Genomic DNA, 144,179 nt, shown 5'->3' with positions numbered 1-144,179 from the left:
TAACACTGGCGTAAATCAAAATCAGGTTTATTGACAAGTAGTTTTTTTTTTTGGAGCATTGCAGTCACAAGACTGCTTGTTAACCATCTTAAATATGTAGAAACTTACAATAAAAATAAGTAAAATATATGTTTAAAAATGAAAAGCGCTTACAGTGTATAAAATGATGAGGATGGAGTGTGCAAATATAGTTTAAAGAATATGACATGTGGCCATCAAATAGCCATTTAGTTCTTTTTTTCTGCTCATTTGTGTGTTTTTTGACTGCTGAGGCAGCTTCTACAGTATCTGCATGTAAATGAAATTTCCTTTCATATCCTCTTAAAAACAGGTTCCAACTGAACCACGTCTTTTACAAAATGTTAATGAAATGTGAAATTATATTGAGCATATTGTAGACTAAAGGATGAGCAGTGTGTGTACTTGCATTTGGTTTGTGTAGTGTGTGTGTGTGTGTGTGTGTGTGTGTGTGTGTAGGCATACTGCTACCATCTGTGTCTCATTATTGCCCAGCCACCTTTCAGATCAGAGAGTGACTCCATCTGTCTGTCAGACACGTTATCACTCTGCACTCACGAATAGAAACATAATCTACAGCCAGACGTTCCCTATTAAATAGATCGATGGGCACTTTATCACGTTGTGTAACTTCATGGTTCATCACAGGTCTAATAGATTAACATGACAAAGTGTTGATGAGTCGACACTTTTTGATCTCATCTGATTAGGATAATAGACAAATATACCAAAAACATCAGGTCTTTTGGTATTTCAACGCACAATGATGTTGTTTAAGTTCAAGTTGTTTAAATTAATCACACATGGTATCTCAGAAAATGATCTTCCTGGTTCAGAATATCAGTATATCATAATTAACCACAGCTTGAGTGTCTAGATTTTTTGGGGCTTTACATCCAAAACTGAAAGTCTTCAAACTTATGAAGCCATGAGAAGATCAGATCTGCTGAGACTTGATCCGACTTGTGCCACGTAACAACTAAAAAACGTTTCCTGCAAACAGTGTTTATACTTGTAAAATGTGCTAATCTTTAGAACGACTGAGTCAGTGATTCAGTCTGGACTGGAAAAGATGCATGCATGCACACACACACACACACACACACACACACAAAAACACACACACACACAAACCCCAAGGCAACCAAGCACACTGACTCTCAGACTTTGTGTCTCTATCTTCGTTTTATTCTCCTACACACACAAAGTTAGCCGTTGTTGCTGCAACTCTCGAGGTCATTCACTGGTCAACCCGAGGACAGTTAGTTATGACACACTCACAAGTACACACTTTCATTGTCTCAGTACATAATCTAGTTGCAGTCTGTCACAACTATTAACCCTATTACGCCATTTGTATTATATTTGATACACAAGTTTCTGAGACCTCAACATCATCAACAAGAGCAACTTGAGACCATCTTTCAATGGGATCACACCAATGACCCCTTCTCTGCTTCCTACCCCCCTACTTTTAGCACCCTTCCCAACTTTGGACTACACCCATCTTCAAACTCTGCCTTCATTTTGATCTCAACTACACACCTGTAACATTTCGTGATTGAACCTTGCGCGGTTGTGATGCTATCATGTAAACAAAATCCTGCTACAGTAGGGTTCTCCACGACCACATTGTGCACTTGATGACTCACACACAGACCCTGAGGTGAAAACAATACCAGCCACACACTGTCGTGGCTTTACCTGACGAACCTGTCTGGCACCTCAACTTCCCTCTTGTGGATTATCAGTGTAATGCAGGAAGTAGAGGACCCTTACTTACCAAATACAAGACTGTTACCCCCTTGTTGTGATTCCTCTTCAATGGCTTACCAAGCTAATAATGTTGGTCTAAGAAGGGAGAGTTGACTGCACTGTTTTACCATCAAGACTGACCACCTCATCTCCTGCTGCAGTGTTTACTCGTGCACAGACTTCACTTTCCTCTCAGACAATCTGGCTGGTAAAGTGACAGTAAAACCGAAGTGCCATTTTGCCAAGAAAAACTGAGAATTAGAGAGCCAAGTTTACATCATTTACTCTTTCCTTCTCACACCATATATAGACATCTTTGTGCCTGACTGGTACAGCTATTCAATAAAAACAATGGTGTGTGTGTGTGTGTGTGTGTGTGTGTGTGTGTGTGTGTGTGTGTGTGTGTGTGTGTGCAAGACGCACAAGAAGACAAAGACATCAGATCTCTTGATAACAGATGTGTTTATCCTCTAAAAATAGGCATAGCTCAGTTTATTATACTATTTAAAAGGGCATTTCATTAACATCTTCAATGCAAAGTTAACTCTAAACAAGTCATCCAACATGTGTTTACAGATAATTGTAACATCCTGCGCACATTATTGGTCAATGATTTTTTTTTTACAATTGCACATGGTCTTCTTTCATTATAAAATGTACTTCTCTAACTGCTTACTTTTTGGCCTCAAAGTATATCATTTCAGCTGGAAATGTGTTCACTGGAAATGTGTTCCAATGCAGAAAACTGTGGAAACTGTAAATTCTAATCGAATAAATCTTGTGTATGGCTTCTTGGTAACATCTTGTTCATCTCACAGAGAAGTCTGTTAAGTCAGGCAGTCCTGCTCTCAGAAGTGAGGAGTTATTCATACCAAATAATTCTACCACAACAGTCTGGCTCATCGGTCATTGTCTTTGTTTATCATTCATTAATCCCTTCCTCCTTTCCTGGCAGGGCCCTCGTGCTGGATTAAATGTACTGCCAAAGAGGCCACTGATCACTGTTTTTGTCACTATGCAGCCAAAACAGTTTGTTATTTGCCTTCCAGCAGATGAAGCCTTGGCTTTTGTTCAAGATTTGCACTTTAAATGAAGGCCATCACGTTGGTTTACTCTATTGGCAAGAGACATCTTCACTGTTTTCCAGTGATAACTCGACATATTTGGTCTTCGTGAAGACATGTGATCCTCTCTTCAAGGTCTAGATATCTTTTGTCTAAAGAAACGTTTCTTGGAGTTCTCTTTACCAGGCTGGTCAAGGCAAACACTCAACTCACTTTAGTTTTCATTTTTTACTGCTCTGTTACTCTGCTTTAACAAAATACAGAATACAAAAGTTTCATCACAAAAGTTTTGAGCTATGAATGTATTTTTTTTCATTTCTGATTAAGATGATGCAATACTATTGCAGGAGAATGACACTTCTTCTAACCTTCCTTTAATGGAGCTGCAGTCATTCGATTAAACAGGATAACCTGTGATCATATTAAGTCGGAAAAAGATAATTAAAGATGAAGCCATATCACCATTAATTAACATTTAGTCAGCGTCAGGAGGAAGTCCTGTCATTTCACATTCACTGGTAGAAATCAAGACCAACCACTCTGAACACATCATTTCATACATACACATTAGAAGACCAATTATAGGAATGTGTCCCTAATAAAGTGAAATGTATTAGCACTAATTAATCCCCATTCTGTCTTCTACAATTGTACTGGCCTTTGTTGTAATCAAGTAAAAGCTGGATGTAACAAGCATTTATAAACAAACCCGATGGGACGGACAAACATCTCACATTCTTATCAATTTATTGAAGTTATATTACAGAAGTCAAAAGTAAAAAGGTCAAAACTTCCTTTGAAGATGAGGAACTGTCATGGCGTGATTGAAAATGTACAACAGAGGAATTCCTCAGATATAACTTAAAACATATATACAAAAAAAAAAAAACTTTATGGAAATCTAGATTAAAATGTCAAGCCAAACCCCAACACACAATCATATATTAACTAATAAACCACAGATGTTATTTGTTTTACAGAAGTGCAAATGACTGACGGGTACTCGTGAAGAGGCAAACACTTTACTCCATCAAGGAGGACAGTAATGGGGAAGAGAGAAATCTGCTGGTAGCCATGCATGTTACGTGAGGTACACATAATGCTACAATGGTAGCATCTTCACATTTAACATTGAGCTATTCTTGTTTTTCTCTGTCTATACGGTCCTGCAGATGTTTACAGTCATACCGTTTCCGACTCATATTTGCATAGTGATCATTTCCTCATGTTGTCTGCACTTACCTGTCTGTGTTAGTGAGTGTATGCACAATACGTATGTACTTTATAACACTTTTTTGTTAAAACATCTGTAGAACGTCTTTCTCACTTTGAACATTTTGGCTTTAGTTGTCACAATGAAGCCTCCAAAGCAATCCATGTCATAAATACATCATCCAGTCCTCAGCGAGTTTCATGGCTGCACTATTTTGTTATCTTATTACTTTTAAGAGAAGTTTTGCATTGAAGGTTGAATCACAGTTAGAATGTCTTATCTGTACGACAGTATTTTTCCTCAAGTCCCATGTCGTCCACACAAGAAATCATCACTTATATCTATTCAGTCCACCTTCTTTTAGTGTCTTCTCCAAAAAGTGAAAGTGGACTTCATTTGAACGGTGAGAAATCTTCAGCTACAATCCCCAAATACCCTGACTATCGAGATCAAACTATCTAAGCAAATATGTAACTCTGTACCACTCTGGTATCAGATGTTTGGGGAGGAAAGGAGTCTTCCAACTGCCCCTTGTCATCAGGGATGTTGAGCGAGAGTGCGCTATGGACCTGTAGCCAAGGACAACCTTTATGAGACATTTGCCATGTTGGGCTGTTGTTACGTTTCCTTGTTAATTTGGCTTCTCATCTGGCAAAGATCAGTAAGTCACCACACCGCAGTTTTTACACATCGTCCTCGGGATAGAGTCCCCCTTCATGCAAATCCATTCTCCATGATGATGTAGAACATAGTCATCCTGACACCGCTGTATATCTCCAGGTGCACTTCTTTCTTAGAATCCAGACAGGCGGATCAGCACTAAGTCAGAGCCACAATGTCGTCTCTCAGTTTGTTTTGTGGCAGACAGACCAGTCTGGTTGTCACCTCCAAGCTGTTTTCAGTCTGTCTTCTGTGAAGGTCGATGATGGGGATCTCTAAAGAGGCAGAAAGCGTGCAGAATAAAAAGATTCAGTATATTTCTTTCAAAGCAAAAGTCCAAATGTTAAAAGACATTTGCCGCCATAGTTTTATGATTCAGTTTTTAAGCTATTGCCTCTCTTGTGGAAATTGCAAATCTTTATGCTCTCTATCGTCATGGTCCAATAAGTTTTCTATTTCACAGGTCATTTCAAACTCCATAATGTTACAGTATATAAAAAATATATATAAATGCATCAGTTTAAGAAATCACCTGCATGTCTGCATATTAGTAAACCCTACGTTGCTTTCTGACCTGCCACCTGATTACAGTGCTGATTATGAGTTACATAATTGTCCAATGAGGGAAATGGTAGCCCGTTCTCACACAAACTCGTAAAATACGGAAGCTTGGTCACTAGCCAGACGTGGCAAGCTATGAGGCTTTATGGCCACGTTATGGCAGAGTAAAGGAGGAAGTCAGGTTTAGTAGTATAAAGAGCGGTTTAGTCCCACAGGCAGGAGGACAGGGTGGATAGTTGAGTCTAAAAACACACAACTTTCAACCAGGGGACCGGTGTTTGTGTCCTGAAAAGCAAAGGTCAACGTTGACTTATTTCAAGCAGGCTGGTCTCATCCAGCATTCATAGCTTTACCTACAAAAAAGAATGTGCCGCAATCCGTAGATATCCCATTCACTTATTTTGTCCACAGATTCATGAACTAGGAAGTAAAAAGACCGCAGAAGCACACGCAGGGCAGGTGAGAGCTGAGGTGGATGGTCCAACAAACATCTTTCAGCCAGGAGACTGCTGTTTGTTCTTCATCTCAAATGAGAAGTTCAATGATTTGTCACATAACTTGCATACTTGAGTAACAGCACTCCCGTAGTTATTTTAACTCAAACGACAATCTTTTCGCAAACCTAACCAATTAGTTTTGTTTCCTAAACCCTACTAACTTGTTTACTGTGAGGACGGAAGTTTACTTTGAAAAGACTGAATTTATGTAATGAGCGGAAAATTGACAGGTGTTGCTGGCTTTCGTAGGAAAATGCACGAAAAATGGAGGAGCAACTTTTTCGTAACGTATCATACAATCCGATGTATGAGGATACGTTGTTTGAAGCAAAGGGCCACTCATCAAGCTGCCGTATTTGACAAGTCGGGAGTGAGAACTTGTTAGAAATAAAGTAAGACACAAGACAGATGGAGGAAGAAGAGATGAGAGATTGACCAAGTCAGAGGTCTTGTGAGGACAGTGTGTGTGTGTGTGTGTGTGTGTGCGCGCGCGTGTGTGTGTGTGTGTGTGTGTGTGTGTGTGTGTGTGTGTGTGTGTGTGTGTGTCCTTTGTACAGAGGAGGGGCATCACAATGTGGATTCACGATCTGGGGCCTCACACGCATGACAGGGGTGTGTGAGATGACCGAGATGGCAGGAATAGTTCAACGTGACACAAAAGAAAATCAGACCATCAGTGATTCATCAAAGAAGGCAAAAAACTGAAAAACTTGACGACTTTTAATCCAACAAACTGATCCAGGATGAAGCTGTGAAACAAACTCAGATGCATTGATGTGTTCAGGGTCAGACTCTGAGGGGAGCAGAGATGAACTCCCTGCTGCTCAGATCCTCTGTCAGTTCAGTTTGCTGGATCATTTAGTTTGTTATACTGCCATCTTGGGTTCATATCCAGTGTGGAGGATTTTTTTGGCATGGGGGCAGACAGTATCTATATACAGTCTGTATATTTAGCAAGACACCTTCTCTTTTATGTGAACCAAAGCAAAAAGTTTCACTTAGTTCTAAAAATATTACATGTGCACTAAAGACCTGTTTACTATTTAAAAGATTTAATATGCAATGTCTCAATTCATACCACTCAGTTCACACAAATTGCATTCTACGGTTTGTTAATCATTCACCCTTTAAAATCAACACAAGTGTGTTTTGTCATTTCCCGCGTGATTGTCTCCTTTATTTACTTTCAGAGTGTCTCATGTATTTAATGCAAGAACTAAAATCTTCCCCGGGGGAGGATGATCTCTTCGATGAGTAAAAACTCTTTTGATTTTAAGCAGAAAGGCACTTGGTGACTAATGTTTGCTGCAGACTGGCTCGTCACTTTCAATGAGTGATGTTACAGTAATACGGCTAACGAGCTGTTCTTTTCAAGAGGAGAAAAAAAAATGAGCATGAAAAACACACAGCAGATGTTCTTACTAAAAGCAAAGGCCTCCTTCAGGTTGCTGCACCAACTACTGTACTTTACTTCTCACCTCCGGATGCTTGGATGGTTGAGGAGCTGGGGTTTCTGGGTTGGTAGGCGTCTGGAGATCCTATATTTCCATGTGAAGCAGGCAGGTTGTGTCAGGAAGTAACAAGATGAAAGAAGCGGTCTGGTTGGAGGGTGTTGTAGATCACCATTTCATAGTAACGTGATGCTCATGTTTGCATGCTTTCTTCTTTGTGGAGTCCGCTGAGTCGCTTGAGGTCACTTGGCAGAAACACATTGATGGTATCGAATTGGCTGATACTGTAGGTCCATGCCTCCTCCGAACCTGGCAGCTGATTGGACGGCGAGGGATTTGGTTAGCGTAAACTGTATGGGGTGAACACGTGATCTTCAACCGACCACACGAGGAACACAAACATACTCTGTCTGCTGTCTAAATATTGTGGAAAAGTACTGTATGGTTGTGTTCTCTGTTGTTTGTTATAGTATTGAAATATGGCTAAATTAAATTCAAAATGAAAAAGGCTTTAGCATTTAAACTTCTGGTTTGAGATTGGTAGTTGTTTGGTCCTAACACCACCTCTGTCCTGTCTCCAACTATTGTCTCTCCTTTCCCCTCGATCCTCAATCCCACTCTTATACAATGACCCTTTCCCTGACAGTTTTCATAAGGGAATGCACTAATGGCGGAAACGACAATGAGTACTTTCCTCCATCTCCCACATCTTCCCTTTTTTACCTCACGTGTAGTCATTGCCAGTCTATATCTCAGATGACTAATGTTACAAATGCTATCTACGTCCGCTCCTTTAGAATATATTTACGTCTCCGACGGCTGAAGTTGGCTCTATTCTGTCTGTAAAATGATCTAATAAAGTCAACCACAGAAATACGATTTGCTCTGACCGCTCTAATGGCCGCCGAGGACACACTTCCCTCTGGAATAACAAGCGAGGGATGGGAAAAAGGAAGAAAAAAAACAGATAGGAAGCTCATTACTCTACCGAGGACTGACAGGACGATGACGCGACTTTCACAGGCTGAGATAGTGAAATGCATGTGCAAACACATGTATATGTATAAACACACATGTAGTAGAAGACACTGACTGCGTGATTGGTTCTGACTAGACTGCGTTAAAACTACATAATAAACAAAATGTGAGACAACACAGTGAATGCAACAACACTAAATGATTTGTCAGTGCCTCTAAAACAGCTATTTGACACCGCCGTTGTTAGAGCTTGGTTCAGTTAAGGCCCAAAAGTGCTAGGGTCGGGAAATATTGTTAAATTAAAGCATCTACTATGAATGTTTTCTCTCTGAATCAGCAGACTACTTGTATGTGTAAGGGGTCGCTCATAATGATGAACCCAAATAGAATTATCACTCTGCAGTTCCACTTTGAAGCGTCTTTCAGCCTGTTGTTCTGGTTTTTTGGACCACAACTTTACTGTTTTGGTTCAGTCTCATCAGCATCATTAACGGCAGAAAGCCAAAAATCCACTGTACCCGCCTTGTGCCAAACTGCAGACAGACAAGAGTTTACAATGCGTTGATGGACAAAGGTGGTATTTGATTCTTCTCCTACCGTCCAGTTTTAAGTTTGTTCCCGTTACTTGTTGACCTCCTCTGACCTCCTGTTACTCATTCTGTAGCTCCATGTCCTCTCTCTGCCTTTTCATCACCCACCCTTGGCTTTTCCCTACCAGCTTAAAGAGATTTCATTCCCTCACTAACAATCAGAGTGATTTGAAGAGATGAAAGTGAATGGCTCTGCCCTTTTAATGATGCATTTATCCTTATAATGGGGCCGAGTAACCCGGACAGAAAGAGATTCCCTTGTGTGGCCTTGCTTGTTAAATGTCAACAAATCACTGCTCAGTCACCGCTGAGTCCGGCTCCTTTCTAAATGGAGTTTGTTTCCTCTGGGCTTTTTAAGGGCGCTACAGTTTCTTCAAATGCAAGACATGCGTGTCAGATGAACTGGAGTTTTTAAAATGGCTATCAGTGTGGATGTTTGCGGACACTAGAAGGAACTATCAACTACAGGAAATGAAAAAATAAGCTTTAGTCACGGCATGAGATCAGCGTAATTTACCGTTCACTTTCTCTATTTCCATGTTCTACATCAGGATTCTGACTTTTGGAGCAACTCGGGTCTTGTGACGTAGGCGACAGCTTTAGCCTCAGACTTTTAGCACAACATCGTAGCGATCAAGTAGATATTTAAAACCCTTTTACAGGAGTCGCTTTCCTAAAAACGAGCTACACGTGTTGGCTAGCCACAGCGGAGATCCAATTTTTAAACAAATCACTAAGAATTTAAAGTAGTAAATCTATCATTCTTGTCATTGACTGCTGAGCAACAGTGACTAAGTAAGAATAGCATAGACAATACAGGTTGGAGTTGAGTGCTTTGGTCGAGCATCGTAAAGACGTTACAGGGCGCAACCCTCTGGCCTCTCTAACTACTAAATCACACAATCACACACATAATTACAAGCTTCAACAGGCAATCTTCTTCTGGCTTCAGATCCCACTGAGAGATCAAGCTATGATCTTCTTGTCTAATCCTCCTGACCTCTGCTGAGCCGGTGGTGTAACCAGGACTGAATGGGTTTATATAACACCAGCTCGGCTTGCAAAAGCAACTGACCAGCCAAGTATAGTACTATTACGTTAAGCCTGGAATAAATTTAGTATTTTGCTCTGGGACTGATGCTCATTAAAAAAGTTTAATATTGTGTTCACATGGAGGCTAAAATAAACATCCCTGTGACCAAATTAGAGTCTCAACCCATGTGAAGGGCAAACCTGAAGACACGTTTATCTGATTGGAACCGTTTACTTTGCCGGTGATTAAAACACACATATTGTCATTATGGTTTTTTTGGGTTTTGACTGTTTATCCAGGTGAAATATCTGGTTTGCGCAAAAAAAATGGATGAATTAGGAAACCTGTTAATGTAATGTTACTGTAAAGCTATTGATAAGCTATGGTGACTCCTTATAATTTCAGACTATAGTTATTGAAGGTTGCTGGTAGCTGACAAGCAGAGAAAATCTCAATGGGTTGAGTGAATTAACAAAGCTCTCCTTAAGCAAGGCTTCTCCAGTAACTCAAAATAATATGGCAGGATTGTCTTTAAACTTTCTGTAAATCTGTCGACTTGATTTGGTTTATCCAAATGTGTGCTGGGTACCTTTTGTTCTGGTTAGTCAGATAGAATGTGCCACACAGTATATACATGTCTGTCTCTGTGTGTGTGGTTGTTACTTAGTATTTAATGTAAGATCTGCTTCAGTAGCCATTGTAGAACCTGTTCAACCTTAATTGTTGTGGCTTTTCATTTAATATTGTTTAATTGTAGTACTGAACAGGAGAAAAAGTTATATGAAAAGAAATATATTTCTCCATCAGATCAAAATTTCAGTCTGTTGAAAAAATAAATAATAGTCTAATGCAAATTCCCTTTTAATTAAGACTTTAAAAAATCGAATCTAAAATTGAGGCTATTTTACATATCTGAAGAAAAACATATTTCCAGGATATACAAGATTTCCCATAATCAGACGGCAGCAGTATTGTTTGCTCCTCTCTTCCATCTTGTCAGAAGGCACAGGCGCAAACCACAGCCACCACCACTATGTTGCCAATGGTTGCAAGCACAGCGATCCACAACCAAATGGTGTCACTGGACACTTTCCCATCATCCTCTGTCTCTGAGGGTCGAGAGTAGCCGGTGTTGAGGTTGGAGGTGGACGTCTGCAGGGACGTGTTGCCATTGTACGGAGAATCCATAAAGGCCCCGCTCACAGCCGGGAAATGCTGTCAGGAGAGAGACGGAGGGGGACGAAGGAAAGGACGAGACAGAGGGAGGAATTCAGATTAAAGTCTGTGAAGATTTAATTCAATCAGTATTGTTGGACGAAGTCTGAGGGAAGTTCAAAGACATTCACTGGGCTGAAATCAACGTTCCAGTCCAATGATTTGGATTAAACTTTCTCCGCAAGAAAGCGAGAGCATATTAGAGTAGAAGTTGTGTTTCCACGAGAGAAAGTAAGAAAGTTGTTCAAATATTATTTTAATTAGGATGAAACAAATATATCATTGTTATTAATATATTAAATATACAAACAACCGTTAAAGCATTGCTTTAAACACACAGATGTTAATTTTCCAAGAATGACACATGACAACGGCAGACATCTTGTTTGATTATCATTTTTTCATTTCATTTTCTCAGTTAATTTTCATTTAGTTCACTAAACCACGACACAAGAATATGACTAACGATGAGTAAACCACACAACCAGCTTTTAAACTCATATTGTGAAATGTGTTTGGTGCAAATGGCAGCATGACACTGTATTCAACATAGAGAATTGATTAGCAGATTGGATCATGAGTTCTGATTAAGATCTGATTTCCATCCCTTTCTGAATGCAGTGGCATTTTAATTCTTTGTCTCAAAAAGCCTAAAAAGGAGATGCATTCAGCCTTAAATGAATCTTACAATGACAAGCACAGCGTGGCTGAACAATAACATGTTCTGTTCAAGAGGTCAAACCGACAGCTGTGCCTGGTCTCAGGACAGCTTCACTGTACAGGGAAGAGGAATGGGCATCTCAAAGGAATTAATTCTCAGAGGGATTAAAGTCTGAAACATGCTTCACATAAACTGAATAGCACACACACACACACACACACACACACACACAGGATGAAAGAGAAAGGCAAAAAAAAAAAGGAGCAAGCGAGATGATGAATCCTAATTTTATCTCAGCTGGATGAGTTTGTCTCTGGGGGACTTCCACAGCATCCGGTCATCAAGACAGGAAAGACACTCCATCAGTTTAAATGGAGCTATCTCTGGCAATTAATAACCTAAAATGTCTATGTCTTCAGAAGAAGAAATAAACACACTACCTGTTTTCATTGCTTTTTGTCCCTCACACACACACACAATAAAAGCTACCTCTAGCTCTTTATTCTGGAAGTGTGACACCTGCGTTACAGAGGCGCAGTTGGTGAACTCAGGTGTGTGAACTTAATCGACTGTAACTTTTCACACAAGCTTACGACACACCGCAAAAAAAGGCAAGCACACGTGCTGTTTGATACTCTAACATTCAAACCACAGACTGAACAGCCTGACACTAACAGACAGCTCAGTGAGCATTAATAATTTAAGCTGAAAGGTTCAAGTGATTTTGACCCTTTAACTTGTGGGTGTTGTCGCATATAAAAGCACTGTTTTGTGAGTGCTTTTAGATGTGAGAAATAGACATAAAGTCTCACATTGCATTGGAAACATCCTCTTATAACCGGTTGTGGGGAATTTTTAGTTTTGACGATGAAGATGTTTGATATGACCGGGCAATCGGATGCAAATAAACCAAACTGTACATTTTTTAAGTGTCAATTCAATGGGGAGGCTGAGATTCTGTCAATATAAAAACAAAAAAAATAATAATATAATTAAAGGCTCAGTTCACCCAAATCTTACTTCAACCAGTTATCACTCCCAATGCATCAAATACCACAGCTTGGTCTTTGCTCCTCAGCATTTCTCCAAAAGAACACAAAGCAGAGCACACCTGAGTAGAGAGAGATGGTGCAAAATGTATAAAGAATAATCATCAATACTCATTCATTAAGTCGATGAACGGAGTCTCTGCATCATTAGCTGAGGTCAAACCCCTGTGATTGTAAATCAATTTGTTTTTTATTCCAGTGTGGCTCTAGGATGCTACTACAAGCATCAGGTTCAGTTTGATCCCAAATGCTTCTCAGGCTTCTACTGTGTCCTCATCCACACATCTCTAGCTGCAGATGTGACTTAGGGGCAATTTCTCACTTTGAAAAGCCTTCATATTGAGGGGAGTAAAATAAATTTCACTTTTGTCATCACTGACAATTACAAAGGAAACCTATCATCACACATCCAGTGTTAAAGCTCAGTTAGTGCTTATTATCGTCATTAGATTGTTATGTCTTCACAGGGGGACAGAGGAGTTTTAATACTTTCCTACAGACCCATTTTGAGTGAGGGGTCAACAAAGAATCACTGGGGGCATGACATGAGGTCATCTGACATCACTTGGCTACTGATGCATGGTTCAAAGGTCTGGTAGAAAGGCTGGCCAAATCAGCTTCATCAATCTGTCCTAACAGCGGCTGAGGTGCACATGATTTACTGTACGAGTTTGTCGGCAAGTTAGAGAGACAAAACCAGCTCTCCATATATTCTACATGTGCAGGTGGACAACAATACACTCCTAAAACAGTTCCAATAAGGACAAAGTAACAAACAACATACAAAAAACCATTGCAACTTGAGGAGAATTGACTGGGATCAAAAAGGACGGATGAGATCAAAACTCCAGTGAGTGACTTCAACATATAATATTGATACAGAGATGAACTTATTCTGGGATAGAATTATATTAAATCCCAAATAAATTTCCTTTTTGCCTCATTATTCATGCACAACTGTCTCATCCCCATCCCGTAAAACACACAACCACCGTTTGTGAATGAAACGTCTTCAGTCTAAAATGTTGCAACAGTTAATATATGAAAACATAATTTATAAGAAAACCTTAAGAGCTCTCACATCAGCCACTTAATATGTATATTTAATTACCTGCCTCCAAGGCTTTCTCATGAGTGAAGGAAAGGCACAGGAGAAAATGTTGCTGTTTTCATGATGGTTGGTAAGAAGCATTCAAACATGCAACTGACTTTTCAATAATATGGTCACAATCGCAACCTGGGCACAAGACCTTTTCTAGCCAAGGGAGCACTGAACTTGTTCACCTCCTCATTAAAAAAAAAGCCTCTGCCTACAAGCTGTGTCTCATTCTGGGAGTTAAACAGCACAGAAAGGTCATCGACAAAAACAGCAGTGAGCATGAGCATGTGAAAGAGTTATTACACCACACGCCTGGAAGACAAACAACCCAAAGATATAATGAGTTTGTTTTTAGAGCCACACGGTCTAAAGTCAAAGAGCTAAATACCTACCGCACGCTGCAACTCTGCGTGGTCAACTGAAAGAGTCAATTTAAGTGGGTTCTTGGTATGGAACATGTTGTAACTTTCAACCTTTCCATTACCTTCAGTAGGAATTGGTCAGATAATTGATTATATGCACTGGTGATGTTAGGCTCACAACTTTAAATCTGCCTATTCTGCTAAAACTAAATGTGACTAACATTTGTCATGACTGAGCAGAATCTTTAAAAACTGATCGTCTTACGCCGCACAACATGACTGAGCAGGAGAATCTAAAAGCTGAAGCGATAAGTGGACTTCTTAATATGAGGGGTTCGGTAGGACAGTGGAAACAGGTATTTTACTGTGACAGAGTGAATAAAAAAATGTTCATGGTTCATGTTAACTTGACTGACTAACAACTCACGTCACTACCGAGTGACTGACGACTGACGTGACAAAATGTCGACGTTTACTTTAGGTTTTGTCGGACCTCAAACAGAGGTCTCCTGGGGGAAAGTCCTGTGTTTGTTTGACCCATCCTCCTCCCCTCCCACTCGCCCTGTGTGGAAAATCTTGCTTTTTATACTACTCAGTTGCTCTGATCTAATAATGACGCTGGTGGCTTCACATTGTAGTTAGTTCAAAGCCCAGTGCATCGGTGTCAGACGCCGAGGCGCACCGACCAATTTGACGAGTTGGAATTGAGACCGGGCTGGTCAGAGCAGAGCATATCAATATGGGGATTTGGCAGATTGCACTGTCAAATACTGGCGGTGTTACAATATTTATGCATCAGTTATTGTTTTTCTCTTTCCATCTTTGCCTCATTATTCATCCCAGTTCTTGATCTTGAAACAAACTGCAGGAAAATGTTTGCTTATTGAACAGCACGACACATGGGCTTCTCATCTAAAGAAACCTTATGTTCTATTATTTCTGAATAAATGCACCAAAAGGCAAACGAGGCAAATGGACTCATAATATAAAACCAGCTGCAAGAAATGAATTACAGTGACATGTTACACACCTTTGCCTTTAGTACGTGTCTACATCATACATGAAGATACTATGTAATATCAGCTAAGTGGAGGGAACACTAGAAAAGCGGCAATCTGTTCATTCAGACTAAAGTTACAGATACACAAGGAACTGACTTAACTTCGACTGCTTGTTTCACTGAATCTACTAATTGTTACTTTTTTAAATGTTTATCTGTACTTGATTGAAAGGATTTAATGATCCTGTTCTAACAATTCTGCAAAGACACACACACACACACACACACCAGGAAAAAAACTAATAAAAGTGTGTGCATCAGTACATGGAAAATATTTAAACGCCATTTCATTTGTTTTATACTGCAATAGTCACCGATAATTAACTAAAAAATATATTTAAACCATTTACATGCATGAAAATCACAATTAATAAAATCAAAAGATAAAGTAAGGTGACTCCTCACATGAATGCTATTTTGACAACATACCAGGCAGTGATAAAGAAAACTGAAAGCAGCTGCAATAGTAGTAGACCACATAAAGCCAGTCAGTTCAGGACCCACACAGTGAAACAGTGATTTTATAAAGTTAGTAAGGCAAAATCAGTCAACATGAAAAGGGTACGCAAAGAGGCAACATAAGCAAAGTAGCCTAAATACAAAATTGTGCTTTCAAAATAAAAGCAAGTGAGGATTTCTTATGCCCATGTCAACCTGATGAAACTAGAGACCTTTTCACCGTTGTTCATCATGAAACACTCAAGCATCACAACAACATTACAGAAGTAAGTGCTGGACTGGCCGTGTCACATCAACTCATACACGACTGCACCTTATGCACATCCTGATGTATTATAGATTATCCGTAGGTGGAGAGAAAGTCCATCCACTGTAGGTAGTTTTGACTGAATCGCATGTCTGAACAACAGCTGAAATGTCTTCTTAAATGTTAACTATGTCAGAATCCGTCTTGCATCTGGAGCAGCAGGGTGTCACGCATGTTTGCAACACCAAACACAAACACTATTCAAGTCATTTAAAGTCATTCCACCATTCAAGCTCAGTTAGTCACTTCTAAAACATGCACATAAATGTAGTGATAAAAAGTCAGTAACTAAACAGTCTTTTTTTTATCATTGTAGTTGAACATGTTCTTGTTAGAAGATAAGCTTAGAAAAACAGAAAAAAAAGATATGTCTACGTAGTTTGTGCTGGGTTAGAAGAGATGAGAGAGAGAGAGCATTAACCAATATCAAGAAGACATACAAACGTGGAGCAAGGAGACACAAATAGAGTGAGAAAGAGAGTTGTACCTGCTGCCGGCTGTACGAGAAGAAAGAGATCAGTTGTGGTGTTCCTGTCTGCCCTGTCCTACACTCTGACTGAGGCTGAGTGCATCTAAAAGGGAGCGAGGAAGCAGCGCTTCATGAGAGCGAGAGACTGAACTCCATGTGGGAGAGAGAGGCAGATAGTGGGAGTGTACCGTCAATGAAATAAATAAATGTACACTGAGAGAGAGAGAGTGCACTGTGAGAGAGCACGTGTGTGAGATAGATTTAGACATCCTGCTGTGAGCGTACGTGTGTGAGAGGGAAAGACACAGACAGAGAGAGACAGATCCCACCATGGACACGTGTAACTGCATGAAAAAAAAAAGTGTGTTGCGTGTGTGTGTGTGTGCGACACAGGAGAGTTCTCCAGGAGACGCTTTCATCTGTGAAACAGCTGAGCTGGGTGTTTGTTACCTCACACAGACAGACTTACAGTGCACTAGCTTTCATCACTGATTTCATTTCCTGGTCTAATATGTTTTGAACAATAAGCAAATGTTCAGGCAATATGATTGGAAACTGTAAAAAAAATAAATAGGTGTTGCTTAAAAAGACTGCTATAACGACCACACCTCAGACGATATTAACAGAATAGCATGCGCGTCTTTTCCAAATTGATAGAGTAAAGAGATCGATGTACAGCAGTTGGTCCTTTTGTTCCGTTGGGTGTAATAAGGGTTGAAGTTGAAGGAGAAAACTGTCTATTATCTATCGTACTTGCAACAATGTCTTTCTCAAAGGGCTTCCTTGCCGGAAACAATCCAGTGGCAAACAGTTGAAACGACGCCATGACTGGGTATATGACGTGACAGAAATCCTAAATCAGATTTGAACCAACAGCTTTGTGAGCACATGGCGGTCGACTCAGCCTGCTGAGTCACCAGGATGATCAGCTTTTGGGCATCTACATCTGGGACTGTGAGGACACGCACTAAACGGCAAGAAGCCCAATCGAAAATTAGGCTTCCTGTGTGTATTTTACACACATGCATACATGTTGTACATATGGCATGCATCTGCCAATCTGCGTGTGTGCGTTGGGGCCGTGTGCAAATTGGTGTGTGTGTGTGTGTGTGTGTGTGTGCGCTTGTAAAACAAATATGAATAGCATGCATCTGTACGGATGGGTGAATGCATATGCAAAGGTTAGAGAACATGTGTCTCTCTGCTTGTGTGCATCATAATTTCAGTTTGTCATTGCTGAAAACATCTGCTTTAACATTTAATTTAGACACAGTTCTGTTCCTTTCTGTTTCAGAAACTAACACCCAATATGTGTTTTATCTTGAAACCACTTAATGTGTATTCGCAAAAAAATAGGACAGAATACTTGACTGCTTTAAAGAGATTTGTCACTGTGTGACTTCGAAAGGTTCAGGCGTTACCTTCTAAAGACAAAAAAAATAAGCTCTCTAGCTTCTGATCTTTTATCCTCTGATTATTTTCCTCTCCGTCCATCAAACACACTTTACATAATTAAAAAGTGTGTCTACTGCTTGCTGTCTTATTAGCTTCTACTCCCAAAAGGGAAAAAAAGTATACAGTAGGAGTAAAGAGGGGAAGAGAGAGAATATACAGAGAGAAAGAGAAAGACGGGGTTATAAGGATGAACATGATTCCATTACATGTTATCTTGCCAACACTGACTCTGCCAGATGTTTCTGTCTCTATCACATAATACCCAAACATTCACTCACTTCTGATCAACAATATCCTCCCTCTGCGTCTCTCTGTCTCTAGGAACTTGTTTGTCCTCGTTCTCTCTGATCACATTCATTCTCTTTGTCGCCACGTGTAAAAGCTTTGATTTCTCTTGCACTTTCCTTCCTCTCCTCTGCTACCCATTATCATTTCCTCTCATTTCTTCCTCCATAGATTCTTCAACCCTCTCCTCATGCATCCCTCTATCACTATCATCTCAATCCAGGGACGGATTAGACACAGAGAGGACATCCTGGTATAGCATGCGGTGCTGCAGAGCGTGTGGGATTAGAGACACACATATGGCTTCGATCCTCCAGCTCTCTGAAAATGAGAAATCTTTTGCTGCATGACATATCAAGTGCACGACATCATTTTTGTGTATAATGAGTGAGCAAATGAGTCTGTTTCCTGTGCCCATCTGTGAGTGTGTCTCCTGTGGGGGCTTATGGATGAAGTACATGTGTGTAGTCTTTGTATGTACTATATGTGTGTCCATGAGAGTGATGGTTTATAAAGTTATATAACGTTCTTCTAAGAGGAAATTCAGATACTGCCTCTGGTGATCTCACACACACACGCACACACACACACACACACACACACACACACACTGCACAAATGAATGCTCACACATATGCAGCAGGAACACACAATCATCAATCACTGGAAGCACAAACACACACACACACACACACAGACAGACAGCAACACATTGGAGGCTGGGGGTTATTTAAAATGAGGGGAGTTTGAGCGGAATAAGGGGATTCTGGGTGAAGAAAAATAACCCTCCCATAATTAGCTAAGGATGGGGGTGGGGGGGGGGGCATTTATGAGGCATTTGTCTCACAAGCTATTTGTTTCACAAGCTATTAGTGTTTGTCTGCTCCTGGGCGAGGGAAATACACAACTTTACCAAGCAGAGGAGGATTATATTTGTATTTTATAATTGCAAAATTTTTAAATCAATTTTTCCGGGGCTGGAAATTTGGGTCTCCATCTGTGTTCGCTTTGACAGAAAAACAAAGATGAAAGAAAAGAGGGGAAGGACAGAGGAGAGAAAAAAAGAGATGAAAGGGTGAATAAGCAGCCTCACAGCATCCAGCTGTTCATCTTCTTTCTGAGACATCTGTCATGAAGAAGAAACACAGAAAGAGACAGAGAGACAGTGAAGACAGGAAGGAAAATACAGAAGTGATGTATTCATTTTATTAAGACTTTTGATACCGTATTCCTGCTGGCAGTGAGTCTTAGTTTTGAATAAAATCACATTTGATTGAGTTCACTTCAAACGACTCTACTGAGATTATGATTTTGACCTGAAATAATGGACACCAAGCAAAGTAAATCAAATCTTAGAAGCAGCTGAAAATAATTTCCATAATTTCAAAGTAATTGAGCCGTGACATGAAAAGAAAATACTGCAGCTAGACTGCTGTTAGAATATGTCCAGAGGGGACCTGAGCCGGTTGAGTTCATGAAGAGAATGGAGGGAGCAATAATAACTGAGAGAGAGGAAGAAAGACATAAGAGAATGAGCGTGAGAAGACGGAGGTCTGTTGGTTATGGTGAAAGAAAAAAAAGTACACTAAAGAGAGAGAGAGAGACATAGATTTAAAGGAAGACAGAGACAGAGACAGAGACAGAGAGAGACAGAGACAGAGACAGAGAGAGAGACAAAGAGAGATTTAGGAGAAGACAAAGAGAGAGAGAGACACTTGTTCTCATGGCTGGTTGAGTTTTGCTGGAGGCTTCAGAGCCTGACAGACGAGCAAAGAACAGCATTCACTGACATCATTAAGTGACCTTATCCGGCTTTCATAAGACCCTTCAAACACACGCACATGCACATATTGAAAGCTGCAAATGTGCGCGCACAGATCTTTCATCACATACAGACATTTGACTGTTTTGGGAAGTCTGACTTTTAATGTATCTCGTGCATCCCTGTGTACTGGTGGTCTAAGGTGCATGCCACATTATCGTAATGTCCCTGGTTCGTGTCTGGCTGGGGAGCTTTGTTAAGACTGCGTACGTAATGACTAAGCCCTCTATTGGCCATAGGAATTATGACTGGAGTAAAGGAGGAAATGAGGTGACATTATAGAGCAGGGGTATTCAATTAATATTCAACGAGGTCCAGTTAGAGAGAATCTCCTCATGCTGAGGTCCGGAACATCACAATAATGTCTAACTTGCGCTATGATTCAGTCCCATGTATATTGAATTAGCAAACAGTTGCATCAACGTCTGTATGTAGTCAACAACTGACTGTCAAATCAAATAAAGAATAGAATGATGTCTCAATATTTATTGTCAGTTTTCAAATTTAACTGGCTTATCTTGTTTATCTTAAAATAAAGTACTTAAGCTTTGAAAAATGAATTTAACTGAATTGTCCTGCAGCTTTAAATTCAGATAATTTAGGTGTGAAGTGATGTCATCCAAAAAAAACACAATATGATATTATTCTCATCTTCTAATGAGATAAATTTGTGTGCAGGGACTTTATCTGTGCTCTATTCCTCTCTGTTAACATCATTGTTGGGCAGTGAATTCATGCGTTAGGATTCTGATCATATTGGGCTCTTGGGTGTATTTTCTGTGCCTTCATTTCGGATTAGAGTGGGAACGTTTGCTCAAAAGATTTGTGCTTTGTCTCGTAATGGCACTTGACATTACCGCTTTTAATAATCGTCACGGTCTCTGAACATATGAGACACACTGGTTTTAAACTGCCCGTGGGAAGAATGAAGATATGAGTCCGTCCATTCTTGGTTAAAGGCTCTGTCCACTTCTCTCTTTTTGGAGAAATAACTGTTCTGACTCACGTACTATTCCAACTATTAGGTCTCTCTGCTCTTCCTGTCTCTCCTGTCTGTTTATATCTCACTCAAGCCGCGATGTTTATCGGAATACAGATATTTGACTGGCTGAGTAGCATCACGTGAGATGATTTACAACACATCTAATTGGTCGGTGTGTTTCCTGGACCGCTGAACGAGTGCCGTAAAGTCTGGAAAAGCTGCGCCGGTTACAATACAAGCGCTCCATCAAAATTTTATAATTTTCAATTATCTATCGGTCATAGGTCTAGGGTCCAGATACAACGGCGCCTGGGTTACAGAGTGACAAACTCTAAGCAGGAATGAGCTGGATGGCTCAACAAAACATGGGAGTTCCACACAGGAGTCAGTTGTTGGTCTCCTATCAGTCAACATTGCTTTTTTGTTTTAGCCTGACCATGATCATTGGCTGACTTAATCTAGTGGTTATTATTGTAACCACGACAATGGAGGGGCCCTAACCATAACATCATTTTAACCCATATATTTCTAACCTTAAAAGGTTTCCGTGACTCTATTAATGCTATGGAGCAATGTTTTTATGTGTACATGTACGCTGTAGGAAAGACCGCTCACATGGGTATAGGATGTAATAAATTACTTCTAGGTTAAGGAAAATGTTTCCTTTTTTACAACATGCTGCCCTACCTGATATTTTAGGCGTCTAGTCTAGTAAACCAAGCATGTTTCTGGGGGTCGTGTCAAGCCACATAGTAATGTAATACAATGCAATATAAATTAAATATGCTGTGAGAGAGAGAGATTATCCTATCCTTAAATTAAGTAATACAATTTAAAAAATTCTCTGCCATTGCATTTGAGATTATACTAAACTGCCAAGGTATCCCAGAAAAAGAATGACCTGTTTGCTGAATTTCAAATTTAAAGCTTGTGCAACGTGATTAAAAGCACCATAGAAATAAGCTTTTACTCACAAAATACACTTTTATGTAATGAGGTTGCAGGTTGGACAGGCTCGCGGCAAGATAAATTAATATGAGCCTTGAAATTCTACCATAAAGGAAAATAATATTTCTAAGCTGGACAAGAAAATTACATTTGAGTCAGATTTTTCTTTCTGAACGTATTGGTTTATTAAATCAAAAGTGAAATATCAATATATTGTAAAATGATGTAGTATATACACTGTCGTTCATAATAATTATCCAAATTCAAATTTAATATAACGTTTCTCTAGAAAATAACATAAAGCAACAGACTAATCCCTGGGGTGAAGCGTGGGTTGACAATTGACTCATTTACATGACAAAAGTGCAGTTTCCACACACATACATGTCTGACGTGCGAGTATGTGTCTAATCTGACATGCCATCCTCGCTGAATGAATAAAGCATTATTACAGCTTATACTGTGCGTGCCATGAGTGACTCATCTGCGTGTATGCTTTATGCGTTTAGCAGAGTCAGAACCTCTGCTTATCACCACAGGCTATCGCAACTCTCTATGCTGGAATATTACAAGAACTGACACTGTAAAGAGCCTTTCACATTTCCCCACATGAAGGCACCTTATGCATAGTTAAAAACATGGACATCCCTCCACCTTGGATGACTCCTGTATTTGTACTGCAAAAAATTACCCAGACAGTTCATCAAAACTACTTCGCACCCCTGCGAAAATGATGTGCTATACACTGGTACAAGACAAGATAAGATACGACAGACTTCATTGTCATCCAACTACATGCAGTGCCGTACAGTGATTAATTGAAAGTCCGGGTATTGAGGGAATGCATGACCTGGCTAGTCCAGCTGCTTCAGGACTCCAGTTGTTTTTAATGGGCCTGAACTTCAGACTTTCTTACTAAAGCGTCATTTTGCTGATATCAGTACTGTGTGTGTGTGTTACAAGAAAGTATATTCAAGCACCATGGCCTGAGTTTGTGGTTGTAAGTAAATTCTGTTTCTTTTAGAGTATTTTGGCATTTTGAATTGCTCCATGTTCACACAGCATGACAGCCAAAACAAATGTATTATTTAGCAGTTACAAAAAGAGGATAGGTGGAATTTTTTTATTCCTAGGTCTCCATGCAGTCACTTACAAAATAAATCTTAGGTAACTGCCGCACATTGTACGGTAACTTTACTGCATCTGCAACACACAGATAGAAAAGCACAAGTTCTAAGTTATACATACAGTGTTCGTATTGCCTAGAAATAAAAGAAAACCTATAATTATCTAATACAAACAGCCTTTTTGGATTAACTGAAGGCAAGAGCTGCTAATGACGGATCAGATCTCCTGTATGTGTCAAAGAGATGCCCCTCCGACGTACCTGATTAACTCTTTAGCAGATGATAATCTGACCTAACTCTCCATCACACACACACTTTGATAGACACGACTTAATTAAGTTCAATCAAACATTCACTCCCAGAAAAAAAGAGGTATAGGATGGAAAGAGAGAGAGCCAAGTCACCAGCACAAGGTCAGCCACTGGTCCCGGTTTGAGCTCCGTGTCTTGCTCAAGGACATGACATCAGTGATTGAAACAGAAACACCATCTGTATGATGATTGACATGGCATACAAACAGATTAGATGTTTTCATAAAGCTCTCTGACATTTATTGATATTCCCCTCCAGGTGTAAGAATGAGGCTTCTAAATGTAGTGGACTTTACGAGTTTATTACCAATATGCTGACTTTGTTCTGCTGCTGCATGAAAACAAAGCTTAATCATCAGGATGCATTTCAGTGACGCTTGAGCCTTTCAGCTGCAAAGAAACCCACCTTTTTTTCCCAATTTCTGGGAGACAAAGTTTTATAAGTGCATGGTTCTCTTTAGGAAGAGCATTGAGGCGTTGACTGCAGAGTGTGCAGAGACAGTTAGCATAGGGTGATTAAGGACCACACATTGAGCCCACCTGATTAACTATCTGAGAACAGATGGCTATCAGATGAGGCTTTCCATCAAAGTCCTTCAGTTGGACAGGGTTCACATCTGGAGTTGACAGGCTCAGTGACAACATTCAGGGACGTATACGTAAAGGGGAATGCTGCTCAATCCAGAAACCAGAAAATAGGACATTCTTGTGCGGGCAATAATTAAACAGAAATCCAGTTTTAAAGTATAATTCAGAAGCCAAATGTAGAAAAGCTTTGAGAAAACTGCAACATCTTTTACCATTACTAGTGTGTGTCATTGCACAGCTGATTTAGTACCTTTTAGCTGATGGTAATCATAGGAGATTTCCCATCACATCAGCACAGCTGGACAGGGTACACAGCAGGAAATGGGCTGCATTTTCTGCACAACAGGACTGCTGCATGTGTCAGGCTTGAAAACCATCTTCTACGTTCCTGTTTGTTATTAACGTCTCTAATGATGCACTTTAGTGTCAAAAATGTTTATGTGAAAGCTCAAGCTGTTAGTCTAGAACAGGGGTCACCAACCTTTTTTAAACTGAGAGCTACTTCAAGGGTACCGAGTAGGACGAAGGGCTACTTATTTGATACGAACTTCCTGAATAACAAAATTGCACAGATCACCTTAATAATAATAATAATAATATATGTGAAGAGACTGTTTGATCACATGTCAGTTAATTATTCCTCACAATAATTATTAATAATGATTTCCACAACAATGATGGTATAGCTACACATACATATTTAAACATGCAACTTTTATTTCTGTTAATCTGTTTCAACATTTGAAAGTCAGAGGTATCACATCTCTGATATTTTTGTATCATCACATGATCAAAGCCGGTTACTTTTGCACATAGCGCCTGCTGGTGAATGATCCAGTGGTAATGTAGACATTTTGCGAAGTCTGGGTCACCTTTGCATTGCGCAATGAAGCCTGCATGCCGGCCCGTCATCGCGGGAGCCCCGTCTGTAGTCACCGACACCAGCTTTTCCAATGGTACCTTTTTCTCAAATTTTGAATTGCTCCATGTTCACACAGCATGACAGCCAAAACAAATGTATTATTTAGCAGTTACAAAAAGAGGATAGGTGGAATTTTTTTATTCCTAGGTCTCCATGCAGTCACTTACAAAATAAATCTTAGGTAACTGCCGCACATTGTACGGTAACTTTACTGCATCTGCAACACACAGATAGAAAAGCACAAGTTCTAAGTTATACATACAGTGTTCGTATTGCCTAGAAATAAAAGAAAACCTATAATTATCTAATACAAACAGCCTTTTTGGATTAACTGAAGGCAAGAGCTGCTAATGACGGATCAGATCTCCTGTATGTGTCAAAGAGATGCCCCTCCGACGTACCTGATTAACTCTTTAGCAGATGATAATCTGACCTAACTCTCCATCACACACACACTTTGATAGACACGACTTAATTAAGTTCAATCAAACATTCACTCCCAGAAAAAAAGAGGTATAGGATGGAAAGAGAGAGAGCCAAGTCACCAGCACAAGGTCAGCCACTGGTCCCGGTTTGAGCTCCGTGTCTTGCTCAAGGACATGACATCAGTGATTGAAACAGAAACACCATCTGTATGATGATTGACATGGCATACAAACAGATTAGATGTTTTCATAAAGCTCTCTGACATTTATTGATATTCCCCTCCAGGTGTAAGAATGAGGCTTCTAAATGTAGTGGACTTTACGAGTTTATTACCAATATGCTGACTTTGTTCTGCTGCTGCATGAAAACAAAGCTTAATCATCAGGATGCATTTCAGTGACGCTTGAGCCTTTCAGCTGCAAAGAAACCCACCTTTTTTTCCCAATTTCTGGGAGACAAAGTTTTATAAGTGCATGGTTCTCTTTAGGAAGAGCATTGAGGCGTTGACTGCAGAGTGTGCAGAGACAGTTAGCATAGGGTGATTAAGGACCACACATTGAGCCCACCTGATTAACTATCTGAGAACAGATGGCTATCAGATGAGGCTTTCCATCAAAGTCCTTCAGTTGGACAGGGTTCACATCTGGAGTTGACAGGCTCAGTGACAACATTCAGGGACGTATACGTAAAGGGGAATGCTGCTCAATCCAGAAACCAGAAAATAGGACATTCTTGTGCGGGCAATAATTAAACAGAAATCCAGTTTTAAAGTATAATTCAGAAGCCAAATGTAGAAAAGCTTTGAGAAAACTGCAACATCTTTTACCATTACTAGTGTGTGTCATTGCACAGCTGATTTAGTACCTTTTAGCTGATGGTAATCATAGGAGATTTCCCATCACATCAGCACAGCTGGACAGGGTACACAGCAGGAAATGGGCTGCATTTTCTGCACAACAGGACTGCTGCATGTGTCAGGCTTGAAAACCATCTTCTACGTTCCTGTTTGTTATTAACGTCTCTAATGATGCACTTTAGTGTCAAAAATGTTTATGTGAAAGCTCAAGCTGTTAGTCTAGAACAGGGGTCACCAACCTTTTTTAAACTGAGAGCTACTTCAAGGGTACCGAGTAGGACGAAGGGCTACTTATTTGATACGAACTTCCTGAATAACAAAATTGCACAGATCACCTTAATAATAATAATAATAATATATGTGAAGAGACTGTTTGATCACATGTCAGTTAATTATTCCTCACAATAATTATTAATAATGATTTCCACAACAATGATGGTATAGCTACACATACATATTTAAACATGCAACTTTTATTTCTGTTAATCTGTTTCAACATTTGAAAGTCAGAGGTATCACATCTCTGATATTTTTGTATCATCACATGATCAAAGCCGGTTACTTTTGCACATAGCGCCTGCTGGTGAATGATCCAGTGGTAATGTAGACATTTTGCGAAGTCTGGGTCACCTTTGCATTGCGCAATGAAGCCTGCATGCCGGCCCGTCATCGCGGGAGCCCCGTCTGTAGTCACCGACACCAGCTTTTCCAATGGTACCTTTTTCTCAACGAAGAAACTATTAACCAGTCTTGTCTATAGCCGAGCGGGGGATCCAACCCTCCGAGGCGCGCGAGCGTCTTCGGGCGCCCGCGTTCAAACCTCTAGTCTGGGCCTTTTCGGTCGGATTGCGTTGCCTCGCCTCTACCCCCGCCACCCCTGAGTTGTTGCCCCGCGGCCTGTTCCGAGGAATTACGGACCTGACGACAGGGTGCGCTCGCGGCGCGCGTCTGGCACCAACGGGATGCGCCCGCCATTCAGAACCTGAAAACCTAGTGCGGTGCAGCAGCCTCGTCCTGGCTGTCCGCCGTGCGCCTCCGGGTACCCAACTCTCTTAACTCTCTGCAAGCGTTTTTGATTAAAAAAGAACAGCAACTACAATTTTAGACGGAGCTCCATAATGACTAGTGCTATTTTTAGAACATGTCTTGCGGGCGACTCACGTGGTCCCTGCGGGCGACAGGGTGCCCGCGGGCACCGTGTTGGCTACCTCTGCTCTACTATGACGTTTATAACTGCAGCAACTCCCTTCATCAACACCACGACCAGTGGCTGGACTCCAGCGGGATTATGCCTTATCTGACCTCAGCATCATCAGCCCTCGATTGCCTTCCTTCAGGATGGAGTCCAATCGTCAAAGACGTTGCATTATTCAAATTTGTACAATGTGTAATAAATGATTGTGAAATTCTAATGAAGTTGCTCCTGACTGTTTTTGACTTTTTTCAATGAGTTACTTCATTTTTAAAGTTGCTTTTTAAGTTACTTTATTTTTGAAGTGACTTTTTAAGTTACTTTATTTTGTAAGTTACTTTTTAAGTAACTTTATTTTTTAAGTTACTTTTGAAGTTACTTTATTTTTGAAGTTACTTTTGAAGTTACTTTATTTTTGAAGTTACTTTTGAAGTTACTTTATTTTTTAAGTTACTTTTTAAGTTACTTTATTTTTTAAGTTACTTTATTTTTTAAGTTACTTTTTAAGTAACTTTATTTGTTAAGTTACTTTTGAAGTAACTTTATTTTTTAAGTTACTTTTGAAGTTACTTAATTTTTGAAGTTACTTTTGAAGTTACTTTATTGTTTAAGTTACTTTTTAAGTTACTTTATTTTTTAAGTTACTTTTTAAGTGACTTTATTTTTTAAGTTACTTTTTAAGTTACTTTATTTGTTAAGTTACTTTTTAAGTTACTTTATTTTTTAAGTTACTTTTTAAGTGACTTTATTATTTAAGTTACTTTTTAAGTTACTTTATTTGTTAAGTTACTTTTTAAGTTACTTTATTTTTTAAGTTACTTTTTAAGTGACTTTATTATTTAAGTTACTTTTTAAGTTACTTTATTTTTGAAGTTACTTTTTAAGTTACTTTATTTTTGAAGTTACTTTTTAAGTTACTTTATTTTTGAAGTTACTTTTTAAGTTACTTTATTTTTGAAGTTACTTTTTAAGTTACTTTATTTGTTAAGTTACTTTTTAAGTTACTTTATTTTTGAAGTTACTTTTTAAGTGACTTTATTATTTAAGTTACTTTTTAAGTTACTTTATTTGTGAAGTTACTTTTTAAGTTACTTTATTTTTGAAGTTACTTTTTAAGTTACTTTATTTTTGAAGTTACTTTTGAAGTTACTTTATTTTTTAAGTTACTTTTTAAGTTACTTTATTTTTTAAGTTACTTTATTTTTTAAGTTACTTTTTAAGTTACTTTATTTTTTAAGTTACTTTTTAAGTTACTTTATTTTTTAAGTTACTTTTTAAGTTACTTTATTTTTTAAATTACTTTTTAAGTTACTTTATTTTTTAAGTTACTTTTTAAGTTACTTAATTTTTTAAGTTACTTTTTAAGTTACTTTACTTTTTAAGTTACTTTATTTTTTAAGTAACTTTTTAAGTTACTTTATTTTTTAAGTTACTTTTTAAGTTACTTTATTTGTTAAGTTACTTGTTAAGTTACTTTATTTTTTAAGTTATTTTTTAAGTTACTTTATTTTTTAAGTTACTTTTTAAGTTACTTTATTTGTTAAGTTACTTTTTAAGTTACTTTATTTTTTAAGTTACTTTTTAAGTTACAACAGGGTGCCCGCGGGCACCGTGTTGGCTACCTCTGGTCTAGAAAAATGGCTCAAATATCACAGATGTTACATATCTGAATCACTGTCATTTTAATAATCTAGAATACTATATATATATATATATATATATATATTTGTGTGTGCATGTATGTATGTTTATGTATATGTGATTGCATTGTAGTCAACTTAATTTTGCGTCATGAACTAATCCCTTCTTTGCTTCCGTCATACACAAATGCATCGAGCATTTTATTTGTTTCATGTTAGACATTAACATTCCATTCAATTAAAACGTTGTTCATGTAAAGACAGAGCTGTAATAAACCAAACCACTAACCATATTTTTTTCTGACGAGAAAGAAAAAACTTCCTCTTGTGAATCGAGCAACAAAGTAAAGCTGACTCAATGCAGTAAAAATAGGACGTATGTTCACTGCGCTTGCACTTGAAAGCTACAGTAATTACTTTGAAAACATATCCATAGGCTGCACCGCTCTGTATACTTAACAAAGGTTATAACATAATGCCCTCAGGCTAGATAAAGCTCAACATCACAGGTCAGAGGAGACGCAGAGAAATCAGGACATGAATGTTTTACCACGATAAAGAGCAAGAGAGTGGTTGAGACTGCTGCAGTGACTGTTATAGAAGGAAACAAACACAGAAAGGAATCACTTTAACTATTAAAGGATAGCTTTCTTTTCATATAGAGGACAATTACAGTTTCCTGGATATTCATTTCCCCCATTTATACAAAGAATTTCATATGAGCGCTGACATACAAAATTTTAGAAAATGTGTATAATGCATGCTTTGAAAAATCTGAAGCCCCTTAATTGCTGTTGTTTTTGTTCTTTAACTGTACATTTTTTTTTACACTGGCAGACAAATCATTAAAATTATACTCAATGTAGCGTCAGAAAATGATGCTGTGAAAAGTCAAGGAGCGAGAGATGCAATATTTAGTTTGAGTCTAGGAGCCTCATGGATATAGTTATCTTTGTTAAACTTCAAAATTTAACAGAAGAAGAAAACTGTAACCGAAATTTAAATTTCAATGGAGTACACGTGTTTATAGATGACGGATGCTTCGCTCTGCTCAGAAAGTTGTTCAAATGACAGGAAGACAGCGATGCAGCAGCCTCATAGTGACTCAGGTTAAATAAAGTGTGAGTATTCTTTTGGAGAAGCTACTTTTGTTAACTACTATTGTCTTAAATTGTATATCTGCCATGCAATGTGTACTTAAATATACAAAAAGTTCCTGTGACTCAACGTGTGCCGCTACGTTTCACTCAAGTCATTTCTTTATTTTGTGGCTGATAAAGAGAGGGACCCTGTAGCATTTGCATCGCGTCTTCTCTTGTATTCACTTCCTCCAACACATGTTTTGTTGGACCCAAACTTGTGACCCAAGTGATTCATTAAATCCTAAGATATCGCTATCGCGAGAACAGGCCGGACGTGACCTTTGACCTCCACATTCTAATCATAGAAACAAAGCAGTAAACAATTACAGCACACAAGCTCAGTAATATATTAGCTCTACTTTCCTTTGTTGAGCTTGATTTGATGGTTTACTTACAGTAAAACAATAATGCCACACTGACTGCCCTCCAAAAACTGTAATTAGTACTATAATGCAGTACAGTACTTCTTAGTAAAAAACAAAAAACACACTTGGATTGTATTGCCTCAAAGTCTTTGAAGTAAGAACTTAAATAACTAGATAAATATATTTCCACTTCCTCACCTGTGCTGCCATCAGCGATAACTCCATTAAACCTGGATCGATGGCTGCCAGCCTGAGTGCGTAACAGTAAAGCAAAGGAGAAGAGGAAAAAACGAGAGCACGAGGAAGGTCTCTGAAACGGCACTGCTGTGCTTCACTGGATCAGTGCGATTGTGGCTGTGCTACATGATGACACAGTGAATGCTTTTCATGCTTCATGGAAGAGTATATTCACTCGGCACATCTCTCTCTTTCTCTCTCTCTCTCTGTATGGATGTGTATGTTGGGGGGCTTGTAGCATGCCAGGCCAACCTTGCAGAATTATTGATGCTCTTTTGACACTGGTACCCCGTACATCTACTACCACTTTATTTTAAATGAACTTAGCAATCCTTGAATTATTCATCTCTATCTGGAAATTTACATGAACATTATCTTTGTGTAAGTTTCTCCATCTTTGTCTTACTTGCATCCATCTCAGGGCTTTATCGTAGTTAATAGATCATTTGCTATTTCACTATATTGAATGGATTTTGAATGTAGTCATTTTAAAGATAGCTGAACACCGTCAAATGTCAAACGCATCCAGCTACTTCTACTTAACCTACATTATCCATCTTGCTCTTTGTATGAATTTGTATGTGGTGGGTGAGGGGAACCTCATATGTGTAAACTATAGTGAGAAGTAAGAAACCATCTTAAAATCCCTCCATCAAGATCTGCTACTAATTATTTTTTAGATTTTATGCGCAAATTTGAAATGCACATTAAAACACATGGATGGAAAATGAGCCTACTTTCAGTCTCAAAATGTACAAAACCAAACCAACTATACCACTCAACTGTTCCAGATCCTGTTCTGTGCTTAAAGTGCATTTCCTTGTTGTTACAAATGGCATCAGAACATTTGAAAAAAAAAAAATGTATTGCTCAAATGCAGCCAGTCACACATACTGTATATATATTTTTTTTGTGCTCATCTGCGCTTGAATTGAGCACTATGGGTTGCTGAATGTAATTTCCAAAGACAGATCCACCCGAAGCACAAGTCACAGCACACCAAGCTGTTAGCTGTAAACCTCCATTGTTGACCTCCTCTGTGGCCTTTGAAACAATTACTACCGCATGAGAAAACATAGTCCCCGCTGTGGCCTTAGTACATGTGCGTGTGTTACAAGTAAGAGCGAGAAAATGACTGTACATTTGTGTGCCCTATTCAAGTGTAAGGATGTGCATGTGAGGCTCCTTTATGCACAGCACACTCCATTTTGTGGCGAGATGGACAAATTTACCGGAGGGCCAGAGAGTCCAGCTGTCAGCAGAGTGAGACACAAAGTGAAAAGTTTGTGTGTTTACGATACAGGAGTACTGTCGAGGGAAACTTGCCTGCAGTGTTTCTGTAACCGCTTTGTGTACAATTCTTTACACACATCCACTTCCCATCTACTAACGGATGTCCGACTTTAAAAACCTGATCTTTGCCTGCTTTCACTGAGCACAAATCTGGTTTGGGAACACACACACACACACACACACAAAAAATGAACAAAAACTCTTCATAAATATACAAAATTCCAGGGAAATTATTCAGAAACTGTAGTACAGCAACACTAGGCACAGCATTAGGCTTCAAACTGTCTCTTTACGTACCCCTCTGGCGTCAGTTTTGACAGGGTGTCACTTTACACTCGTTACATGCATAGTGTCTTTTCAAAATAACATTCTATCTTTGTAGGAAGTCAGGTTTAGGCAACAAGACCTCTTAGTTAGGTTTAGCGTGGTTGACGTCTACTACTGACGTGACAAAATGTCAACATTTACTTTTGCAAAGGAAACAAACATGGGTCTCCTGGACGAGAGACACGTTTTGTTTGTCCCACCGGCCCTGTGTGGACTATCTCGCTCTTTAAACTATGTTACAGGTGGGAGCGTTGAATCACACGCTAAATGCCCAAGCTGCACTACTTGACATCTTTGAAGAGAGAACGGGTTGAGTATAATGAACGAATGATCCTCTAAAAATGTCTTAATTTATTTCCATTTACACATCGAAAAGACATGGAGAGGCATTAGCGTTCATTTGGAGTCGTGTTTCTGTCAATGTTAATAATGTAAGTCCAATATTCTCTCATTTATTAGCTCTGGTTTGGTCTCCAATTTTTCCAGGGACATACCTGAATCTTTAGCAGCTAAAATCTCATTTTGTGCAGGTACAGGGAATTGTATCAGAGCATATTCACTGAAAACATGAGGGGTTATAGGCTGTAAAACCAAAACATTGAAAGCTAAAATGCTCCGTCGAGCTGAAGGGAACTGCAGAGTCGGGTGATAATTATCTGTAGGTTCATCACTACGACATGTCATTTATTCCATCGTTTATACAAAATATTGATTATTGCAGCTTTAAGTTGCCTATATATCAGACCTCAAAGTAAACCTAATATAGCTGCAGGCACTTGATTACTAGTTTTAAAGAGCGGATACGGTACATGTAGCTGCATCAGTTCTTTGGTCAGTGTCATCTTCGCTATAATCTACCTGTTAGCAAGTATTAAAAGTACACCAACGTAGTATGGAGAAAGATATTATATTATTATAGGCTATTGTTTGATCTGTATTATTGATGCATTATTGATGTGGTAGGCCTACTTTAAATATTGTAGTTACTCGAAGTGGAGCTGCTACATATCGTTGGGTATATAATCATGTGGAGTACAATATTTCCCTGTGAAATATAGTGGAGTAGAAGTTCAAAGAAGCACAAATGAAAAATATGTGAGTAAAGTACAGGAACCGAAAAAGAAATCAAGATTCATAGAAAGTGGAGTATTTCACAATTGTTGGAGATTAAGGACAAGGTAAAACATGCTTTATATTATTTAACCTATGACGATTCGATACACTAGGTGGTGGTATTCACCTTTCACATTGGTTTGTATCCAGTCATTAAAACTAACAAAGAAGAAGAAAGCCTTTACTTCCGTGTAAAATGTATGAATGACGCTACAACTCAACTCTCCCGTGTAGCTTGCTAACTAGTAGCAACTGCATCTCGGTGGAGTTGGTGAACTGACTACTGGCTACCATCAAGTTTGTCCAAATGGATTATACACCGACTCAAAGTGGGTTCAGACAGCGTAAGTTACGTACGTGAGTTTATCAATCAAATCAGCCATTAATATAAGCTACCAGCTGCACGTGCACATTCTGTACTTGTTAGCTTTCCGGAATCCAACGTAAACGGAACTGAGCCGGTTGAGGCTAACCGTTAGCTAACGTTAGATAACGTTAAACAACTTTCAAAAGCACAGACACTAAACATTAACCGTGGGTTCACTACACTATAGTGTTATAGGTAACGGGGAAGACATTATTAGCTAAATAAAGGGGACTTGGTAGCCGATAGCTTGCCCACAAACCGTTAATAAACATAAGCGAGTTGAAATGCTAACTAGCTAAGTTACCTAACTGTTATGTTACACCGGCTAGGCTGGCTAACAGTAACGTTAGTTCCTCGCGCTGACCCGGGGTCACTCTGTAGTGTTACATGTCATTTATGTCCCGTCTGTGTGGAGCTGACTGGGATATTTTTAGTGTTTACAGACTATTTAAAGCATGCTAGCCAACGTTAGCTAGCATGCAGTGTGCAATCTAGGTTAGATTGTGGGGCTTGTGTTTATTATTGACTCGGATCCATAAGCAGGAATGTCATCAAATGTAAACACGCCTCCCTTAAAGCACAGCAGACCAATGTTGACTGACTCTCGGGTTTAAATATTTTTAGTATTGGCCGTTGGCTGCTCTGTGTTGGGACCTCATTTATTCTTTGCCATCAGGGAAAGGAGGTTGAAACTGAACCGGTTTGTAACTCTTTAGAGGTGATGTAATCTGCTCGTGTGTTGAGGTTATTGCTCCCTCAGGGAATGGATTTAAATAGCTCTTTCTCCTGCACAAGGCATTCACACTGGGATTGGGTGAACAGTTATAACACAATTTGTCATTTGTACACAAACTCTGTTATTGATTTGTGTTTTGAGGGCACAGTATTCTAAAGTCAATTTAGCAACACACTTTAACTTTATTGCCCCTTCAGAAGTGGGGAATTAAATCTGCTACATGATTTTTTTTTTTACTACTGAAGATGCTCACTGACGAGACACACCCATGTTTGTTGTCTAAAAAGACAATGTGATTTCTATCACTTAAACAACAGAAAAGGGTGAGGATAAGTTTGGAAAAGTCTCTTCTTCACTCAAACTGATGCATGCTGGTTACTCTGGTTTCCTGTAGTTGTGGCTGCCTTGCATTTGCTTGCTTTACTAAAGATTTTTTTCCACCCCTAAGATTGTAAGTGATTTTGAGAGGTTCAGATCTCCTTTGTTTCACGCATCTCTCTCTCTTCACCCACTCTCTCTTTTCATCCAGAGCCTAATATGCGTCAAAGGAACAGCTCTGCGGACGGTTTAGAAGGCAGCCAGCTGTTTGAGGATACGAGTGGAGCAGCACATGGACTACAGACGGGGTACAGGTTGGAGCAAGGCTGAACTTAGGCTGGATAGGAACTGTTCTGAAAATATATATATATCATCTTATTGCACTTTACTATGTTTTTGCACTATATGACATCAAGGAAAAATCAGGCTACCTTTGTCAATCGATCAGATCAATTAGCTGACACATGTATCATTTACTTTAAGCTGTTATTTTCTTGTGATATGTTGGCAGTAACCAGCAGGCCGGGCCTCAAGCAGCAGGATTTACTGGCCAGTCCATCCTGTCAGACCCCATGTCTAACCTGGCCATGGCATATGGAAGCTCACTGGCATCCCAGGGACGGGAAATGGTGGACAAGAATGTAAGACTTGAGTCGTTAATATTTTATATTATTGCTTACCAGAAATGATGCAAAAGGGCTCCCTCACAATGGCCTCAAAAGCCTGTTAATACAGCAGGTCGAGGCAAAAGCAGGCTGAGTAATGCATGCGTGTATGTCTGTGTGCTTGCTTGTTTCAGCTGGACAGGTTCATCCCAATTTCTAAGATGAAATATTACTTTGCTGTGGATACAGTGTACGTTGGGAAGAAGCTGGGCCTTCTAGTTTTCCCTTACATGCACAAGGTAAGTCCGTTTACACCTGCTAAATATACATTATTCTGTATTATATGCCACTTTGCACCAGTAGAGGTAGTCCTGTGCTTGTGCGGCTTTCCATATATTCTCCGGGTTCAGACAAAATATCTAATTCTAGTTCTGCCTGTTGCAGTTTAAATTGATGAATCGTTACAGGAATCTATGCTACAACACTCCATGTTTTCAACCCAAAACGTCAGTAAGGATTTAGCGAGTTGTAAGTGTGTGATCACGTGTGTGTGTGTGTGTGTTGTAGAACTGGGAGGTGAGCTACCAGCAGGACACTCCTGTGGCTCCACGCTTTGATGTGAACGCTCCTGATCTCTACATTCCCGCCATGGGCTTCATCACATACGTCCTGGTGGCTGGACTGGCCCTCGGCACACAGAACAGGTACATCACACCTCACATTGATAACACACTACAACTCGAGTCTAGTGTAGAGTTCACACTGTATAAATCTAAACTATCTTATTGTGCACCCTTCAGGTTTTCTCCAGAGCTGCTGGGAGTTCAGGCCAGCTCAGCCTTTGTGTGGCTGGTCATGGAGGTCCTGGCGGTCCTGCTGTCGCTCTACCTTGTGTCCGCCAACACTGACCTCACGACCATCGACCTGCTGGCCTTTTCCGGCTATAAATATGTTGGGTATGCGCAGCGTCTTTGTCTACGTTCACTTTTTCATCACCAACTCACCCTCTCACCTCCTCTCAACAGTTGTGTTTCTTTATTTTGCTCAGATGTTAATGGCTAATTTTCCCCTTAAACGATGCTAAGAACAAAACATCTCGTAAATTTAGTTCAACACTTAAGGCTCTGTGGATATTATGCCTAACCCGTGAATGTTAATGCGTCTCTTCTCTGTTTCCTCAGGATGATCATCGGCGTAGTAGCAGGCCTGCTGTTTGGGAGGCCAGCGTACTATCTCTCTCTACTGTGGTGCTGCGCCGCCATCTTTGTCTTCATGGTGAGTAGCAGCATCTACTAACTCTTGAGAGTTTAACTTAATGATCTTACTCGACATATGTCTGTTTACAATAATTAGGGACCGATGTCTACCACACACACACATATATTAGATGCCTTTGCACTGCATAGAATGATATACTCTTTATTCTGGAAAGGATGTTTTCTTCTTGGCATCCTGGACGCTTCTCCTTCAAGCTCACCCTCACCTCCACTCACCACGGCTCCCTACAAAGTGTCCCTGTTCCTGTACATATACATAGAACTGATGTCAATCTAATCAAACGCATGAATGTACACATCTGAACATTGTCGCCCACACACAGATGAATGTTATGGCAAGTCTGTTGTATTTAACCGCATGTCACAAGTCATGTGGTCGACTCAGCTGATGACACGTATGTTTGTTTAATGGTCGATGAATATTTGACTGTCGTCCCTCCTCAGATCAGAACCCTGCGTCTGAAGCTGTTATCTGACGCTGCGGCCGAGGGGAGACTGGTGAGAGGAACCAGAAACCAGCTGAGGATGTACCTCACCATGTCTATAGCAGCAGCACAACCCATCTTCATGTACTGGCTCACCTACCACCTCATCAGATAAAACCCACACACACACCCATCGTGTAGATGAACTGTCCGAACGCCATCGTAAAACTCTAGGAAACACACGCATCAAAGAAGCTGGACTTGGTATGAAACACATAACAGCCACAGCTGTCTGGAAAATATCCCACCACTTCCCAGACATTGAGACAGACTTACACACTCACAAGACTCACCACCGTGTCTGCATGGAGCAAAACAACACGTGCTACGAGAGGAAGTGAGGCACGACTGCCTTTTCTCTCACAGCACAGCCCTGTGTCATTAGAATTGTCTTTGTTGTCTTTTTTTTCATGTAATGTCCATGTGTAAAAATGTGTATCAAGAGTAAGTGGCTTTGTAATTATTTGTTAATTATGTTTTTTAGTGATATTTAAGTATGTTTGTGTATAGCAAAAGTATTATCACAGACGTTTCTCTGGTCTATTTCATGGGATTTTTCTGAGCCGACTAAAGAAAGCACACTAACCTCATACAAACCGTCCATTTAGTGACAAGAAAGAAGTCAAATCCAGGTTTAAGATATCATTTTGACAAATGTTTACTTCATGGCTCAGAGAAATACCTGTTCTGTAATTATGGGATGTGGACACAAGGGTCATCTAACCGGTGTGTGGCTGTAGTAACCACTCAGTTTTATCTGTTTCATCGTTTTGTATGTGCTCTGATAAGTGTACGAGCTTTGCTGCCTGACAATTCTTGAATAGAAACAAATTGACTGTTTTGTAAGCCACGACATGAGGGTGTCGACCTCGCAATTAAATACTGAGCTAACTTTGATATCCTTTTTAAAAACCGAGTAAATTATTTAGAGCTTTTCATATTGAAAGATGTAAAGAAAGGGGAGAGCTGGTTTGTCTGACATATGTGAAATATATGGCAGAAATACCTTTTTGTGCTTTAATGTACTTGTAAATCATCTAATGTCGGTTTTTTTTTTTTTTTATGTTGCCCATGTCAGCTCAAACCAGGGTAGGAATCACATTAATTTAAATTAATTCAGGACGCTATTCAGGATTTTAGCATTTTCCCCAAAACGTATAATTATTGATGAACACTTTTCTCAGTCAACTGAGGTGCCAATAAAACTTTTTTCCAATTATTTTTTGACAGAGTGCTCATTTAAATAGGATTCCTGAAATTGCAGCGTCTCATTACAGATGACTCATTCTATACGTAGCAGGTGATTTACTCTCTTTCAGGATTAATCATTAAGAATCCCGTTCCTCACTGTCAAAGTAGGCTGAAAGCAGACGGAGTGACATAACCACTGTTAAATAACGGTGAGCTGCTGAGGTGCGAGTTGGGTTTTATGAGCTAGTTTATTTACCACAGAAGCTATTGCAGCTAAATTTGCATTACAATAAAAGGACTCGACCACTTATGGTGGAGAAAGGTTATTTTTAAGCTGATGTGGCCATCAGGCCTGCTGTTAACTACAAAATCAAGATTGTACTAAAAGATATTCAATTTAACTGAGTCCACTAGGAAATCAAATAATCCAGGAAATAACCAAACCCTGTTGGAAGTTAGACTGTTTTTATAGTTGACCTGTGGTTACAAAAAAAAACATATTAAAAATACATAACCTGCAAGCCAGTGTTGAAGAGAAATGTATTTATTTAGGTACAAATAGCAAGGCAGTAATGAATTTCCTGGTGAACACACATTTTAGTTTTTCTTTATCACACAAACATAACATATCTTTACAATCTTTAGAAATCTGTGCCTATTTATTGTGACTCGCCAAAGCTAAATGAATATGTGGGAACGCTGGTTCTAATTCTTTGTAATAGTTTAAATAATGCTCAATATAGGATTTGAAAACAGAAAGTTGAATGACGCAGACTTCATTCTGTAGTGTCTACTTTCTTCCAGAAGCCTCTGTTGTGATTAATAGCCTCACGGAGCCGGGTCTTCATCGTCCTCTTGACCGGGTACCTCTGGTAGATGGGCAGTAACAACAGACAATGACAGGTGAGGGATTCTGGCAAATGGATCTCAGTGGCGTCGGGCAAGACAGCGACTCTCATCTTGATGCTCTCCATGCCCAGGAAGGGAACCCGGTTGCAGCCTGTGACGAACACTGGCGAAGAAATTGCATCTTAAATTATTAAAATGCTAAGGAAAAACATTGACAGAGACCACCACTCTACTCTTAAATCAAACCTGATGAAAACAAATAATAAGCACAATCAATGTATAATACTTACGAAGGAACTTTTTCTTTTCCTCTGCTGTCAGTTTCTCAAACACCTCCCAGAAGGTCACGATGTTTGCATGCTGCTTGTGGTATTCTCCTTCATAAACGGTGTTCTGTTTGGGAGAAACAGTTGTGGAATTTACTCAACGACAGTACTTAAGTACTAAATGAATGTACTTTTACTTTACGTGAATATTTCTAAGTTTTTACTTCTACTGCACTACAATTCAGATGGGAAGAGTTTTACTCCACGACATTGATCTGACAGCCAGTATAATAAAATATGTCAAAGATTAAATGAGTGTTTTTCCAATCTTTGTGGCTTGTAACCCAAATTCAACAACATAGTTTTAAGTTTGATTTCCTATGCTATGTCATTCCTTTTTAATGGTTTGGTCAAAGCTATATTGTGTGCTGATGCACTTTGCATGCATGAGCTTTGAATCACTTCTTGTCGATGCGTTCAGGTGATTGTGGGGAAACCTCAAAATGACCAACAAGTACAAAATTCATAAACTACAGCATGCTGCCAGAAGATCAAATCTGAAAACAACAAATTTTACTTATGTTGCTGTTTGGTAGTTTATATCTTGGGAACCGTCCTCCCAAGCACAAAACTGTAGGAACTACTTTCAAACAAAGTTTAAAAATAGTTCACAACTTGACTCAAATTTTAAGTCTCTGACAAAAACTGTTTGGAAGTAATCTAACATACAGACAAATAGGCCAATTCATTGCCGTATTTCCATACTGTATTCTTGTTTAAAGTTATATCTCATGACACAAGTTAATATAAAATTCTGAATTTAAAATGAGTAACGATAAATCTCAGTATCTACATTTCTGACTCTCTTAAAGATTCAAAAGGAAAAAGCTTTTCCAGCAGACCTCCTTCAACACGTCCCAGTTGTAGTTTTCTTGGCCCACCATCACTGCTTGCAACTCCTCGGGCTGGAAGAACTCCACCACGTCGATGTCGCACACCTTGAAGAAGCCCTTCTTAAACGCTTCGAACACTCCCGCCACTGATTTGTTGAAGGCGTAGTCGATGAAGGCGTCTACGAACTCTTTCCTATTGAGAAAAATAATTACAACTGGAATTACCGCCTCGTAGTTTCATGCCGCGTTCACGAGACTAGTACGGACCGGCGTGCAACCACAAAACATAATAATAGAAATAAAATAGAATATACAAGTAGCTTCAACTGAGTGCTGATGCTGTCCACAAATCTTCCCTCTCCACTGCAAGTCTTTTTACATAAATGTTCCTTAAGTCTTGAATGGCAGAAAAGTACTGTTGCACTGCCCTCTATGGGACGAAAGGATTAACTGGACACTACTCACTGCGAAATGGTAGGAAATTTGAGAGGATATCAAGAGACACAGACTGACAGAAACGTTTAAAGTTTGACTCTAAATCTGTGTTGCTGTGAGAATCGTGCAAACTGTATAAACATACTTGTTCGCCGCTGTGACAAGTTTTCCAGTTTCCGTCGGATCAAGCTCAACTTCCTCACCGCCCCAGGTCGCCTGTAAAGAACAGTAATTACAGCCAGATTAGAATATTGCAGCAACACGTGCAGGCATCATAGTCAAAGTAGGTTATTACACTGGGAGTCATTCTGACTGTGATATAGTAAACCTACAGTGAAAGGAATCTCCATTTTTTTGACGATATTAGGGGCGTAGTCCTCCAACATGCACCTCCAAGACCTGAAGACACGGAGAATATACAAAAAGAACAATTTAACACAGATATGACGTGCAGATGTCATCGATTAAGTGTTTCAAATATAAACTACCAAACAGACTATATATATATCTTTCTGCAGTTATGCACAAAGTCCTTCTGTTAATCAAGAATAGAAAAACAAAAAAAAAGGAACTCTTACTCTGCCATGACAGGCTCAAACTCTTTCATGTCGTCCAGTGAGGGTTTGACTCTCAGCAGCTTCTTGAAGAGGACCAGTGGGACGGGCATGTGGACAATGTTGTAGTTGTAAAGAGCCAGGCCACACAGAACGCCAAACAGGAAGTAAGTCTTCTCCTCCACTTTTGGCTGTTTAGTTGATGACAAACACATGATCAGGATTTGGCACGATGCCACGACTGTCTAAACGTTTTCACAGGATGATAATGTCAGATGTACAGTATGTGTTGCTTAAACTTAGACATTAACATTCACGTTGTGCATTCAATATTACTTATTCACACTTTTATAGTACTCAGCTCACTTGTATGTGACGGTCTTAAATGTTTTTAAAGGATTTGTTTAGTGCCTACTACAAAGGATTAGTATATGCAAGACATGAATACATGGTTTTCTCCTTTATTTTCTGGTCTTACCCTGGGAGGGAACCAAGCCAGAGTGTTGCTCTCATTGTACATGAACATTTCAGACTCAGGAGCCATCAGATCCTCAAACACGTGCAGGAAGAAGTCTCTTTTGTTGACATTCGTCAACTTCCGGTCTTCTGCAAATTGCACCTAGGAAGGACAGAATAGAATCCTTTGAGAGTCCTTGAACACGAACAGAATTACTATCATCTCGAATGATAAATGTCCATGCAGGGTGGACGTCCCTGACATCCATTTTGCGCATGAAACAAACAGTTTTGTGGGACTTCCAAATGCATAATTACTATACTGACAGCTCACCTTCACACAGTCCTCTCGTTGCTACAACCAACAGCCACATTTTAAACTTTAGTCGACAAAATTGTACATTAATTCAATTCTTATTACAAAAAAATAAACATTTCTAATTAGTATTGGGATGTTTCCAGGCGATTTTTTATGTCAACTCATTTCTAATATTACCTTAAATCTTTACTGTAACCAACATTTTGCTCAAGGGGACAATACATTTTACACATAATAGAAAACATGCTATTTAGTTGCAGTTGCATTGTGGGAAGCGTAGGCGCCAGTGTTGTCCAGTTCTTCTTCCCATTCCAGGGACTAAATCTTCTAATATCTTGTCCGTTGATGCTATAAATTCGAGCATTTTTCGTCCCTTGTGAGTCCTACAACCTTATGGAAACACAAAACTAAATTGCTGGAGGACCCCTTTCATTCGTCTAAATGGTAAGTCTAATTAAGCTACAAAGCTTTGCTTCAGAACTCAAAAGCTTAGCAAAGCGTTGATGGAGTGTTTACCAAAAGCTCCCTTTTGAAAGCGCAGTGGTCGGCAGTCCGGAGCTGTCTGAAGGTGTCCTCGACCAGGTGAGTTCGTCTCAGAGTTAGCTGGAAGACCGGGGCCGGGGCAGCGTCTGGGCCATCTAACCAGATCTCCTCAGGACACCACGAAGCCATATTATGAAGCATATGTTGCACGCCCTGTAATTACAAAACACTTCTTTACAAAGAAATCTCACAGCGGGAAAGCAATTTTATTAAAATTATACAGTACAAGATACATATTATTTAAAAAGAATGCTCAAATTAACCAACAATTGCAGCCATATTATCATTATTATTCATCATCATTGACGTCAAGTAAATAATTACAAATGATCTATTTCTACTACATACTGTACCTTTATTAAGGATGAATGGATGTTGAAGACCTCCACCTTGCAAACCAGGGTGAACAGGAATGGGTAGCGGCAGAAGATGGCGGGTGTGTCGACGTCATCCTTTAAGAAGATAATCAATGATTTATCAGGAAAGAATTTCAGAAAAAGCTCTCACACAGAAAATAAAAATAATTCAGGACAAAAGGACAGATTGTTCCTCTGAAACACTGCAACAGTGTCAGCAGTTTATACTGTACTGTATGTTCTTACCTCGACTTTAGACAATTGATTCCAAAGTGTGACATCAGTGAGTGGCGTCACACTTGTTCTGATTTCCTCGACATAAAAGGTGCTCAGTGGGACTTTGTAAGACTTTCCAGCTTTGTTTGCCTGTGAAAAAATAAAAACATCAGAAAAAAAAATACCAGCAAAAATATTTTCATTCAGTAATGTAAAAAGAAAATTCCAGGCCATCAATGGACAATGGTGGTCAGACAGCATCAGCTCTGGTAACTTGTGATGGGAATCATTTAAAAACTGTCAATTAATCAGCCACGAGACTACTTTCAGTTCTCAGTGTTAATTCTGATCACACAAAAGGACAAATATTTTCCAAAAAAAACCTTTAGAAAATGACTTTGCTGGAAATAATGACCATAACACCAAACCCACTGACGATTGGAATAAAAACACACAGCACTGACTTTGTAGAGCAGCTTGAGGGCTTCCAGCAGGTATTTGACTCCTGGGTTGTGAGTTGCCAAGAGGCCATTTCTCAGCATGAAGGCCAGGGCGTTTCTGAACACCAAGATGTGTCTCATCAGTATGGCGGGTGACAGGGAAGCCCACCAGCGTCCTGCAGGATTTTAAAAAAACACTGTAGGACTTATATGGATACGGTGGCCCAGAGAGCTCAACCTACTGCAAATTATACTGTATCCAAAGCATTTAGAAAAAAAACACTGCAAATAGAGAAAATACAACAAAATACAGAAACATGCTGCAAGTAGCACCACACGTAAATTGCGACATATCTTAACATTTAAACCATTAATTAAATAATTTGCAATTTATTTTTGTCTTGAACATTACTTGGTGACATTCTGAAAGTAACTATAACCAGCCAACATAATGTTCACAAATGATTATGTGTATTTCGTCAAATGATTTAAATTGTCAGGGTAATAATAAACAAAAGGTTAATATATTCAATATTTAATGTATAGTTGTGTGACCCGTGCAGTAAGCTCAATGATCATTTTTGTCTTCCCACACCTGTAACAAAGAGACTAAAAGATAAAGTGTGCTGTAGTTGTTTACTTAGTGTTGCCAGAGTCTTCTCAGGCAGTTCTCCAATAATGACGGCCAACATCAACGCCCCGGCCATGACATTAATCTCCTCTTGGAAAAGGGGACACATCAGCAGAATCAAGAGGATCTCTGGTGATTTCAGGGCAGTTGTCGATGCCGAAAGCACGTCAATCAGGTGTTTAAGGTTTACCTGCATGGAAAATAGACGTATGATGGCAATGTTCACACAGCATGCAAGCGTTTGTAAAGAAATGAATCGAATCTAAATCCCTCTAACCTACAAGAGGTTTAGAGTCTGGTAAGTCGTTAAACATTACAGAAGGGCTTTCCTCATTCAGTCAATTTATGTCTCAAGCAACAGAACAAATGAGCTAAGTGATGCATGCAAATAGTGAAATTTGTGTTCTTTACTGATTGTTTGATCCATGGTATTGCCAGCAGCTGGTCGAAAGCTTGGCTGGCTGCTTCAAGGTCCACAGTTAAGACGTCTGCTTCAGATGGAGGCCCACTGATAAAAGCAGAGGATTAAAACCAAGTAGCAGTACTAGTCTCTAGTCTCTAGACTCTCACAATCTTAACATTATAGCGGAGTTTGCTACTAAACAGTAAACAATAGAAAAAGGACTCACTCAGGCTTTGTGAAACTTGCAACAAGGCTTGAACTCGTCAGAAACATCGAAGAGATTTCTCTGTTGGATAAACGAAGAGGGGAATTTACAAACACTGTAGTTGCTGCTTATGAGACTGATATTTTATTTGTGCAGCTACATAATTACAACCACAATACAGTTATGAAAAAAGGACCTCTTCGCCTCTGCGTTGCCATGTCTCATTGACAGCCATCTTTGCAGTTTTGTTTCATCAAGACGCCCAGTTATCTGTCCACGGTCCAAGCTCTTAAATGACAGACAATACACTTTACTTTAAGCTAGCCGGCTCAATGATCATGACAGCATAGTAATTAAAATTCACCTGAAATATGTTGATACAAAAGGGACATTCATTCCATGTAAACAACAGTTTTACATCAACGTGCTTACTTTGAATTAATTCAATCTGGGTAGATTTCTGTGAAAATCTAGACGAGCAATGAGTCTTTAATAGGACACAATACCTGTGTAGGCGAAGTGTAAGTGAAGCTTGTGTTCCACCCAGCTGATATTTTCAAGTCTGCTTCAACAAATAAAACACATTTACAATCAGAATATAAAAATCTAAAAGTATCACACCACCCTCTACTTTAACAGAACACAATGAATATACTTACATTTGAATTTAACTGAATATTTTACTGCCAACAGTTTATTTCTGAGGAACTGTCCATGAAAAAGGACCATCTTTAACTCAAAACTTCATCCAATAGTATTTGGCAGCCATGTTACATCCTAACATGCATCTCCTGGGATAATTAAGGAACATACTGTCTCCGGATACACACCTTTGGGTGTGGCTGCTGCACTGTCAGCGGTCCATGGAAAATGTACCAGAGTGGGAGTCAGACTGTCCTCTGTCCTTCCAGTCCCAATTTGACCTTTGGCTCCATTGCCAAAAGCCCACAGCTGGCCGGAGGTGCCCAAAACCAGAGTGTGACGTCTGACAGACAAGAAAACATCTGTGAATTTTATGTTGCACTTCATAAAGTAAAAGTACTTCAATTAGGCCTTTCAAGTTAGATTTTCTCAAATGATTTTACGATGCCAAAACTAAGTAATCCTTTGACGAATATATAGCCGCCATATTTTCACATCTTACTCTGTGAATTAAGGATATATATCCACCAAACCAGTGTTGCTGATCTTTGGAACAGTTGAAGGTCTGTTTGTTTTTGTTTCTGTCCGGTTTGAATGAAGTGTGTTTTACGATGAGTTAACAAGGAAATGAAACGTCTCTTAGTTCAGTGTCAGAGAGAAACTTTAATTCAGACGTATTTTTTGGTTCAGGTGTAAGAATATTTCCTTCATTGACGTTTTGTGAGATTGTCTCGCAAAATTGCCGCTCCCACACAATGCATCCTGGTACATGTAGGCACAGCCAGCATGACTCCGCAGCAGGAGAGATCAGCTTACTGGGGTATTCATTTATTAAGTGGACTACAATTACAGTACCATCAGCAGGGATTATACCTCCCCATAAAAGGTGTCAAATTTTCCCTTTAAATCAAAACACATTTTCAGTGTTTCACATAAACCCCCTCCTACTTTATACCTGCCACATGAAATCTGGGAGGCGGGTCCGTCAAGACTTTCGACCAGTCTGGGTCCCACTTCATTAGCAGAGGAATTGTGACCGAGCTGGCCGTAGCTTCCCTCTCCAAAAGTGAAAACCTTGCCATCCTAGAAATCACAGCATCACAAGCAGCGACGTGTTAAGACTGTCATCATCTTTACAATGTGATAATTAATAATTGAACAAAGTCAGAGGATGTTGTACCTTTGTTAACACAGCAGAGTGTGCCTCTCCACAGCTTATGAAGGAGACACCTAGAGGTCTGAGGGCAGGTACCATACAGATGTTGAACCTGCCTGTTAAAGATGATGAGAAATGGAAAAAAAAGATGCTTACTTCAAAACTATACATAAATGAGTTTGGATAAAAAAAGATGGACTACAGTACATAATTAGGAGGTCAATAGCACCTGTTAGTAACTCTGATCTAGACATTTCCAGAATCCTCAAACATTTTTAGATGAAAAAATATTTTGTTTGCAGCACAATGAAAAATATTTTTTTATTCGTTTTTACAAGTTGTGACTTTGTTACCTAATACAAACATTATTTTTGTGCACCACTTAAAACTAGCAAGGGGATGTGACATTTTGGCTACATACTTGGAAAATGGGTTCATTCCTTTCTTTCCTTTTTTAAAAACATAGCCGTCAAGGGGGTGTTAGAGCAGCAACAGGAAACAGACTCAAATGCAGATAATTCAAGCAGACAGGAAGAGCGCAGGCATACATTTAAAAATGGGGAACAGACGTGAGCTTACTGGCATGTCCAAACAGAAGAAGTATAGAGTCCACAGAATAGCAGGGATGGGGCAGGGAAAAGTGCACGCACGCAGATACAGATTTCAGTTACGTATACAAGAGCCCAAGTTTCATGGTAAAAGGTAACAAAGGCATGAACACAAAGGTGCAGAGGAACAATCACTATCTGGCAAGGAGTGAGTGGGGAAGGGTTGGTTAAATATCTGCAGGGCAGCTGAGGAAAGTGGATACAGGTGAGCAGGTGGGCGGAGAAGGGAACGGGGTTCTGCTCGAGGCTACTGAATGAATGCCCGGAAAACGGTCTTGCGCTATGTTTTGTGTGGCACATGCGCAGTGGCTATGACATAACGCATGACATCTACTCTCTTATTTCTCCTTGGTTATGGCAGGACAGGGGGGAGGGGCTGGTTGTGGGAGTGAGGTGACTGGGACAGGAGAAAAAGTCAGAGGGCATCTGGTGGACAGGAAGAGAACGGCGATGCTTTAATACATGTTTTGGAAGTCCCAGATACGTTGGAAAACCAAAATGTCTGTCTGGGATTCAGAACTTCGTTCAGAGGCTCCCAGTGAATTTCACTGAGCTGTATTGACTGTATCTAGCAAGCCACACATTGGCTGGTTTAATACAGCGTTGTGAACCCAAAATAAACAGATTTGCTGTGTTTTAATTGCAATTAACAGATAAAACGGACGCTAAAATAACTACATCATGATGCCGATTTGCAAGAGTCGGAATTTATGCTTTTTCAGGTCATTTTCACAAGACGCCAAGCAAAAAACTTCTAAAATGCTTAGATAAATCAGTTTTAGGCTACGCTATCATTGTATCTGATCCTTAAAACTCAAAATAACGCCATCTAGGCATAAATACGTCATTGACGCCATTGTTTATGCACATACATTTATTTTCATCCAGTCTCTGTGCAACATTTTCTCGCCCAAGTTGAAATATTTCAGCTTGCGCAAATTCGCATCTATTCAAGTGTTTGAATTGGCTTTGAATGTAATCGCACTACGCCAAAAGTTCACTTGGTGTGAAGACATTATGAGGCTCGTGGCCTGCAGGTGGTGTGTGTTGAAATTGCAGCAGCTGTTCCTCTCTTTGCCTGTAGGTGGTGCAGATTGTCATGCGTAGAATTAATCTCCACTTTAATGGATATTCTGCCGCTTGCTCAATGGGAGCAAGTGAGTGTGTAAGTAAGTTAAAGTAAAGTATTTGTACCCTTCTCATCCACCCTGTTGAGCCCCAGCTGGCCAGATTTATTGGCCCCACAGCAGTAGACCAGGCCTGGGAGTGTGAGGAACAGAGAGTGGGTCGCTCCGGCTGAAATCTGGGTCACCGCTACGCCGCTCAGAGCACGTACCAGGACTGGTACATACTGCAGCATAAACTCTTTCCCCAGACCCAGCTGACCATGACTGTTCAACCCCCAAGAGAACACATCGCCTCCTTTAAAGTGGAAAATAATGGAGAAAGAAATCATTTAAACATACTTCATATATTTTGTCTATACAGTTTTAAAACTATTTATTTCACACATAAAACAGGTGGTGTTAATAGGAGGCTGGTGTCCTTAACCACTAGGGAGATAAGTGCCAAAGTGGCGGAATATAAATGGTCAGTTTCTTAATTAAATTGACTTTATTTGTAAGCCATTGCTGCGGCTGTGTTCTCTTGAAGCTCCTACTGTGCCACGTTAAAGAACATTTAAGAAGAAGAACTGGATTTAATGACATATGAAAACCAAAACCAAAACCAAATCATGACTACATTACGCATAACTAAACATTACATAAGCTGGCACTGTTCCATAAAAACAAACAAAGATGTCATGGGTGTGTTCATTGTCTCACCATTAGTCAGTGCCAGAGAGTGGGAGTTCCCACAAGCAACTTGAATCACTGCTATTTGCAGTGGTATCGGCACCTGACTGCATGTTGATGAGACAATATGTTAAAACATTTTAAAAGCTTTGCTTACTTTAAGTATGAATATACATGTATTCCATTACCTTAGTCTGTCGCACAGTAGATTTGGTAAAATGCCTCGCTGCCCATTGTCTCCTGCCCCCCAGGAGAACACCTGTCCAGATGCACACACAGCCAGACAGTGGTCCTGTCCGCACGCTATCGACACCACATTGCCCAGCCCCTCCACACGACCTGATACAGGACGACAGACAGAGAATCACAAACCCGGAATAATCTATAAAGCAGGAAAATTCACAGTGCTTATTAATAATGGTTGGAAGTAACTTTTTAGGGCTGGGTATTGATTGATATTATGAGACTAGACGAGAGGGTGCATTACAGTAAAGAGTACTTTCTGAATTTACAAGGCTGTTCTATTATTTACCTGTTCCCACTTAGTCATTATACCCACATTACTGATGATTATTTATCAAAAATCTCTGTGTAAATATATTGTAAGAGCACCAATGGTGGATATTGTGATATGTTTTTCTCTATAATCGCCCAGCCCTAGAACCTTAACTCAACTGTACAATTTTGAGGTATTTACTCACTTTACTTGAATATTTTCAATTGCTGCTTGCATAACTTTCTCACCTGCACTTGAACTTAACGCACTAGAAAGTGCTTAGCTAACTTTCGTTGCCTTCATGGACGAGAGTGAAACGAAACTGAAACGAAACTCAATAAACTCATTGTTTGTCAGTAAACACAAGATAAAGTCCCTACTTCAATTAAAATGTCTTGACAGACTCGTAAAAAATAACTAAATAAAATAATTAGAAAATAAATGTTCTGAATAAAATAAATACACGTTAATCCTGCATTGAATTTAACCGTCATGAGATTAAAAACAACACTTTACTTTAAAACTACGTCTTCGTGTTTAATAGTATGAACTGGGCTATTATTTACTATTAACGTTACCTGGCGTCTTTCCATCTTTAGGCTTCTTTCGTCCAAGTTGTCCCTGTGAGTTTTGTCCGCACGATAAAACGCCTCCATCCCGAGTCAGGAATAAAGTGCACCGGTCCCCGCAGCAGATGCTGGTTATGACCCCGGGGACAGTCCACGAAGCCGGACTGAGGGCTTCCTGAGGACCGAACTGTCCACTGGAGCTGTCTCCCCAGCAGTACAGCTGCACCATGTCTCCGCTCAGCTGATGTGTTTACAATGTTTGCGGTGGGCGGCTATTTAACTCAGAAGATGCTGCCTTCAAGTGCTGTCGGTGGTATTTAAACCATCGGAAACATGCACTTCAGCTACCCGTTCTTTGGGTGTACAGTAGCGTGTTGAGTGAGTATATCTGGTTAAAATGTCTAACAGGATAAGTTTGTAACGAGGTACAATTTGTTTGCAACTAATAGAGCACAACCAATAACATGTACGATAGAAATACTGGGATTTACGATCTTACCAAGAAACAGGGAAGGCAGCATGCAGAGCATTTACTGACAGTGCGCCAGGCATTTTTGGCAATAGGACAGTCATTCTTAGAAACACAAAATGTGATGTAGGCATGTCAAAGTTTCATTTCTTTTTAATACAGAAATAGAAGTGTAAATAATACATTTATACCAAAATATCCTACAAATACAACGTGTCAAAATGTGTTAACAATTCATGCAGTAGCTCAAACTGGGCAGTTACTGGTTTTGTTTTCACAGAAATGAAACTCAAATGCAAAGTAGATGTTTCTGCTGTGAGGTGTAACATTATCATTTTCATCATCTAGCCATATACTCTTGACTCAGTCTGCCTGAAACTGAAACAAATGCTGCTGCAGTTTCCCCAGAAGTGTAAACACAGACACATGCAGTCTTTTGTATTTATATTTCAATATACAGTATGTGTTATACACACAAATGTACTTTGTGTGCCATCATATTTATCATCTGTACTTTGAAAACACAGTCCAACAACAGCGTATAATAATCTTAAGGCCATGTAATATTGGGGGTTGCTTGTGGTAGCCAACTGAACGCTCTATCGAAGGGGCATCGCTTCAACCAACCACTCAAGTTCTCTCTGCACCTGACCGACTCCTCCCCGTTGATCATGACATCTAAAATAGAATACACACCTACAGACCCGTCCTCAAATCCCACAAACGCACGCTGCTGCTCACAAACAACCAGAGTCAGAGGATTCTTAGCCAGACACACGCTTCCTATTCTTTCCCCGTCTGCCAGTCGTACAACTGTGAGGACGGCCCTCGCTTGCAGGTAACAGACGCAGTTTTTCTCCAGGGTGGCGGCGGTGGGATGGTATATGTAGGCAGCGTAGCGTCCAGTTTTATCCAAATAAGCTTTAATGACTGGACCCTCGGCCTTGAATGACCACAGCCTGACCTGAGATAAGTCCAAGAGGTTGATGGCCTCATTATCAGTGGACAGTAGGGCGTAGCTCCCGTCAGAGGACACTTGGAAGTCTGCTGGCTGACAGTGAAACCTATACGGCAGCTGGAAGTGCTTGCACAGCGTCTCCTCTGCCACTTTCCAGGTGTACACCGACCCTGAGTCGACCATCACCACCACAAAGTCTGGGTGCTCTGAAAGTGTGTGGAAAGCAACAACGTGCTCCGAGCTTTCAGCGGAGGAGAAACGCTTGCTGATCGAGCCCGACCACAGACTGGCAGCTAGCAGGTCCCCACGGCGGCGGCCAATAAGAAAGGTGCTCGCGGGCGACACCTTGGCGTCAGATAGGTACGGGTGTATGGTGCACACAATGCTCCCATGTGCCAGCTTCCAAACGCGAGACGACCCTCGACCAGAAATACTGATCCCAAACTTACTGTTGGGGGTGATCAGGACGTCTGTCGCTCTGCTGCCACTCACACGCAGGATGTTCTGACCGCTTTCTGTCTGCCACACGTATATTTCCCCTGCTGAGAGTGTCACGAGGTGAATGTTATCTGGAGAAAGACAGAGCTTTTCCACAGGTCCGTCATGTAGGAAGTTAGCGTGTGGAAGTCCCGTTTCTAATCTCCATCTCCACACCGTCTCTGAGCCATCAGAGGTGTAGAAGCGCTCCCCTGTTCGTTCAACCACCACTTCTTTCACTCCACGCCCCATTTTCGGAGCTGTACCCGCAGCATCTATCGCCCCAGAGTCCCACACTGTCAGGCAGCCATCGTGAGCGACACAAACAACATCTGAGGACACCTTGAGGAGTGTACGGGGCTGCTTGTTTGTTTCTAAGGAGAGAACGCACTCCCCTGTGCTGACCATCCACACCAAGACGAAGGGACAGGCATCTAACAACGCCAGGAAAAGGTGGCCATCCTGGGAGAGCACAGCTTGAGTGAAGGCCCTCCCCCGCGGAGCCAGGAACTGGTCCCACAGCTCCCAGTCACATGAATCCCACAGTGCAACCTGGTGAGATTGACACACCAATAAAGTGCTAATTTTGTGTGAGTAATCGATATTGAGGATGTCATTAGATTCACCCCCAATGAAGCTTTCTGTGACAAGTCTGGGTGGGTTTATTTTGGATGCCACATCCCATAGGCTTACACTTCCTGTCCTGTCAACACACGCCATTTCCCACCTATCTTCACACAGGATCATTGATGTAATCGCATTGTGGTTCGAGTTTGAACAAATGCCAAGGAAGCTGCCGGTGTTGGTGTCAAATATGGACACTGTGCCTTCCTCCTGCCCACAGTACATGTAGAATCCATTAGAGGAGCAAACCAAACAGGTCACGCAGCTCTGACACTGGAAATGAGTCAAGGTCTCATTGGAGACATCAAACACACTCACAAAACTCTCGCCTTTCCACCACATGAATACTCTTTTCTGATGCGCAACGAACCCCTCGACTTTGTTTGCTGTTTTTGGGCTTGACTCCTGGTCCTTAACCTGCAGAAACATTTCTGGGCCTGTCACATCCCACAAGAGAAGCTTGTCACATTGTGTGGAAAACAACAGGAAATGACCGCTGCTCTTCACTCCCGCAAATGTCAGCTCCTTCTGCTCACAGCTCAGTAATAGTTTGACTACATCACACCCGGAGCCTTTCCAAATCAAAGCCGCGCCATCATCCATGATCTCCGCTACAATCCCAAACTCTGTTCCAGCCACTTCTCTAACAGAGGCGTCCTTTTTGGCATCAAATGCTAAACACTGAATGGAGGGAACAGATAAGGGAGCTGGGCAAAGCGATACTCCTAATCCGCTTCCTCTCCTCCTCCTCTCCTGTCTGATCTCTCTGGTATAACCTTGGAGGTCTGGAAAGACCTCCAGATAAGGCAGGAGGCTCGTCTCCATCACAGAGGGCAGGTGCAGGGGTGAGCTCTGCAGCAAGCAAGCATAAGACTTCAGTATGCTCGCCAGGAGGGCTCTTTCCCTTGGAAAACAGAAGTGGGATGACCCCTCCTCACTCTCTAACATGGCTACCAGATCTCCCAGTAGTCCTGCTCGAACCATTGCCTGGTGAAATCTCAAAGACATTAGCAGCCCATGCTCCAACTCCTCGAATTGGTCACTTTGTTGCAAGTGATAGGGTAATTCAAAGACCTTCCTCAAGTTCACTCGGCCAACCTCTTTGAAAGAAGAGGAGAAAACAAACGACTGGCCATTTGCTTCTACACTGAGTGGCTCCCTGTCTATGCAGAATTCCATAGGTTCGATGTCCGTGTTCGGTCCAGGTTTTTGCTTTACAAGAAGTGGTTTTGCACTTCCACCGCAAGCCAATCGGCCACTGAAATAGTCCGCCATCGCCGAATGAATCTCCCTCCTCACCTCACGAGTGCCCAAACACCTCTTGGCCACCACCAGCTTGAAATGCCTGCTCACCCAGAACAAAACATGAGACCCTGCAACCGTCCTCCTAATGAGAAACCTCCTCAAATCCAACAGAAGTGTCTCCACGTCGATCTGCGGGACCCTCATATTGGAGGAAGTGCTCTCATGCTGCTGAACATACTCGGTCAGCACCTTGTGATCACCGGACAGCAGGTCGGCGAGCTCGACCTCAGTCAGTCCGGTCCTGGAGAGGGTGAGGTAGGAGACGGCACGAGCCACAATAGAGGAGCCGTGTTTCTGCTCGAGGTGATCAAGCAGCGCAGAAATGGATGAGTGGACGCCAGCAGGGAGAGACGACTCGGTCACATCGGAATCTGATGATGAGAGAGGAAAGAAGGGACAGAAGGAGAGAAATGTAATGTAGTCAAACTGTTGAGGCATGAAATATATCAGCATTTATCTAAATGCCATTTATAGTCTAATATCAGACAGTTGTTATTTCTGATGGCTGGAAAAGTTGAGTTTTAAATATGGTGATTAAGATGTTCTTCTTCATTTCTGTAATCCTTTTTAATGCATTTGAAAATATGATATGTAGTCAAAGCATATGTCACCTCATTCTTTATACAATAAAATGTTATTAACGTACAGTAAAAAATTTAAATAAATATTGCAGCACCCTTGGCCCATCCTTAAGGGACCTCAAGGTGTCATGATATCCACTTAATAATAATAATAATCCCCAACAACTAACAACTAAAACATAAAATCCCACAGTCCCCAGCTGTTTTAGGAATAGATTTAGCTGGAGTTATAACTGCAGAGCAAAGACTGGACTGTATTGAGAGATAGATTAACGCGTTGTTAGTTTAGGTCATTTTCATGGGATTTGTTGACTAAAATAAAAATAAAGATGATGTCTGTTGGTTTCCTTTTTTAGTCGTACCAGAGTGCCAGAGCGAGGCGTGAAGGTGCAAGAGTCGAGCGTAGAGAGTCAGACAACAGGAAGTCAGCGCCTGGTTCACCAGCGCCTGTTGTCCTGATGTTACCCTCCTCCCCGAACTGCTCAGCAGCGACGCCAACATCTTCGCGCACTGTTTCCTGTCCACCGATGCCAGCTGAACACGCACGTATCCTGACTCCTCACTGCCCTCCGACACACACTGAGGTGGACTTCTCCGTGGCTTGATGGCTTGCAGGACTCGCTGTCGGTTGGAGGAGACTGTGAGGATGAGCTTGACGCTGGGAGGAAGGGGAGACGGGAGGCTTTCCAAAATGTGAGGTCCTAAGTCCTTTTCCATGTGATCCAGGCCATCGAGGATTAGAACTAGAGGTTGTTTGGTAGAAGGCATGCAGGTGAGGAGCGATGAGAGACGCTCTTTTAGCTCAGACAGACAAACGTTGGATGTCGAGCTACAGTTGGAATTGAAGTCCCGGAGGTCAGTGACACAGCTGAGATCGTCCATGTTGCTGGGATTCTGCTCAGAGGAAGATTCGCTGTGATATCGAACGCCAATTTGACAACACAGGCTCGACAACAGGTGCCTTGGGGAAGGGTTGATTGACAGTTTGCAAAAATAAGTGATCACCACAGGATCACAGTCTGGTAGCCAAGACTTTATCTGTGGAGAGACAGAGAGACAAAACACTTCTTCACATGTAAGCAAGACCATGTAGTACAGCTTCCTGTATCACTGTGTTACAATCTAAATGTCTAGTCTGTTTATCCTGCATGGAATCAAGATTTGGTCACATTAAACCTTTTTGCAGTATTTTTTAAGTAAAACTGCAATTACCGATTATTGTCATTATCAGTTACTGTAATCTGAAGATTATTTACCCGATGAATCGATTGTTTGGTCTATAAGATGTCAATAATGAAAAACGTCCATTTTCAAGGAACCAATGGGATGTATTCAAATTTATACAACAGTCCAGGACTCAGAAAACATTCATATTTGAAAGGCTACAGTCACTGAATTATGGGAATTTGGGCTTTAAACAATGACAAACAATTAATTGATCATCAAAATAGTTGCAAATACATTTCACTAAATACATGTCACTAAATATTTGATTCATGGCTTATTGTTTCCACTTTTAAGTACTTCCAGCAAAAAATATCTATTTAAAAAATAGGAAGGATAAAAAAAGAAAATGTAATACAGATATTCCTATTTTCTAAGTGGACTGCTGCTACTTTTTTGAGAAAAAAAAAATCAGAAGATTTGTGAATACTTATTTCTAGCGCCACTATGTGTTTGTAGCAAGTGTTGCATTGTTTGTATTTAGTTCGGGGTGGAGGGACTTAACATCTCATGTGAGTTTCACTCTTCTCTTCAGCTCACTTACCTGTTGAGCACAATGTGCAAGCAGAACCGTCTTCCCTGTGCATGGTCCTCCTGTCACCACTAGCGGACACTGTTGACCACTCTGCTCCACGAAGGCTCTGACCTACAGCAAAAAAAAACTCTAGTGATGCAATGTTGCACCTGGAATGTTTGGCTCTATCAAAAAGACACAACACAGGGAAATCAATCCCAAAATATCCCCAATGTGACTATTAATTGGTTAAAAAAAAGGCACCCACTAAATTGTAAAGTACTGAATGTTATTAACTTTGTTTTCAATCTCCCTCAGTTCTTAATCCTTCACATTGCCATATTAAAAATAAAACACCATAACACCTTTGCCTCCTCTGGCCTTATGACGTCATAAAGTCGGGACAGGCTGTCACACAGCTTCTCCTGCTCCTCCTGCTCTCTGGCCAAGAGCTGAGAGCCTTCACAGCCTTCTAAGGTGCTCCAGCTGTCAATCAACCCCACGAGGTCAGAGTACACCTGCTGGCACAGAGACTCGGCATAGCCCCGCCTCCTGGCTGTCGTGTAGCCATGGCGACAGTCACACTGCGTGTCGGTGGTGTAGACTTGAAGCTGAGAGGAGGTGATGAGACCAGGAAGGAAGTCGTCACAAAGCTCTGACAATAGCTGGGAATCAGTGGGCGTTGTCCTTAGGTCAACGGCAGCGGCCTAAAAATACAGGATATGGGAAAAAAAAGACAAAAGAGTCTTTGATACAACCTGTATTTCATATGTAGCTATTTCTATTAGGCCTATACTACTAAGATGAACACAAAAATCACATCTCTCTGTCAGGAACCAATAAATAACTCATTTTGCAACTTCGCCACGTTAATGGAGGCATGACTCACATTATGCTTCTCATATCACCTTTACTCGAATCAAAAGTCTTGATGTTTTGTCGTAGTTTTAAGAGGTTATTTATTAGCTAGAATAATCCAATTTCACATAGACTGCTTGTTATGAACTTTTCTCATAAGCACCACTTGCTCCTTTTGGTAAAACAAAACCAAATGTTTGGCTTCTTAAAAGGCAAACATGCCACATGTACTAGAAAAATGTTTCCTTTTCTAAAACTAAGAAAACAAGGATACTCTGTCATAAATCCTGAGAAAGTGATGGATGTCTCTTACCTCTGGCTGTGGCTCCAGTTGTGACTTCCTCTGTCTCTTCTCTGTCTCTCCTTTTGCGTCACTGACCCTGTGAACGTAAACCAGGCAACGTCTGATGAAGTCATTACGAGGACGGTTGTCCAGAGCAAATCTCAGATCTGCGTCGAGGGCTGGAGAGAAGCAGCAAAAGCACTTATTTAATTATATTATACCTTAACATCAAGCAAAAACCTACACACGCACACACACACACACACACACACACACACACACACACACACACACGTGTATCTCACCTGATCTGTAGTAGCTATGAGCTCTCTCTGGGCTCAGAACACCCTCGTGGACACACAGACCCACAGTGGTCTGAAGCTGCTTCCTCAGCTCCGCTTTCTCAGCCTTCATCCTCCTCTCCTCTTCCTCTTTAACCTCTGCCTGCTAAACAGCAAACAGTTTGAAACATTTTAGAAAAAAGCATCACAGTCTAACAGTTGTGATTAAATAAATGCATATTATCAACCCATGCAAATTACATCTAAAATATGATCACACTGACTATAGAAATGCAAGGTGATGTGATGTAGACTGTGAATGCATGAAAACACATGGGAATATCAAATATTTAGAGTATTCATTTATATTTCTAAATGCTTAATGTTTTTTTTGAATAAATACTAATCAATTAGTACCTTTTGTACACACATTTAATTAACAGCTGCACTTGGACAAACCTACTCCTGTTTGCTCAACAAAAGATGAATGGTGTGATCACCTGGGGACAGCAGGTGTGTCTGGGTCTCAGGCAGTATGAGGGAGGGATGGTGTTCTCGTCCCTCTGGTACTCTCTCTCCAGCTCCTTGGTGCTGACGCCTGCTCGCTGGCTCTCCTGCAGCAGCAGCTGGTACTCGGACACCTCCACCTGGGCGGGCAGGCTGGCTGCGCCGTACTGGTGTCCTACCAGGGCCTGCAGCACCGCCACGTGGACACAGAAGGAACAGCAGTATGGGATGCATCGTTTGCTACTGTAATTAGTGCACTCTGGTGTTGGTGTTTATAGATTAATAATGCTCAACAGGAGCTGATTAAACGGTGGCTGATGGTTAATGTACACTACACTGTAGATTGTTTACCAGTAAAAAAGGTCCTGCGGACCTCTTCCTGCATTCTTTAATCAGCTGCCGTCTGGTGTTTTCATCTGGCCAATGACTGGGATCACTGGACTCAAATGGGTCAATCACCTGCATGCACAGACAGACAAACACAAACACACACACACACACACACACAGAGACAGAGACATAGCGGTGAACAATCTAAAGGAGAGATGACTGATTATCAGTTTATGAAAAGCACACAGTGAGGTGCAGTAACAATTGGCCAGGTGGTGGCTCAGTAACATATGATATTCCTCCATCTCTCTAATTACACATGCTGCTGAAAAGAGATGGCACAATGTGCTGGTTGAACTGCCCCGAGGGGATTTCACATACACACGATACGCACAGAGTGGCATTAAAAGATGCTCATCCTCTATTTTTGTCAAATTTAATTCGGCAAAGTTGAGTCAGATTGACTGCACTTTTAAAGAAATGGCCTCAGGGGGATAAAGTCAAAGAATAAAGGACGCGCACACACAACTGGAAGCCACCAAATAATATTGCTTTTGTATTCCACTGTTGGCAGTGAGCAACGTTACACAGAGGATTTTGGGCGATGCTTTCTGTAATAGTGCTGAAACAGTCAATTATTCCTCCAGTCGACTGACACAAAAATTTCCTGGCAGCAGCTTTTGGATATAGTTTTATTCCATATTGTGAATATATGTTGCGCTTTTTGACTGTTGGTCAGACCAAACTTTAACTTCAAGTGAGGACTTTCACCTCTGATAGCATCAGCAGTTTATATTATATTCAAAGTTTTATGAACAAAACTACTAAACAATATTCAGAAATTAGCTGTTAATGAAAAGTTGAGATGATATGTGCATCTGAACTTCGCAGATGAACAATTCAGTAGTTCATCGTGTTAGAAGAATGCACCAGGGGTACGTCACTGTAAACATAAACCGCTTCATGTATGTAACGGATGTCAAATCAAGTAAGTGTTGTTCCCTCCAGTCGACCAGCTGAATGTTCCTCCTGGCTCTAAAAGCCAATAACACCGAAAGTGGTAATTGCATCACATGTTACGGTGTTAAGTGGTAATAAAAGGAAGGAAAATAAACTTTAAGTATAACCTCAAAAAAAAGAAAAAAAAGTAATAACTTCCCATCTGCAATACACAACACATACAATCATCACTGATGTGTTTCCTATGCAGATTTAGGACAGATAAGTGTGTACTCACCCTGACATCCAGTCCCAGTGTTTTTCTACAGTGCTCTCTAAGTTGGGGGAACACACTCTCTCTCAGAGCTCTGCGCTCCACCATGCTATCTAAACAGAGCATAAACACAAACAACATACACATCTATTCACAAAACATCTAAAAAAGAAAACATGTCCAAAGAACACATAAACTTCCATACATCAGTTGCTTTTTTACATACCCTCTGGGTTGGAGCACAGATAGAGTTTCACACAGGTGGAATTTGAAGGAGACCGGTCCATTCGTTTTCCTCTGGAGCGCATGACAAATTGCTGAGTTAAGGTAAAATATGGGAGAAAAACTTTATTCAATGGCCCAAATAAAAAGTCCACAGTTGCTGCTCTATGCTGATGTTTCCCGTTCGCCTCCCGCTCCACTCAGGAAACTCTGGCCTTGGGTGTTTATAGTGTTATGATCACACCCACTTCTAGTGACTGGAACTACTATCTCTCTCACACACACACCACACACAAACACCATTTAGACAAACTCTCAGGTGTGTACATAATCAAATATGTAGGAGGTGCATAAACACGCACAAAAAGAGCACAAAAAAGCCTCCAGAATAACAAAAAAACAACAACTTTTCAATATTTTTTTTATTAATTAACATTTGTACACAATAAATACAAACTTTGTTTTTTTTGTACAGCCAATAATAATAATAATATGCAGAACAACTTTTGCACCTGTTCTCATTATTGTCACCATTGCAACAGTCTGAAGAGAGAAGGCCAGTTGTTCCACCACATCGGTAACAGCAGCAGCTGTGTTGCTGCTTCAAATCGAAGGATGAAAAATAAAATAATTATTATAATACATAAAACCCCAAAACAGGCTCATAATAATATTTCAACACTGTAGCGACCAGAGGGAGTGCTAAATAGGGGAAATAATCATGTTCAAAGTGGCAACTGGCAACAGAAAGTAATACATTTTTATATTTGATAGAAAAACTGATTGAGCATCGATGGTGGGAAGCGCTATGGGACGCTATAAACTTCAGAACAAGTTTGTTGGAACACTGTAACTAATTCCAGTATGCTTCACTTTGTTAGGTGTGAATGCTACGCAAAATGTTGACTCGTGAAAAAAACTAATTAGGATCGTCATCATTTCTTGCATCACTTTTCTCCGTCAGACAGAATTCACCGAGCAAAGAGGAAAACCATCAGATTGTTTCTCTTCTTACAAGCTGCGCCCCAACTCCAGACTACATATTAACACTAAACAGCATGTACTCTATACCAGCCTTCATACCTCATACTGATTGAGAAGAAATGAAGATACAGTACAGTTGCGTACCAACAGTGAATATGCTATGATACTGCAGCTGTGGAGGAGGATTTATAATGTTCTTAAAGATAAAGAAACACAGATTGAATACTTTTGTTTCCCTTTAAAAGTTCTGTTGCTGCCTCCCAACAGGGTGCAATTAGATTGAATTGTTTCCAGCTGTGAGGAGTTCCGTCTTTTCTTATGTGTTGCATTTTGGACAAACATCGTCCATCAATGCCACAATTTTAAAAAAGCTATCATCGAGCTAATCTAAAATCCATATTATTGACATGTTGACTGTATTTTGAAATGTTTTCATTCAAATGAAACCCTGGATAAAATAAATAAGAAGGAAGCAACTGAGACACATCTTCAGAGTCAAACACAGATCTGATCCTCTCGGCTTTAAACGGTCACACACGCAAACAGCTCAAGACCATAAAACCACATCCTCTCCAAGTCTTCATTCAAAACAGCCCTTACTATGATCACGTCCATTCAGGAACACACCTTTTACACATTTCACTGTCCAAAAAGTATCTCTCCATCTCTTTGGAAGAGTGGAGAATAAAAAAAAAACTAAAATGGTCAGTCACACTGAAATAAAGAGGATTCACAACAGATTCAGAATGAAAAGAATAACTCTGATTTCTGTATTAAACTGCAGTGATCCAGTCTCTTCTATCCATTCTGATGCTTTGTTAAAGTACTGCTACTTTTCAGGGAAGGTACAAATAAATAAAAGTGCTACGCTGCCCTTCAGACAAGGAGTTTTAAAGGCTTAAAGGGTATGGGTGGGTGGGTGGGTGGGTGGGGGGGGGGTGTTTACTTTGAGTAAAAAAAAAAACAATAGAATTGTACTTCGCTCCATTTGAATGTCATTTGCTAGTTCTATCCATTTAGCATGATGCATTTGTTTTATACATCTCGTGTTTTCTGTTCCTGCCACCATTAATCAAAAGGTAAACATAAGGATAGTATCAAACTGGAAACATTAACATTTCTTTTTTTAAGATTGTTTTCTCTTCTGTATTAAAAAACAAACCCAAAAAAACACTCACTCAGTGATGCGATGGAGTTGCTTGGCCAAACAGAGAACAAATAATACCTGTGAATGTAATGCGTGTCAACTAAACAATATAAATTAAAGGTGAACTGATCAAAATGAACAAAAATGAACGTGAGAGGAGATATGGTCTGTAGGGATAAAAGCTATACAGTTCATTCTGTGACTAATAAAAACTCCTAACCCCAAATATGATGAGTGTCTATATCGTCTCAAATAAAATCTGTGTTGTCACCACATAGCAAATACCAACAATGTCAGTGCCTTCGAAAGCACCGTCTGCCTCCTCATCAGTGAGACAAGCACACAGCGGGTCACAGAATGAGAGAAGATATAGTAACGTGTGCGTAATATAATGTAAGTGGATGTGTGTGTATATGATAGCCATCGATTCACACTGACTGCCAGTGGACAAAAACAGACATGAGAGAAAAGAGGGAGAGTATGAAAGGAACAGAGGGAGAGGTGGAGAAAAGAGCAGAAAGGAGGATCCAGCCTCCATTTTCTCTCTTGTTCTTTCATCCCCTCCTTCCATTCTCTTCTTTCATCTCTCCGTCATACTGTATTTACAATGCCCTTTCAGTATAAGATGAGGATAAAACGTCCACTACATATCAGACATGGTATTCCAATCAGCTGAGTTAGTCTACATGAAACTCTGTGCGTAACATTCCTATGACAACAGTAATGTACTGTACTAATACACATTGAATACGTTTGACGAGAAGGAGTTTATATATGGCGAGGGAAGGGCTGGCGAGGGGGGGGGACACTGCGTCCACACACCACCCAGTTTCTCTGTCCATTTACTTCACCCTCAACTTCAATCAAAAAACATGACACGTTTGGCAAGTTTTATACTTATTGACTGTCATCAAGCTTACTTTCTATGGAGCCCCGACACTCAGACTGTAGTAAATGATGTAATTTAAGTCCAAAACATACTTAAATAAACGTTTGTGGTATCGGCACACTTTCTTTCTTTTTTAATCTATTCCCTAATTTTCTTCTTACATAGCTATGTGGCTAACGTTGCGTTAGCAAGCTTATCTAGAAATTGGTGGTTAAATTGAGCAAAAACCTTTTTTGCTAGCTACCAAGCTGAAGCTGGCTTTTGGCATAAAAACTACACCAGCTACTGCTCCAAATGTTGATCCGCAATGCACTGTACCGCAAAGGCTACTGCTGTACCATTAACGTATAAAGTCTTGTAACTGTAGCTATAGCATTTTAGCCAGCAAGCTACTTGCTACGCTACTTGGAAGTTCACAGACTATAGAGACACTCTCTCCATCTTCATAGCATTTTCACCTGTGAGTGTATTTCTCTCGTCTTTACCGACGACCACCGTGGAAATAAATCTTGGTCGTTATTGTGTCATCCTCAACATGTGTGTGGGAGTTCTATGCTTTTTCTCAAAATGTCAAATGAACTAAATTTAAAAAGTTCCAAGCTCTCCAAGCTAGCTAGCTAGCTTTGTGAGTGTTTGCAGGCTAAAATGCAGAGTTTATAACAGTTTAAGGTAGCTAGCTGAAAAGGCTAGTGCGCGGTGTGTTTAGTTCCCAGTGTTTGTCAGTTAAGCAAGCTAGCCACACAGCCCTCTTCTTTGATCAAAATATAAGCAATTTTCAAAAGGACAATTTGAGGAAAAACAAATGTTGCAGGGAGAAAATTAAATAAATAATTAAATATTAGCGTAAAACGCTGTACATTTCTTTCTACAATCCGTTTACATTTTTAGCTAACAATTTTATTATGTATTAAATTGTTGACTTGTCCTCTGTACATGTAGTATAGCTCTTTACTACATGTTGTCAGTTTCAGGGCTCCATAACTTTTCACACATTTCCTTATCATTGGTTAACAGTGGAATTTCTCATATGTAGCAAAATGGTCTTCCTGTACAGAGGGATAAACTGCTTTACTATAACTCGAAGTAGGCGTTAACAAGATAAAAGAAAACTTGCCAAACCCATCATTAACTTTCCCTCATGCTCCTCCCCCTCTTAACATTCTTCCTCCTCTTCAGTGTGCTCTGGTTTGCTGCCCGATGAGGTAAAGTTTTAAGGCAAGAATGGAAGGACGGGTTGAGGGCAGAGAGGGACGCGGGGGCGGCTACTGCTGCACTTCATTAGGAAGCTAATACGGAGATTATTCAATTGGATACACTGCCTTCAACCCCTCTCTTTGCTCTCCTCCTCAACTTGAGGAGGAGAGAAGATGTGGCGAGGCCATGGTTCAGTTCTCTTCACATCACTTTGTTTAAAGCTGACTTAAGTTCAGAGCAGTTCAGTTTTCCAGTCTGTAGGATGCGTCAGTCTGTCATCTGTTTTGTTTTTTTTGTCTCTATAACTGCCCGCCAGCTTGTCTGTCTGTCACACCAGTGTGATCTCCACCTCCTCTGTTTTCTCGCTCTTCTCCTGCGATCGGCGGGGGTGCTGTTTGGGTGGAGGAGGAGCAGCTCGCACCTGCAGCAGTGAAAGAAAACATAATAACAAAGGTTTAAGAAAAAAGGCAAAGTGCGTGATTGGAGATGGCCTACTTTTCTTAATTTGATAAACAGCTCACTGTTCATTTCCTGCTGTGGGATACAAAAAGTAAGAAATATCCGTTTTCTACTTTTAGAGCCTTCTTAAAAAATAAACGCAGTCTGAATGGAAATCATAATAAGGATTCACAGGAAGTTTAATCAACACTGTGTCATATAGTGCTGCAACTAACCCGTTTGGTCTTTAAAATGTAAGAAAATGGAGACAAATACCAATTACAAAGGCCCAAGGTGGCATCTTCAAATTGCTTTGTCCGTCCAAAGATATTCAGTTTACTATCACATGAGACACACTTCTTGAATAAGTTTTATACTTACAGGTCGTAGTTTGCCCGGGCCTCCTTCAGGGGTGAATCGCAGTGGCTGAGGAAATCCTGGAGACACTGGACTCTTGCCAGAGCTTTGATCTACAGAGAGAAAGAGAGAGAGGGAGATCTCTGATACAGAAATCCTCACAGTAATAAGCTAGAACGACCTCTTCTTAATTAATTAAACTACACACAACCTTTTTCTGTGTGTGTGTGTGTGTGTGTGTGCGTGCGTGTCTTACTGTGGGTGGGTAGCGGTCCCTTGTGTGACGAGGCGGACGGTGGGGGCTTGTGCTCCCCGTTAAGTGCGGCGGAGGGCGAGCGTGGAAGAGGAGGCGGGGTGGAGGTCTCGGGGCTGGTGAAAGGGCTGATGGGAGGTTGTTCATACAGCGGGAGATGTGGCAGAGAACACGGCAACTTCAGAGACGGAGAAATCTAGAGAAGAGGCCAGAAATGGAGAAAATGTGCTGCTCACCTGTGACCCAACAAATAAGTCCCATGCTCTATCTCACAGTTAATGGTCCAGTCAGTACTATCGTTTTCATATCCTTTGTGCTAACTGAAGTCAACTTTATTAAGTTACAGCTCACCAGTTTAGAATACAGCTGCAATAAATACATCCAAAACAACACCTTCTTTCTTGTGTGTGAATACATTGTAATGGCAAATGAATTGGCTGAAACTGATTAGATTGTAATTAGACACAAGAGGAAGAAGCTGGTTGTAAAAAAGAGAAAAGTAACTTAGTTACAGGCCAAAATGTCCGTTGGACCTTGGCCTGATGGTGGTGCCATAATCATCTTATAATAACGTGTTCGCAAACAGTTCCCTATTTACACATCCAGCAGACACAAAGCTACATTAGCATGCATGTGTTTCTATCGTGTTTCTATAACCTGAGGAATGCGAAACCAATATTCAATCTCGTTTGCTCTGTTCTCGGTCTCCACCAACTCCTCAGGGAGATATCGGGTTCTTTAGCTGCTAAATGCTCCGCCATGTACAGTTAGCTAGTCACTAACGTTGTCTGTCTGCTGTTTGGCGCCGAGCGGGTTGTGTACCGTGGATGTTTAGAGCTTTTTCATTAAAAACAGCTACTGGCTGCACTTGAAAATAACACTCCAAAAGTGGTGAGAGCGAACCAAAACAGTTGTTGCAGGCTGTTAAACCAAAACAACAAATTATAACGCTCAACAGAGCTGAGGGGAACTGCAGTCGGGTGATAATACTCTGTGGGTCTATTACTAGAAGCAACACCTTTCACATTATAGTCATACATAGTTAATACAAAAGTACTGATTAGGATGGCTTTGATGGAACTCTGGGGAATACCTTACAGAAATAAACAACTATAGTTGTTTTTTTACCAATCTTCCCAAGAAACCACTTAAAAGCTGTTAAAAGTTGTTGCGGTGTTTGTTATGTCAACAGGCTTTTAGGAAGGGAGAGGCTGCATCCTTCCTGTTGCTGAACCTCTAATAGGCAGCACTCTGTGCCACAGATAAGAGCTTTTTCTGTGATTGTAGAGCAGGCTTTTTAATCAGAGGACCGCAGAAACACCGGTTCTGATCCAGCGTTTGTGAACTCTGCCCTGCTGATAGATTTACTGGACAACAGCCAGGAATCAAGGAGAGAGGGGGAGAAAAGTGTCCCACCACACTACACTTTAAGCTTGGTATTTCTGCCCTGAGGAAACACTGATAACACAAAATTTTCCAGCTCCTCAAGAGTGACGCACTTCAGTGGGAGTATGTCTCTGTCTGCAAACATCAATATACCTGTATGTCACCAGGCCCTCCTCCACTGGTCTCCCCGTTCTCAGTGAGATCTTCTACCAGCACGGAGGGGAAGACGCCAACCCGTCCGTTGAGCTCGCCCTCCCAGAAGCCGTCGTCTGTCTGAGTGTCGCGGCTCAACAGGCGGATCACCGCTCCCTCGGAAAAGGAGAGTTCCTCGTCCGCCTGGCCCTCGTAATCATAAAGTGCACGGACAAATATCACTGCGAAGAGGAGGGAAGACAAAGAGAGAAAGAGAGAGAGAGAGCAATAAGATACACGGAAGGAATAATTATTCTTGGGTAAATGTAGTTCCATGTCTGCCTTGCCTTCATTATCATAAAGAGAATGGGACACCCTGCTGGAGAGAGGGAGATACGGAGAAGACAGAAAGAAATAATAATTAGGTGACAGAGTTTCCCCATGTGCAGCAGGCACACAGCAATAGAAAGAAGGTTGTAGAGAGAGAGAGAGAGAGAGAGAGAGAGTAGAAGACGGCTGCAGAGAAGGAAGGTTAGGATGGAAGGCTTTCACATTTATAACAGATCAACTGTCTGTATGCTGACTGTCAAAAGCCGAAGTGTGGATGCAACCAATGGTCTTACATGTTTGTGATGAAGCTCAGCTCTTGCCCATTTTATCAAACTGCTCTGCAATTTCAACCACTCGTGTTTTGTTCTACAGCTGCCTCGCTCTCGTCTCTGTTCCAGTGATTGGCAGCAACAACAATGTCCTTATGTGCTGGTACATGTGCAAAAGCAATGGCCAAAAAAATGGATGAAAAGGAAATCGGGAGTGACAAAGCTTGTGGAACAGGAAGTAGTACCGTTTTTTAATTATCACTGTCTCTATATACAACTGTGGCTTTTGCCTTCTGTTGATTACTGCAACCACCGACATATTTTCACCTTATTCTACCCTGCAAGAGAGACAACCCACACTTGCTTACTCTAATAACACTCTGCTTTGCAAAATGTGTTGTTTACAGCTGGATTCTGAGCAACTCCAGTGAAGCAGTAAAGAAAATAAATACCTTAATCAGTGGTGCATAATAACCTCATTACAGGAAGAAGGAAACTAATTTACACATGTACAACTGGAACAAGCTTGTTTACTGAAACTCCTGGCACGCAGTGTGTTTATTTCAAAGAATAATTTACCATCACTGGGTCCACAGCGAACTTACTGTTTATGTCTCCATTGATGCAGCCGGAGTGCAGCTCCGGCTCGGTGGAATTGGACGAGGTGTGAGATCGAGCATCCAGTGTAGCCAGAGACTGGAGCATGCTCAGCAGACTGTTGGAGGTCGGGAACTGCAGGTATTTCTCTGGGACATAACCCACATGACCCGACTTATTACGAGCCTGGAACACACACACACACACACAAACAAATGACACAGTGACCGAAAGGCAACATGAAAACATGCATGCATCTAAAATACCACACAAGGCTAATAAAGAAAACAGAGCACACGCACAGGACGCAACACTCAGATCTCACGAGGTAATGCTTCTGGCGTTGCCACTGTAAACATAATGCACATCTGTGTGACCGCCACATCTGTGTGTGTGTTTTGTGCACCTTGACCCAGTCCTCCATGTCTCCATCTTCAATGACCTCCAGCATCTCCTGTTCATCAATAGTTAACTCATCCGGCTGAGAGGCCTGCGGGAGAGACATGCCAACAGTGTTAAAAGACAGAAAGACAAGACATTTACGGTACAGTAAAAACACTCCATACTAGACCGAGACCATAAATATTTAATGTTAAAATACAAAAAAAAGTCCTGTGAACGCCACACTGACATTCACCTTTGCTTGTCTCAGTGCGTACATGACTGCAGGGGATTGTGTACGATACTGTTGTGGTTGAGCAGGTAGCTGCAGACATGTGATATGTGTAAGTGGATGCCCATGTAACCGTAGCTGTGTGTGTGTGTGTGTGTGTGTGTGTGTGTGTCGGTGAATACCTTGTACGAGTACAGGACTTTGCAGGTTAGCGGGTAGTTTCGGAGGGTTCCTGAGGGACTGGAGCTGCTGTCGTCAAAAACCTCCATGTTTTCTTCACACTCCTCTCCCTCCTCACGCTCCAAATCCACTGTGCCCTAAAACACACAAACACAGCCAGATAAAGGCAAAGACCTCTGATAACTACAATGACGAAAGAAAAGCACCATTCACCTTCAAAGCTCCAGAGAAAGAAAGAAAAGACCCGTGTACTCCAGATCAAGTACACACAAAGCATTATCAAAAACAAAAAACTATTTTCACACAACCTTCTTGCTCCAACTCCTCATGTCTCGATGTCACGCCCGGCTAGGTGACTTGTTATGTTGCCTGTCCATCTATCTGGTATCTACAGCTCCACCACTACAGTTCAGCAGTAGCAATGTTTGTCCATTTAACACTTATTACCCCCCCCCCCCCCCCTCTTCCTGTTTGTTTGCTATAGATTAAACCGTGACACTAGCGCAGGAATAGTCCGATGCTTACCTGTGATTCCTGCCTGGGTTTCTCTGTCCCGCTCAGTGCGGGTGCTACAGCTTTCAGAGACAGGTGTGGAGGGACTAATGTTTCACATGACTCCTCCCTCTTTTGTTCCACGAGAATTTCACTGGCGTATATTAGGGTCATGTGATCTGGCTGGTAGAAGGATCCATCACACATAGCAAGCTGACCTGGCCATAACAGTAATGTGTGTGTGTGTGTGTGTGTGTGTGTGGGTGTTTATCCATTCCAAAGTCAGTGTTTAGTCATCAGATTTCTGTTGACACAGTAAACTCCACACCGATGTGGAAAACAAAACAGAAGCGTCTCCTGGATATAATCTATTCCCTAGGGAAACAACCACCTACAGGTGCGGCCCATACGGTGTTCCCTTATAAACATGAACACACCCATATCAAACTGCTACGCGACATCACTCGTATCCACTTTAATGCATTGATTTAAAAGTACACTGCACAGCCGGTGGGCCAATTGCATTTCATCCCTGAAGTAAAATGACCAGCATGTGTTTCAGTAATAACCCAATAAAACATCACCAAAAACACATCTCAGTACAGCTGAGATGCAGACCAACCGACGATTTTATGGTTCCTGGAGGAAATAACTGCGAGAGTGAAATAGTAATGAAGGCATTGTCCGCCAAAGAGACTCGAGGGTTCATGGCTTTCAGTATTTCATAGTCATATTAATAAAGTTGAGTGGAATGAAGAAAGGGTCGAGAAAGTGCCTCCTCCCCGCTCTCTTTGTTTTTGTTTGCTCTACTCTGCAGATTATTATTCACAATCTCTCCATCTTTCCTCCTCTCTCTCTGACCATCAGTCCCCTTCTCGACCTCTCCCTAATGAACAAGCTGCTGTTAAACAATCCCTCCTCCTGTTTCCTCTCCTCCTTCATCTCTCGCTCTCTTCGTTTCCCTTGTTGCACCTTGTTATTATAATCCCTCTTTCTAAGCCACTGTCGAGTCTCTACAGGCTCCAGTACTCTCCAAATAAAAATCAAAGACCGTTAAACTGCTGTCAAACGCCCGAATACGATTGTGCCTCCTGGACTGTTCTTTTAATGACACCTACGCCAGATGGAGGAGTTCTCCGCAAGTCTCGCCTCCAACTGATTCGTCTTATAAATAGGGCAAGGAAAAGTTGAAAGAAAACTTTAAAAAAAAACAAGGACACATGTATAAAATCCCCCAAATTCACATAACACAACATATCTACTTACAGATAATAAAGTATTTGGAAATGTCGAAACACAGTTCTTTGATTTGGTTCCCATTTTGTCCGTGCAAACACGCCGATGCTAATATTTTCTACAGTATTCTGTGGCCTCACAGGAGGCTCTTCTATATTCTCTGCAGTTTTTCACAATCCCCCCCCCCCATCTCTCTCACCTCTGCATCCAATTTTACTTCAACATTATCACTCCCTCCTCACCTCTCCCCCTCACCTCCTCATAACACCACCTCTTCTATTTCTCACCCGACTCTCCCTCCTTCACTAATTGTCTCTCCAACACTACCTCTTTCACTGAACAACTCATTCTGACATCCCTTCTCTCCGTTTCTAGATTGCCCTCCTTCCCCAGACTTTCTCACACTCGGTATCTATTTCTCTCTGGTTTTAGCTGTGAGCTGCAATATCATGTGAGCAGAATGTCAAATGCTTCCAATGATGCAGACAGACTAAGTTTAGGCCTGTTGACACTCACACACAGTCACATGTGGGACTACACTCCTAGTCATGGAAGTACTCTCCTCCCCTCATGTATACTCAATGGAGGGACGGAAATGCACACACATATGGACAAACAGAAATGCACATAAATATCCAAACCTCACAAACCCAGTCACACACACACGCACACACACACACACACGGGCATAGCATATGACTATATTATTGATTGTGCAATGGGCTACGCAAATTATGTTTGTTTTTTTTAGAAACAAAGACATACAAAAAATGTGCTTTCTTGCGGCGAGTTAAATAAAGAGATTGACACCATTCTCATGTCTGTAACCTGACAATGAAGCTACCGCCAGCAACTGGTTAGCTTAGCATAGCATAAAGACTGGAAACAGCTAGGCTGGCTCTGTCCAAAGGTAACAAAATCCTCCTACCAGCTCCTCTACAGCTCACCTAATAATATGTTAGATATTGTTTGGTGAACGCATACAAAACATTAGTGAGCATAAGAGGTGCTGGAAGCTGATGTTCTTTTACCTTTGTACAGAGCTAGGCTAGCAGCTAGCTGTTTCTCCACCTCCAGTCTTTGTGCTAAGCTACTGGCATGACATGACAGTGGTATTAATCTTTCATACTCTCACCAAGAAAGCAAAATGTCAAAACTATATTTTGATAGTGGAATGCTGTATAAGGTAGGAGTCCATAAAAACTGCCAGTTGCGTGAGGACTACATCAGTATTCCGATGGGGAAGTGGGGTGTTTTAAGAGGCTGTAACTGGCGTGACAGATAATTAGGCAGCAAGGCTGAGGTCAATTATCTTGCAATTTACATCATTCAGGAAGTGATTTGTCGGAAGAACTATTCTAGCTGGATGGTTTTCACTTTTAATGAAATCATAAAAACTAATGAAAAGTCTAAGATTATTAGTAAGTGACTTGGGGGGTTTAAAATTCAATTCTTTAATGTGCTGAATTGAGTGCAGCGCTTATTAAGCGCAAGAAGAAAATCTGTTGGGAACTATGGGAATAAAATATGAGCAATTAGTAGATTATATGACCGACACACAGTGACACAATTCAGTGGTCTGGTGTCGTCCATTTGAAGTGGGTAGAAGGGGCCACCATGCATGATGCGACACAAATCAGCTACGACTTGTGTTGTGTGGTGAAACGGTTCTCTTCTACCTCTGCTTTATACATGTGAGATTTGCTCTTTCCAGCCAAGTCAAAAAACACTGCAACTTTGAAAATTGATAATGAAAAACATGTATGTACTGTACATGTATTTACAGGCCTACTGGTAGTGGCATTAGGGTTTATGTTCACAGTTTTGCTGTTAATTTCTACAGTGTTTTCAAAATGTCATTAATAAACTTTAGTTTTTTTTGTGAAAACAAGTTCTTCTGGCTTGGCGAGAAAGCAGCAACACACACACGGTGAGGGGAAGTGTCTCACCGACAGTGAGGGGTCGTGGGAAGTGTAGCTGGCCCAACGTTCATTCTCCAGCTCCTCCATCACCTACAGCATGCACAGAGAGAGCGGTGGTTTTATACACATATTGCACGCACGCACGCACACGCGCACTCTGTGCATACACACACACACACTGAGCACTACATAAACTGGATTTAATGTGTGAAAGGATTTAAATGCACAAACAATCCAACAGTCGTATGTATGAATGCACTCACAAACATCTACCACACACTGTATCACACTTACCTACATGAAACAAGTCAGGCAAAGAGAAGGAGAGGCTCTCTTACTCTCACACACACACACACACACACACCCCCACACACACACACACACACACACACACACACACACACACACACACACACACACACACACACACACACACACACACACACACACACACACACACACACACACACACACACACACACACACAGACTAAACATACCTGGTTCATGGCGCTCTTCAGCCAGGTATCCACAGCAACTCCCACTTGCCGTAGCAGGTCCAACCGAGCCTCAGCTTTTAACTTTATTGTCTTTGAAGAGAGAAAGGGTTAGGTATGTTAAGAACATTAAATATATCGCTGGCCTGCACAGTTTGTTCTTTTTTTTGCATTAGTCTTAAAAAGAACATCGTACTTATTTTGGAACAACTCGGGTCCCATTTCATTTTGAACAAGGGCCCTTTTGGAAACATGTCTGATTGCCGTTATTACCGTTACAGTTAGCCTGCCGAGTCATGCCATCATGACTGAAAGGAATGACGGTGAACACAACCATGAAAATACGAGGTTGTAAAGAGAAAAAGAAAATCAAATTAGAGGTAAAAGCCTAAAATGTTTCACCGTCGGTACCAGCTGGTAGAGCAATATATAGATATGGTGATGTTAGACTAGATAAGTCTTGTTTTTTCCTGGTTTTAAAGGCTGCATTACAGTTTCTAACCAGACTGTTCTATCGGTTCTGTTATTTGCCTTTATTTACGTCACTATATCCACATTACTGATAATTATCAAAAATGTCATTCTGTAAATATTTTGTGAAATATGGTCAACTCTACAATGTTGTCGCAGTATTGAGGTAATATTCCTGCTTTATATTCAGTCAGTAGTGGCAACCTCTATCTTTTTGTAGCCGTGATGCTGAAACAAAAGATACACAAGGCAATAAACATATGAGCTATTAGCAAACATCATTGTATACAGTAAGCACTGAGATGGGAGCCATTTCTCATCTTTAATTGGTTGTTGATTTATGATCTCTAGTCATGATACACCTCGATGCACGTAGTATTTAAGTTTAACGTCCAAGTCATCTTTAAATCATTTTGATTTGACCTTTCAGCTGTATTACATCACATGCTGCATAGTTCAGTGACAGAGGGAGGATGTGAACTGGATTTGCTCTCTAAAATGTTTTTATGTAGTCTCTTGAATGGCAGATCATCAAAACTTGTGCTTTCTTTTAACGAGCTGAGAACACTGGATATGTGTTGTGTGTTCTTTCCTAATGAGACAATACGATCAGGCGAAACCCCTGAGATTTACTCCGTCTTGCCTCCTCAACTCTCTTTCATCTCTGATCCCTTCTCTTTTTTTTCCTGCCGTCTGTCACCGTTTTCATCAATTTCCTCTTTCATTACGCTCGTCTTTCCTTTCTCACCGATGCCGACGGAGCAGATTGATAGCCGATAGCTCCCACCCACAGAGACGTGCAGTCGGACAGACAGAAACACACCGTCAAGACAGATTTCCCCGGCTTTGATCGACCTGAGCCCCCTTAAGTGCCTCCATTCCTTCTTCCCATTAGCAGCGACCCAATAAATGCTTAAGGTTGCGGTTGGAACATAAACATCCCAGACTAAAGAGGAGAAAAGTTACAACAATGGCCAATACATGTTCCGCCATCTGTGAAGCATAAGCAGCCAGCGAGAGTACAGATCACTGGTGCATAGACAACCTCAGACAGACAGACAGCAGACAGTCCGGCTGGGCAGCCTAATCAATAAAACAGACAGAAATATAGACAGATAGACAGGCAGAGAGATCCTGCAGCAGGAAACCTCAGCTGCCTGCTCATAACTCATATTTAAGTACTCTAAATGAAGGGACCACCTTTTGTTTTTATTATTCGAATGTGATCCCGCCCTTATGATCGTGTCTAAACTCTATTTACCGAAGGCATCACATGCCAATGCAGATTAAATTGTGCCGAGATTATGAGTGGATAGTTCCAATCAAGTTTCCAATCCTTCTTAGTTTTGTCTGCTTGTGCTGGAAATCTTCGTCTCTATCCCGACGCATCTTCAGTCTGAAGTATTTCGACGGCACGTGTTAATGAGGCCAGATCGTCTGGTGGAGGCAGTTTGAGAAAAGCCTTCGACGGCTCATTAGTATGGACACAGCCTCAGTCTCTCATCCTTTAAGAGGCCAATAATCAGCTTCTGCTGCATTTCAAAGTATGCTGCAAGAGAGGAAAGACAAAAACAAACACGCAAGACACTGTGTATAAACGCTAGTAAGATGTCTGTTTGTGTTTGTGTAGAAAGCTTCAATAGGTTTGTCCGTGAGAAGAATACACTTTGAAGAAAATGACTAAAAGTGATTCTCGATGGTCCATGCACTTCAAATATCACACTCTTTGAGTTATAATTCATATTTTTTACCTCAAGAATATATCTTATGTATCACTACATCCTAATGCTTTTTAATTTCTTTTAAGTTCTGAAAATGTTCACTTGACTTTTATCACAGCATCTGTCACTAAATGATGCCGGTACATTTTGTACATTGCTGTAATTTCAGACAAATGCATGCGCAGCCTTTAGGTTCAGCGTCTTTTATCAAGCACTCAGCCAGAAGCTATGAAGTCAGACGTTTGTAGAGAGCATAGAACACATAACTCCACTCTTTCTTTCAGTGTTTATTGATCCCGTTCAACAGAGGCGAGAAGAGGAGGATCCTTTTAACGATTGAGGTGCTGTACCGTTGAACACTGCAGATTAGATCCAAAGGCATAAAACATTTACAGTGTATTACCCGTTTAGGCTTTGTGCTCCTTTTTCCTTTCATGTGTTCGTTAAGTACGACAGGGGAGCCACTTCAATTTGAGGTAAAAGGTACTTCTGTCTTCTGTGGCCATATTACAAGAATTCAAATTCCAACTTACTCTTCCCCTCTAATGATCCGTGTCTACTTCTGTCCATGAAGGCAACATATTCTCAATATAACCATGTCTAATAAATAGGTCTTCCTGCATCGTATTGTCCCTAAAATAGTTGGACATGCAGTAAATTACCACAATTTGTAGCACAGACAGGCCATCGACTATAAACATTGATTTTTAAATGCAGTTGGCCTGCAAAGTGTTTAAGATGTTGTCGCAAGCAAATTAGGTAATTCATGAAAAATCAGTTAATGAGGACGGGTATCGGGGAAACTAAGCTGTCAGTCTTACTGACTGGATCATAGATGACTGATTCACAAATTCAATGCATCGCTCCATCCTAAATATAGGCCGTTGCTTCATTTTCTTGCAAACAAGATGGTGAAATGGCCTCAGCAACACGTTTGATGGGATGAAGGTGAGACTTCAACAGGAAAGAATGACGCAGTCAGTATCCAGATAATGCTCTAATCAAACCTAGATCATCTCTTTTGTACTGCTTTCAAGAGCTCCGTGATGAAGCCTTTTGTACCAAAATGAGCTCATACAATATGCATCGTCTTACTCGAGGTAATGTTGGCCTGGAAGAGCAAAGAAGGGAGACAGTGACAGAGAGGGAGAGAGAGAGAGAAGACGTGGAAGGAAAAAGGCGTTTGGTCTTTGTGATGGAAAGACTCACAAGATCACGAGCTACTGATGGTGCAAGGTCGACTAAAATAACTAACAAAAGCGAGTATATATATATCAATAAGAGCAAAAATTATAATTGGCAAAAAAAAAACACCTTAGGGGATAAACAAATAAATGAAATGAAATACTTATGACACGTGGTAACATAAGTGAAATGTTTTCTGAGCAAACATGACAGCAGAGGGTGCCAAATATGTGGAAGCCTGACCGGAGAGCTGCAAAGTGAAGTGAGAGAATGAAATTGAAAAACACAGAGATGAAAAGCCAAACGATACAGAGAGACTTAGAGGAAAATGAACAGAGACAGAAGAGAGCGGAGAGTGGAAGACGGATGATGCAGTGATTTCCTTTCCTACTGTGACAGGTTGAATCTGTGAGAACCGATACATCTATAATAAAGCTCCCGTTAAGTGAAAAAGCTGAGAGGTGTGGAAGAGAGAGAGAGAGAGTGCGAACACAAGATGAGACGAGGGAAAGACTTATGAAATGCAAGAGAAATGTAATCAGAGCATCAGATCTCATCATATAAAGCTCATTCAAACACATACCATAGGTTAGATTTCTATATGTGTATTAACATCTGATCTGTGAGCTGTCATAGTGAGTTACAAATACAGTTGTGTAGAAGTGCGTTTAAACCTCTACAACTGAACAGAGTGCAGCAAAACCAGTGGATTGCTGAGCTTTGTGGATAACGGTAAAAAAAAACGTAAATGTTTCGACACCTCCTACGATGTGAAAGGTGGACTGCTCGATTCTGGGCCGTCTTAGTTCATTGCACTCTAACCACGTCTGCTGTACCGACTTCCACCGTTAGCATTTAAAATATTTACCAAATAATTTGTCACTCAGCCCAAAGTCTTGGTGGAGGAAATATGGGACGGGGCTGCCTTTCATGTCCCTGAAAACAGAGGGCTGCTTTGCTCGGCTAATGTTACGGCAGGAAGTGAGTCTACGACGATATGCAGCATTTACGACTTTTGCCTCAAATTTTATAGCGTTCATTTTAAGAAAAAAAAAAATTTGACATTTAGTAAAACGACACTCCCCTTTTTTCCCTTGAACACACCATTCTGTTTAGTGTGACCAGCTCCGCCATTGTAACTAATCACAAAAAATATATATATATATTCATGTTTGTTTACTGAAGGTTTGTTGAAGAGGAATTGTTCTTGTTCAGAAGTTCAGAAACATCTCTCCATTCGCTCTCCATGGAGCACACAGACAAAACCCATAAGAACATGCAAACTTCACACAGAAAGGGTTTAAATGAAGCCACTGAGGCAACTTTTGCAAAGGGAACATAACCTATTATTTATTCTCTGCGTAATCAAAGACAAATGTCGACATTGTGAGTCACACACACCTCAGCTTTGCGTATGTTTTCTTTGGTGTCTTCTATCTTCAACTCCAGGTCCAGTCTGCCCTGCTCTGTAGAGGGCAAGCCATGGCTCTCACACTCCTCCAGACACTGTAAACCACACAAACACAGAACTCGATTAGGATTTCTAAAACGGGTCCGTGTGATGAATGTGAGCACGCGCGTGTCCGTCTTACTCTCTTGTAATGCATGATGTTCTTGTGTTCTCGGGCCACCCTGGTGGCCCATTTCCTGGCCTCCTTGTTCAGACTGTGCTCCTCCGTCGTCCCCGTATCCGACTCCAGCTGACGACTCTAATACAGACAAACACACACATGCATACGTACCAGACAGGCATGGGTACAAACACACACATGTACCCATCCCCACACACACACACACACATACACAAGTGCACACATAAGTACACTGTCAGCGGTAACGGCACAAGGTGTGTGATGTGCAGAAGCTGTTAATTTAGCTGAAGAAGGTGTGAGAGAAAGATTGTTTCCTTCTCACATAATTAAAACAGGATGTGTTGCAAAGCTCTATTGTTATCCTCTTGGAGCGAAATAACTGCTATTAAAACCACATGTGAAAGAGTGTGTGTGTGTGTGTGTGCTACAAAGTGAGAGACCAGGTTTGTTTTTTAATTTAATTTTTTTACATACAAAAGCAGCTATGCTGGCTTTCAACATCAATCATAACCATGTGGCAGTTTTTCTTCAGAGACTAATGTATTAAACGTGTTTACACACCTTGTCACTAATCCACCACTTACCAACGACAGAACCAGCACACATCAGGGCTTAGTTGGAAAACGGTGATGTCACTTATGTCTGTGCACCCGGAGCCTTTAAATCTGTGACGGTGGGTAGTTTGGTCTCCATCAATCAAATTCTCATCCAATCAAACAGACACAGTCCTGAAGCACATTTGCTTGAGTGTTTGAGGGTTACACTCTAAATAACTACATTTTAATAAGTTTCTCTTTTTACTTTGACTGACATTAACATTTGATGTTACAGAAAAATAATGAATATTTGACACCATTTGACGTTTTCCGGGCTTTAAAGGAACAAGAGATAAACGTTATTGTCTAAAAAGTGGCAATTTTCTCACTGTAGGAATTTGCGCCAACCCAAAAAGCTATTTTAACTTGCCACTAATTGAAAAGATATGGTTAGCTGCTGAAAGTACTGCTTAAACAAAGCTGAAAGATATCCTTTCTGTCCTTTAATTTGACTATATTCACATCGCATTCATCATCTATCTATATACTTTATTTCGCTCATTTTCTGCTTTTGTGTCTTTATTTAAATCTATTCCTCAGTTTTATGTTTCTTTCTGTTCTTAAATGTGGCTGATTTGATCTTTTCATTGCTCATGTAGGGCTAAGGAAAGGGTTGTTTTTAGTGCACAACTCCAAACATTTGTTGCCCCAGTAGCTTCATTTTTTTAACAATACTTCCACCTGCGTCCTTTATTGATGCAAGCATCCACAATCTGATTCATCAGACTAAAATCAATGCAGAAGCTTAACTTCCATCTCGGTTTTGTGGAAGCGTTAACATTTATGAAGTGTTTGCAAATTCTGTGACATATATCAGAAGCCTAAAATGTTTAAAAAGTGGGCAGTTGTCAATTCCTACTAAACTACGCCTCAGGATTTACAGCACATGCAGTCGGTGTCACTGATCCGTGCTCACAGGCCTGAGAGGATGGGGTTCCCATGATCTGATAATAAAAAGTGTGGTGGCTAGACCACGGGACAGGATATTTTAATTGCAAGTTTCCATGCACATCATATCTATTAATTATGTGCCGCTTCAGTAACACGAGGGCATAATCTGGCTAAGTATAGGTGTGTGAAACGAAGAGCGTTACATGGGAGATTTACAGCTTAATTACATTTAGGCAAGAGAGGGAGTTCAGGCAGGGAGGCAGAAAACTAGATTTGAACAGTGGATCTAAACGGACATATTGTGGAGGGAGCTAAGCAAATTGGGCTCTGATGAGTAAACAGAGTAAATAAGTGTTGTTGTTTTTCAGGTGGCCTGCCAGCATCAAAACGTTGCGAGTAAAATGTGAACACTGGCTTTCAAAACACTTTGAATCTTCTCTGTACATGTGACCTTTAAGGACTTCATCCTGTATTCAGCTTCATGTTTATATCATAAATCATGCCGTAAGCCAAATACGAATTTATCAAATGATGGTTACAATGATTAATCATTAGCAAAAACTACTGCGATTGTGATAACAGGCACAATTATGGCTCGTCAGTCTGCAAGCTAAGGGAAATGTGAAGTGCAGCACAGCAAAATCAAAATGGTGTGATCATACTGTACTTCAATAACAACCTCCACTGCTATAATAACAGTCATTTAGAGCCCTGTATATAACAAGTGTGTTATTGTGAAACCACAGGGATGAAGGGGTGAGAATGAACCGTGTCAGAGTGTAGCTGTCTGTGTGAATGATGGTGCACTATATATATATATATATATATATATAAATAAAAGGCTATATATATTTAAAAGGCTGAACCTTCGGGCCTTATGGTGGGAGTTTAAGACACACGTCACGTAGTTGCAACCGTCTGTAGTTCGATTCCAGCTGTTTTATGCCATCGCCTTAGAATAAACACTTGTTGGAAGTCTATACGACAGTCAGGCAAAAATGCCCCAAGAAAGCTCTAAACTTAATGAGGTTTGTACCACTGTCAGAAGCTACTACTCTGTTTTCTAAAGCATCATTTAACACTTGTTTGTTCTCTCAAACAAACAAAAAAGATCTCTTGCACAGCTGGTTGAGACATACTGCAGTCTTATATAATAATATAATTCAATGCATCACGTTGAACAGCACCTGTATCACAGTCAAGGCAGCAGTATTTCTATGTGAGCAGTGGGAAACCAGACAGCATTGCCTTCTGATTTATGCAAATGCATTGCTATGAACACACTTGTTATGTGCATTGATTGCAAAAGGAAAACACATTAAGGTGTCTACATTCTTGTTTAGTTTTAGTATTATTTAATATGCAACACTTGTGCAGCCAGCATTCTGTTTTATAGGCTTCTGCTTACAGATGCAGACACTTAAAAGAATGAACGTCCTTATTATTCAGAAGGAATTCACTCGCACAACACTAACCATCCAACGCTTGATTCAGGTGCGGCGGTTTGGTAAGGGTGAGCGAACACAGAATCTAAAAAAGAAAATATACACACACATACACAACAAAAACAAAACAGTAGTACAGAGACGGTCATTCTGCCTGCAAAGACTATATTTTTGAACTCATAACACACTACAAATAAATAAAATCACACACACCAAGCATTCGACTCATTTGCCTACATGGCGATGATAGCGTAGTGCTATTTCAGATGACGCAAGAGCAACATGTATGCACGCAGCTCATCCGACTATAGGAAACATTCCTCATACAAACTCGAACGGTTTTACAGTACTATGGATGCTACTACTGGAGTCAACTGCAACACAGACCGACGTAAGAAAGTGAGTGTTACTCTGAGAGACTTTAAAGCTTCATTAGCTTATATTCTAATAATGTTTGCAATGTTTTAATTCGTATGGCTAAGTGTGTGTGAGTGTGATGGTTGTTTTGATTGAATTCACTTTCTTGTGTATACGTAATTTGTTCTAAGGTCTTTCTTACAAAAGAGATCTTGATCTAAAATTAGTTTTCCTGAATAAATAAAGCGTAACTAACTAACTATTTGTCTCATAATTTAACCAAATGCAACCACAAGGTAATGGCAGGTAGATAGGGTAGGAAGGGTAGGTAGGAAAAGTCATAATAGTCAGCAGAATTATAATAAACATGTGAAACCACTGCTGTTCTTTACTCTGCTCTGATAGTTCTGCTGGTTGTGACTGAACATCCACCGGTAAAACCGGTAATCCGGAGCCTCGCGCACATTGCTCAGGTTTATTCTTATTCATTACACCAGCAATGGGCATGATGTCATAGGTGTAACTGTAGCCACGCCTGTGCTGCAGCATGCAACAGTCACGGTCCCTCTGAGTGCTTCTGTGCACTAATACTTCACGTGCCCATGGGCCCATGAGTAAAAGCCTTTGTGTTGATGCGGGCTAGACATGCGGTAACGGCTCCTTTCTGTTGAGGAAGAGGGATGGGCCCCAACAAGCTGCTGGCCAGGAACGATAGTTGGGATGTAAACGGTTATTCTAGTTGACCTAATGTATTACAAATGTCTGCAGTCAATCAGCGGTAAGTCATTGCAGAATTCACTGTCCACCATAGAACTTTATACCGAAGCAGTCTAGGGCCTCTTTTGAGGGGAATAGTAATGAATAGTAACCATAGTGTCATGAGAACAGGCGGATAGACACTTAACGAGTTAGAGGACACACAACCCAATTAACAGCTTTCAACATAACATTTAATCTATTCATCTGGATTTATTTACAATGCGTTTGATTTCTCAGCATATGCCAGAATGAGCATGAAGTTTACTAAATGCTAAGCGTAATAAGTGCACAGAAGTGTGCCTGTATGCAAATAGTCATTGGTTAGAGTTAAGTCGCTCTGTGGTCAAGGCTTTCTTATGCAATACATGAGCATTCGAGTCAATGTCACAAATAGAGAGACGTGAATGGAGCAGATGATCCGTGGTTTGTGTCGGGAGGAATGAAGATGAAGAATGCTAACAGCAGTTAAGACTACCTGTGCTAGGGTCATTCTCATGGCACTGACGGGCGACGGCTCAATGTCCACCAACTGCGGCACCGAGCTCAGAGTCTGGCACACACACACACACACACACAGGCAAGCGTCCACACACACACACACACACACCCAAGAGCAGCAGTGCAAGCACACAGACACACAAATACAGGGTTAGTGGAAAAAAAGGTTTGGGAAAAGTGTTAGCAAAGGTTGAACAGGATTAGGAAGACTCAGGGTAGGAATAGCACATTGTTGTTAAGATAAATGTTAGCAGTTTATGAAATAAAGGAAAATATCAGAGAGGGAAAGAAAATGTGTCTGAACACAGCGAGAGAGAGAGAAAAAGGAAAAGAGGCTGAGAAACAAGAGAAAACTATTTAGGATTTATGCCCAATGTCCACTGGGAGACATCTTTTTCTTTTTTTTTTAAACCAGCAATACTTAACAAGTCTCCAGAGGGGTGTGACAGCATGATTTCCACTGCTGTCTGTTTTTAATCACACAGACTTGAGATTGATTTATGACAATTTAAAAATTATTTTAACATACAGCAACCAATTGAATTAAAAAAAAGTTATGCAATGCATGTAAATGATGAAAAGAAGCTGGGATTAGAAAGAGAAGCTCCAAGTGGACACAAAACATTCACCGTTAAAACGCTTAATATTAGAACACAGCAGATTCATGCTTCCGTCATGTTGTCACCAGACACGAGTTAACTGGACGTCTCCATCCTGAATTATTAACACCTCCAAAAAGAATCGAGGAAGGTAGAGGCTGATTGCTGTCTCTGTGTGTGTGTGTGTGTGTGTGCGCGTTGAAAGAGAAATGAATAAACAGGCTCATACACAAACAATACAAGTCTAACTGAAGTACTATGCGCCTCTCACCGTGTCACATTCACTGGGCTGGAACTGGAAGTCGTGTGCTTTGTGAAACACTGGGTTCTCCTGCATGAACAACTGCTGGTTGTATTCTTGTATTATCTGAGTTAAAGACAGAGGGAGGTAGTTAATACAGTGTGTTTGCATGCAAGTTTTTTTAGGAGCAGAAACGATTCAAGATCCTTTAGACAACTACAAAAGGTAATATAACTCTAGGTAATTACTCCAAAACCAGCTGCAGGTGAAAAATTACAAAAAAATCCACTTTTATTATGCTATGATGTCAAGAAGATATTTCCAACAGCATCTGTTTGAGACCAAGAAACACTGTATTTCTACAAATGAGTGCAGAAGGCATGCGTCACTCAACACATGTGACTCACCCTTGTGGATTTGTCCAACAAGAACTGGAAGGTGTTGTGTGTGGCTTGCGAGGCCTCTAGCTCGGTACGACTCAGCTCTACCAGGTAGTCTTTCACATGCTCATAGATCCTGCCATCCAAGGCCTAGAAGACACAGAGAGAGAGAGAGAGAGAGAGCGAAGGACCAGAGGTTACAGTGAAGAAAGGATTAATTCCATAATCCTTAATAAAATATTGGGTACAAGAGAATTAGGAGGCGACACCTTGAAAGGGACAGAAAGAGGGTCAAAGAGTAGAACAAGGCCCGTTATCACAGAAGCTTTAGCAATATATTTGTTGTTTTTCTACATTCATTCAGATGTGGATTTTCACATCAGACCTCTGTGCACAATAGTGCCTCATTTGTCATCATCAAACTTGTACTATTTTTGTAACAAATTGCCCAATCTATACACAATTTCAGCAATCATACACCACTTACACCGAGTGTCACAATAGTAGACAGATCAGACATGTTGTCAGGTCACACTACAGACTGACAACACCCAGCTTCAACCTGACTAGTGGTCTAATCAGCCAGAGTGATTGAAAACATCTGTGCGTTTAAATAAAGATTTCAGTTTAACTAGTGTTGAAACTTGATTTGTTATACACACACAAACACAAACAAACAATGAGCAACAAGAGAAAAGTCAAAAGAAGGCCAGAAACAGAGCAGATGTTTTCATTTGACAGACCTTATCATAAGAAGAGGATTTTGATGCGGCGATATAAAGACAATGTAATGCAGCCCAAATGAACAGCCCTTCTAAGGGGAGCTGGGGTAGGGCTGCCAAGCTGTAGGTCACAGTGCCAAACAGATCAGACAGAGGAACGAGAGAGAGAGAGAGAGAGAGGAGGGAAGAGGGGAAGAGCGAGCATTTGACAAAGTATGAAAGAGCGAGAGAGACAGAATGAGTGTATGGGAGACGTGCGTGTGTGTGTGTGTGAAGTGTTCTTTGGATAGCGGTCTCGCAGCTGCAGGGGAAGGTGAAGGGGTTCAGATTCCAATTCAACAAAACACGGAGACCACACACACACACACACACACACACACACACTCTCCCAAATACTCAGCCACTCATTCTCTCCTCAAAGCAAAGTACTTTTAAAAAGCTCACACTCTCACAAACCTGCCTACACTCTGTGCTGACCAGGGGATATTTTAGGCCAAGTCTACAACCTCCCAGGAACACCTTTTTCTTTCACAAATACCAAGTATAGCTATCATGCAAAAACATGTTTTTTTTAATATGCACATAACAAAAGTAGCATTTACACACTTGCACACACACACAAAACAGACTTTTAAAACAATGGGACATTGACAAGGAAATGATGTCATTAAGGGTGGGTTGTTGGCTGACTTCTCTCTAAATGTTCCCTCTGCTCATTTCCTCCTCCCATTTTCTTCTCTTCCTCCCTTCCTTCTTTCATCCATTTACGGTAGTGTAGAAATGGAGTGAGTCAGCTTCCAGAAAAAGCCCCGTCCTCATATCACGGTCAGTGTGTGTGTGTGTGTGTGTGTGTGTGTTATTGGGTTGCATGACTGCATCAGCCTGAACAATAAGTACAGCACAGTGGACCAGACAGAGCAGCAAAGGTGTGTGTGTGTGTGTGTGTGTGTGTGTGTGTGTGTGTGTGTGTGTGTGTGTGTGTGTGTGTGTGTGTGTGTGTGTGTGTGCGTGTGTGTGAGTGCGTCTGGCAGGGGACGGTTGGAGCATCGACTGGCACCAGCAGAGGGAGATGTGGAGCAGTGTGTTCCTCCACTGCCCTTTCACTGCTGACTGTCGCATTGACAAGGACAGTAGCGCTCAGTGTAAGACACAAGTTATGTCTGCAGCCACAGTCAGTACAGTCAGCGTTTATGAAGCTCTGGGTTGTATTGTGCTTTTTCGGTTATGCATATCTTGTATGGCTGTTATTTTCATGGCTGCCATCCATGCTGCTTTCTTCACTGTGTTTCTCAACGTATCTATGTGGAGCAAAAACAATGAAAAGAACTTTCGATGCAATTTTCCGTCCCCCTGTTAGAGGTGAAGACCTGTAAACACCACAATAATACAAATAAGGAGGGATGAGCAGATTGCTTCCCTCTAGCGATGTCCCTCATTCTCTCTGTGTGTTTGCGAGCATGTATTTGTGTATGTGCATATTTCCCTGCAGTCCTGTCCTTCTGTTGCGAGGAGCTAAGAATCTATTATTCAGAATGGCCTCATAGTACAGATGCTCATACACGCCGGAGGCCGAGTGCGTGAGAGTGAGGGAGAAGAAGAAGAAACAAGGGAGGAGCATCTGAAGTTAGAGATTGGAAATTTAAAAAAAAAAAATGGAAAAAGCAAAGAAAGAAACAGAAAGCCAAGAAAATAAAATACAGAGAGAGAGAAGCAGATAGAAAAGTCAATGACCTTCCCTTTCATTTTAAATATGCAAACTATGCAACTTATGAGGTAAATTGCATACATTTAGACTGAAAAACAAAAGCAGCAACATTACAGGTGCAGTCACCAAGCAACTCTAATGTGTGTGTCTCCCTGTGTGTCTGCTGAATCTGTCATGTCTGAGACTAATGACTGTCAGGATAAAGAAAACATGTATACGTGTGTGTGTGTGTGTGTGTGTGTGTCAGACTGACATGTTTGTACAGTATTTACAAAAGGATTACATCACCGTCACTCAGCTGCTCAAGCTATTCACCACACAGTAGCTGAGGTGTGTCTGTCAGGGCAGACTGTCTTTTATGTGTGCGTGTGTGTGTGTGTGTGTGTGTGTGTGTGTGTGTGATTAACGGATCTGGATCTCTTGTCTTGTAACCACAATGGCATGCGGATATTTTTGTGTAATTTCTTCCTGTGTTCTGATTGTTCTGAATGTGCCAGAAAGGTAACGCAGTACCACGCGTTCTACCGCTGATGACAGAAATATGAGTGAAATTGGCTTCTGTGTCACAACTCATCACCTTATCTTGCAGCGCTTGCTTTCACATGATTACTTACCACAAACATATTGAGAAAAATAACTAGCACACATTCAGGTTCACAGTGATGCATGTCATATCAAATGTGACTATGAGGCCAAAACATTATCAGTGATATACAGCGATGCAGCAAACTCACTAGCATTCATATTTGGATGACCTTTTCTCTATTCCTTCTACGAAAACAAAAAGCCAAACTAAGTCAAAACTTTCTGAGAAGTCCTCTGGCCTTAATACAGTTAATTTAACACTGTGGAAAATATCATTTCATGCCTACCAATCATTTGGTAAAAGCAAACATCAGGCTGGCTCATTTTGCAGGATTTTTCTTTGCATAAGCTCCTTTCAACTCACAAATCCAGAGAGCTCCATACGACTCTCTTTGAAGGCTCAAAACTGTGAAATCATCACTTTCTCATATATGATTATTTTTTTTCCCCCTCAAACTACTTGGGGGGAGTTTGACTTTGTGCAGTAATAAAAAGAAGACATTTCATCCCAAATTGAGCTTTGAATTTTAGAACCAGAAAATGTGTTCTCGTTCCTGGAAAATCCCTCTGGCTATTATCAGCTCGTGAGATTCTTAAGTCAGTAAAAAGAATAGCATTCAAAACAACAGTTCTAGCTGCCCAGAAATGTACAGTTTTACCAAAAATGTCCATGTTTATTCTCTCTCTCTCTCTCTCTCTCTCTCTCTCTCTCACACCACTCACGTCTTGCAATCCTTTGAATTCATCTTCATGTAAATACCTGTATGCAGTGCAGTAGATCTGTATGGTAGTAGCGGTCATGGTGAGCGTTGGCAGCAGCTAGCGTTAGCAAGTAGTCATTCCTGGCTTGTGTCGCCTTGGAGTTACAGTCACTTCTCTTAGCTTTCAACTGAAATGAGAAAGAGAGAGACACAGACGATATTGCATTACCGCATTATAGCAACAGACCAGAGCTCTAAGAGATTAGAGAGGCAAAGTGAAACAACCATTTGCGTTCTTGTATCATGTGTTAAAAGAGTTTGGTTGAAAGTTCTGCCTCAAAGAGGGAGTGACGGTGTTGTGTCTGTGTGTCAGTGATTGAGCTTACCCACTTACCTTAACACTTGCTTTCTGTAAACTAATTCTTGACTGAAATAGACCCAGTTTAGACCTGAAATGACAAATCAGAGCAAGCAAAGGAGTTCATCTGGGATCTAAGTCTGATTTGAATTCAAACAATTACACATGAAGGCATCCATGCACAAAATCATATATCTAATCAAACACAAATATTAACGACAGTTACTAATATTTAAAACAAAGTAAGGTAGGAAGAAGAACAAGATCCAGACACTTCTACAACATCATACCTCTGATCTCTAACCTCTGACTTACAGATGCATTATGATGAGTGTGTGATGATGTCTGTGTGGTTTGTTTCTACTTATGTAACCCTGCTTTATGCAGCCAAGTGGTGTGTGAGGTGTGTGTTGCGTCTCCGCATTCACACCAACTTCTTCCCGTGTGTTCCTTGTTGCCCGACGATGACTAATGTCTCCGCATCTCTAATGAAATACACACACGTACACTCGCGTAGCGGCACGGCGGCAATGCATTCATTTCTGTGTCTCTCTGCTGAGTGATCGGGAGCAGAAAAGAGTCGACGGGCCAATCGATGCGCGCCGCTAACCGGAGCCGAGGATTCAATGAAGTGAAAATGTCACCATAGCTACTGCTGCCGAGGGCTGAGAGGAAAACAACACGGATCGCACCTCGGCACTAGTTGTGGTGCAAAGCTTCAAAAATATTGAACTTAAAGTAGAAACTCAAGTTTCTCTACTACTCAGTGGACTATTTAGTGGGAACGACAGATGAAAAACAAATGATAATATATTTCAATCTATCATTTATCAAATCTTTCAATCCTAGAAAGCTGCAGAAAAACATTTATTTTAATCTGATAGAGCTTCTATGTGTCCTTCAAAAGAAGAACAAAACACAAAAAATGTCTATTTTAAATCCACCATGTAATTGATTTCTTCTTTCAGCCCTCATGTTTCTCTTACATACAAACATATTCTCTCTCCGTGAGGTTAACCAACTTTGTTTGCTTGATGGTATTCATTCTGACAATGGAGACCATCTGGCTAGTCATTTCTATTTGTCCGTGCATCCCTAATAACACACACACACACACACACACACGCACACACGTATAGTGCCACGTGGAGCTTACTTGGCCTCTATGTCAGCCTTCTCTCGTACAGCGTGGGCAACCTGCTCACAGTCGTAGTATTTTTTCTTGGCTTTGGCCAACTCCTTCACCGACTCCTGCAGCTCTGCTTGAATTCCGCTCAACTGATCTATGGTCTGCGAAGAGAAAAAAAGGGAAAACAAGGAAAGTTGTTAGAAAAAGAGCGGACCAACATGAGTCACAATAACTCAGTGTGATGGAAGGTGGTTGTAGAGACGGATAGAGAACAAAGAGTGCTTCAGGAAACCGTGACTAACTCCCGCCGCACACGCATCGACTCACCTTTTTGAGTTGCTGCTCCTTGTAGAGTCTGACGGTCTTAGCGGGCTCCGACACTTGGCTTTTGTAGTTGTCGCACACGTTGAGCCTGGACTGGCTCACCTGCACTGTACCTTCTAAGTAGGACCTCCACACTGCATACACATTCCTATTAGGAGAGAGAAAGCACTCAAATACACTCCTATAATTAGCTGTAAAATCATGAAGTTCTCCCGCAGAGTGGCTAACTTTATGATTCTCTACACCACTGTGGGCCAGAGAAACTGTACATGCACCTGGAAGGGGAAAAGATGTGTGTGTAGAAATATTGCAGTAGTTGCCAAAATCAACAAACACAAAACTAATATCAGTAAAACTGTGAACTGCAAAAGGTGCAAGCAATTTAGAACGGCTGCAAGATCAGCTGTGCTTTATGGGAAAATATGGCTGCCTACGTCTACATGTCTTATCCACACACACACACACACACACACACACACACACACACACGCACACACACACGCACACACACACACACACACTTACCTGTAGTCTGTTCTCTGGTCATCAGGGTTGATTGCAGGCCAGTCTCTCTTTAGGTACTGGCTCGCTAACTTCTGCAGAGCCTGAAAGCACAAGTGAGAAAATACCATGACCCCTTATCAAATGTATACCATCCTGTAATTGTAACCAATATTATATTAGATATCGTTATATAATATCAGAGCAGAAGATGAGCTGTTCTGTCTAAGTGTCTATACGTACAGCTGTTGCTTTTCCTGTGCCGTTTTCATTATACTTCTGCTTCAAGTACACGGCCAAAATCTTGTCTTTTTCTCCGTAAACAATGCCGCAACAAAATAGATCAGCTCAGCGTCAGCAGCAATAACTACACAGTCAGCTCCTGAGAGTGTGAGCAGAAACCCAGAGGGCTGCAAGAAAGGCTAACCTACATCTACTGGACTGGGTCACTGTGTCAGTAGCGACAACTCGCAGATGCTGGAGTGGATGTGTGTGCGTGTGTGTGTGTGTAGGGGTGGGAGGGAGAGCAAATCCTCATTAATAAAACAGTTGTTAACAAACCAAAACAACTAATATGACAACCCAATCAGGACAAGCAGACCGTAGGGACATATTAATTCATTCCTCCAAGGCACATTCTTATCCTCGTCCCTCTGAAATAGAAATCTGCTCTCTCGATTTTGTTTTGTTTTTAAATCAGCCTCCCAGTTATCAACTCTCTTTGTTTATCTCTCTCTCCATCCTTCACTCTCCAGCTCTAGTATTATAATTCTAACAGATCTATTCTCAAATGTTACAATATTGATCCCCTCACCCCCCCCAGGCCTCATCATTACTTTCCACATATCTTCATCCACTCTCTAGTATCAAGCTGTTTGCTTCAAGTGTCCACAACCCTCTCTCTCTTTCCTTATACATATTTCATTGAATCACCTTCTATCTCTCTTTCTGTGGGTCTCTGTGTGTCTCTCTCTCTCCGTCTCTCTCTCTCTCTCTCTCCGTATCTCTCTCTGTCTGTGTGTCTCTCTCTCTCTCTGTCTCTCTCTCTCCGTGTGTGTGTGTGTCTCTCTATGTGTCTCTCTCTCATCTTGCCCTTTTTACCTTTCACAGATGGTGAATGGGGCCATCAAAAAAAAAAAAAACGTTCTTTCTCTTGTTCTCTGGACCTGAAACTCGGTTCCCTCCAGCTGACACACGAGCATGAGTCCTTGGGGAGATGGTGGGTGCCAGTGACCCCTGGCACCCACCATTTAAATCCTCTAGAAAAGAGTCAGCGCTTCATCTAAGAACTCCTCATTACCTCAGCACTGTCACTGTCTGAGTGAGTTGGAGTACATATATTGTAATAGCTTAAATTGAGTGTTGAGGTCAGTGCTACTTTGAGTCATGCTGTGTCAGAGCTGCCATGAAGATGCACACCTCGTACATGAAAATACCAGATTAAGTAGACACACACACACACACACACACACACACACACACACACACACACACACACACACACACACACACACACACACACACACACACACACACACACACACACACACACACACACACACACACACACACACACAGAAACTGCCCTGTCCAATTCATGAGGAAACATGTTTGCTTCAAGTATACTCAACCTCTCACACTCTCTAGGGAAGGGTGGAGTGGGTGTGGATGGTTTTGATGAAAGACCGTGAGACTCTGCGACTGTGTTTGTATAAAAAATAAAAAAGGAGAAGAGCGAGCGTGTGAAGGAGAGCTGGAGGGGGTGCACAACATTAAAATTGCAATAGAAGTGCCCGGGATTTAATTGCATTCCTGCTGTATAAACAGGGATCATTTGTGTATAAAATACGTGTGTGTGTGTGTGTGTGTGTGTGTGTGTGTGTGTGTGTTCCTGGGGGGGTTACGTGAGGACAGTGACTGACAGCTGAGACAGCTACTGGCTGTGAGCTGGCTGGCTGACAGGAGGGCTGATTTGACAGCTTGACCACCACACCACACTGTGCTTCCCCATCAATGTATCAACAGTACGACGACACCGGATCCTGTGTCTTGAATTTGGTCCAGTTGAACATCTGGGGCTTAGCCCTCATTAGCGGCCCCTTGTGGACACCATTTGCATGACCTTCAGCCTGTAACAACTGATCAATAAAACATTCTATGCGCAGCACCTTACTGATGGTCAGCCGATGTACCATTGGATTTTGAGCCACATTGGAATAGCCTTCGGAAGGGATCAAGAAGGAACTATTACAGCCACAACATTTGTCAGCGCACAATTTAAGGCCTCTTAGATGACTCGATGGTGACATACGGTGAGCAAGAGCGATGACAGCTAAACTTGGCAATGGGCTGAATGGCGAGCAGCACACCGAGTGACAGATTTGTGACAGCTGAGGCGTTATTGGCCGACTCGGGAGGATTTCTGTTGCTCTTTCATTTTCATTTTCCCTCACTGCCTGCCTGCCTCTCTCTCTCTCTCTCTCTCCCCCCCCCCCCCTTCCTGTGTGATCTGGTTGAGGTGGAACACACACACACACACACACACACACACACACACACACACACACACAGTAGCAGACACACTCGCACACATACATCCTGTTTTTGTGATCAGAGGGAAAACAGGGTACCCAAACAGCAGGATATCCTGGGGCTGACTGACAAAGAAAAAGTAAAAAGGAAGAGGAAGAGAGGCTGATTATTGTCGAATATTTGCATCATTGCTAAGCGGTTTCTGTGAGTTCATTTGTGTGTTCACAGCGGCATTCTGGCTTTTTTTTTTTAAATAACTGATAAGTCAATAGGAGACACTACAATTACAAGTCAAAATAAGTTGATACAATTGTTACTCAGTGGCCTGAGGCAACTGTTTACCAGGTATGTTACCAGGCTACTAATGATTACTTTAGAGCAAACATAATTGAGAGGTACTATATTGTTGTTTTGTAAAGAGGACACAAAGCCTTAGAATTAGAGTCGAGGATGTTGTTCAAATCATAATTCATGAGCGACTGTCAGCCAGTTTCTATGCTTCATTCATCCCTCCATAACTCCGCTCTTTCCATTCATTAGTCACTGTTCTCTCCGCTGAAATAACTTCGCAGACAGTCACCTTGATACTTCTTATTACTCTCGCTCTTCCACTCACTTATTATCTGCCGCCTGTGGCTCAGTCACTTTCTATCAGCTGTCTCTCTCTCTGTGTGTGTGTGTGTGTGTGTGTGTGTGTGTGTGTGTGTGTCTGCCTTTTCAACCCTCTTACTTTCTCAACTTCCTCCTGAATCAATATACTTGATTTTCTCCCCCGTCTCTTCCCGTCTGCACTTCTCTGCCCCGTTAGTGTGTGTGTGTGTGTGTGTGTGTGTGTGTGTGTGTGTGTTGTCTGAAAGAATACAGAACGCTTTTGTTAAAAAGAAGATTGAAACGGACAGCAATGACATGTTGTAAAAAGGTCATTTGTGCGTGATGTGTTTATGTGTAAGAGAGAGCGGGAAGATAAAAGAGAAATCGTCACTTTCTTCATCGCTATCTCTCTCCTGTTCTCAGACTTCTTTTCCCCTCTATTAACCTTGATAACAATGAATGTAGATCACATAATAGTGCCATCTTGGATCCATTAGAGACAAAAAGATAATTGATAAGTGGGCTTTAATGGACGTGTGCACGAGCTATTGGTATGTGAGGTATGTGCCAAGGTATGGAAGGAAGAGAGGATGAGAGGAATACAGAGAGAGGAGGAGATGAAGACGGAAAGAAGACAAGATGGAGAGGAGAAAATGCAATTACAATTTCAAAGCACTCTGTTTTGAGTGTGGTTTACATTTGCAGAGTTTCTACTGTGGGTAGACTGTTTCAGATCTGATGTCTCAACTGAACCTGAAAAATTCACATTTTATTTAGAGAAGACATGAAAACCACCCATAATGTTACAGCTGATTTACATAGAGAGAGAGAGAGAGACACACACACACACGCACGCACACACACACACACACACACACACACACACACACACACACACACACACACACACACACACACACACACACACACACACACACACACACACACACACACACACACACACACACACACACACACACACACACACACACACACACAGCGACAGCCACGGCCGCCTGGCCTTTTTGGGCAGTACAGTGAAGTGTGACCCCAGCCTCAAACTATTCCAGCAATGCTGATCGTGGGAGGGGAACACAGGACAAATAGCCAACACTCACACGCTAACACACACACACAGAAAACATGGCCTCCGATCAAACTATTTGATTGGCTGCTGGCAATGCGCTGACACAGTGAAAGGACAAAAGGTTAAATAACTGCATCTTCACTTTCTTTCTCGCTCTGTTCTCCTTTCCTCCGGTCTTTTCCTCTATTTTGTTAAATGCTCGTGTCTATTTCTTTGCCTACTTGAGCCCCCCCTCCCTCTGTCTTCCTCTCACTTGCTCTGTCCATCTCTCTGTTGGACCAGCTGATTGGCTGGATTTCTGCGTGTGTCACCAGGAGGGGGCCAGTGAGCGGAGAGTCGCCCAGCGGTCGACCACCTGAGTGTGTCGTGGAACGAGAGACAAGAGGAAAGGGCAGACGGGCCAAAATAAAATGCTAGTTACAGTATTTACAGTAAGGGGAGCAAATAATTAGTTAGCTTATTCATTTCCCATTCATATTTATGTGGACTTCACTATGGGGGGGCAAAGAGAGAGGCCTACATGTAAAAATAAAAAGCCTAATCTTAACACTAGACTGTATTTTATCAGTTAAAGGACCGGTGCTGCGGTGTGTGATAAAGTTGCAGCTACTGTACTTTACTGCTGCGGTGAGGATCTACTTTGCGTTGAGTGTTTTCCTTTCTTTTCAAACTAACCCGTACACACATGTACACACGCTCACAAACAAATACACGCCGTTACGCTTCTTTCATACACACACGTGTTAAGCACGGCCTCCGTTGTGTGTCGCATTCACCCTTTTAATTAAGCCATGTCGCCATTGTTAAGTCTCACAAGGCGCAATCAGTCACGTGACTACGTCCGCCATCTCTGTCTCCCCCTCCTACAAGCGCGCGCGTGCACACACACACACACACACACACACACACACACACACACACACACACACACACACACACACACACACACACACACACACACACACACACACACACACACACACACACACACACACACACACACACACACACACACACACACACACACACTGATTGCTTATTGCTTTTAGGTAGTATGCTTGTAATTGTATAATAGATGTTTTTGATGTATTGTTAAGTAAATAAACTGTTATATTTTAGGGAACAGTTTTCTGTGATTATTTTGTGCATACAGTTGTAGTAATAGCTGGTTGTCATCGTCAGTGCTCGGACTCTAAATGTGGAATAGTCCCTCAACTATTGACATTTTGAGTAAACACCAATTTTGAGACTTCATCCACAATCTGTATTGATAATCATATTGATATTAATAATTTCAATAATGACATTTTTATACTTGATAATAACCAAACTTGTTTGTACTCAGACATTGCCACACATTAACACACATACATTCATGCACACACACTACAATTACATTGTCCTACTGAGTAGAAGGGTGGGGGGGGGGTGTTGCTAGGCGACCTCTATTTCTAAATGTGAACAAGACAGTGCTGAGGGAGCATAGTGAGAGAGAGAGAGAGAGAGAGAGAGAGAGAGAGAGAGAGAGAGAGAGAGAGAGAGAGAGAATGAGTGTCTGAAACCAGAGGGGTCGACCACAGGAAACTCACACCTAATCATTCAAACTACATGCAAATGAAGACACACATGTTTAAACACACACACTGATATGATGGCTTTAAAAGAAGAGCAATGTGTGGATAGCGGCAGAGAGGGAATATGTTAATATGTGCTTAAGAGCTGGATCGGTAATGTATTCAAATGTTTTTCATTAAGCTACAGGAGGATTTTCCATCTGTGTGGATGTGTGTGTGTGTGTGTGTGTGTGTGTGTGTGTGTGTGTGTGTGTGTGTGTGTGAGAAGGCTTAAGCTCAGCAGCATCAAAATACAATAAAAAAAAATCAAGACTCATTCACACTGTTGGCGGCAGGCGCTGCTTGGTTTCTACGTAGACACCGTATGCTTAGGGAGAGGAGTATGCTGACGCAGCAGTCTACTGGGAAAGGCTTTTGGTTTTTGTGCGTCCTGACAGATCCACACAGCGGCTGTCTGATGGGTAGAAATACTTTCAGGGTATAAGGAAGCAGCCATTCCTGCTCACCATGTTTAGAAACACAAACACTGGTAACTGCCTACCCCTCAAGCCTGAATACTGATGATTATAGCTGATGATGCGGCCCATTAGCTTGAAATTATGTTCAGTTTCAAGGGCTGAAACGCTCTGTTTCCACAAACATTATCTTAACTCAATGCAAAAGTCTTAAAATATTCTTAGAGTCGCACTCTAAAGCAGTGAAGACCAGTAACTCTGTACTTGCTGTAAAACTGGTAGGAGATGTAAATTGAACTCAATGAATTATCAATGAATCTGCCTATTTTCTTCTTGATTATTTGACAGATTGTTTTGTACATAAAATGAAATAAAGCTGTACAGCCACGAATTGTTCAAAAGGCTTTAACCGTATTCAAACATTCCAGTATGAAATGTGAACGATATAGAAACATAGAATTGAATTGAATAGATCGGCCCCATTGTCTCTTGACACCCAAGCCAGCTATTTGAGGCTGGACAAGCTCGATATATCAAATTTTTATATATGCGAGTATCGGTGCGTCCCTCGTTTAAACAAACATTCAGAGATTGTGTGTACAAGCTGTTTGAACCCACACAGAGAACATTCTTTGTTGAACCTTCTGCTGGTTTTGGGAGTGGCTGTTGAAGAGGCCTACTGAGACGACTCCCATCTTTTCGATTGCAAATGGCAAAAAACACAAAGCGGTATACACCGAGTAACGGCTTCATCCAGTGCTGAGAGGATATATTATTGCGGCTTATTTACATGCAAAATAAACCTTCGCTGTCTCCAACTTACAAGATTCATGATTACTATGCAACATTTCATGAATCTGAAAAACACTAAACATCTGTGAATAACCAAATCATATGGGAAAGGGAAACCAAATGTGGCCTGCAGGACATGTGAGAGTTTGTATGCAGTTGAAGAATGAATCAACAATAAATAATCTTACAAGTACTCGGCCTAAGGTGGCTGCACATACAACGTGTACTTTCCTTGAAAATCATTTTATAATCCTGTTTTCCAGCAATCGATTAATCCCAACATTTACAGCGAAACAATATATAACGAAAGAAAAAATAATATTATGCATCTACAATGCTCACACACAAAAAAGGATCCCATTTTATAAAGCTATTAGAGAGAGAAGGTGCTCTAACTGCATGAAGACATTTCAAAGAGTCAGCAAATTATCAGTTCTGCTTTGCCAATTCTTTGTTGCTTGAGGCCTCATGAGAAGAGCAAAGTAGCAGTTTAGGATTGACGGAACTATTGCTCAAGACTTTCATTCAACTTTTCATTCACTTTTTTTTTTTAATCTCCTCTGACGTGTTCGGCTTCTCAATACTGGCCAGTTGCCTGAAACAAATAGCCCTGAAGCATTAATTTAACAGTTTAACTTTAATCTGTAACAAATGTGCTGAAGAGCCAAAACTCAACTGAAAACATTAAGCACAACATGTTAACTTGTGTTGAGGCTTTCGGGGACTTTTAACACTGATTTGTTTGATACACATTTCCCAACAATCTCCTCAATTACGATAGTCTCAGCTGGGATTTGAACCCACGGCCTCCTGTGTGAAGACGGGCACTTAGCCAACTAAGCCACAGCGCCATGTCAATGATCAATTAAGAAGCAATGTTTCAGTTGGCAACCTCAAAAAATGTATAAATATTGAATTGAATCGACTTAAACAATATCGCATTTAAAACAGAAAATACTAAATAAAGGAAAACGGGAGTGTGAACACAAAGCTTTAATCTGTTAGTAATGAGCGAAGCAGCCAAATATAAATGAAACAATAAGTGCTTAATGACCAAATTCTGAACCTTTGGGATGGCTTCAGGAGAGTTCTAAGAATCTCTGAATTGATATAAAAAAGTTTTTACAAATCCATTTTTAAATGGTTTGAAATACAGTAGATCCTCTAATCCTCCCGGGGGTCCCCTCCCCCTTGGAGTTCATTACAGCACTGGACCATCTCCAAGTTAAATTATATTAAATAGCACATTCTCACATTTAAGAAGTTGGAAGCAGCAGATGTTTGGCATTTTGTTTGATAAAGGAAATCCCTCCATTTCCTTTGAGTTGAGCTTGGTAGTACTCCACATTCCAAGTTTTCCTGAACCCAATCCTCCAGTGGAACTTTCTGATCTGAAGAATTGGTGATAGACTTAAAGACGCTGATGGGATTCAAACCCAGGATGGAAGAAGTCCAGCCAGTCTTACCTGTGCATAGTCCCTCTCCAGCTGGCCCTTCTTCAGACTATAGGTCCTACAGGGAGACAAAGAGACAGATATTTGAGTCTGAAAGGGTGAATATTATATGTAATATAAAAAATCTTTAATAAACTCAACCAGTAGCACACAAGTTACTGTCACTTGTAAGACCCAAAGTATTATTTAGAGGCGTATACGCAAACTAAAGACAGGAGGAAGAATATTTCTTCCATTAATAGTTTCTGTACTGCAATGAAAAGACTTTTATGTCCCTTAATGCCAGATTGACCCACGTTCTGACTCACTACATGTAAAAACCCCAACAAAGTTCCCCCTCTCCGTCTCTACGTCACACAACATCCTGGCAGCAGAGACAGTGGGAGCTCTTATCACAGCCCAGGAATGTGCAGAATGAAAAACATAACTTAAGATACACGATTACACCCACAGATAATTGTACTGGCACGGTTTGTTGAATGAACAAAGCAGCGTGTAAATTTGTGAAGTTATCAAGTCTGGAGCTGCTCCATAGATAATGAACTAGAGACGGATTTTGTGGTCCCAAAGAAATATTGTTTTCTTCTTCTTGTTTTTTTTTAACCCTGAGGAGCTTTATTCTGTTGTAATGTTCTCAGTTCTCTCATCTATAACATGGTTCTCTATTCATCATCTGTGGACCAGTTCCAACAGTTATAGGCCTACTTTATAGGTTTACTAACATTTCTTAGACCATAGGATCTAACTTGTATGAGTTTTGGAAATGGACGTAATTCCCTTTTTAAGAAGCTGGAATCAAAAAATGAAAATGTCTTAATTCCTTTGAGTTTAGCATGTTAATACTCAGATTCCTGTGACTGCAACTAACCAATTCTGCTTGGAGAAACACAAAAGTAATCTGCTGGAACTTTCTACTTTCCAGTTTAAATAATGACTTTGCTTTCAGGCACAGCTGGGATTCGAACCCACGATCTCATGTTCACTAAACAGGCACTTTGACCAGCTAAGCCACATATTCATTCAAGGACAAAACTCCTGTGTTTTAAAACCCACCACTACCACTGACCACTAGAGCATGCTGTGAATATGTTTTGGATAACCAGAGGCTAAAGACGAGAGCAGCTATGAAAAGCAGAACGTATGGAGGTTTAACAGTAACTATTACTAAACACGCACTTTAACCAACAAAGCCGCAGCTTCACGGCTATGCCCTCGGAAAGCACCTTCTTTAGCTTGGCAACCTGGACAAACAGCAATATATTGCAACAGATTGCATCACCATAAACACATTGCTATTGCTGATGAAAAGAATTTGAGGAATTAAAGTAAAGGAAACATGTTCAAGTAAAATACACAAAACCCCCTGATTTCTAAAAAATACTGCGATACTGATCTTTGGTAATACCGCCCACCACTATTGCACACTTTGTGAGCAATGTCCGAATTGGTGTTCCTGTACAAAATTCACCACCGGAGATTCCATCTTTCATGTTGTGATACAAGACTTGTTCTTACTGTAGAAAAGGAACTGCTGGGATTTGAACCCAGGATCTCCTGTTTACTAGGCAGGCGCTTTAACCAGCAAAGCAAAGTCCCCTGCGTCACTTCATTATTGCCATTGACCACTGGATGATGTGGTTATTAGTTCTCTTATTGTGACTACCATTAGGTGTGACAGGCCCTTGCTGCAATTCACCAAACAATCTCCTCAAGTCTGATCGCACTGTGCTGTTGAAAAACACTGCCGGTATCATGTTGACAAGTCAGGCCTCTTAACTAACTAACCAACCAACCAACCAACCAACCGATGAGCCACAGCACCACGACTATGAGCAATCAAGAAGCAATATTTCCAGTCGCAACCTCAAAATAAAGTTTCAAAAAAGCGATTTATTGAATTGAATCAATATATTGTACGCGGAACAGAAATTACGATTTAAATGAAAATGGATAAATAACTCAAATTGGCTTATCTGAGGTAGTTTTTTTGATTTTATTTATTTAAAAAAAGTAAATCCTATATCATCCTCCTGATCCCATCTCCTGTTTACTTGACACGGGCTCTTTAAACAACTAAGCCACAGTACCCTGAAGCGCCCCAATAGAGAGCAATGTTCAAAACCCAAACATATTCAATGCAAAATGATAGTGAAGAAGAAAAGTAGCAAATTCTCACATTAAAGAAATTGGAACCAGCAAATGTTTGACATTTTTGTTTGATAATGGAAATCCCTTAATTTCCTCTGAGTATAGCGTGGGAGTACTCCACATTGCAGTGACCGCAACCGGCTGTTTATGACACAAATGCCCGTTCCTAATCCACCTCTGAAGCTTCCTTCTTTCAAGTGTCGATACAAAACTGCTGACCGTACAAAAGGCACCGCTGACATTCAGACCCAGGACCTCCTGTTTATCACACAGGCACTTGAACGTACTAAGCGAAGGCAAAAGATGACAACGGCGTACCGATCATCTTTTCTCTTGAGAAAGCCGACTCATTTCCTAATGAAGACATCTTGAGGCCTTCGTCTGAATGATGCAAAACAACTTGTAACTTGGAAATCATTGTGAAAAAAGAGTTGGCTCTGACTCAATCACAAAACTGGAACTGAAGTGATCAAGTTCAGTAGCTGCAACTGGCTGTGTCAGTCATATAACCAATCATATTGAACATATTGTAAATACAAATGTATATTCTATTATATCAGTTTCTTTCATCCCTACACACACACACACACACACACGCACAGCCCCATAACAAAGCTTTCCTGCGTCGGTATCTTCGTACTGCAGTCTACTCGTGTGCTAGTAAAGGTCTCTTGACTTGATTTGTATGTCCCACACAAGTACACACACACACACACACACACACACACAAACACACCCCCTCACTGGGATCTTTGGACATGCCTGGGCTTCTCATGCAACCATGGTGACACTACGGCAGATACCTCACGGATACCCAATTACCATCCAGGAATATATGTAAGCCACGAAACATTTTTGTGTTGAACTGTTTGTTTCTTAACAAGGATGGAAACAGAACTCTCAGGTTAAATCCTGAATAGTTATTTAGCTTCAGAATGTATAATATCAGTGTCTGTTGTTAGTGTAGTATATTTCAATCTATCCTTAAAACCTCTCCATACCCTTCCTCCACCTTTGTTTTAAACTCGTATCCCTTCCTCTTTCTGCACTCTGCTTTCTTGCCCTCTCTTCCTCCCTCATCTCTCTATCTCTACTCTGTCTGCCCATCACTTGTGTTTGCGCTGCACGAGTCAAAACGCAGTGTCAGCAGCATCAGCTGTGCATGAAAAAAGGAAAGGGAGAAAGAAAATGCCCAGATGAGTGAGTGTGTGTGTGTGTGTGTGTGTGTGTTGGACAGGAAATACTTAAGTGCTTAGGAGTGGACGTAAGTGTGTGTACTGTGTGTGCGTGTGTGTGTGTGTGTGTGTGTGTGTGTGTGTGTGTGTGTGTGTGTGTGTGTGTGTGTGAAGGCAGAGGAGGGGAGTGATCAAACGTGGGAAAACAGCTGAGATCAATGGTCTACAGGACACAGCCTGAGATCAGTGACAACAGGATAAGCAACATGAGTCACGGACAGAAAGAGAGGCGGAGGAGGGAGGTGATGTTTTCTCACTGCGTGATCGCCACGAGAGACAACGGAGCAGATTCTCTGCAGTGTTTTCACTCCAAGACCAAGCGAGCGTTTCGGAAAAAGACATTCACATTTCAGAATACAATACAATTATTAAATCACAAGCCTCAAAATCAAAAGATTGAAGCAAATGGTAAACAGACTGTTCTTGTAGAGCGCTTTTCTAGTCTACGGGAGCAATTTGGGGTTAAGCGTCTTGCCCAAAGACACATCGACACGGACTAGAGGAGCCGGGAATCGAACCGCCGATCCCCTGATTGAAAAGGACGACTCTGCTTCTACCACTGAGCCACAGTCGCGTCTCATGACTCACTTCTTGAAGGGCCTGTATGCTCGTGTTGAAGGCTTTAGACTTACAAACCCATCCCACCAGTTCTCTTCCCGCACAAATGTGCTAAAGCCTCGGAGGACGCTGGAAAACACGTCTAGGTAATTAGTTAACCCCGGATGGTGTTGAGACAAAAGAGGCTAGATTATGTTATAAAGTTAAATATTGGATCATTCAGGACATTCAGAGCTGTCATCCAGGCCTGCCTCAGCTCCATAAATGATCCACCGCTTTGGCCATTTTTTTAGAGCTCGGTTGTGCCGTTACTGCCAGGATGGTACCGGCTGGAGCTCACGGCTCTTCAGAAACATATGGGTGACGTCACAGAGACTACTTCCATATTTTATACAGTCTACGTTCAGGAGACAATACTTTAAAAACACAGTTCCCTCTCAGTCTAACTGGAGGCGTGTGGCCATAAACTCGTAGCTGGGGATGGGACGATATTGGATTATATGGCAGATTGTGATAAAAACACTCGCAATAAATTGATTGTATTTAACGGGATCATCGTGAATATCGCATTAAGTGACTTGAAAAAGCTGTGATGTAGGGCCTGATTTTAAAAAATACAGGAATGATCATGTAAGAAAGAACAGATTCAAACAAAGTTGCAATTTCTTTGAATTAATTTATCCTTTTGCGGGGGGGACCATATGATTTAAAATAACCTTATCAAAGATTGTTAGATGCGTCTGCGATGCAATAAAAATATTTCTTTAAAGAAATCTATAGGCAAGTGATTCCAGTATGTTTTAGAGCCATCTTAAGAGTTTTAAGCATTTTTTTTTATGATTATTGGGATAATATTGCTCTGATCAGCTGCAGCTTCTGGAATCCAAGACGTCAAAATTTCTCAAAACATTTCTCAAACACAATGTTCAGCTAAAGCTGGTGGATGTCACTCTGTCACAAGCTGGAGATCATTTCAAGCATCACACTTCAATCCGTCAGAGAATAAAGCCTCTACACTGAAGCAGTGCGCCAACGCGGTCAATTAATCATGGCAGCTGCGGCACATAGGTATCAACAGAACACAATCCCAAACAGAACAATGTTAATTATATGGATCACCCGCTGATCCGATGCTGAGGCACCTTTACCAAAGACATGAGAGCACTGCATCAAACACCTTCTCACATTAGCAGGGTGTGAATCAGCATTACATTCATTCTTGTTCCCCCTACGAGTCCTTGCTTTTCCGTTCCCCCGCTTCCTAAATTATAGAGGCTGCAGTGAAAAGTATTAATGAGGATTCTGATAGCATTTTGGGTTCAAATTGGGGGAGGCTATAATCTACTCAGCATGGAGACCCATTAGGTTTTAATGATATCTGCAGATAGTTTGCGAGGATTTGGTCAATAAATTTGCGTGAAATACAAATTTCCTTTTATCTCATGCAAATGTCCCACACAGACACAGACGTCGGGGGGTGAGGGGGGGGGGGGGGGACCAGTTGTAATTTAGGAATCTAACCAGCGCAGTCTAGCCATCAGCAACAAAACCTGGTACTTTCATCCTTTTGTTTTCCCACTACTGTCGTCTCCGTGATTGATGATGCTCTTTGTGTATTCTTTATAAAGCCCTCCGTCTAGACGATGGTACATTTGATGCATATGACGTTGGAACTTGTCTAACAAGTACTCTCCGTCCTCACAGAGGGGCGTGCTGTTGTAAAACCCCGCCACGCCAATCACGGGAACAGACTCGTAGCACAGCGCTGCGGGGCAAAGCATGCACTGCCCTTTTGCAGAAAGGCCATCGTCAGGCAGAGTGTCACGATGATGGCCTTTCTGCAACTCCGTTCCATTCACCGATCAAAATCTACACATTGAACCAAATAGAACCAAACTGCAGTATTGAAATTGTGTTATAGCTCCATTGTTAAAGTGAAAAGTATGTTCGTATTCAGCAAAAACTTGCCTTTTTCTGTGGTTTGCACTGTGTGTGTGTGTGTGTGTGTGTGTGTGTGTGTGTGTGTGTGTTTGGGCAGACATAAGGGTATGGGGGATTTAGCTGGATTGAGGACACCAAGTTGACTCCCTGAGTCCACCAACTCGTCATGGTTTTCTCCTCTTTCTCTTATCCTCTCTCCGAAGACTAGTCCAGCTAAAATGCAGCTCAGAGGATTAAACATACCGCCCCCTCTCTCTCTCTCTCTCTCTCTCTCTTTATTTGTTTCTATTTCTTTCCCATTTTACCTTTTACAATTGGTAAAACACATGGCTCAATGCACTATAGATAGACATATATGTGTGTGTGTGTGTGTGTGTGTGTGTGTGTGTGTGTGTGTGTGAGTGTGTGTGTGTGTGTGTGTGTGGCTGTTGATTAAAGCTAGCCTGTGGATTAATTAGGGTAAATAACCTCAGAGCAGATTTGGGGATTTAACGGTTAAAATCTACTGCAGGCTTTAGGCAGCAAAATGTGTGTCCGTCCACCGATTATGTGTTTTAGTGTGTGAGCACGCTTTCCTTGTAGTGTAGGGTCCAGTTATTGAAGAGGTTATTTGATCGACACGATACCAGCAACCGTGGCAAAAGTCTAGCAAAGTGATCGACATAAACTATGTCAGAGGCATAGTTTCAGATCCAGATCCAGATCCAGATGCATCAAAAAGTGTATTTTTCTAAGGACAATATCCAGCAATCGGCATTGCTGTGAACGGCCCGGTGTTAGCCAACTGGCTACATTCCTACTGCAGTCACTTTTCTGACTGTTTGCAGGAATCATTGCGGTTATTAACTCTGCATTCTGACCCTGGATGGGGGACGGGTCAATAACCCTGTAGAAATCACCGCTGCATTATTAACTACATTGTCTATAGAGGGCTGCAACTCACCATTATTCTCAATATTTATAAATGTGTTCATTTGTTGTCAATTTTGTAATGTAATGTCTTCTTTTGTACGACCAACAGTCCAAAACCCAAAGATATTTGTTTTACAATGAAGCTGAAAACATTGCAGAAGCTGGAACCTTTGGCAAAAATTGTAGAAATACATTTTTCGTCGATCGATTAATCAACTGATCATTTCAGCCATACATCTTTTTAACTACGTCACATAACGTTTTTACAGATCAGTCAGTGACAATAGAAAGATATAAATAAACACAGGGTGCATCTTCTTCCTGTGCACTCTTTTTCTGTCTAAACGTGAACTATTTTTATCATTTGAGTGGTATTGGTGAAGACAGTTGACAGTTTGGCCAGCTGCTGCCTTTTCGTACCTCGGGTATCGCGCAAAAAGAAAAACAGCTGGTTCCGACAACAGCGACGGTCGTCAAAGTCAGAGCATATTGAACGGCCATCTTGCCTCCGATTTGAATCTCGGATAACCCTAACAGATCGGATATTTCACGAAAACATAAATAAAAGTCAGAGGAGTGTCACATCACAGCCAGAGAAACTAGCGGGGCCTCCGTGGCTCGGGGACACATTGACGAAGCAGATGCTTGTTGCTACAGGTCCAATGTAAAGGCGGTCTCCCCGATCACTGCACCACCCTGCTGCTCCTGATTTTACCACCAGCAGAATGTGTCATCAGAAATAATTACAAAACATAACAGCCTGGAGGAACGCAGCGCCGTTCGACCATGAGGATGACGAAGCCGATTTGAAGATCTGCACCCAGTGGCAGGTGTAGCTCGATCCCTGAGCGACTGGAAGAACTAACACATCGTGGTTTGCATACGCCTAACTGGCTCTCCCACAAGTGAGACCGGGGCCTTGTTCACTCTCCAAAAACCCAACAGCAACAAGGCAATCTGTTGTCGAACAGCTGGAGCTGCCCCCCAAGAATGAAAGGCAGAGAAAGAGAGGGAAGTCTCGGAGAGAGGGAGAAGGTAGAGGAAGTGTGAAAATGAGAAACAGAGAGAGAGAGAGAGAGAGAGACAGAGAGAGAGGGAGGGATGGAAGCAGAGAGTTTGCTGTCATAAATAATCAATGCTTAGTCAACACAGAAAATGAGAGCGTGTGAAAGAACCAGGGTTTCCTCCCATTGCAGAATCCAAAAAGGGAAAATTGCCAGAATCACACACGTCATGAGTAAACAGAGCTGAGCCCCAAAAAATGAAAACGAGAGATATGGAGTCAGACAAAAAAAAGGATAGTCAGAGCAAAAGAGACAGAAAAAAACCCAATGACAAGTAGACAGAAAAGAAATTGACAAAATGAAATTTGGAAAAGAAGAAAGTCAGAAAGCAGGAAGAAAGCAGCAGGAAATTCCTTCGTCGTTTTCCCGACCCTTTGTCCTTCTCCGAAAACTAGAATACGACAACACTCCTCCTCCTCTTTTCCTTTCTCATTCCACTCCTCCCTCACTCCTTAGTCGTTTCCTTCTTTCTGTACATGGCTGTGTCCATCTCAAATCTAGTCACACAGCGACTAGATTTGAGATCCTCTGGCAGCGGGTGAGACGCGTTCATACCTCATGTCTTCCAGCAGGTCGCATTCGCTCTGGTGTTTAAAGTGCAGTCTCGTCATCTGCTCTGTGTGTGTGTTTTTCAGCTCCTGTGTCACTTTGACCTGGAGGAAACAAAAAAAGACAGTTTCCAGTAAAGGATCTTCATGTAATTCATTATATCATCTGAGACTTCGGTTGTTCTAGCAGCGCTAGAGTCTCGTCTTTTCCTGGTCGTGAAAGGGTTCAGTGAACCGTCAATGCCTCTACCTGCCTGACAGCCATATACACATTCATAATTTATCGTGACGTTTTTTCCCTCTCAGTGGGCGTATCACCCACCCCTACTTTGGATTAAATGTTGCATGAAATCACAAAAAGTGTGTGACAAAAACAGCAACATAATCCAGTAGGACTGCAACTAACAGATGCCTGAATAACTGACTCAGCAGCTAATCGATGATCCAAACTGTTGCCAAATAATTGTCTGTTGATCACATAGCTTCAGCTCTATTTACAATATTACCAATATAACAATATATATGTTAGAATGAAAGCTGGCCCATGAGTCACAGTGGCCTACATGAACATGCACAGACACACATAAACAATGTAACCCCATCAATCAATCAATCAATCAAATAAGTTAGTTCTTTCTTTAGCAGCTTGCATTCTAGCTACGGACAGTTCCATGTTTACAACATTAAGATAGCTAGCTAGTAGCTAACCGCTGGGATATTTTTATGACTCCAACGCAGTGCCAGCATGTTTTTTTTGGGGGGGGGGAGGGCCAATAAAAATGTTATCACAAAAAAGTAATCCATCAACGTAACAATCCGTGTCCAGGTTTTGTCAGACTTTTGGAGGAGGATGGAGGAGTTATGGGTGACTGAGGACACTTTTAACGGCCTAAAAACAGCATTTAGGAGCAGACAGACTCCTTTATATTAGGAAAAGATGCTCATTGTATTGCCATATACAAAAATTCACTTTGGTGGTCAGAGCGGGGGCTTTTGAGAGAGCTCCCCCCCTTAATATGCACACAAAACACACACACTCCTGCCAACACACACACACACTGTGCTGGTCATTGTGTATTGTCTGGTGAATTCCACCAACTATTCACCGGAATAACAGCGGGCAAATTCATGACTGTTCTACGCAAAACAATCAACAACAAGCACACACACACACACACACTGCAGAGGTCCTTTCTTTCATGTGCCCTCTCTTTGAAGATAAGCAGGGAGTGGCTCATTACATTATCAGGGCAAAATGACTTCACTTGATTTCACCTTCCATCATTCATAGAGAACCCACAGGGGGAGAGAGAGAGAGAGAGGGAGGGAGAAGGGGAAGGGCAAAGGGTGAGGACAGAGGTGGGGGAGACAAAATGAGAGGAAGAGTGGCTGAAGGGATGCTTGTGAATCAGAAGAGAAGAAGAGTACGACGTGAGAGTTAGAAAAAAAGACAAAGATGGCGAGAAAGAGAGTCGGTCGGTGAGAAGCGGAAGGGGAAAATGACAGTGAGAAAGAGACGGGATATGTGATGTTAATTATGAGGCAAGGAGGAAGACATATCCAGAATATTGAAGGTCATGTTAAAGGGAAAGAACTGAGCTGGTGTAGTGGCGGATGATGCAGGCCTCTCTGCACCGCAGACAAGTGGTTCCTGTTTAGTAACGCAAACATCAACACACGTATCTGACAGTGATTCTGACGCAGACGTCCCCACCTGTGTGAGCAGGTAACCAAACAGCAGCTGGGGTTGCTCGATACGATGTTAAATCTATATATCAAGATGAATGAACAGATTTCCATTGTACTGTATGTGTTTCTCATGATGGATATGTTTTGTCCGGTTGAATTCCACTGCGACCAGTTCAAAAGTACTGGACTGTTGGCTGATCTTGAAAAAGATATGGCGTCAAAAGCTCCAACCCCTGTATTTGTCACTATTCATATATGATGGATGGATGGATGAGTATATAGATAGATAGCAAGATAAATGTGTGGAGAAATGTATCGCTTATTTTCAGCCTCTTTAGAAGTCATTTTTAATTTAAAGCACATAAAAACTAATATATGCGAGTCAAACCAGATCAATCTGGAAGCAGATGTGCTGAGACACAGACAAAACACTAAAGGGGATGTCTGTGTCTCACTGGGACAGAAATGATTAGTATCCAACAGCTAAATACTGATACACTCTGGCTGTGGAGTGTTTTGAGTGTGCCAGCTTTAACTGCAGGGGGGTAGTAACACATCAGTGTTTTGCAAATCACTTTTTATTCTTGGAAGTATTTTTTACAGTAAGCTAAATAGGGAAGGATGACAGCTGACGAATGAGATCTCACAAAATTAATATGGACTAGAGTGGTGACTGGAGTGGTGCAGCAACACACACACACACACACACACACACACACAGTGGGACACACTATAGGGGTCTCTGCAGCCTCACTTATGAAAGGTGTGTGTGTGTGTGTGTTTGTGTTTTACAGACATGATATGACATGTTCAGGGCTAGTCTGTGTGTAGAAAACCCACACAGCATAACTGGCACTGGGGGAATATGTGGTAATTAAGAGAAAACTGTGCAGAGGTTCACAGCATGGGTAATTGGCTCTTGTGCATCTATTTCAGGACAACACATACACTCATAGCAAGCAATGCACAAGCAACTTAAACACATCCTCACACACACACACATCAGTGCCAAACAACTATATGGTGACTGTGGTCTTTTCCCAGCCCATACAGAATCAATAAGTCAGTATGAGACATGGCTCTGCCAGCATGTGTGTTTTTAGCTTTTGTCAGCTCAACCTTTGATGAAAAAAAAAAAGAGAGAAAATAAGATGCGACCCTGGACGGACTGAAGGTCTTCCCTAAAGACAAAAAGCATCACAACGTGGAGAAACGAAAGCTTTTGTTATGCAAATGAGTCAAAATAAAACCGGTGCTACATTAACACACACGAACGTTAGTTTGCTAAAACGCTGCTGCCATAAGTTAACGTGCAAATGCTACTGTCCACGTTTTATTATTTAAAGTTATGTTTTACTAAATGACGTAAGCTCATGAATAGGACTGCAACAATATCATATTATCGTACTGACGTGGTGAGGTGCTTTGTATGTTTCACGTTAGCACACCTAGCGTTTTCTAGCTAACGTTATTTTGACGTTTGACGGCTCACAACGTTATAGATTCATATTCATGTTAATAGGTTACTGACTAACCGAGCTAGCAAACGTTGCTAATGTGGGCTAGCGAATATCTTTCTCCCCCTTTAATTGTCTTATATGCCTGCAGCGTCGGACGCGTTGTGTATGTTTATTAAAGACACAACATCTACTGCACACTGTTGTCTGTCATTGTCTGTGCAGCTACAAACATAACGGACTCTGGGAAATCACTCACCTTCCTCGGCGGCGGCTGCATTTTGGAGTATTGACATGAATGGTATTTCCCTTGCGAGAAGTATTGTAATTCCAGAGAGGAAAATCAAAAAAATCAGTGTGTGGGACTAATAATTTTGTCTCCTCCAACAACAACAACAAAAAAAAATCCTCCCCTTCAGACGGACAGGGGGGGAAAAACGGGAGTTAAATTTGTACTCCGGCGGCCATGATTGATGATAAATGGCTCGTTTGTACAGAGACTGAAGCTACGAGGAGAGGTTTGAACACACTTGTGTTGGCTGCTGCCACTACTAGAGGACTAGTGTGTACTGTACTGTGTGGAGAGAAGCAGGAGGGCAGACAGGCGGAGAAGAAGAAAGCAGAGGGGAAGGGAAGGGGGGGTATTAACAAGGAACCCCTTTAAGCATTTAAGCTCAACGGCTCCCCCGTGCGGCGAAGCGCGGCATTGCTGTGATGAAAACACTGGAAACAGAAACACATCCTTTTTTTTATTCCTGCGTCCTCTCGCCTGCCGTCGAAAGTAACCTCGATTAATACAAAGGTGTTTCAAAGCAAATAACGGCGACAAGTAAGGTGATAAATATAAAATATATACTCGTTATCCATTGAGGATTAGGGGTTTCCCGAGCTGCTCAAGGAGAAAAGACCGACACTGATGTGAGCCTGCGTCCCGCAGACCTGCATAGCAACAAGAAGCCGCAGTCGATCGTGGAAAAATCGATGGCGGTGTAGGATGAACAACAGTATACAAAAGACACACATGAAGAAGAAACAAAAGACCAAAGATTACACGCTTGATTTGTTAGTAATAATAATTATATAGATATCATTTTCTGCCTGTACTCCAAATTCAACTGAAATTATCATAGTATTAGATGGTGTTACATAAACAAATATATATCAAATATAATGCATTTGCAAAAGGTTGTTTACTGTTGTCTATTTTGTAATATAATTTACTCTTGTGTGTTGACTTACTACAGGATACCGGGGAGTAGACAGGTTAAAATGGGGTCATGGGGTTCATTGTAAGTGGATGCCCAGTGAACAATTACAAGAATAGATCACAATAGAATCCCTTGAAAAGAGTTGGCACCAGCAGCAGCTGGTTTGGCACAGTGTCCGCATGCATGTAATCTGTATGTGTATGTGTGTTAGGTGTGTTTGTGGATAAATAATATAATACAATAATATCAACCTACAAAATATTGTTATATGGTTGGCAAAAATGTCAAAAAAAAGACAGCGAGTGGAACTGATATGGCTCTCTGGAAGCATTCATTTAGGCTAGTATTGTATTTCATGCCTCCTACGTGCCATGACCAAGGTTAAGGTTAAGGGCCGTGTAATCATTAATACACAAGAATTTCTGGAGCAGGTAAGACATTAAGTACTCTTTCTCACCTTTCCTCTCAGTATAACACTCAAACTAACACACATAACACACGCTCCCAGTCAGAGAAACCAAACACATATTAACACCCACACACATAACTTTCTGTCAGTGGCACAGAAAAAAAGTGGCTGACAGTCATTGTTGGCTCATACTGTATTTGTGTGGATCCTGCGAGGATGCTTTTGATTTATGATTTCTCTTATGATTCGGCGTTGGAGGAGCTTCTATATTTCTTTAGGCTTACCAAGGTAAGACATTTTACTGTAAAAACAATCAAGTGCTTCAATTAAAAGTACAAAAAGCAGCACAGATGATTTGTTTTGATTCACTCATTGCATGTTTGCCTGAAATGTGAGAAATCACATTTAATCTTTGATTTTCTTTGTATTCTGTTTTGATGTAAAAATGCATGTTGTTTGAAAGTCAGGCCAACTATATTTCTGTGGGGACCCAAAGGACCAAATATTCATATTTGTGATTGCGCAGCAGGATATCCCTACTTGTAAAATTATTATGCTAATCGCTGTGTGGTTGTATTGTGATTTACTTGTTCTAAAATAGCTTTTGTTTTCGATATTGTTGGTCCAAAAAAGTAAAGAAAATAATAGCTAATGGTAATACGATTTTGTTCTAATTCCTATGCCCCTAAAAGCTAGGTTACAAAAAAAATAACAAGTAAATGTTGATAATTATATAGATCCATACTTATAGTAATGATTACATTTAATAGTCTCAATAGGATTATAGGATTAAGGATGCTCTCTTTTTTCCTGCTTTAAAAGTGTACATTAATGTCTTTCTCTATTTACTAAACGGACAAAAGAAATCAATATTTGAACAGATTAAAGTGGTGACAGCTCTGTCCTCTTCACTGTCCATTTGCCTAACAGTCAGTTAACATCTGAGCCCCGGGCTCAACTGCTCACATGCTGCGTACAGGCCAGAGCTTGTCTGACAGAAAAAACATCTCCACAGGTTTTTCCCCCACTGAAGTATCTGAGGCAGGCATTCAGCCATAAGCGACACCGTCAGATATGCACAGTACTTCCACTCGTAAGAATGAGGATCCATTACATTGCATGACAGTCTTTGAAAGGCAATAGCATTCATTCAGTGTGAGTACTTTCATACGTTTTAGGGGCTTTGTCTCTAAGGAAGAGGGATTTATTGTCTATTTGCTGGGATGCAATATGGTTTATTTTCGTACAGCCAATTTAACAAATAACTACACGGATTGATTTGTCGCTGAATAGTAAGTTGTGCTCAGTTTGCAGGTCAGAGCAATGTAGGGGACTACAAAAGGGGGGCCGCTCTGTCTCAGGTCTGTTATCAGTTGAAATCCACCTGGAGCTGTTTTGAAGAGAATAAGGCAGTGAAGATATCGAAGGGTACAGAGCGAGCAAGAGGCATTGCTTTTGACAGAGAAAAAAAGAATGTCAGACGGAGAAGAAAAAAAGAGTAGGTTAACTCATACTGTCTTATTTAAATGCAGTTTTTAAGACATCACTTCCATGTTATTCCATGACTATGTTTTTAGATTTATAGAGAAAGGAGAAATGAACTGAGGGTAAGAATGTTCATGCCAGTGTGTAAAACAGAAAGAAAGGTCTTAACAGGGTCTCTAAACAAGGTCTGGTTTGAGTTTAAAAGTTATTCCTCTGTCTGTCCCTCGCTCAGCCGTTGGTTTTTGGAAAATAAATGGCATGCAAAAGTATCAGAATGAGTGTTGTTTTTCTGCCTGAGAACACAGCTACACCTAAAGTTTTGTAAAAAGTTGTTTCCACAACGGTCTGTGTGAATCTTTGTGTGAACCTTCTGCAGCTCAGATATGTTAAAAAGAGTTTTTCATTTAGGGGAGAGAGGAGAGGTAATAACGGGCAGATAAGTATTTAAGTAATCTGAGACAAGGTGTCAAAATGTCTCCTTGGGCGAGATGGTGGAACAAGTACAACTTGTAATAATTATGCTTGCGCGTGGCATGCCAAAGTGAAAGACTTGGGGCATCCTAAATTGTAAACTATAGGTTGATGTCACTTTCTCGAGTCATATTCATTTCCTGTGCCTCCCCACCCTCTATTTCTGTGTGTATGATAACTTCTCAAAGTGAAATGCTTCCAGGTTCAAATGCAGCATATTCATAACCTATTCCTTTTCCTCAGGCGTCTTCACAACCGAGATGGCCACCTTTGACAACAACATCACCAGCCTAACCAATTTCAGCGCCTTCTACTGTCGCTTTCAAGAAGACTTTAAGTATATTCTCCTCCCTGTCAGCTATGCCCTGGTCTTTGTGATTGGCCTGGCGCTGAACGCCACAGCGTTGTATGTGATTGTGTTCCGCACTAAGAGCTGGAAGCCCTCCACTATCTACATGTTCAACCTGACCATGTGCGACACTCTGTACATCCTCACGCTGCCCTTCCTCATCTACTACTACGCAGATGAGAACGACTGGCCCTTCGGTGAGCCGTTCTGCAAGGTCATACGCTTCCTGTTTTACACCAACTTATATGGTAGGGTGATGGCACGGCAGAGACCCGTACAGAGAGTATTGATGTATGATATGTTACAGTTAAGGCAGCATGATAATACCACGACACAATGCAATATTATGCAAATAGAAGAAAATAGTATATTAAATATCTATCACTCTGGCAGGTTCAATTCTGTTCCTGTGCTGTATCAGTCTGCATCGCTTCGTTGGCATCTGCTATCCGGTCCGCTCCCTCTACTGGGTCAGCGCTCGTCGGGCCAAGCTGGTATCTGTGGTGGTGTGGGCCTGTGTTTTACTCTGCCAGGCCCCTATTCTCTACTTCTCAAGAACTAGGTGAACTTGTATGTTAGTCTGTCCCTCTTTCTTTTCCCTTCATTACTATATTCATTACTTCTATTGTACTGAAGTGTTTAAGTGATCAAGATTGATTTTTGTGGCACACCAAGTACCCTATCTTAATGGGACACACTTAAATGACCACTCTTTCCTTTTTCCTGTGATTCAATGCCAAACAAGGCAGGACTACCATTTAATAATCCTAACCAATTGCAATCTCCTTCTCAGGGATTTGGAGAGTGTGCGGATCTGCTACGACACAACTAGCCCGGAGCTCTTTGACGACTTCCTGGTGTACAGCTCAGCCGTATCAGTGCTCATGTTTGCCCTGCCCTTCATGGTGGTGATGGTGTGCTATGGCCTCATGGTGGGGAAGCTTCTGGAGCCTGGCTGGGGGTCCGAAGGGGGCGAGAGGGGGGGCGTGTCAGCCCAACGATCCAAGCAGAAGTCGGTTAAGATGATCATCGTTGTGCTGGCAACGTTCATGCTCTGTTTCCTGCCCTTCCACCTCACCAGGAGCCTTTACTATTCTTTTAGATACCTAAGGCAGGTCGATCCATCACAGGTGAGGACAAACACGTTCATAGTAAATGTGTCTTTAAGAGCTCGGTATATCACGTTTTTAAATGTTCACCAGATCAGCTGTAAGTTGCTGGAGGCCTCCAGTGTGGCCTACAAAGTGACCCGACCTTTGGCCAGTGCCAACAGCTGTGTGGACCCCATCCTTTACTTCCTGGCTGGGCAGGACGTCCGCAGTAACCTCACCAAGAAGATCAGGTCATCTTCATCGAGACCAACGAGCGTGACAAAACGCTTGACAACTCAACTCTGATCCAATACCTTGAAACTACTTAGGTTTGGTTAAAATGCAAAAGTTTGTGCGGGACAAGTACAGAACTTATTGCGGGTCTCTTGTGGTAGATGTGACACACCGACACTGACAGACGCTGCATTCAGATCCCCATCTATGACCAGTATAAATGCATGTTCAGCTTTGACCAAATCAAACGTGGACAATACAGTTATGACTGAAAAAGCATGTAGTACACTTCTAACTTATGGCATTAAAGGATTTCTAGATCATATTTTACTTAGTTTTGCTATGTTTGAACAGCTATAATGTATGGACAGAACTAAACTACAAATGTGGCTTTTGTTAATGATTCTACTGGCCAACGGCTGCACCTGATGTTTGTATCGGAACAAGTGGGTTTTCCTCAGCTCAGCGTTCTTTTCTGCATATCAGACAAAGAGGGTAAGCTTGACCACTTTGTGGCCTTTAGGACTTATTTTGAATGTGCTGCAACAAAATGTGAAGGAACTAAAACATGTTATAATAAATGTATAAATGTTAACGAAATAGTTGTGGTGTTACATTTGTCACTACATTTGTTTATTGCCATAATTTGTGTCAAGTGGCTGTAGAATGACTCACTATAGTTCTGTGAGACATTTTCTGAAAAGAGCAGGTGTAGAATAGTTCATATATTCCTTTAATTTTAGAGAATTTATTCTCTCTTATAGGTAGTGTCTGGTTATACAGCGTCTGCGCAGCTGAGCAGAGTATTTGAGAAGAGTAGCCTTAGTTGTAGTGTAGCTGAGTCACTTGGTAAATATCATTGGTAGTGGATACACTTGATTTACATAACCAGAGGTCATTTTATCGAATGAACACCAGGCCACCACTAGAGGGCGACACTCTCAAACAAACAAGCCAGTCTATTGCCTCTGACGCTTTTAGGTTCAACACATTTTTTTAAATTTTTCACTAGATGTTCCCTCACACATTCACACACAACAGCAGACAAACGCCAAAAGTTCACATTATACGACCAGCAAGACATCGTTTAAAATACACCTCTTCTTTATTTCAAGAGTAAAAACATCATACAGAAACATTAAATATTATAAATGCACTCTACAAAGTTGATGAGATGAATGTTTCCTTCCTACCAGCAACACTTCAGCTTAAAAACATTTAATAATAATCCTAATAGTAATAAAAACAGATAGAAATAAAAATGTGTAACTGCTGCAACCAATAAATCCTCCAGACATGTAGAATTCATGAGAAGAAACATAATAAGAAATATGAATATGAGTGGATAATTATAGTAAACTCTTTAAAACCCATGAGGATGTAAACTGAAGCCAAGTGAGCTGCATGACTTTGAGGCATCCCAGCCGCTAGTCTACTGCAGCCACTGGTTTATTTAATTAAACTGTAAAAACTAAAAATGTGCGCGTGTGTGTGTATGTGGGAGTGGCTCCTTACAGTTATGGAGATTACATAACTGGAGTCTGGATATGTGTACTGCATTTGTGTGTTTAGGTTTATAAACAAGACACAGATGTTTAACCAGAATCCATTTATATTCATGATGGAGTTTAGGTTGTTTTTTTTATTGATGGACTACAAGTGTCACTTATTGGTGCAGTGCTGTTGTCTTTCACCTCACACAAACTGTATGCTAAAATTATAAAAGCCAGAACCATTTTTCTATACCCACCCATATTTACATATGTACATTCATTTACATTGTCTATTCTACAAAAGCGATATCTACCCATCTAACTTCTTCACGCCAGGACCCAGACGACAGTTGCAGCCTTTAACTGCCATTGGGATGCAGTGTTGTACAAAATATGTTGTGATACAGGTTTTGGGAATGCATTTCAACCTTCTTGGACCTATAGTCTAATAGCTTAAAGGTTGCAAATATTATTATTAATGCTGACTGTGGATAGGTGCACATCGCTGAGTGAATGTTTCTCACACTCTCAAAAGGTTCACTGAACTGTTAAGACTACATTCAACACATTCACGGTCTAAAACCTCGACTCACCTGCGAATGTGAGAAGAAAAGTGAAGCTGGATAACTTCAAATAAAAAGATATTTATAACAACAAAATGATATGGAATGTTATAACATTTTGTGATTCTAATACTTACTGTAGTAGTGCTGTACTTTAATTAAGTGTCTTATGGCCATAATCATATAGGTTATTATTATTTCAGCCACACCAGCTTTGCTCTGTCTGGTAAGGAAATCTTTGATACTCTTAGTTCATATGGCACTTGATCACAACTTGGTTTGACATTTCCTCGTTTGTTTCAGTCTCACTGCTGATTGAGCAGTTCTAGTTATTTGAGTATGTGTTCACCTATGTGTGTTTTATCCCTGTGTCTGTATTTTTTTTACATGGAAGCACAAATATAGGGGCTTTCTGCCTCCCTCTGTCAGACGTTGACAATCTTTTATCACAAAGCTATACTCTTCACTTTCTCTGTGACAGTGAAGCAGCTGAGATTGGAGTGGAACTTCTACGATGTTACATTTGTAAAGTACAATATCGTTTTTATGTGATAATAAATACAGTTATATTCCTCTCTTTGCGTGAATAGAAACAACTTCCTCCAGCACAAGGTGGTCCTTGTGGTTTCATGGTCGAGAAAGTCCCTCCTTGCCAGCTGTCAAGTTGTCAGTGAATGATGAGGTCGTATTCAGCAAGGTAGCGTTATAATACACCGTCTCTTTGTCTCTTCACCTGAACGAGAGAGTCAAAATATCAAGGACGTGGCAGGATGAGGACACGAAGGACAGAATGGAAGAAGGAATGAAACAGATAGTTAGATCCAACAGAGAGGAAGAAGAAGCTCATTTCCCAAATCATTTTAGAGGCACTCCTCTGATTAACTGATCATACTCTGTATAATACCCTTTCCCAGTGAAACAGACCACATAATTCAGTGCTGGCCAGAAGAATGTGAGCTTTAACTTTGAAAAACCAAGTGCAGAAATAGAAAGAAATGGGGAGGAGAGAGGTGATTACAGCGAGTGACGGGATGGAAGCAAAAATAAAGCGAGAGGGGGAAGCTGCAAAATGTTGTGTTGCAGGTTGTACCTCCTGATGCCAGATGAGGAAGACGAGCAGAACGGTTTCCCTCCAAACAAGGAGTTGCGTTGCTCCTGGGATGATGTCTTGGTTTCCACCGTGACAGGCTTCTGCTCGGGGATCTGAGCCACTTGAAACCTGGCAGTCAAGATATGATCACAATTACATTCATGGCAATCATGGTACTTATGACAAAACACACATTTTCTTACAGGTTTGGAAGCTGCTTGAGAGTGTGTGAGGTTGATTACTCTTTCTACAGTGTTTAATCATCTTTGAGGGTTATTTACATATTGTACTGTAGGTCACACAAACTATTTAATAACTAGCTCTTGAATAAATGCAGTAAAAAGTAGTGGAGCTGCAGTAAAAAGCAGCAGAAAAAGTAACAAAATATTTGCATGGCATGCCCTCGTTTGTCATGTCAGATGTGTGTTGGGTATGAAGCAATATGGACGTGTCTCACCTCCCCACAGATAACACTGTCAGCTCTCCCTCCTTCTCTACAGTATTTGGCACAACAGCTTGTGTGTGGTGGGTGTCGACAAACAAACCCCCCAGCAGGGGCCTCTTCTGCTGGTCGTTGGATCTGTCCATTAAGGGCAGGATCAGGCTCTGGGGAGCCTTCAGGGGATCTCTGAGAGAATCCAGGGGAGGTATGAGGACAGGGGGCCATTTCTTCTGAGCGCAGCGGGTGCAGCGGTAGCCGTGTTTGGGTGCCAGGCCGGAGAGGCCAGAGATGGTGTGGAGGTGGGACTGATGGGGGCACAGCCTGGGGAGGGAGCGGAAAGGGGACAGAGGAGACAGCATCGGGAACCTGGGAGGAAGGGCAGGAGAGGATGAGGAGGGAGTGAACAAATGATCAGTTAAATTAATAATTTTTTTAAATCAGGCATTTGTATATTTAATTTAGTCAAGACAAATATCCCTACAACTTAAAATATTGAACTCAAACCAACCTTTAAAAGGTGGTTGCCATGTCAGTAAATGTCATTGATATTTGAGTGAAATTTAAACATTGAATTGACAACATTTCTTTCCATGTCCATTCAGTGTACAGCATAATAAACATTTTTAAATCACCTATATTTTCTGCACACATATGCACAAAAAGACACACACTTTCCCTCTTATTTCACTAACAAAGACCATGTTAATAAAGGTATGGGTTTAGAATAGTTTATTACATATTGAAGATGGAGGAGAGCCAAGCTGATGTAGGAGGGAGGGATGAGGCCAGAAAGGATTGGATGTCAATGCATTAGTCTTTATTAGTGTTTTTTGTGTTGCTAAGTAATAAAGCATAACGCTAAGATAAGTGAGTCTTTTAAGTGAGAAAAGCTCCAAAGAATATTCAAACATTACTTTCATCTCTGCCTTTGTTCAGTGTGAGTGTTTAAATAGAAAATAAATGAATAATTGAAATCTAAAGTTGTATCTCTTTGCACCCAGTCCTCTTTAGTGTTTGCCTTTCCATTGTTCTTTTGTGCAGAGAAAAGCAGAGCAAAAGAGGTGAATGCAGCCGTGTGTCCCTGTGTTGTACTAGTATGACCAGTAGTGACCCCTGCAGAACCTCCCACCACACACACACACACACACACACACACACACACACACACACACACTTACACACACACAGGATCTGAAAGCTTTCCAGATTTCGGTGTGAATATTATGTGTGCGTGTCAGAATATTCTCGAATCTAAAGCTCACATGTTACAGCAGCACACTGCCCCTGAGACCTCTGACTATTGTAGATGCGGCATACGTACATACTGGAGTGTAATGGATCAAATTACCATGTATATGGTGTTGTTAGAGGGACAATTTGGAGTATGAAGATTACTTCTCTGTCTACTGCAGATTAAGGAAAACACAGTGGTGTAGACTGTGGTATAAAGCAGCATGTTGCTGGATTTGTTAGATTAACTTCTGACTTCTTGAGCACTTTTAACGGCTGCACATTACAACCAAAGGTCCAACCACAACTACCTTTGGTCATGTAAACTGTGTGACTTCAAGCTATGTGACAGCCAATGATCTTAGTGCCAGGCTGGCTGTTTAAGCCTCATGACTCAAGAGACAGCGGTTACAATTGTGTCAGACATTCTCTTCAGACATGCGGGAGTGAGTCACTGCCAAAGTATCAGCCCACGCCAGAGCTGCACTGAGGAAATGTAAACTATGCTTATGAGAGTACTTTCTTTCTTTCTTTGTAAAAAAAAAAAAAAAATACAAAAAAGAATAGATTGCAGTTGGCATTGAATTATAAAAATGTGCTCCTCTTGTCAGGAGCCTCCTTCCAAAATGTCCTCTGCCCTGCTCTCTCCCACTCTTCCCTTGCCTCTGTATTCAGCTCGTTATGGAGCAGCATGAATGAGCAAAAGTATACCTCGAAGGTATACGGCATATATCGGATATTAAGCGGGTGTGTGGTCTCATACTTGATTGACGAGGCTTTCCTCATGGCCATCTGTTTGCTCTCGTACTCCAGCAGCAATTCCTCCAGTGCAGCAGCATTTTCTGAAACGCACACAAAAATTCAGATGAGACTCAATAATCCGACAGTGCCAGTCAATTCCGTAAATAAGAATAATCAGACTTGTCTGCTGGGATGTGGATTTAGACCATTTAGAGTCTAAATGGTAAATTTTTGCTTATTGGCGAAAAAACAACTTCCCTGGGAAAAGTTCAAAATACATTATCTTCACTCACAGTTTGTTCTACTTTTCACTCGAAAGGAAAAACTTTGTATTCCCTTTCAAAAACAACAAATGTCGGAGATAAGGAGCAGCCAGTCTGAGCTTGCAGCAGTGGAAACTTGTCTGTGACGTACTTTGGTGACGCTGTGTTGCCCTCTAAAGCCACCAGAGATGAAATGACTCTGACCACTAGCCCGTGAGTTATGTCACTGCTGGTCAACACCTACCTTTCTTCTCAGTGATGAGGCGAACCAGAATACTGATGGTGTCTTCATTCAGATCGTCAGATATGTAGGGACAGTTGTTACCTAAAGCATGCAGAAAGACGATGTATATTGCATTTTAGTATATTGACACACATAATGACATATATACATATAACACAAATACAAAAAAAAATGTCATGTGCAAATATTACATTATCAAGTGGGGGGCGACTCTGGCTAAGTGGAAAGCGGGGGCCGTCCTTCAATCAGAGGATCGGCGGTTCGATCCCCCGGCTCTGCTAGTCGCATGTCGATGTGTCCTTGAGCAAGACACTTAACCCCAAAATTGCTCCCGTAGCTGTGCCTGCAGTGTAGATAGTATCTGAATTGTAAGTCGCTTTGGATAAAAGCGTCTGCTAAATGATTGTAATGTAATGTATTAACAAGTTAATTAATCGTAATGTGTATTGAAAACGTGTGCGTGCACTGAACAAAGGATATGATATTGCAGGTGTGTTTTTGGATCTCACTTCCCAGAGATCCAAACTGTGTCGGATATTCGGGGGAAACACACTCTAATATGAACCTGAATATATAAACTTATATTTTTGTATATATTTCAATGTACTCATGTTCCTCCTGTTAGGGCTATTACATGTTAAGATAGAATTAACAGAATCAACAGATGGATTTGCTTTAAACTACCATCGTAATAGAGTGAGACAGAATGAGCAAAGTTCACACAGCGCACACACGATGGGACTGATAAAGATGGAAGTGGATGACTGAACGGAAAAGAATAGATGTGCCTCCATGGCAACGCCCTCCGAACATCCCATAATAGCACAGCACAGTGAGGCAGCTGAGAGGAGAGCAATGAAGGGCACAGGGAGAGGTCCAGAATAGCTCACTCAGCGATCACACTCCATTCAGCAATGTTGAAGCACACAGGGCTCTATCTGTGTGTGTGTGTGTGTGTGTGTGTGTGTGTGTGTATACCAGACCCCCAGGTGACTGTGTGTAGAGTAGTTGTGTGTTACAGAGCAAAATGTGAGTGTTGCACTTGTCACGTTTGCGTCTATGTGTCTTCTTGCATAAGCAGTCACAGGCTGTTGTTAGGTTATAACAATAGCTGTGTCGCCACAGTGGCTGTTGCTATGCGAGGACAACGGCATCCATTTCACAGTGTGGCACTCGTTCTCTTCTATTCAGTCAGACCCATGTGTTCAGTGTTTCAGTGTCAGCCACATTAAGTCACCAGTCGTTTTAAATGCTGTAGTCCCGTAGCGCTAACATGGCTGAAACTGAAAAGCTGCAGCAACTAAACTCTACTTTTCCCTCTGCGCTTGTGGCTGAGCAGGATGAGTCATCACGAAGTTGCAGTTTTGGCTCACAACATTTTTGTCCTCTCTCTTTCTCCACCTTCAGCTTCCCTGTCACTGCACTCTCCCATAAGTCAAACTCTTCTCTGTCTGCAGCTCTGCGTGTTCAGAGTTACCGCTGCAGTCTGATTTCAGCCCTGTAGACTTAAGCTTGGCCTCGCTGTAATTCATGCCCAAGGGTGTTCCCCCTGAGCGGAGACGATGAAAAAAAGTGCTGGAGTAAGACGTTTAGGTCTAACGCTTGCCCAGTCGGGACTACTGCAGGTGGACAGACAGACAGACAGACAGACAGACAGACAGACAGACAGCACACTGCAAGGATAGTTACATAACAACGACCGAGGGGAAGAGGGAGAGAGGTACATTTTTCCCATGCAGCATCTAAAGCCACCTGTTGCCCTCTGATCATCCTTTTATTCTTCATTTTTTTATTTCCTTATATTACTCACGTTCTGTTGTATTTACTAACTTTACTTTGCTTAAGCTCCCCTCTCTCGTCCTTTATCTGTCTCACTCACATATGCAGACTTGCTTATTACTGCACCACTGCATCATCTGTCCTCAAAGCTGCGCAGGAGGAGAGAAAGAGGGGAGCTGAGAGTGAAGGAGGTCTTAACATTGCATGTTTGTAAAACGTTAAAACGTAGATTTCATCTTTCTTTTAACTTATGAAGGCTGAAATTGTGAGTATTCAAACGTAATGAAAAGTCATAATGATATTGTTATCTGCATAATATCCTAAATTAAAATCATTCATTTTGAATCAATCAATAATTCAGTCAAACTAACAACAAAGGGGTTTCATATATGGAACACATAGTCAGCTTCAATAGAATGCCATTTCTATCATGGAAGACCCTGAAAAGCTCTAGAAATTGACAAAAAAAAAGGGGATATAAGAAGAGGAAGGAAGACGAACATCACGGATAGAAACAAGGCGAGGAGAAAGAAAGAAGAGACATAAACCAGGAGATGAGGACCCGATTTAATTATTGATCTGGCTGGGAAAGGAGAGATGAGTGGATAGTGTCGTGTTCATGAGTGGGGGAGGGGATGTTAGGAGCCAAGACATCGGATGAATGGAGAGTACGAGGACAGATAAAGAGAACTGAGGGGGAATGGGTGCTAGGGAGTTTCTAGATGTCTTAACTTTCACAACAAAGTGCTCGGAGAGGAAGAGACCAAAGCAAAGCCGCAAACAGAAGGCAGAGATCTTTGACAGACAGACCGTTCGTATGACCTCCGTCTGTCCTCGCGGAGGCCTGAAATCACAGCTTCACAACTGTCATCTTTGTACCATGAAAGATATAAAAAACTACTTTGGTGGTTTTCGCTGAAATGTTAGGTAACAGAAGCTATAAAAACCTAGGAACTGAAATAAAAGAGCAACGTCCTCCCTGTAATCCACAACAATGAGCTAGCAAACTACCGTGGATGTCCTCGCCTCGCTCATTGCATCAAGAAACCATCACGTGTGAGTATGTGTAACTGTATGAAGAAGAAGCAGGTTCAGTCACACAGAGATAAAACAAAATCCAAGTAAAGCATCTTTTGATATTGGCATCTGTGAAAAACATCGGTTAACTAAACTCTTTGATCCTAATGATGGGATACAGTACGTTATCCAAAGCAGCAGGTGTTGTGCAAGCGCAAACAGTATCTTAATGTGGGACGTGCTGACAGAAAGTCTGATCTGTTGAGGGCGGCAGCTGTGCTCTGAAGCTCCTGATGCCTGGCACAACGTATGGCGACTTGGCTGACACACAACTTTCCTCTGAGCCTCCCACCATCAGGGGATTGAGGGGAAAGCCGGCTTAGCTTTTCAATCTGTTTAAATGCTTACACACGTAATGACAGTAACTGATAGACACTAGCACAATAGTAAGGAAAATAACATATTAAAGTGGAGTTTATTCGTTGTTTAGCTTGATGAGCTCTTCATGTAGCCTTTGCAAGGCAATGGTTGTTCAAAGGAATACACTTATGTGCTTTATTACCGAGAGTAAGATGAGACGATTGATATTACTTTCAACATGTGTATTTAAGCATGTTCATGCATGACTGTATCTATGTTCTATGCGTGCATGTGGATTGGAGTCAAAGACAAATTTCCCTACGGGACAATAAAGTATATCTTATCTTACATCTGTCTGCTAAATATGAAGTTACATCCAGCAGGCGGTTAGCTTAGCATAAACAATAAAGCACGGGGAAACAGATAATATCATCCTGACTCTGACCAATGCAAAATCCACCAACCAGCACCTCTAAAGCTCACTAATTAAAACGTAATGTCTTATTTGTTTAATTTGTACAAGAACCAAGGTGTGGAAATGTAAATGTATTGTTTAACATGTTAAAAAGCGAGCTTCAGAGGTTATGTTAGGCAGCTTTTGTAATTTTGTAACGGACAGAGTTAGGCTAGCTGTTTCCTCCTGTATCCAATCTTTGTGTAAGCTAAGCTAACCGGCAGCTGGCTGTAGCTGCATGTGTAATGAACAGATGAAAGAGGTATCCATCTAATCTTACTTTCTGCAGGATAGCAAATAACTATATTTCCCAAATGAACCATTGCTTTACACTGTGTCTACTTTTTGCATGAGCAACCAAGTGAACGCAATAGTTTGCAATGTTTGCTAAATTGAATGAACTCCCTCTGACACACATTTTGAGTTTGTGCAACCGTAAATGAAACTCCTCACAGCAGACGGTTTATCACAAATGTCAAATGATCTACGTGGAAACGTACCAGGAACACTTCACTAAAAAAAGGCTGCTCCGAGCAATGCTACAGTAGATGACGTACGCCATGTGACTTGAGGGTTTTACCTTGTAATCAAGCCTGAGAACCACACAGGTACAGTACATCCCGTCCAATAGACACTTAAAGGAAATATGGGTGTACTTCTCGCATTGTGTGCACAGCAATGCAGGTCTATACAAAAAGTATCGATGGTGTCAGCTTTGATATCAAGATTACACCTCACAAGCAAAGAGTTCCATTTGGGTCGAAGACTGAGGTACTCCAGGTCTATGAAGAGTCTCCAGTACTACATGACTTTACACTTTTACAAAGGACAGGCATAAAGACCTCTCACGTTACTCTGAGCCTGAGCAAACCAGTTAGAGCAGGAGTGTAACGTAACACTTGTTTAATCGCTTGATCCCTGTGTGTTTCTCTTTCTCTCTCTCCACTCTCTTAAGATTTCCATGTAGTGATACCAGTCACTCCTTCGGTTAATACCACCCTCATCCTTCAGTCTCTCTTCTTCGTCTGCCCTCCCCCGCTCCTCTTCATACTTCATTCTGTGTTTACCCAAGTTAGTTTCTCTCTGACGTCAGTAGGGTGAGTGAGTTGATGGGAATGCTTTTTTTTTTCTTCCCCTTTTCAGATTGGAAAATTACAAGCATAGCAGTGCATGCTTAGAAAAACACATGCATGCTTGTCATGTCATGAACCCTGCAAGGTCAAAGTTCAAAGAGGAAAAGAGAAAGCCTCCCATGTAGACCTGCGTGCAGTCACGTCACAGAGATACATGGACTGTGACTGCACACAAAAGACACTGCCCTTTGGCCTTGGCTTGGATTTGCCCGGACTCCTGACAACACTAAACCACATCGTGTGCATGCGTTTGTGCTAATTTGGCATTTTTATGGGCGAACGTGACAACAACCTGAACATAAATCATAGTGTCAGTAATCACTCTCTCTGCTACTTTCTATCTTTTTGCTATTTTTTCTAACTTTTATTTTCTTCCTTATCTTTCCATGTCCTGTCATTTGATCTCTCTCACCTTCTTTCTGCGGTGTGGCAATTTCTTCATTTCCTCCCTCTTTGTCAGCACTGCAGCGGTATCCCTTCTTCTTCAGGATGTTGCAGATGAGGATACCCAACAGGCCCATCACGCAGAAGATGGGCACCAAAGCGAACACGGCGTACTCTGCCGTCTTCTCCTCAGCGCTTCGTACCACTGTGCCATTGACCGGCCCCCCTGCACCGCTCGATGGACCTTTACCCACTGTACGCACCGCTCGGACACGCAGAGCTGCTGAGAGAAAGGAGAAAAAAGATACAGAAAAAGCATGGTCTCAGCTACATGAAGAACAAATGATGATTGTGAAATGAATGATGGACCGGCAGCATGGGAAGTTTAAAATCACATTTTCAGACACATGCTGCAGGATCCTGCTTACTTTTCACACACAGACTTTGGGTGGAAACTTCCCCTGTGGCAGTGGAGTGAAACCTGCAAATGGAAAAAGAAAAAGGAGAGAAAAAAAGCATAATTAGAGAGATGGACAGAGAGAGAAAAAGAAAGAGGAGGACCATTCTACAATTAAAGAATGAATCAGCGGTTTTAGACTGTGGCATTTTGTGTCCTGTTGTGCTTGATGTTGCCTGCCCATTGTGGTGAATGCGTGTTTGTTTGTGTGTGTCTCCTTGTTTTGTCGACACAGCAGATCCCCAGATTTTTTTCATTTAGAACAAATAAAAGTTTACAACGTGCATGTTCGAGCAAAGCACTTTCAATGTCAAGCCAACAGTTTCATTTAATCGTGGGTGGATTAACAAGCAGACAGGTAGGTCTTACCCAGGCAGGCAGTCCCCACAGACAGCATCGGAGGTCCCAGTGCCAGGGGTTGCAACCTTACGGCCGAGGATCTTGCAGGATGCACGTGGGCGGCAAAGCTCAGAGTCCAGTGTGTCCGAAAAGCTTCCAGATGGGCACAACTGACATAGCACTTCCTCTGTTGGCCTTTGGATCTGCCCACAAGCCTGGCAAGACAGAAAACACTTCTAAACTCAAGCAAAATGATGCAAAAGCACAAAATGAAGCATCTCTCTGGAGCTGTCAGAGTGTTAAGAGTCTCTGTGTTAACTGGAATCGAAACAAGACATCTTTATACTTTCACATACATAGCTTCATGGACTATTCAAAAAAGGTAAATACAGGTATCCAAGTGATTGTTGTGTCAGTAACAGTATGTGATCTACCAAAACTTCATAAATACAACCTGCAAAAAAAGAGAAACATGACACACCTTGACAAAAAAACCAACTTTTGATTATAATGCAATGTCATACATGTTTATGGATGCAGATAACTACATACATATATATTGCAAATAACAATCCATACACACATTCAACATGTGGCTGTTGCTTACATGACACAATTCATTTGCACTCTCTATACTTATTGCTTTACTGAACACTAAATCACTTGATAGCAACAGATATGTTAACAGTAGAGACATGTTGGACTAAAAATGTCTCTCAAAGCGAGTCGGGTTGTTATGAATAATTTGGTTTCGGTTTGTACTCTTACCTTGGAAGGCTCCTGGCCAGCAGGGCAGTGCAGACACACACATCCTTCCCCCCGCCGACACTGCACTGCTGCAGTCCCACCACAGCCGAACACCTGGAAGGCACATGCACACACATGCTCATGAGTCGGCCGAGGTTCGCGGTAAAACTGAGTGCACGCACTTACTAAATCATGAAGCATACATGCCACCTGGTCTATAAGGAACACAACCTTTCTTTTTTTTTGCATAAACACACGCGTGCACGTATTTACCGTGAGAAGGACGAGAGCTGAGCAGCAAAGGTGGTTCCTCATCTTCTTCAATGTATTCTACTATGTTCATATGATCTAAAGGAGAGAGATGACAGGAACATTCCATTGTAAAACATGGTCCGGTTCGTATATAAACATGGGTTTTAAAGTGCATAATAAAAATAAAACTTGTCACCTCAGTCAAACACAACTGTGCTCTTTTTTCAACATCATTTATTGACCTCTTAAGTGCATAGGAATATTTTATAGTCCAGTAAGGATAACAACACAACATATCACAACACGACAAAATAGATGATATTACAACACTCCCGTGACACGGACACACACAGTACATAAGCATGCACACTCACACTATACCACACACGCGCACTCACAAAAACACCTGAGTCATTTTTTGCGACTCATTCAGAGTGGAGTGACTCGAGTGGCAGGGAGGTAAGGAGCTGCTGTAAATGCTGTAAATAACATTTAACATGAATCAGGTTTATTTATGGACAGGAGTGAATGAACCAGGGCTTTTCTGTGGCTATTTCAGGGCAGTAGGCACTCGCATACATATTTAACGAAATTATTCATGATAAACATATTCATTTGCCAACTCATACTGACTTTCTCAAGGCTTGACATGCTGCCCCTGGGATGAGTCTATCTGGACATTTAGGTAAGTCAGAAAAACCCAATTATTTTTATTTATTAATGTCATCAAAACTAAGTGATATCGTGATAGAGATTACAAACACATAGTGATGAGGATGATTGTATTGCCTTATTTTGCAGTGTTATTGGAAATAAATCTAAGGAAAAACTCTTATATGAGTCAGATTGTATTACAGCAAAGCAATGTTGTCATCTCTAAAGTTAGAAATCCCTATAGTGCCCGCATGCATAAACATTATTCACACAGAAAGTGTTCGGCAAGATATATATTACTGCCCTTTAACTGATGCTTCTATATAACTTCATGGACAAAGATGAAATCTAACCTGAGGTCACCTATCAATGAGACACTTATACTGGCTCACCTTCACGTTTGAGACTTCACTGCTTAATGCAACGTGCCAAAATCATGTAGTGTCAACATATGATATTTTGTTACATTAAAAAGGCAGCAGAGCTGTCAGCAGGGTGGCCACCCAACATGCGGAAGAGTAAGATTCAATTTCTGTGACAGCAAATGTGCTGAAGTGTCTCTGAATAATTATTCCTACAAGCCGTTCTGAATCTAAACTTAAACTCCAGATTAGCTTGACTCAGTCCACTGAACAACTGGTAACAGGTCTAGAGTGTGACACATCATATACACCCAAGAATAGATTAAGGAAATTTCCAAGACTGACAATCTAGAATCCTAAAAAAAACTTGTTATAACAATTTATCAAAATGCTGTGCCAATCACTTCATCCAGACTGTGAATTCACCCAAGAGCAGTATTATCAGAGAGGCGAAAATGTAGCTGATGCACTGGTCGGACCCAAACAGGCTTGTAAGATAACTACATAGTAAAACAGCCAGTGACCAAAATGAAAACATAAGAAGCATTTAGAATATATCAAAGAAAAGAGAAGATAGGAGAAAAGAACAGACAACGATGGAAACGGCCATTTTGGCTCAGGCCTGAGATAAAGAACGTGAGAATAGGAGAGAGAAGAAGAAAATGGTAAAGAGCGGAGAAAGACGGAGCAGCATGCTTACCCCAGACTTGCAGCTGATTGGCACAGTTGCCTTGGCAACTCAACGAGGATGCTGTGTATGCTGCTAGAAATGCTGAGTCAGCGCCAAACTCAAATCTAACTTTCTTACAGCTGTCTTAACAAGCACTTGGTTAAAAGTCCTATTTGGTGCCACTTGTACACTCACAAAACGTTCTACTAGACTTCACAGCTACAAAATTAAGATAGAAAATCTGAAATTACATGAAGTTCAGAATGTGAGACAGAATTCACACTAAAATGCAACTTGAGAAGTCACACAAATCACAAGTCGAGTGTAGCTGAATGGAAGGTTCAATGTACCTGCCTGTGTCTTATACTGTCACTCTGACCACAGACACACCCCTGACATCCTTGGGACATGCCCCTTCTATCACAGCTAAAACAGCGTGTGTGTGTGTGTGTGTGTGTGTGTGCGTGTGTGTGTCATAAGTGTGCCTGAAGGGTGAGGCAACCTTAATGCACCTCTTCACCACGCAGCAAAACATAAACATTAGTTAGCAAGAAATCAACGCTTCTCCACTCAAACCCATTTATTCTCTTTCTATGTGTAAAGACACACCGCGCATGCACCTATGCAGCATGTCACTAGTATATGCGTGCAGTAAGGGTGTGGTGATATGTCTTAACATACTTTTTTACACATTATTTGCGAACTAATTTATTCTTGTTCATGCAGGTGACACACATACAAACATATGTCCACACACACACACACACACACATCTGGAATGCCAGAACATCCAGCCAACACCAAGCTGTGCCTTATACGAACAAGAAAATAGAAAGAAATTAACTAGTTTATGATTTTGGTACAAGGCCCTCATGCCAATGACAGGCTACTGAAGCATAATTTGAGGGAGCAGGAGAAAGATAAAGCGAGGGCAGAAAAAAGCACTAGTTTGAAAAAACAACTTGAGTGACTGAAGGACCGACAGAGCTGTAGGGGAGACGAGAGAGAGGGACAGAAAGAGGAGAAAGTAGTAGGGAGTGCTAAATTGTTTTTACAATTCTGCCAGATAGCATGATACGGTATATATAGAAGCATTTATTAAAATGCCATACAGACCAGAGCAAGAGGCTAATTATATGTCATAACACGCGCTCATACTTATGCACTTATGCAAACACACACACAACCGGAAAAAAATGAAAAAACGATCAATAAAAACGACAATGATAGAGAGAGCAAAACAAAAATGGGACCTACAATTAAGTACCTCTGTTTTTGGAAAGTGTCAAGTAACAAATTGGACGGGGTTCGAAGGGTAGAGGAATGTGTTCCCCAGAGGACCTCCCTTGACCTCCAGAAGTGCAGTGACTGAAACGGTCCAGCAGAGCAAGGTGAAACTGATTTGTGCATGCAATCCGAAATCAGTATCATACAGCACGCTGACTTCACAATTGACTTCACAATTGACCAGTTTGAAAAGGCTTGTACATTCCAGTATGGGGCACAAAAGCAAAACTGTGCCCCAAAAAGAGTCATTCTTCCATTATGTACCATTAAAAAGTCTTCCCTTACTGGATTCCAGCTAATGCAAACATATTTCGTTAAAAAACAAAAAGTAGACCAGCAGTTTGCTAACCATTTCCCGTGTTTGCAATCCACAGATAAAAGCAGTCATTTCATGCAAGAGCAACACATGCAGTGAAATGTTTGAAATACAAAATGCATGTGAAAGCAGGTCCAAAAAAGGATGTTTAAACGTGCCAGCTCCCTGACCACTGTCCTCAGAAGTTAGCCAATCACAGCCAGCCGTTCCAAGCCAGTATTGTCTGCGTGTGATTGGATTTAAATCCAATTTGTCTGCGGTTTTGCCCAAAAACCCACTACAGAAGTGACCGCCACACGTGGAACTACCACTGGACCTACATGGCACATGACCACCCCTGTGGCCAGTTAGCTTAGCTTAGCATGAAGACTGGAAGCGGGGAAAGAGCAAGCTTCGTTCTGTCCAAAGGTAACAAAATCAGACACTTTAGGCTCAATAAATAGCCCCAAACATAAACTCCCGTAAAATCACCAAGAGAGTGAATAACTGTTTCCAAAATGTCTCCTAATTCATCCGTTTTTAATCCCTCCATTCCGCATAGTTTTACAACAGCGTCTCTTAATTTAATTTCATCATTCCCTAACTGGAAATGTCTGCAAGGCCTTTTGTCTGAGCTCATGGCTATTTATGGCACTCAATCTTTATCTAGTGCGAGTGATGTTAAGTGATGGTATTGTGTTGTGGCTTGGATGTGTTTTATAATGGAACAGGCGATCGTTAACGTATAGTGTGGTCGACATTGGACCTAACACATCTTTCAACACACATCAACACTCATCAATGAAAAGAACAATCCTTGTCTTGGAAACTGGAGTTCTTTTGTCTGCTTGCCGGAACGTTCGTGTCTCACGTCCCTGAACTCACACTTTTTTTTTGACTTCAACTCTTTCGACCTCTCTCAGCACTTGCGCTGTCAAATCCTTCGGTTTGGAGGCTGCAGTCAGATTAATGTGTGGGTAGAAGTAGTAGAGCGAGACAGAAGGAAAGAACGAGAGACAAAACAAAAGAACAGAAACAAAGGGAGGGAAAACAAGAAGAGCAGAATATAACAGGATATTAACACCTCTCAGAATATCCCATCGTACACAACAAAGAATCCAAAAGACACCAACACCCACGGTACCTTCGTCATTTTATGTGAAAACAACCAAACAGGATAAAAAAAATGTAAAACACCTCAAAGGAAAGGGAGAAGAGCGTGACGACTGTTCCACAACTGTAAAACAGTAATTACCCAAAAGCCTTGGTGCTGTTGTTTGACACATTCAAATAACAAGTCGCGACAACATCAGATGACCAGTCACATCTTCTGTTTTGTTCAGGAGAGCTAAAAATAGCGATAATAAAGAAGTAATGGCAAAGGCTTGACAAAAACACGGACACTATTCTATGCTGTGGTGGTTTTTGGGGCGAGGACCAGAGCTAATGTGTCGGAGAGCTTTTTCTGGCTCCTTGATGTCATGCAGCTGCTGAGAAATCCTACTGGATGAAGCTGTGAACGAAGGGCGGAAACCACAAAAGAGGAAACACAAGCATGAGTGGGACTCCTCTCCCTGTGTGAGGTGACTGAGCAGCAGGAGGGATGAAGTGTGAAGTGGGGTCAAGCTGCCACATTACTGGCTTCTAAACAATGAGACATGCTTACCTTCAATAAGGTATCTAAAGTAATAAGACAGCCGTGCTTAAAACAGCTTTTGTTCATTCTATTCTTTTCAGCAAATCCTCTGTTTTATCGCCATGTTCTTGTTGTTATTAGCCCTTATAGCGTGCCTTGCTGTTAAATAAGTGCTCTGCCCATGAACTAGTTCTGATTCACCTGAACCGTCGGATGGTTTGTTACACAGAAACCATCTGAGAAGCCGTCATTGGAAACTACCAATACTTGTAAGATGAACTCTCATCGAAGCGAGTCGAGACAAGTGAAGAAATATTCTCCGGTTCTGATGTAGCTGATGCTATCGCAGGATCAACGTTAACTTCTGTTGTTTACAACAAACAGTCGCCTCTCTGTGTCGCCTCACACACACCTAAGCCACGCTCGTAGCTGCCAGTAGCTCCTCACAAGACGCCGATTGGTCCGTGCATAAAAATGTCACCTTGCTTTTGTCTTTTATAAGCTTATTCATCAGTTTATAACCCCTCCATTCACCGCAGTTTATAATGATACAACAGCATCTCTTCCTTTCACTTCTAAGAGAAGTTCAGTAAGCCCACCCAGATGTAGTATGTGAATACAGCCAACCTGTTCTCACTCCCAACGCGTCAAGTAATGCAGCTTGGTCAGTGCCACCGTACAGAGTTTACACTAACCTTATCACAGCAGAGATTGGGGAGTGACAGAATAACAATCTGTCATAGCTTTATTTTGACCAGGTTAAGCCCGACCAGGTCAGGTTTACAGTTGTTTTGCCACATAGAAGTAAACACTACTGACTTGCTGTGTGCTGGAAGTATTTGACTAGTATGACAGAATCAGCACCTTCTTCTAGCTGAGTTTAAATATCTTTGTTATTTGCTCAGTAGGTGTGGTGATCCCTCGTTAGAGGATAGAGAAGCTCAAAAGATTATTTTCTTCTCTGCAGGTTGAGAAATCCTCCTGATTTGGGCTCATAAACCTTTACAAACCCATTAGATTATCTCAGAAATGCATAGTCACCAAGCTCAGAACAGGGTTGTTTTTCCTAATTCCTGAAGAGCTCTAATCTCACGGCAAAGACATTATGCTATATAGACTTTGTCCAGAATACTACATCCTTGTTTTAGACTTGATTAAAACAGATTAATGCTCATCATCATTGCCTATTGGTGTAGTTTGATAAAAAATTACAAAAGGACACTAAATGTTCTTTTGGTGTTTCAAAAATGGCTGATGAAACACTTTCAGATGGATTTCAAAAGACGTGGATTTCCCTCTCCGTCGTGAAGTAGAAAGGCTTGACAAAGAAAAGTCAACCACCAAGTCCCCATGCCAATAATGGCTACCTATGAAGCCCACTAGGTCACGTAGCGTGTCCAGCTTTGGGGAACTCCTCTTTATCTAAACAGCCCATGTAGTGAAATACAATAGGAAAGAACTGAGCCGGCAGAAAAAGGTTTAAGGTAATTACACTCCATTATCCATCAGACATTTCGTGGACCGAGAGATAATGCGCACGTGTACGACAACGACGTGATCGGGACAACCATACCCTCTGTTTGACTTAATGGAGGTGCCCATTATCGGCAAATGAAAGGCTGATTTACGCCAACACTTTCTACGTTAGTGCTCAGACAATGTCTCATTATAGGGAGCGAGTCTGATAACTGGGCTGGTGTCGCCACTCCACACACGTCCGTGGATGAGTTTCTCTCACTGTCTCTTTGTGGCCGTCGTTCCTCCTCTCTGTCCTTGGGTTGAGGTGACGTTCGGTCGTCATGTTTTCCAGTGGAACTTTACACCAGCAGAAAGTTAACGGGCCTCTCTTGTGTCTCTGCCTGTCCGATATCGCTGAGGTGGAACGAGAGAGGTTGAATTGACCAGAGGGAGTGGAGAGAGAATCAGAGGAACAACAGGCAAGGGAGACAGACGCAGTAAGATGTTTAGCTTGTTTACAGCCAGAATCAGTATCCCACAATACAGCAGGGGGAGAATACGAAGTCCTTATTTTCAGCCACCATGAATATAGGCTACATATGGATACAAAGGAAACACTGGTAATGTTTCCTTTCTTTTTGTTCATTAGAAACAGATGCCACATCCTGTGGTAAGTCACAAATTCACTCATGCTGTCGGCTCAGTCCCCACTTTTAGTTTCCAACCGTCTATCCCCCCCGAAAGTCAAATTACATATGTGGGAGATACTGAACAAAAGTTTTTCACAAGGAGACAAGGACACTTTACTATCATTTAAACCCACCAGAAGCCAACCACAAAGCAATACTGGCTACAAAACTACCCTAAAAAAGAATCCAAGGTGACAAAAGCAGAACATGGAGCAACCCAAGTATGCAAAAATCAGTGTGGGAGTAGATGTCTTTGAGTCTGGTATTTTCCCATACATCACCAGCATCATTAACGGTGGATGTAGATCAGCTTCGTATGTTCACAACACCTTAAATTATAATCCACAGCCCGTACACACGTACCAGCTCTAATAAAAGTCAGCACACAGACGAGGCCTATAATAAAACAATTCCCATTTACACACACAAACACGCGTATGCCGAGTGAAAACGACACTTTCAACATGTTATCTCTATTTGTCAAACACGTACAGAGGATTTATATAATTACCATTTGAGTCAATGGAAAAATCTACCGTCTATTATATAAGGACCTGAGCTCAGGTAGAGAAAGACATTTCGTCCAGTGTGTACAGATTGTACGTAGGCTATTCATACAACGCACTTGCATTCATGAGCATTGAAAAGAGCTGTTTTGTTGTTTTGATGTGAGGCTAAATTATAGATGTCCTCTTGGCTCGCAGGAACAAGTCTTCGCACTGTCTCCTGCTCTCAGGGAAAGTTGAAGTGATAAAGAGAATGTTGACTGTTTTCAGGGAGAAGTAAACCTTGAAGAACCGTGTCTTTTGTATTGTGAACTGCAGTCAATCACCTGTGGCCTGTAAAGGCCCACTATACGGACAACATGCTTGACTCAGTCCGCAGAGCCCTGAAGACCCGCCCCCCGCTGCTGCACACAGCGCTGTTTGCTCGTTTATTCAAAGTGTATCAATACTGAATGTGTCTCTTGTCCAAATTGCACCAACTTTGACATCGCATGTCCTTGGGTCCCAAATCAATAACTGTCAAGTTTGAAGTAGATCGGGTTAACGGTTCCCCGGCTATATGCAAAGGACACTCACACACATCACATACATACATACATACATACATACATACATACATACATACATACATACATACATACATACATACATACAAGTATACTGTGTTCAGAGTTGTACTCAATAACTCCCGACTACAAAAGTGCTGCTCCAGATGAGAGGTTCACTTTCCTGCTTTGTTGGCTACATCGTCATTACTCAGCGGTGGTTTTGAAACGGGGCGTGTCTGTAGCACTCCTCACATGAGGGAGTGTGTGAATTCTTTCCAAAACATGACACACACACACACACACACACATACACTCATGCCTCGTCACAAAGACATCGACATGCTGGTGTGTGATTTGTTCTGGCAACTAAAAGCCAGCGATTGGTCACTGGCGAGTTCAGCTAGCAGATTGCGGTCGCACTGCAGATTCATCTTTCCTCCACCAGAGTCGGCCTGTGGGGCAGCGAACGTCTGCAGTCTCTTTTCCCTCTTTTCTTGAAGCTTATTTTTAAGACTGTGTCATTAAACGGTGCACAGTGGGGAGCGAGAAGGCATACGGAGGAGACGGAGGGGAAAGGTCATGAACTCGGTCCAAGCAGGGCGAGATTACTGCTGCCTGCTTCTGTCCTGACTGAACCAAATCTCATGGAATGTGACTGAGCATCTGCTCAAGAGATAAACCACATACACATACAGTGTGTCAGTTTAAAAGTAAATGTCCTTAACAGGGGCGTTTCTAGGATTCAAAGAAAGGGGGGGGGCTTAGCCCCAAGGGGAGTGGTATGTTTGCTCAATTTTCTTTGGGCCCCATTTGGGGCCGCGGATATCCATTGGTTCAATCAGAAAGAGTGTGATTTTGCTCTGTAGTTTTGCTTGCATTCAGTATATGATAACACAAGAGACAGAATTTCAGGGTCATAGTGAAATTTGACAACACAAATATGAACTTTTCTCAAATAAAGAGAGAGAAATAATTTTCCTGCTTGTAAAGGAAAGACGGATAAACTAGCTTTCATATCTGTGTCACTCCCAAATCCTAATTCTTAAAGGGACCGCACACAATGGATGGAGAATGGACCTGACAGTGTCAACTTTATATCGTTAAGTATGATGAAAGGCTATTGGATTGTAATTTGAAGGGGGAGAAAACATACAAACCAGAACGCACGCACATATGTAGCATGTTGGAGTTATAAATAACTTGTCCATGTGAGAAACAATAGTTAATTTAATGACATCACCAAAATAAATTTTTTTTAGCCAATAATGCCAAATTATTTGGGGGGGCTGAAGAACATTTTAGGGGGGCTTCAGCCTAAAATGAGTGGAGCTGATAAATATTAAAAAGAGACGAGGGGGTTTCCTGAGGAACATTTCCTCCTCAGAGGGAGAATGCATGGTGCACATTTTTGTCCTTCAAATCCTGCTTTTCCATTAAACAGAAATAACTTATAATTAAGCTTAGGTGTGCGTTTTGTACATGTATACTGTAAGTGAATGTAAGTGGTTGCATGCTCGTGCCAACGTCTTTCCAGGTTTTTGTGACCAGGTCCACCTGTAATCATCCGATCCTCCACCAATCTGCCCGTGCAGAGCGCTGAGCCAGCATGGATCTGGATCTGCGGTCAGCGAAGAGGGAATTTCTTTGGCACGGAGTTCCCTGGCTGACATTGGGGAGGCAGGCCGGCCACTGTGGCACGGGGACTTAAAGACTGTCTGGAGGCTTTCCCAACCACTCTGCTTGGACTGATGGACGGACAGATGACAGATTGAGGGCCTAATTAAAGCTGTGTCTCTGACCTCCACATGCACATACGCTGGAGTTGAGCCTGTTAAGTTACGCTCATAATCCCTACATGTACGTTTGTTATCGCCTCCAAACTGCCACACATACACTCTTAGATCTATCATCATCCCCTACCTCTCTCTTTTACTGTCTGTTTCCATGTTCTTCACTCCAGCTTTCTCTCTTTTCCTCATCCCTTTTGTCTCTTCTTCTCTTTTCTCTCCTCTCTTCCCTTTCCATCCGGCCATCTTTGCCTCTTGTGTAGTTATTTTCAATAATGATACCACCGTAATGTTTTGAAGTTGTTTGAAGAAAATACGACTTATAAAAAAACAGACACAGTACATTGAATTCTCAGTCGACGCGTGCAATGACTAGAAGGAAATAAACATTGTATATCTTGTAAAAATCCTTCCTTAAAATGCCCTGCATCGAAATAAAATTAGGGACGAGCCAGTGAAACTGTACATGGCCCTCTTCTGGTGGAAGTGTGTTGGTATCATGATGTGTGAGAGAAAGCCTCTTAATGGCACAAGCGTGCAGGAATTTGGTCTCAGACAAAAGAAGCCCTCGGTCAAAAATGACACTCTTTTCTTTGCTCTTGTGTAAGTGTGTGTGTGTGTGTGCTTTGGGAGCCTGCCCTCGCTGCTCATTCTGCACAAAGATAATGAAACAGAGAAGAGTGTGTGAGAGAGATGTTAAAATCAATGCTGTACACTTTTAACGTGACATTTTTACAGTTTCTTCTTCTATCTTCATCTCTATGCAGCATGCTTTGGCAATAGTTATCTTTTTAGTTTTGCAAAATATAATTTTGGTTGAACTGAACTGACCTTAATGTATATCCAGTATCATATCATGAAGATGTATACAACCAGAAAATAAAGCAGCACAGCCAGGACTCAGTTCACTTCATTTAAAAAAGAGAGGGGGAGGATCATGCTACCAGTGAGGTCATCACGTACGTACCCTTGTGCGTAAAGCATGCTCCCACTCGTCATTAGACAGCACGAGGAACAGTGGTTCTAGTTATAACCATTTTGAATGAATAAAAATGTATTCTGCTGCATAGCAGTATAACCGATATATATATATGTATTAAATGACCAAAACTAGGGGCTGGTAAAGTATCCAAGCTACTAAAGTCACCGTACGCACATCACAGCAAAACCCTATTAGTGTGTACTTTACTTTGATAAATCACATGAGCAGCCATAAAGGTTGCTCAGGCAACCCATTGACATTAAACATAGTTACTGTCTTGTGAGATAACCCCCTTTGAAACAAGCAGCAGGGACTCTGTTTGTCTAAAAGCATATAGGTATCAGTAGGCGCCATATGATGTGCCGTAGCCTGGATGAACTCATATGAACATACGGATATTTGTCTGATTACCGACGTGCGTAAAAGTGGTCATGACGGTCGGACAGGCTTTGCGGCGAAAAATGTCCAACACGAGCCGGCAATGACTGACGCGACTAAACTACCGGCTTGAGCAGCCATTCAGACTCTTACTACAGGGTAACAACAATGAAAAAGTTGTCGGACTTACCGGTTTGGTGAATAAAAGGAGTTGAAATCAGTGTTCAGAGACGAGCATCATCGGTTGTAGTGGACCGAGTTGGCAGGTGTAATTTAAAAGAAGATGGATGAAAACCACAAAGCCGGCCGGTACGCGAGGTTCCCCCTTCTCTCTCTGTGTGTGTGTGTGTGTGTGTGTGTGTGAGTGTGTGAAAAGAAGACATAACACTGAGCTGGCAAAGTGAGCTCACAGTGCGTCACCGCTGCAAGATGAAACTCCCGTGTGTGTGTGTGTGTGTGTGTGTGTGTGTGTGTGTGTGTGTGTGTGTGTGTGTGCGCGTGTGTGTAAAACCCCCTCTGTCGGCCGTTGTCTTTCCTCATCAAGGACTGCGGTTCACAACCTGGCAGCTGAAGCTCTTAACGGCTTTAGGTCTCCCTATAATGGGGAGCCAATAAACGGCCCCAAAATGGAAACCCAAAGCGTTCAAAATGAAAAAAAATAATCTAAAATAATGTATATGAAATACATAAAAAGCGAACTTATGAAAGAAAGTCTTTATAAATGATCTTTAAATAACCACAAATGTAGTATGTTATTGCTATTAATTTGTATCTCATTCCAGCAGTTTATATTAAAAAAAAATCCCTTTTCCAAACTCTGCTTTTTATATGTTTATCAAAACTGTTTTCAAGGCATTTCCAAAATCTTCAAAGACTCTTATAGTTGTATAAATAGTTGATCCCCTGCACGGTAAGAAAGATTTTACCTGGTTTACATGTTTTCAGTTTGTTAAATTAAAATAAAAGTTTGTGATTGTGGGTGGTGTCTGCATCAATGAATGTCCAGTCCTCCAGCAGCTGTCTGGCATTAATTACAGTGTACCGTGTCATAGCAGGAAAAGCACAGGTGTTACTAATATCATTAACGATGGCTCTGTTCTCTTCAACAGACCCAGGCACCATGACAGTGTGACACTGAGGCAGCATGCACAATACTGGATTCACTCATTTGCTTTATCATGTGCTTTTCCTATTGTGATATTTCAAAATGGCTGTTTAAGTGATGTTCACTCAATAAATATCAAACGTAAAAATGAAAGTAGTCAAACTGAGTGAGTGCGTCTGTCTGAGAGTGGAGTCATAATCCTGCAGTTGGGGCAAAAGCAGCTCCTTTAATACAGATCAGATGTGTGAACTCACTGTACACGGTTTTTAAGAGGATAATCGAGGACCTTCACAGCAGCCTGGGGAAAGAAATAAGTGACTGAGGAGTGGATCATGTGTTTGACACTTACAGCACTGTGCAAGATTTAAAAATAGGAGCCTTTTCTAACACACTAAATACTGTAAAATCTGAATGAAGGAGACTTCCACGGGCCCACGTTCTTCCACTGGGCGGAGTCAGTGCGAGTCAATGACACAATATCAATCAGTCATTCTGGTGACACAGATGCATCTCTGTGCTGCCGTCTTTACTGCCTCTTTCAGTCGTCACACAGATCTTCACTGTTTAATGGATCATTTGAATACTGTGTGTGGATGCAGTGTGTGTGTGTGTGTGTGTTCATGAGGGGGGGCAACATTAGTATTTGTGTGTCCTGAATGGCCTGCATTCATACAGCTTCCCCTATATATACTGCGGGGCTATTATATGACAATACACTACATTGTGGGTCAGCGGGCTGAAGTAAAATGAATAGTTGAGTGACACTGAAGTGTGCTGATAAAAAAAAAAAAAAAAACACCGTTGTAACTGTGTTATGGTCAGAGCGGCTGACTGAAGGAGTTCATCATTAGACCTGAGCCCACTGTATTTATATTTATTTACTATCTATTGTTACTGTAAAGAACAGAGGAGGGGGAATGTCAGGGTCAGAGATGAAGAGGCAACAAGTTGATTCAAACCATAAATCGTTGGATGATAGTTCATGATTGTTGGTTAAGATTGTTATTATACAGCCTGCAAAACAATGAATGACAAACCAGTCTTGAACAGACTGCCCTGGCCTTCTTTTAGGATCTCTGACTTTTGCGTTTCCTTTTTGGTTCCACCAAGTAAAAGATAAAATAAAGATAAAAGATTTATTTTCTTTTTTTTTTTACTTTATATTAAGGATGGTGTAAAATGACTGACCAACTGAAATTTCTCCCACGTGGCCAAGTCTCTAGGAGAACTACGATGGTAGAAGCAAAAACGTAAAAGAAAAAGTGAATATCCCCATCTAGAGCCAGTGATTTGTGCTCGTTCTGGGCTACTGTAGAAACACAATGAAGAGGACCTGCTCCGAAGATGTAAAGGGCTCATTCTGAGGTAACAACACAACTCATATTTTTAGGTGATCATTACTAAGTTCCCTTTCTGTCAATAGATCCCCTTAAATGCTGCACAGTTTAAACAATTAGAAATCGATTAATCAATTAATGCAGATTAATTTGCTGTTGATCGACTAATTGATTTAGGGTAAAGTTAGCATTTAAGGCACATTAGCGTTCAACTTATAAATGCGTTCCTGGGTATCATGTCTATGTTTTGTGCACCTAAGCATCATATCAGAAACCCAGATAGTAGCCCTCGTTCCAGGTTGGAGAAACCCAAATATGAGTTTTTAAAATCGGCAGATAATCAGTAAATCAATAATCTGAATCTCAAGAGAGCCACACCTCACCAGCCGAAAGAAAGAACAGGCACGAAGTGGGCACCAGTGAACTGATTTATTTACAAAGAGGAACCCACAGTGACTAAACGAGAGCAGCTCCATACAGGACGTAACCAGAGCGAGATCAACAGAGCGGTGAGCAGGTTGTTGTTTTCCTTCCTGTAGACGACGCAAACACACGGTTCAGAGCTAACAGAGAAAACCTCGATGCCAAAACTTCTCGTCTTCTTTCGGAAAGATCTACGGACAGTTATAATTTAAACGTCACCGACAGCGCATGCCAGAAAGGGGGGGGGGGGGAGGGGGTACAAACAAAAACCTACACAAATATATAAAAATATGCCATTAGATTCATATCAACAATTGAGTACTGTGGGTGCACTATTTACAGAAAAAAGGCAATATATACCAATATTTACAACAATAAAGACTTCTTTCACATACGGGCACGAGGAGGATAACCAACATGTTTAGTGAGAGTTAGTGATGATAGGATGTGTTTGATGAGATTCTTCTCTTTCATTCTCTCTGTCCGGGTCAAGTTATAGCATCTAGGTTTACTTCATATCTAAGACGCGGTGTGTTCGTGTGCATGCTTGTATGTCTGTAAAATAAAGAGTCAAACTCATTACACTGTGTTTAAAACATAAAATGCAACTGCTGAAAATAGTGTTCAGTCATTAGTATTTATGTGACTACCATGTGAATGTAAAAGCATATTCTTCAGGCAATTTTTTTTCTGATTTAAAAAGAAAACCTACCAACTTTCTGAATCGGCTGAATTGAGAGTCATTGACTCCAAGGTTTCGGTTTCAGCCCCAGGACACTAAGTGATTTAGTTTCTCCGTTGCCCGACTCAGCAGAGATGGCACACCGATGTTCCTCCACATCATTTCTCACAGACAACATAAGACTCCACCCGAAGGAGCTCTCCAACGCCCGACATCCAGCATAGATATACAGCATGTTCATTGGGTGACCGGGCAGCTCATGGCAAATATTAATAATTTGATGTGAATCATACATAACATAAAAAAAAAACACTTTCTGCTACCTTAAACCTTAGAGGACGTAAAAGGAATAATTAAACATTTTGGGAAATAACCTTGTTCCCTTTTTTTCTTAGCGTTAGCAGAGAAGATGAATATCACGCTCGTCTTAGAGCGGGGTGTCAATCTTCTCGACAAGAAACCGAATAAGCGTATTTCCCAAAGTGTTGAACTCGTCCTGTAACATTTGCTCAAATTGTCAAACTTTCCTCTGCTGTATTCTATACATGCTACCACAAGCTAACTGTAATTTAGCCTACATTCTGGGCAGAAAGTCCCAATGTCCTTCTCATACTTAACCCCCTAAAGCCTGATGCAGCCTGATGCCAACATGCGAGTGTGTGCAAGGACGAGTCAGGGGCACCTTTCACTTCCCTCTGACATCTGCTGCAGTGCGAGTGAGAGCTTTTCACTACGTGTGTGTGTGTGTGTGTGTGTTTAAGGGCTTAACTTTTAGCCTTCTGAAGGCACGTGCAGGTGCTCAGCATTTGTCCTTCTGACCTACTTTGTATCTCTGTCCTCACAAACACACCACATGCAACTCGTTCTCCAACGATCAATACTGAAATCAAGCGTTTGTGCATCGGGGGGGTGTAACGACACATCTCAGCGCCACACGTCCTGTGACACAATACGCACCGTGAAGCTGTCAAATAATAGAAATGTTTGAGCATCTCTTTGCGTTCAGCACCCGAACACACGACTGTCTGTTTCAAGATAAGGATTGCGCTGCGTTCAGAGACAGCGTGAGGGGAATTTTGGGATGAGTCCGCAGTCCGAGTCTTTTGGGCACAAACAACCAATAGATGAGTGTATGCAACCCCCCCCCCCCCCGCTGTGTGTGTATGTCTGCCTGAACCAAACTACGCCTAGTTATCTATTCCGCGACTCGAGTCCGGGCCTCCTTGTTCTTCAACTCCGAAGC

The 144,179-nt window shown here is 41.3% G+C and overlaps 6 protein-coding genes across 10 annotated transcripts; 2 read left to right on the top strand and 4 right to left on the bottom strand.

Annotated features, from left to right (window-relative positions):
* The first annotated feature begins 33,716 nt into the window (after positions 1 to 33,716).
* Positions 33,717 to 38,539, top strand: yif1b (Yip1 interacting factor homolog B (S. cerevisiae)). Of its 3 annotated transcripts, none has more exons than XM_076099982.1 (8): positions 33,717 to 33,876; positions 35,165 to 35,261; positions 35,465 to 35,594; positions 35,753 to 35,857; positions 36,126 to 36,262; positions 36,359 to 36,514; positions 36,740 to 36,833; positions 37,280 to 38,539. In XM_076099982.1, exons 1-8 carry the CDS (start codon positions 33,840 to 33,842, stop codon positions 37,433 to 37,435), a joined length of 912 nt encoding a protein of 303 aa, XP_075956097.1. In that variant the 5' UTR covers positions 33,717 to 33,839; the 3' UTR covers positions 37,436 to 38,539. The 3 variants fall into 3 exon arrangements, with proteins under 3 accessions (XP_075956097.1, XP_075956096.1, XP_075956098.1); XM_076099981.1 differs by having other exon boundaries at positions 33,717 to 33,885; XM_076099983.1 differs by having other exon boundaries at positions 33,722 to 33,861.
* A 500-nt stretch (positions 38,540 to 39,039) lies between these two features.
* LOC142958931 (putative E3 ubiquitin-protein ligase HERC6) lies at positions 39,040 to 50,590 on the bottom strand. 2 transcript variants are annotated; one of them, XM_076099979.1, is made up of 23 exons: positions 50,354 to 50,590; positions 49,468 to 49,618; positions 49,310 to 49,386; positions 48,678 to 48,905; positions 46,900 to 46,991; positions 46,675 to 46,802; positions 45,908 to 46,062; positions 45,584 to 45,642; positions 45,274 to 45,365; positions 45,099 to 45,158; positions 44,881 to 44,977; positions 44,479 to 44,659; positions 43,863 to 44,014; positions 43,429 to 43,548; positions 43,180 to 43,278; positions 42,800 to 42,979; positions 41,987 to 42,127; positions 41,533 to 41,699; positions 41,287 to 41,353; positions 41,100 to 41,170; positions 40,529 to 40,712; positions 39,651 to 39,753; positions 39,040 to 39,523 (listed from the first exon to the last, which is right to left on the bottom strand). In XM_076099979.1, the coding sequence occupies exons 1-23, from the start codon at positions 50,571 to 50,573 to the stop codon at positions 39,288 to 39,290; spliced, it is 3,060 nt and encodes a 1,019-aa protein (XP_075956094.1). In that variant the 5' UTR covers positions 50,574 to 50,590; the 3' UTR covers positions 39,040 to 39,287. The 2 variants fall into 2 exon arrangements, with proteins under 2 accessions (XP_075956094.1, XP_075956095.1); XM_076099980.1 differs by having other exon boundaries at positions 45,584 to 45,639.
* A 773-nt stretch (positions 50,591 to 51,363) lies between these two features.
* On the bottom strand, positions 51,364 to 62,093 carry LOC142959322 (NACHT and WD repeat domain-containing protein 2). The gene is made up of 10 exons (XM_076100568.1): positions 60,195 to 62,093; positions 59,993 to 60,081; positions 58,777 to 58,884; positions 58,419 to 58,610; positions 57,943 to 58,081; positions 57,668 to 57,816; positions 56,862 to 57,203; positions 56,527 to 56,628; positions 55,121 to 55,796; positions 51,364 to 54,548 (listed from the first exon to the last, which is right to left on the bottom strand). The coding sequence occupies exons 1-10, from the start codon at positions 60,274 to 60,276 to the stop codon at positions 51,364 to 51,366; spliced, it is 5,064 nt and encodes a 1,687-aa protein (XP_075956683.1). The 5' UTR covers positions 60,277 to 62,093.
* Positions 62,094 to 62,101: 8 nt separating this feature from the next.
* Positions 62,102 to 110,456, bottom strand: fchsd2 (FCH and double SH3 domains 2). Of its 2 annotated transcripts, XM_076100488.1 has the most exons (21): positions 110,162 to 110,456; positions 106,764 to 106,861; positions 98,363 to 98,408; positions 89,890 to 89,969; positions 89,368 to 89,512; positions 89,068 to 89,201; positions 87,948 to 88,002; positions 87,613 to 87,741; positions 83,868 to 83,990; positions 83,491 to 83,586; positions 78,075 to 78,191; positions 77,884 to 77,988; positions 73,109 to 73,198; positions 72,637 to 72,699; positions 68,962 to 69,096; positions 68,573 to 68,656; positions 68,175 to 68,352; positions 66,992 to 67,212; positions 65,456 to 65,648; positions 65,224 to 65,312; positions 62,102 to 64,825 (listed from the first exon to the last, which is right to left on the bottom strand). In XM_076100488.1, the coding sequence occupies exons 1-21, from the start codon at positions 110,180 to 110,182 to the stop codon at positions 64,733 to 64,735; spliced, it is 2,295 nt and encodes a 764-aa protein (XP_075956603.1). In that variant the 5' UTR covers positions 110,183 to 110,456; the 3' UTR covers positions 62,102 to 64,732. The 2 variants fall into 2 exon arrangements, with proteins under 2 accessions (XP_075956603.1, XP_075956604.1); XM_076100489.1 differs by lacking the exon at positions 72,637 to 72,699.
* Positions 110,457 to 112,861: 2,405 nt separating this feature from the next.
* Positions 112,862 to 115,221, top strand: p2ry2.1 (purinergic receptor P2Y2, tandem duplicate 1). Its single transcript, XM_076100891.1, has 5 exons — positions 112,862 to 112,880; positions 113,719 to 114,072; positions 114,218 to 114,386; positions 114,618 to 114,954; positions 115,027 to 115,221. The coding sequence occupies exons 2-5, from the start codon at positions 113,736 to 113,738 to the stop codon at positions 115,219 to 115,221; spliced, it is 1,038 nt and encodes a 345-aa protein (XP_075957006.1). The 5' UTR covers positions 112,862 to 112,880; positions 113,719 to 113,735.
* Positions 115,222 to 118,219: 2,998 nt separating this feature from the next.
* Positions 118,220 to 128,200, bottom strand: relt (RELT TNF receptor). The gene is made up of 9 exons (XM_076100567.1): positions 128,159 to 128,200; positions 127,907 to 127,999; positions 127,169 to 127,353; positions 126,771 to 126,823; positions 126,371 to 126,622; positions 121,216 to 121,296; positions 120,731 to 120,809; positions 118,753 to 119,103; positions 118,220 to 118,424 (listed from the first exon to the last, which is right to left on the bottom strand). The coding sequence occupies exons 1-9, from the start codon at positions 128,198 to 128,200 to the stop codon at positions 118,220 to 118,222; spliced, it is 1,341 nt and encodes a 446-aa protein (XP_075956682.1).
* Positions 128,201 to 144,179: the final 15,979 nt, after the last annotated feature.

The sequence above is a fragment of the Anarhichas minor genome, unplaced genomic scaffold (genome assembly GCF_050575085.1).
Source record: "Anarhichas minor isolate MPS153535 unplaced genomic scaffold, ASM5057508v1 ptg000026l, whole genome shotgun sequence".
Taxonomy (NCBI): domain Eukaryota; kingdom Metazoa; phylum Chordata; class Actinopteri; order Perciformes; family Anarhichadidae; genus Anarhichas; species Anarhichas minor.
This window is presented reverse-complemented; position numbering and strand designations above follow the sequence as displayed.

Excerpts from the sequence above, each read along its gene's own strand:
- yif1b (XM_076099981.1), top strand. The coding sequence starts at position 33,840 with ATGGATTATACACCGACTCAAAGTGGGTTCAGACAGCGTAAGTTAC. Across the intron at positions 33,886-35,164 it reads GTTCAGACAGCGTAAGTTAC|AGCCTAATATGCGTCAAAGG; the intron begins GTACGTGAGTTT and ends CTTTTCATCCAG. Across the intron at positions 35,858-36,125 it reads TTTTCCCTTACATGCACAAG|AACTGGGAGGTGAGCTACCA; the intron begins GTAAGTCCGTTT and ends TGTGTGTTGTAG.
- fchsd2 (XM_076100488.1), bottom strand. The coding sequence starts at position 110,182 with ATGCAGCCGCCGCCGAGGAAG. Across the intron at positions 89,970-98,362 it reads TGGAGAGGGACTATGCACAG|GCTCTGCAGAAGTTAGCGAG; the intron begins GTAAGACTGGCT and ends TTGTGCTTTCAG. Across the intron at positions 83,587-83,867 it reads TGTTGGACAAATCCACAAGG|ATAATACAAGAATACAACCA; the intron begins GTGAGTCACATG and ends TCTTTAACTCAG.
- LOC142959322 (XM_076100568.1), bottom strand. The coding sequence starts at position 60,276 with ATGCGCTCCAGAGGAAAACGAATGGACCGGTCTCCTTCAAATTCCACC. Across the intron at positions 58,611-58,776 it reads CCGCAGGACCTTTTTTACTG|GCCCTGGTAGGACACCAGTA; the intron begins GTAAACAATCTA and ends GCGGTGCTGCAG. Across the intron at positions 55,797-56,526 it reads TTGCACATTGTGCTCAACAG|ATAAAGTCTTGGCTACCAGA; the intron begins GTAAGTGAGCTG and ends GTCTCTCCACAG.
- relt (XM_076100567.1), bottom strand. The coding sequence starts at position 128,200 with ATGAGGAACCACCTTTGCTGCTCAGCTCTCGTCCTTCTCACG. Across the intron at positions 126,623-126,770 it reads CCAAAGTCTGTGTGTGAAAA|CTCTGCGTGTCCGAGCGGTG; the intron begins GTAAGCAGGATC and ends TTCTCTCAGCAG. Across the intron at positions 119,104-120,730 it reads AGGAAAGCCTCGTCAATCAA|GTTCCCGATGCTGTCTCCTC; the intron begins GTATGAGACCAC and ends CCTTCCTCCCAG.
- LOC142958931 (XM_076099979.1), bottom strand. The coding sequence starts at position 50,573 with ATGGTGCAGCTGTACTGCTGGGGAGACAGCTCCAGTGGACAGTTCGGT. Across the intron at positions 42,980-43,179 it reads TCCATTCATCCTTAATAAAG|GGCGTGCAACATATGCTTCA; the intron begins GTACAGTATGTA and ends TTGTAATTACAG. Across the intron at positions 41,700-41,986 it reads TGGCTTGGTTCCCTCCCAGG|CCAAAAGTGGAGGAGAAGAC; the intron begins GTAAGACCAGAA and ends TCAACTAAACAG.
- p2ry2.1 (XM_076100891.1), top strand. The coding sequence starts at position 113,736 with ATGGCCACCTTTGACAACAACATCACCAGCCTAACCAATTTCAGCGCC. Across the intron at positions 114,073-114,217 it reads GTTTTACACCAACTTATATG|GTTCAATTCTGTTCCTGTGC; the intron begins GTAGGGTGATGG and ends TCACTCTGGCAG. Across the intron at positions 114,955-115,026 it reads GGCAGGTCGATCCATCACAG|ATCAGCTGTAAGTTGCTGGA; the intron begins GTGAGGACAAAC and ends AATGTTCACCAG.